This window comes from Mercenaria mercenaria, chromosome 8 (genome assembly GCF_021730395.1).
Source record: "Mercenaria mercenaria strain notata chromosome 8, MADL_Memer_1, whole genome shotgun sequence".
In the NCBI taxonomy this organism is placed as follows: Eukaryota; Metazoa; Mollusca; class Bivalvia; order Venerida; family Veneridae; genus Mercenaria; species Mercenaria mercenaria.
The window spans coordinates 65185163-65329341 of record NC_069368.1 but is presented as its reverse complement, the minus strand read 5'-3'; the positions used below and the strand labels follow the sequence as shown (position 1 = coordinate 65329341).

General features: G+C 32.3%; 2 long non-coding RNA genes across 4 annotated transcripts; both read right to left on the bottom strand.

The window, feature by feature from the left end:
* Positions 1-27241: 27241 nt before the first annotated feature.
* Positions 27242-31149, bottom strand: LOC128559072 (uncharacterized). Its single transcript, XR_008372118.1, has 3 exons — positions 29120-31149; positions 28357-28525; positions 27242-28017 (listed from the first exon to the last, which is right to left on the bottom strand). It is a non-coding gene; the product is annotated as an uncharacterized LOC128559072 (long non-coding RNA).
* A 9022-nt stretch (positions 31150-40171) lies between these two features.
* Positions 40172-70366, bottom strand: LOC123539641 (uncharacterized). 3 transcript variants are annotated; one of them, XR_008372115.1, is made up of 7 exons: positions 64819-70366; positions 58429-64002; positions 57187-57282; positions 45705-45741; positions 42675-42760; positions 42145-42212; positions 40172-40265 (listed from the first exon to the last, which is right to left on the bottom strand). It is a non-coding gene; the product is annotated as an uncharacterized LOC123539641 (long non-coding RNA). The 3 variants fall into 3 exon arrangements; XR_008372114.1 differs by having other exon boundaries at positions 58429-64939; positions 65702-70366; XR_008372113.1 differs by having other exon boundaries at positions 58429-70366.
* Positions 70367-144179: the final 73813 nt, after the last annotated feature.

The window sequence follows — 144179 nt, the reverse complement described above, 5'->3', positions numbered from 1 at the left end:
AAAACAAAAAAATTTTGCCTTAAAATAAGTGAACATTTGGGGCGGGGGCGGGGGAATTAACCGGTTTAAACCAAAAAGGGGAATAATCTTAAGGATGGGAGAAGTAAGAAACAAAAAATTGGGAAAAAGTAAAGACTTTTGGAAAGTGCGTGGGCTTTCGTACTGCGTGCGGCGTATTATGAATAATGATACAAACAACCTTTTGTGGGAAAGATCATTTCACATTAGGCCCGTACTTTTTTAAATTTAAAAAAGGTACAGTACTTTAAAGGGGATATATATTTAGTGTTTATTTATGTTTTTTGAAAAGAACTAAGGATTCCCCGCATACGAATAATTATTGTGTAAAAAAAAAAATATGCCCCCCCCCTCCCATTTTTTCCCAAATCCGTGTAGAAGGCCCCGGGGCTAAAAAACTTGCCCGAGGTAACGGGAAAATCGGACAGAAGGAAACGGTCATCCACCAAAACCATCCATCAAAATTCAGAGGGAAAAATTTTTTTTTTGTTTGTTTTGGGTTTTTTTGCCGTTTTTTTTAAAAGTATTTCAGTCATTTTAACAGCGGGGAGTTAAAAACCCAACCCCGTATTTCCCGGATTCCCGTAAACCCCCACAAACCTGTTCTCCGAAGTAACTGCCCCAAATTCCCCCCAGGGAAAATCAGGGGGTGGAGGACAAAAGTCAACACAATGTCGTTTTTTCAAAAAGTCACGGAAAAATTTCGCCCCGCCCGAGGGTCGAACTCGCGGGCCCAGCGGTCCCCTAGACCAACGCCTTACTACTGCATTATATGAGAAAAAATGCCCTTTAATTTTTTCATTAAATAAAAAGTCCCAAACGGGAAAACAATAAAATTGAAAAACCCAAAACCCTAAAAATTCAATTTAGGGGGGCCCTTTCACCTAGATTTAGGGATAGAAATACACTGTCAACGTCATGACGTTGCTTTCGCTGCCCCCTCAAACCCTTTTTTTTATTTGGTTTTGGCCCAATTTTTAAAGTATTTTTTTGGGAAAACTTTCCGTGAACACATATCTTTTTTACTTTTTTTATCCCAATCAATATACCTTAAAAAAAAAGTAAAGCCAAAAATTAAAAAAAATTTTTTCCCCGCCCCAAAAAAATGATATAAACGGAATACGGGGGAATTTTTAGGGTGCAGTTTTTTTGTTTCTTATTTGGCCCCTCCCAAAAAGCAAAGGGTTTTCCTTTAATAATTTCTTAGAAATAGTTTTAAAATTTGGGTTTTTTTGAGTATTTACCGCTTGCCTATGAAAAAAAAAACGTTAAAAAACAGGGGGGGGAAAAAAAAAAAAAATTCGGATCATTTTCCCCCAAAAAATGGCGGAATAACTAACTTTTCCCCCGAAAAAAGGGAGGTACCGCTAGGTGGCGCTACCCAGAACACATTAACAGCCCTGTGCAAAATATGTATGCATTTTGAAAAATAAAAGGGCTTTCAATTTTACATTCAGGGCAAAAATTTTGTAATTTTGTTCGTTTTTAATTTTTTTGACTTTTTTTTGGGCTTAAAGGGATGGACCCCTTAAATGTAATACTCCCCATTTTTAAATTTAGAAAACGTATCCGGGCCAAAAAAGCGAAACTGACCCCCTGCCCACAAAATAGTTTTTAACTCTGCTTAAGTGCTATAAAAAATTTATCCATTTCCCAAAATAAAAGAGCTTAATAACAATTTTTCCAAAAGTAAAACTGTTTTATACTTCAAAATTTTACTTTTTTTTGTAAATAATAAAAATTACAAAGTAAAACAAACAGAAAAAAAAACTTATATAAAATTTAAATTTCAGTCAGTTGGTTTTTTTGTTTCGGTTTGGAAAGTTTTGGGATGAAAAAGGTATTTTTAAGCAAGGGAAAGGTCCCGTTTTCCCCTGATTTTAAGGACCTTAACCCGATGGTTGAATGTTTTAATACAAACAATCTTTGGCAGATTAAAATCTACAAATTAAACTGTCAGTTTAATTACTTTTAAAAGGCTTAGTTAATGTTCTTTTGCAAAATTTAAATTTTTTGACATAATTAGACACATTTGTAAGGAATGGAGACGGACAATGAAAATAAACAAATCCCCCCCCCCCGCCCCCCCCCCCCCCCCCCCCCCCCCCCCCCCCCCCCCCCCCCCCAAAAAAATAAATGTTTTTGATATCATTAAAAATTTTTTTGTGGGCTTTTCATTGTTTTTTGTAACGGGTTGACAATTAAAAAAAATTTACTTTAAATTTAAAAAAATCATTGAAAGAAACAGGATGCATTTTTCTCCAAAATTGGGGCTGATAGAACAGGGGCATCCAAGTGTTGGTGGGAAAAACTATGCGAATCGAACATTTTTGCTGCCGAAATTTAGAGAAATTTTGGGGGCTCACGTGAAATTTCAATAAAAGTTTTTTTAGTCGTATTTGGACCAAATTATGTTAAGTTTTAAAGTGAAAACAACCCAATCAAAATTGTTAACAGGAAAAAAAGGAAATAGAAAGGGGGGATCCAAAAAATTGGGGCCGGTTTGGGTTTTTTTTTTCTTTTTTTTATAAAACTTTTTTTTTGTTGTTTTGGGTTTAAGTCGGGACCGAAAACATGTTTGGTCATTTGGCGAATTTTCAGCTTTAATGGTGGGGGAAGACTCCCGGTGCCCCCCCGTGCATTGTTTTATCCGAGCGGGCACTTGGGTAAAAAAAAAAAAAAAACCCTTTCCCTTTGGCTTGCTGGATGCCTTCCTCACATAAAAAATTTAACGCCCCGAGTGAGGGTTTTAACCCCCCTCGATGACATTTGTCTTTTTAAGCATGTCTTCTAAATTTTTGGAATGAATTTGTTGTGATCAACACACAAGGATTTTTGTTTCACACCTTTTCGATCAAAAAGGGTGACAGAACTTTTTTATAAAAGACATTATTCGGTAATGGCAATTTCTTTAAAAACATTTTTACCCTTTAAAAGGGCTGTGGGCCAGTTTTTTTGTAATCTTTTTAGTCCTTTTTTTCCAATTGAAACCCCGAAATTTGGCAAATGTTCATCCCCCTTTAGCCATTAAAACATTCATTCCGGGTTTGGTTTTTGACCGGATGTCGCCTTTTTTCATGAAACAAAAATTTTCCCCTTCTCTCTGTTTTTAAAAAATATATATTGGTTTTTTAAAGGGTCACCTACCAATTTCAGTTTTGGAAAACCAATAAATTTTAGGCAAAAGCAAAAAGTTAAAATTTTGGGAATAGTTGTTTGGATTCGATGGGGCTGTGGTGGTTTCAAAATAGAGGGGTTTTTTTTTAAATTTTTTAAAGCGTTTTTTTGTTTTTTAGGGAAAAGGGAAGATTTTATTTTAAAGCAATTTTAAGTTGTAAAGAAATTTTGGTTTATTGCATTGTTTGGGTTTTATGTTAAAAAAAACTTACATTTTTTAATTTTTAGAACATCATTTCATATGTAGTACAACTTAGGTAGTGAAAAAAATGCCACTTTTGGTAAAAAAATGTTTTTTCAAAAAAGGTTGTTTTTTTTGACCCTAGTGATTTTCAATATCACTTTTACTTTTGGGACGGTTTTTAGAATTTTCGCGTTAAAATTTCATTTCCTTAACGAAAAATAAAATAGATCCGTGTTTTATATTACGGGTGGATCAATTTTTGTTAATAAAATTCAATTTCTACTTTTACCAAATTTTAAACAAATTTTCAAACAAACTAGTACAAAATTTAAAATATAATTTTATTTTAAAGTTCATTTAGGGTTTTCATCTGAAAAAACAATGTTAGTACCCCTCTTTATCTAAATTCCCGGTTTAAAGTATATTTCGAAAATACACCCGAGGAACATACTTGGGAAGCCGTTGATAATATTTATGCTTTGTCAGAAGAAATCACACCTAATCTATGCTTTTCGACCCAGCTTAATTGGCCTAATTTGTGTTAAATTTGGGGTTTACGAGTTTCTGGTATTATCAAAAACCTGGGGAAATTTTTGAAGGAGTTTTTTCCCGGGAATATTTTAAAAATCGATTTTTTTTAAAAAAACCTAATTAACGTGTGCATATTTGGGGCGTGTTTTTAAAAGAAAAAAGAGGCAAAAGTTGTCGGGAAAAATTTGACAATTTTCGTAGATGACTAGGGCTGCATTAATTAATATAATATCTTTCAATTTTGGGTTTGTAAGACTCAATTTAAGTTTTTTCAAAACCCTAATTTAAAAGTTGTAGCAACTTGTTTGGAAAAAACTGGGATTTGTCTTTTTGCGGGAAAAAAACGGAAAAACCCCGTAAAAAAAAACGATTCCGTCTGTCTTTTCTTTTTAATTCCCTTCCTACTTTTAGTCGCGGGGTTATTGGGTTTCAGAATTATCGTTCTTTATCATACAACCCCCCCTATTTCGGGGTGTAATTTTAGGTGGCGCTTCGGGCGAGGAAAAAAGGGGTTTCCCCCGGCTGTCAATTTTCAGGTAGAAAAAAAAATTAGAAATTGCCCCGACCCGGATTCCCTTTTAAAAAATACACCCCCTTGTACTCTAAAAAAATTTTACGTGAGAAAATTGCAAAAAGTCGTTTTGGTATCATATAAGAGAAAGTTCATTTTACAAAAATTAGGGAAAAAGCCCGCCCCCTTAGCTCAGTAGGTAAGGGGGTTTGGTTTAACGGGTCTCTGGGTCGCGAGGGTTTGAAACCCCGGGGGGCGGTTTTTTCCGTGACTATTTGAAAAAACGATTTGTGGGGTGAAATCCCTTAGTCCTCCACCCCGATAATTATGGGGGGGAAAATTGGCATTACTTGGGGGGAGAAAAGATTTGGGATAGTACAGAATCCCCGGAAAAACTGATTAGGTTTAAATGCCCCCCGTTTACTGACTGAATACTGTTAAAAATGGGCCCTTAAAAGCCCAAAAAAAAAAAAAAACCCGCTAAAAATCTTTTGTTCATACGTTTCAGAGTCTGCTCCATTTTTTTTGGAAAAGTTCAGTAGGGGGCCCTTGATGTGTAGTGCATTGATGTATTTTAGACATAAATTTGGGTTTTTAAATGATTTTTTGTTAAGTGCTTTAATTTCCCTAGTAATTAAAATGGATTGGGAAAAAGTACGTTTTCTTTAAATATTAATTACAACAAAAATTGCTTTAAACGTACAATCAAAAAACAAACTGATACGTTTCTCGAACACTTGATTCCAGGTTTGCTGTGAAAACCCCTGGAAACCTTATTACCTGTGCATAAATGAACAAATGCATGAAATAGAGGTATTCCCCCAATAGTTAGCACTGTACCAGAGGCATAAGCATTTTAAAGGTTTTAGTTGATAGAAGAAGGAAATTTTGCATTGTGAAAATATTTTTGAAAATTTTTTATTTCAAACAAACCAGAAAAAACGTTTAAGCACATTTTATATATCATAAATTGCTTTGATAGGTTTAGAACTGTATAAAGCTCCCCCTTTTCCGTTTTTATAAAACAGGTAGGAAATTTGTCCCTTTAAAAAAAAGATCCCTAAATTCTTGAATTTTTTGAATTTTTGGGAAAAAAGCCATTTGCAATTTTTTAAAAAAAAAAAACTGTTTTTTACAATGTTTTTTTTCATTTGGGCTTTTTTTAAAAAAAACTGACCCAAAAATCGCATTTTTATGTTTTTAAATTCTCCATTTTCGTTATTTTTCTAAGATACCAATATTTAAAAACACTTAAAGATACATGTATCCTCTAAAAAAAAATTGAAAAAGGAATACAGAGAGCATTACAAATTTATCAAAAGGGAAAAGAAAAAAGGGCCAAAGGGAAAAAAAAAGATGAAAAAATAATACCTTATGTATCAACACACAAAACCCCAAAAAAATTTGGAAATTTTTTTTAAAATTTAAAAAGAGTAAAATTTTTCCGACATGTTTCCAGACCAAAAACCCCCTTAAAGGTTTCCTGAATTTTTTATATTTAAAATCATGGTTACTCAAACCCTTTTCCTAATTTCTGGGGTTTCGGCTTTCAATTTTTTTTCCTGGACCACGGACCATCAAGATATAAAAAATTTATCCATTCCTTTAAAATTTTAAAATAAAATTTTTTTTAAAAACGTTTTAAAAAGTGATTTTCTAAAAAATATGGTATCATTTCAAAAGAAAAAGGAAAAAAAGTTGCATTCTGCACGTAGCCGGGGGAAAAAACAATTTTGTGAAAACTAATTTGGGAAAAAACTTTTAAGGGGCGAAAAGGGTATGAAAAGGACATGTGAAACGCCATTTCAGGGGAACCCACTAGTTCTTGGTAATATTAACATCTTTTTCCTTTCTGTTTTCATTTAAAAATTCCTTTTTAAAAGGGAAAAAAGCAGGCTGACACACTTTTTGAGGGTTTTCACAGCCTTATTAAGTTTACATCACCTTGAGACTGTAAGATGAAATTTTTTAAATTCCCTTCCCTTTTTTCTGATTTATTTAAAAAACTCAAGCTTTTTTTTAAGGTTTTTGGAAACCATTGGGTTTAGTTTCAAATGTTTGGAATTTTTGTTTTATTTTTTTTGCTTTCAATTTAGTTTTAAACCCCATATATTTAAAAGGGAAATTTTACGAGATTCTTTCCCAAATGAAATAAAATCAAAAATCTTTTTAATTGGTAAGAAACTTTAAAATTTACGGTGGTTTGAGAAAACATTAATTTAAAAAAAAAAAAACATGAAAAATCAAAATTTTTTTCACTATATATTTGTAAAAAATTTCTGGGATCTGGGGGTTCACCGTTTAAGATATTTCCCTCTTGGTTTTTTTAAAAAAAAACAAATACCCTTAAATTTAAGCCGTTAATAAATTTTCGTTTTTTCAAAAAATTTTAAAACGCCCAAACAAATAACCAAAATACATGTTTGAGCCCAAAAAAAATCTCGGGGTTAAATTTTGCCCCTTAAAAACCCCTCGCGTTTAATGAATAATCCCTCCAAAGGTGCGTAGCACGATCGTAAAAAGTAGTTACCATTTTTTTCCTTAAAAACTGTTATTTCTAGTTACGTATTAAAAATTTAAAAAAATAAGTTCCCCAAATGTGACTTATCGTTAAATAACCCCAATTTTTCGTTCTTATACGAAAAAATATTCTTTTTACGCCTTCAACTCAAAAAAAGGGTTAATTCAAATTTTACGATACACCCCCTTTGGGAAATTATTTTTTTTTTGTAATCAGCAAAGTAAATGTTTAATTGAACAATACATGTATGTAGATAACATAACTTGAAACGTTAAAAAGTAGCCCAAACTACTACAAAAGAATTTTTCCCCAAACCCCTTGATTGCTAGGCATCTTTCTTTCAGATTTGGGTTTTTAGTGAAAAAAAAATAAACATGGCGCAAAAAAATCACTGGGATGTTTAAGGAAAAACAGTGGGGCAAAAATTTTACTTTATTTCCCCCCCTAATTTTGCGATGTAAAAATTTTTGTGAAACTTTTAAAATAAGGGTTTTTGGAAATTTAAAATAAGACTGGCTATTTTCACATTTTTTTAAAAAAAAAAAAAGTAAATAAAAATATATAAAAAGGGGTAAGAATAGTTTTTATCTGCAAAAAAATTTACTGGGATGGTTAAAAATCAAATGAACTGGAGGGTTTTTTAAAGGGGGATTTTCCAAAAAATAATTATTTTAATTCGGTTAGCGTTTTAGGAGTAATAAAATTTCCCTTTCCCAATCTGACTAAAAAGCAAACCCCTACAAATCATAATTGTACTTTTAAATTTTTCTTTTCCCGAAGTGCGTTTTTTTTATGTTGAAGGGCAAGCGTTTTAAAATTTCATTTAAACAATAGGTTTCGCGGCTAGAAATTTGTGTAAGGGCTACAAAATTTAAGCTTACCCTTTTATATGTTTTATCCCCATCCCCAACTTTACTATGTAGATATTTTAAATTTTCTGGACTTTAAAAAATATTTTTTATATATTCCTTTCACTATAATTATTTCCCAAGGGTTTTAAAATTGTTTAAATTTTTTTAAAAATTTTAAGGTGTATTATTCATACTTTTTTTTACATGAAAACGGGCCCGTATCCTTTTTATCTCCTGGATTGAGGGCCCCCGGTCCCCCCGTCCCCAATCTTCAAAATTTTGGCTAAACAAGGAACTTTAATTTTTAATTTTTTTTTTTAGTAACGTTTCCTTTTTTCTGTATTTGAGGTCCCCAAAGGGGGCCCCCTGTCCCCATCAAAGTAAAATGTTTCGGTCTTTTTTTCTCCCGCTGCTCTACACACCACTCTGATACTTTTACATTTTGACTGGGCTTTTTGTGTTACATGTTGTTGTATTTTAAAAAATGTTTATTTTTAAAAATGTATATATTTTAAAAATATTTTAAAAATAGTCATGTACTTGAATATCAGCAAAATTTTCTACAAAGGTTAACAAGGAAAAATTGTTAGATAGCAAAATCAAAATTTATATCAAAAAAAAATATTAAATTTTAAAAAAATTTTTAAACATAATATAGTAACATTTTACATAATTATATTTGTTTTTCTTCACTGCAAAAAAAAAACAATGCATTTTACCAGTTTTTTTTTTTTTCAAATTGTTCTAAAAAAGGGAAAAGTAATAAAATGTTTTTGGGTTTTACTGAAACATAAATTAAAAAACAACACACACACACACAACCCCAAACACACACCCCACAAAAGATTTAAAAAAAATTTTAGATTTAAAAAAAACACAAATTTGTTTTTTTTTGTAAAAACTTTTACATTAGAAATGATATACAATGTTAATTCATTTTGTAATTTTTTTAACCCTATAATAAAACAATGGGACTTGAACCAAAATTTTCTTAAAATTATTTTTTGATTGTATAAAGGGGTTAAATTTGGAAATTATAGATACAGAAAATTGTGGTAAGGTTGATTGATCTAAAAAGATTAATAAAATGATGCCCAAAAAACTAAAAAAATAATTATAGAACAGCCAGCAAAGTCCTTTTAACTAGAATTTTTTGACATTTGATTTTTTACTAAGCCAATGTCTTTGGGTTGTACATTACTTTTATTTGCTAATTTCATTTCAAGATGGGGGATCAGGGATTAGTTTGAGGATATTTTCTTTCATATGTAGGGTTTTGTAAAATGTTCATCAGTTTAGCCGGCATGTTCTTATTTGGGGGCCCGGGCCCTGGCGGGGCCGATGAGCCCAATTTCCGATGGCCGGGCCCAGGCCAGGCCAGGCCGGGGGGGCCTGATTTCAATTTGTGAAAAAGGATTTCTATAGCAATTTTAAATCTGATTTTTGGGGAAAGTTTGGATTTTTCAGAATTTTTAATATTTTTTGAACTCACTCTGTAAATTATCCCTGGGAAAAAAGTTTAGCTAAAAAAACTATTAGTTCAAATCTAAAGGTGTCCCTGTTAAATTGTTATGATATTATCGGGGATTCACCTCAATTCCCCCTTGACTGGTGGTTTGGTTTTCCCCAATTGAATAACCAAACTAATTTTATTATTTGTTTTGAGGATTATTTAGTCTGTCCGAAATTTTTAAAACAGCACTCAAAATTTTTTTTGTATACTTCTAAAAAAAAATTTTCCCCAAACAAATAAAAATAAAAATATAAATATTGAAAATAAATAAATTACAAACATTTTTACGCCGGGTTTTACGCAGAAAAAAGTTGTGCAAAAAACGTTCAGCTCCCAATTCGGGACTGATTTCGAAAACCCCTTTTTTGATCATTTTCTTTATATTTTTTTTTTAATTTTTCCCTTGTAAACTTAGAATGCGGGAAAAAATTACCACTTTTCGTGTTTATTGTTCATTTATGAAAGAAATACAAGTATTTGACTTTATTCAATTAAAAGTTTTCCATAAAATGTTGAAAGAATAAACCCAGTATCAATAAAATGACATTATATTTTTTTAATAAAAAACAATCTGAATTGAAATCGAACCCCACGGAAACATGTGTGAAAGTCGGAGAATTTCATCGCACGTGCCACTGGTAAAAATTTGCATGTTATTTTGGTCAATTTCGGTTCCAAAAATGATGTAAATAAAGAGTGGCACCCGTCAATCTAAGCAAAAACTTTCAATTTTTAAAAAGCTACCTCCGTTCTAGAACCCGGGTAGTATGGTTTCGGGGGAAGGGGGATATATAATTTTGTAGTTTAGGTTATACACATACGATATTTTTGTAAGATTTTTTTTATATTGATCTAAATATGTGGAAAAAAAAACTCAAAGTCTTGTGAAACAGGCTCAAGGCATCTTTTAGCATGAAATAATCACTTAGAAATAACAAAAAACAATGCACCATTATTTTTTTTTTTGCAAGAAAAAAATCAATAATCTAAATGCCAAAAACCCCGACAATGGTTGAGGTCCCCCAATTTTAAAGAATATTTTTTCATTACTTTTCCTAGATTGGAATCAGTTAAAATAAACCAAAAAAACTTTTTAAAAGTTCAAAAGAACAGTTAAAGGTAGTAAAGGGTAGTGGGACACAAAATTAATTAACAATTCCCCTGGATGTGTTCTCAGTGCATGTTAAAATATTCAATTTTATTGCGCAGGAAATTATAATGAAATTAGCCATAAGTTTTAAAACCAAGTGTTAAAGTTGATTTTAAAAAATTTTTAAATTTCAGAAAAATGGGTAGTTTATTTGTTACCATTTTTTTCAGTGCAATCTGTTTTCAAAAAAGATGAAGACGTAATTTAAAGATTCTCCCGAGGATGGTTGACATGCAGCAAGTAAAACAATGGGTTAATACTGCCCGCTATTGTAAATTTTATTTTGTTTTTGCCATTTATTTGTTTTAATAATAAAAACTGGCTGGGCCTGGCCTGGCCTGGCCCGGCCCAGTACAAAATAGAGCTCATCGGGCCAGGCCAGGCCAGGCCAGGCCGGGCCAGAGATTAGAACATGCCGTTCTAGCCCACTTAAAAAACGAAAATTTAAAGAAAACATTCAAAAGAAGTCAAAAAAACATTCATTTAAATAAATATTGTACATTTGTGTAAAAAAGTATAAATTCACCGTTTTCATAACAGAATTTTAGTGTACAATTTGCTTTGTGTGTTTGATGACTAAGCTTTTGTTGTCTTATGATTATCATTTTATCAGAGTCACCAGTGTTCCTGGAATGTGTATGACTGCTTATTAAATTTTGCTCCCCACAAGTAACTGACAACTTCCCAAAATCAATCAACAGAGTAGAATGAAGTCAAACCAAAAATGCATCCCCTTGAATCATAGCTCTGCTCTCTACCTACTGGTAGTGCAAGATTTAAGATTATATGACTAACTTGATTTAATATACATTTGTGTTACGTATGAAGGGTTTCTACCATATTTTAGAGCTAGTTTTAAAGATATTCTTTACTTATGAAATAGTTGACTTTACTCACTGAAATAGTTCAAACGAATTTAACTTGGCTAAATATATAAACTAAGAGTGTTTGTAGAGCTACATTTACATTTAAATGTCATGTTTAGCAGTCATTTCTTATATGTTTTTGTTATTTCATAGAAAGAAACTGCAACACCTTCTTTCAACGTGTCTTTACGGTCTGTTTTAACATGACAGATACAGTATTAGTGATATGCAAACATTTGTAGTACTGTAATATACAGAAATGTTTTTATATTCTGGCTATTCTATATTTTCCAAAAAGCAGAATACATGCAATAATTATTTATCCATCTTCTTTATAGAAAGTATCAAAAAAAGAAAATTTATCAAATCTGAAAATTCATCTTGCAATTTGTTATAAGGAATAGTGTAGAAAAACACTAACTGAACAGAACTGCATGGTTCTAATAATATTATTGTAAAAACTGAGATGATTTTAAACTGAAGTGTATGTATAATGCAAAAAAGTGTGACAGATAGCCATCAGATAAAACTTTAAATGTACAAATTTAGGTATAAAACACAGACATTTTTTGTTACTAAGCTCTGTACCTTCACCAGACTATTCTATTTTTTCCGTGTTTTGTCAGAGTTGTACTGGAGAAAGGAAATATGATGGTTTCTAGACGAATCAAACTCTATGATTGCATACTTGCATTAAATCCCCTTAATTGTCATATTAAATACTGAGACTGTATTCTAGAGATAAAAGAAGTATACAATTCATGATTCAGAACATATAAGATGAGGTTTGAGTACACTGTCAGATAAAGGTCTCAAACCACAACCCAGAGATAGGTAGATGAATGTTTTTGCCTATGCACATGCGACTTGGTGATGATTGATTTATTTATTTTGCATATGCACATGCGACTTGGTGATGATTTATTTATTTATTTACATTTAGGTCACAGCATAATTAACAAATGTATATCTTGCATTGTTTTTCGATAGATATATCCCTATTTAATACGTTCAGGCACCGAAAATTAACTTACCGAAATATACAGAGTATTCATGAGTGCTAGGTCAATACTTGTGGAGAATATATTGGTGCATTATCTTTGTATTATTGCATATATAGACAAAACGTTCAAAGATTCTAAATTAAATAATTGTTGATAAAATAATGACAGGACATTAATATGCAAGTCAGTATAGTTTATTATTGAACTTATACGTTTTCAATGAAATTTAATACCGGTACACTTTATTGAATATATATATATATATATACATCTGACAAAAATCAGGAGATATAATTGTATGCTACTTCACAGAGAACTAAAGGAAAATTGAAAGTCTTGCAGTTCTTCATAGTTTTCTGCTGCTGGGGACCTGGGGACATGGGGACCCCATTTACATGAAATACAGGAAAAACTGTCAGAAAGAGTCAGACAGAGTTAAAAATAGCATGCTTCTGGGGACCTGGGGACCTGGGGACCCTGATTTGCAAGGTATACAGAAAATTTGTTCTAGAAATATTTGTAAAAGAGAGAATTAAAAGATACCTAATATATCAAAAAGTAAATTATATACTAACTATAGATACTAAATAAATAGAAATTAAAAGTGAACTTAGATGATCAGATCTGGGGACCTGGGGACATGGGGACCCTATATTGCAAGGTATATAGAAATACTCCTAAGTGGATCTATTTATAAGGGATTAGGATATCTACTGTAAAATATCTCATGTACTTACTATAGATATTTACATAAATTGAAATGTATAGTTGGGGATGGGGATGAAACATATATAGGGCAAGCTTAAATTTGGTGTGGTCTTACACCAAGTTCTAGCCAGGTACGCGCACATGCATTAAAGTCCATTATAAGCGTTTGCTAAAGTCTGTCCGAAAAAATAAGATGGAGTCAATTTGTTTCGTACATGCAAATCTATGATTTACAACGACAAATCATACGGCTAAGTACATTATATATAACAGTAGCCTTACATTGATATCAACACAGAAATGAATCGTGCTTTTATTTTATTATTACTGTTTTTAGGACAAAGGTAGCCGGCGAGTGAACTTTCAATCTTGTTGTCTTTCCAGCATGATGCCCCATTAAGACCCAGATAATGTGTATTAATGGCACTGACCATCTGATAAGCTTGGAATGTATTCTAACTGTGGTTTGAGAACATGTATAATGAGCGTAGTGTAAATTTGTGCACCACACCAAGAATAAATGTGATAACTCAATAGTTGTTCTATTTTGAAATGTGTTTGTTAAAAATCTCTATTGAATCTGTTTTTCATAATGAAATTATGGAATAACCAATGTAATCATTTTATATTGTAACTTGTTATAAAACATAAATTGTGTGTCATGTAACTGAAAATGTTTTACTGTTACGCAACAATAATGTTTTTAACAATTCGATGAGGATGGAATTATTAGCAATAACATAACAAGATTTAGTGCCACAGCCCCTGAACAGAGAAAATACAGACATCAGCGGCAACAAAATGGGATTGTAGGTAAGTCGTTGTGTATATAGTAGACAATAATATGTATAATATATATATCAAAATTTTACTTATTAATAACTTAGGGGGTACCCATTTTATATTAAATTTAGGTGCGGCTGTGTTGAAAGCAATGACCCGGTTTCCAAAGTTAGATATTTTTCTACACATCAGCTATCATGGCTAGATTATATCCATCCAGACAAAGACAATTTATGTATTTCCAAAGCAGAATATTTAATCAACGAACTGCATTTGTACGGTATTGGTCGATAATGTAAATGGCAATATGTTTTATAATACTATAATATTTAAAACGCAGCTGAATGCAATTGAATAACAAGAGCTTAACCAGACCTACACTTTTTTTTAAAAATCAAATTTACAATTCAGGGGCGCAGTTAGGCCAAAATTGTAGGTAAGGTTTGCACCCCCACCCCCTCCAAATTCTTACATTAAAGATTTGCAAGATGCTATAGAAATGACTTTCACCTTTTTCAAAATTGAAATCTATGGCCTGGCCTGACCTGGCCCGGGTCAGTCGAAAAAAATGGGCTCATCGGGCCAGGCCAGGCCAGGCCAGGTCAGGCTAGAGATTAGAACATGCCGCTTTTTGGTGTAAATCTGGATTTTGTTTTTTGATTTTTTTTTTCAAAATGAAATGTAGGCCCGGGGGAGCTATTGTACATTATAGAAAGTACATCAGTGTTAAGGACGTAGCCGGGCAAAAATTGAAGTGTAAGCCATTATATATTCTAGAGGGTTTGTGTACAGTGGCACAGAGGTTACACAGCTGATTTTTATACTAATATTTTCGCAGGTAATTAATGATATGTTTGCACGTTTTAGTATAAAAAATTCACCGCACATAAAGTTACAGAAAAAACACACCTGCACACGTATACCTTATTGCATGCACACGTATTAGTTTTAAAAACATCACCAAACGTTTTGGTATATAAAAAAAAACATCAGCGCACATATTAGTAGAAAAAAAAAACATTTGTGTACGTAAAACTTTATAGATAATACGTGCGCACGTATTAGTATAAAAAGCATTTGTACTCGTATAGTTTATTACATGTGCACGTATTAGTTTTAAAAATATGTTTTTAAAGTGATACCTGCGCACGAATTATCTATAGCGTGCAAACAAAATAAGGTTTTGGTACACAGATGATTTTCCTACTAAATTGCTATTACATACGTACGTATTTCTTTATACGTTTAAAGACGTTTTATACCAATACGTCCATAGATGCCTTTTTTTTTTAAAACTTGCATGTGCGCAGACGCGTTTTATGCTAATGCGTATCCAGATGTTATAATATTAGCTATTACATGCGCACAAAATAATTTATACAAATATGTTTGTTTTTTAAACTAATACGTGTGCACCTATTACCTAAGTACACGTAAGAAAATGTTTTTTTCCACTTAATATATATGCACTGATGTTTTTTTATACCAATACGTGCGGTGATTTTTTTTATTAATAAACTAAAACGTGCGCACGTATAAGTTATTACGTGCGCACGTAATCAGTTATTTGTATTCAGAAGTGTTTTTCTACTAATATGTGCACCGATGTTGTTATACTATTACGTGCGGTGATGTTTTTTTAACTAATACGTGCGCACCTATTAGCTATTTCTTGCGCACGCAGTAAGTTATACGTGTGCAGGTGTTTTTCGACTTATATGAGCTGACATTTTTATTCTAATACCTGCGTACATATTAGTTATTACGTGCGCATGTATTAGTATACAACACCTCTGTGCCACCGTACAATACTATCTTCGTGCATGACTAAGATTTTTTTCTGCTATTAAAATAATATATTTTAAGAAAATACAGTGTTGATGTGTTTTAATGCCTTTATTTTTCTATTAATCTTTTTTTATTTTCAGCTAAAATGTATGAAAACAGATTAAGAAGATGTGTCAACCATGCAATGACAAAGTGTGCAGCAGTTGTCAGTGAAAAGATGGGACTAATTTTCAGTTCGAAGACTAAATCAAGGATATCATACTGAAAGCCGCTTTAAGCTATTAGTGTGTTAGTGAAAAAATTCTGTGGAGTCCGCCCGCTTATCTTAGTAGGGAGAACGTTGGTCTATGGATCACAGGGTCGCAATTTAGATCCCCGGGATGGACGTATGGTCTCCGTGACGATATGACGAAAGGAATTGTGTCTGTAATCATTCCTCCTTCACCTTTGATAATTCATGTGGGGAAGTTGGCAGTTACTTGCTGAGAAACGGTCTGTACTGTCACAGAACCCAGGAACACTGCCCGCCGTTACATGATTGAAATAGTGTTGTAAAAACGACGTTAAACAAAAAACCAAATATTAAAAAACTGTAGGGAGATTAATGTATCCCCTAAAACATGTCAATTGTTTGAATCATTAATAAGTTCAATTTTGAATTATTCAGAAGAGGTTTGCGCTATACGAAGTGGGAGGAAATAGAAAGAATGCATTTAATGTTTTGTAAACATTTTTTTTTCTTTTTTGATTAAAAGTAGAACATATTCTGTTGGAGTTTATTTAGAATTAGTCATATACTAATTTTATATTAGTCGATAGGTATACATTAAAAAGTACTGTTTTAAAGTTTTGATTACAGATAGTATTATCTGAAATCGTGTATACGAGTATGAAGAGTCGTTGTAACATGTAACACATCCTACAAGAACTGGATGACTATTGTTAAAACACTAATATGTGTCTATGAATTTGCTTATGTATTGGATAATCCAATGCCGATGAATTAAATTTTACATACATTACTGGTGAAATACATAGTAAATGATTATGTGGTTGTTTGTATTTGAAAATATGTTGTGTTTGTATTGCCGGTGATGTCCCTTGTAAAAGTCATAATAAATTTTCGGTTCTGTACTGTATATTTAGTATATATTTGTAACGCTTTTTGATTTTTCATAGAATTAAGTTCATTAAACGAACAGCGGCGCCCTTTTGCAGCGCCTTTTCGGCCATCACGTGACTTTTCTTGGGGGCTAGAGATTTTCTGACCTTTCAGCCCAGTTTATGTTTTACGAACTAGCGCTTGGAATTTAATAGTTAAACATTCCTCCCTACTCTCCCTTAATTTACATCATCTTTTATTTTTCCAATTACATCTTCTTTTTCGTGGGCCTACGCTCTAAGGCTGTGTTTGTATTGCTCTGGTCTTCCGATAAATCTACTCTTACCTATTATATTTTCTACATCTTTTTTCTGTGAGTTAGACGATATTTTGTATTGCTGATTACATGTATATTATATTCTATTATCTTTTATTGTTGTATAAATTGAAGTTATTTGCTTCATATACTTTTCCCATACTTGGATATGAACTGATACTTTAATAATGACCATATGTGTAGTGCTTCATGCATTGGCTATACTATAATTATTTGTTTAATAATTATACATCTGTTTACGCATTATTGTTAATGATTTTACGTATTTTTGCGCGTTGAGCATATTAGTTAGAGCTGTAGTTAGTTTAAGGGAATAATAAAGCTCTGAGTATTCCATTATATTTCGTCGTTGTTTATTTGTTTGTGTGTTTAAAAAATCAAGCAACTTGATTTCTTCTCCTAAATTTCAATGTAAATTTCTACTGTTCACTACACCACAATTATTTATTTCATACATTTAGATAAATAACGTCTGAGAAATGAACAAATGGGATCGAATTATTTGGTCGGGAATTCCCGATGAAACCCTACATGCTGGTGCTTGAATAGTGTAAGTGAACATTTCCGTATGAATAACGTCTGAAAATGCAACAAATGGAATCGAATTATTTGGTCGGGAATTCCCGATGAAAACTTACATGCTGGTGCTTCAATACTTGAACTGAACATTTCAGTATGAAAAACGTCTGAAAATGGAACACATGAAATCGAAATATTTTGTCGGGAATTCCCGATGAAACCCTACATGCTGGTGCTTGAATAGTTTAAGTGAACATTTTATAAGGAATTTACGCTGAAAAAGTCATTTTGGTGATTAAATTCGTACTGACTACACAAAATGTCTTGTTTTGTTATTCAAATGCCTTTATTTTGACCGCTGAAATACATTTTGGACAAAAACAGAAAAAAAGATTTTCCGTTTCTAATTTGGACAGTGATTAGTGTAGAAGTACACTTATTTTGTATTGTCTCCAACAAACCCTAGACAGAGGTATAAATAAATAATATATTGCATTAATATTATAATAGGAACGAACCATTAGCTGTATGTTTCTTACCTGATCCCTCACAGCACATCTAAAATATGTTACATTTTCTTGAGATCTTAAAGTAAACAGGACCAATTTCCTGGCTGTAGTAGGGTATATCAACCAGCTGCAGTTGAATGAACCATCAAAGGAACAAGGAATATTATCTGAAAGAAGATACATTACATGTACTGTAAACATCACTAAAAATCAAAAACTGAATACTAGATTAATAATGTGATTGTGAAAGGTTTCATTTACTTACCAAACTACTTTGAAAGTTATTATACTAAGAATCTATTTTTTTAAAATTAAAGAATCATAAATTGTTTTACACACAGCAAGGCTAAAATATTGCAAAAATGAAAAGATTTTTTATAAAATATCATTATTTCCCACTACCCATGTACAATCATCCAGTTGCAAAACATTCTGAATCAACAATACTGGCAAGAGAGTAGTAATTAGACAGAAATGACATTACTAATGAGACCCACAGCAAAAGCAGTTACCATTTTATAAATGGAAGTGGCTAGACGTCCGGTTACCATACACCTAGCCAGCGTTCTAGCCCACCGGTAACCGGACGCCTATCCTATAGGGATTTTCTAGGATTCCAGTAATCAATTTAGTTTTCTAGGCGTCCGGTAATCAATTTATTTTAAATATTGTCTTCATTAAGCCTTACAGGTGAATATTCTATCTTGGCCAAACAAATTATGATACATTAAATTTATTAATTACAGTATTCATAAATAAAAAGATCCCCGTACAGCTAGAAAAACTTTCACGGAGAGGCTAGGCGTCTTGTTACCGGACGGCTAGAACGAAGGGTAGGCGTCAGGTTACAGGACGTCTACATATTTCCATTTAAAATACCGTGGCTACTACTGTAAGAGGGGACTTTTCAAGAAATGATGTGACATAGGCAGGCTTCTACAAGGTGGCATCAAATTTATTGATTATCACAGCTGCATGTATACTGTATTTGGATTCACTTCCGGGTAAAAACAGACTTGACTTATTTCAGTGAAAGTTTCAAATATATTACATTAACAACTGTTTATAAACAGTACTTACCAAATCAGTAAACAGTATTACAAGTCTTAGATCCCGCTTTGGTTGTAAAAAAGGTAGCTCAACAAATTAAAGTAAACTTCACATGCCTCCCTGATAAAGTTCGAAACCAGAAACATAGGGAAGGGGAAACAACTAATTTCGAACGAAATATTTTGCCTCATGCGTAATACTACTATTTTTTAACATGTCTGATGTCTAAATATTCTTTCTCTAGTAGGCTGTTATCAATCATGTAACAAGCAGTCGTATTTTAACGGTCAAACTTTGCTAGTTAAACATGTGTAAGAAAGCTGCGCGCAACTGCGCGCAACTTTAAAAGTCGTTTACAGTTAAGATTCAAATGAAATTACTTTATCTAGGAATAGAGTTCAAGCGTTTATATGACCAATAACTTACTGCTTTCCTAGAGCACACTTCTATATATGTGGTTTTTGCATGGCCAGGAATTTTATACGTATCAAGAGATTCAGTACCTAAAAAAAATGTTATCTAACCTGTATATAATACAGAAACTTATTTTCGTGTTCGAGTGGAAAATCTTTCAAGCAGTGTTCACTGATTTTGTATTATTCCATTGTCCTTAAAAATAACAGAAAGCTATTATGACACACATATGCATTAAAATGAAAAACTCGTATATATAATATCAAAATATCGAATGAAAATATAGTATCATTTTACCAAAAAAAAAAGGGGGGCAAAATATATATTTTTTTCCAGAAATGAGGCTTCAAAGGTTAAAGTTCATATATTTGTAATAAAAAGTTCATGTCCGGAACATGAAGGAAGAATAAAGACGACAAAAACTCCCAATTGAGCATTTTGCATTCGAGGGAGCTACAAAGAGTAAACTAGTGAACTCGATGGTTCTACGTTTACTTTAATCTGCTATAAATTCATATGGTATTCATATTATATACTATGGTTTTCTGGTAAACTGTTCTAGTAAAAAAAAAACTCATCTGAATACTTTTTTCTAAATGATTACTTAATGATTAGACAAACTTTTATTGCAGACAAAATCTAAATTTAGCGTTCTTTATTCGTTTTTGATCTTTAAAGGGACATTACTCAAGATGGATATAATTTTTTTTATTTCATCTAAGAACGATAGCAATTGTTAAAAATATAAAAGCTTAGAGATTTATATAACAGCTAAAATGCCTACGTTTTATAACAATTTTCGATGACTTGAATAACACTTTAGACAAACTCCTACATAACTTAATAAAATAGTTTCTCAGTTGATGACAGAAACGTATGTGTATCGTAGTTTCTCATGAAAGCTGTTGCTAAAATATAAATCATTTGGCCAAAAATTTTATTGCAGACAAAATTTAAACTTGGCGAATTCTAAACTGAATTACATTAGAAATACACTGTGATTAATTAACCAGCCAATAATAATATGAGCTATATCATACGTCAATATAGTGAAAAGATATATTTGAAGGATGTGTTTGCATATTAGATACTTTATATATACGTTACCATTTCAGTTACATTGAATTAATGAATGGTTTTTAGAAAGATGTCAAAGAATATTCTACTTTCAAGTTCTTAAATATTCCAAACAGTATAGTTTCATTCATGCCAAGTGTTTGCTTAGTTTTCTTTCCGTGACACTGTTTTAAAATATGTTACCATTATGATTTGTTGTATTTGAAGATATGCCAGACGAAATTGGATCTTATTATCGATACATAGAGAATAACGTGCTACTGTCTTTTGTATTTTTCATTATTAGAGTGTTGATAATACTACTCAAAGGTTCAAAACATATACCACAGTTTGTTAGTATAATTTTTTTTGTGACTACATCATTCCGATATAATTGACTGTTAAATTTTCATGTGGTGTGACACTGCTTCAAAACAAACATTGAAAAAGAAGAATAAGTTGTAATAATTTAAACCAAAATGTGTGCAATTTTGAAAAATTGTTTGCTCACTGATTTCTTTTCAACTTTTACATACATTAATATTTTATTTGGGTTAAACATTCTATAGTTTAGAATTTCATTCATGTGACAAAGTGTATGTTTTAAGTATCACATAGCCCCATATAAGGTTCACTAATTACATTTAATGAATAATTATAAATGATAATTGTTTATTAAAATATCCGAAAACGCGTTTCTTCGACTATGTTTTTCAGAGGATGCTATAGCATATGCAGTTAGCTCAGTCATAAGAGCCCCATTCTGTACCAATCAAATTTAGGAAAAAAGAGAATCGCAAGACTGGGATTTTACTTTACAATTGAATATAGTATACACATAACTGACACGTATTAAAACTTTTTAAACAAAACTAACATATATATACTCGTTCGCATATTCAAGAATATTTGCATTATTCTTTTAATAAGTGAAATAAAAGACTTTCTTTTCAAATCTTAGGAATTCATTATAAAATATATAATTCATTAAATTATACCTGTCTTTCAACATCGGTTAAATGACAACGAATTTGGCAATTCCTGTATATGTATAAAATAAATTTATTTGCATGCTTTCAAAATCAAGAACTAATTAACGCAGTAATTTTGGAAAATTTACTAAAATGTAGTTATTAGCATTATGCGTATCACCGTTCGCATAAAGAAATGTATCATTCATGACTTTCTGTCACTGTCTAATAAGTATGTATTTACTACAATGTCAATGGACAACTTCAAGGTCAGATTCGTTGCAGTGATTTAGAAATAATATTTTTATTTTTTTTATTTTTTGGTTTATTAAAGGACGATGATGCTTTTGTCGATGTCGATGTCTGTTTATTTTTTGTTGTTAAATAATTTCCATTGAAAACCATGTCAACAATATGGGCTATTTTTTTTAATCAAGATCGAGTCATTTTCGTAGTAAAAGGCGTTAATATAATGATTGCAATGCGGCTTTTATTTCTGTTAAAATTAAATTCATTATTCGTAATTTTCATTCTGAGGGTTTCGAATGTAATGAATGCTTTCTGTATCAGAATGGCTGCCTTTTACGTGTTACATATATAAAGAATCGAAGCTATGATAAAACTGTCACTTTTGCTTAATAGTCCATGGAAAAGATTATGGTACAAACAGGTTTTTTTGAAAATTAAAAGGACATATTTAGTTTATGTTTCAATGAAAATTTAATTTTTGTCACAATTCAGTTTTTTCGACCTTTATATAAGCCACAAATCCTTATCTTATTACTCAAACAGAATTAGCATATTTAGATCCAAACTGCTCATAATTTATGCTACATATACATTTTATGTACATTTTGGTGGTACTGGAACATTTTAGCCATTTTGTTTGAAATTAAGTTCAAATATATCACAACGCCTAATCCCTCCTATTAACTGTTACAAAATATTTCAAAGTGCAGGTCTATGAAATAGTGTCAAACTATCAAAAATACATCTATTGTTATGCATTATGCGTTTTCATAACTATAAACTGAGCATTTCCTGAAATCAAGAAGTATGTTTCGTATCGTATCTGTATATTTGGTCTTATGAGTAATGATAATTTCATAGTATTACTGCAACAAAAGCAATCACTTAACACAAAAGACTTTTCTTTACAAACATGACATATACACATCTATGCATCACTGGTGTGCTCCAAACAAATAGTGCATACCTCGTATGACGAGCTTATCTAAATTGTAGCTTTTCACAAAACTTCAAACATCAAATGTTGGGAGAACATTTCATTTATTTGTTGTTCTTCTCGCGACATCTCATACATCAAATCTTACTGTATATTTCTGTCATAATTATTTTGTACAATGATGTTATATTTTTTTTGTTTGTGTAGTTCTGAAACATACGTTACCGAAATTAACTTACTTAATGTTTAAAACACAGTCCAATGTAACATGATACAAAATTTTATTTCACTTCTTTGAATGATTTTTTGTACTAACTAACATCTTTTAAAGACGAAATTTGACATATAAGTAAGAACTTGAAAGTGACGACAATGATAACATAACCACAGTATAAATAAAGACTCTCATATATGTTTTTCGTTAAGGAAATGAGACATGATCAGTGATTTCGTTCCACAGTATGAGTAATATCTAAAATTATTATAGTCAAAGAAAATGGTATATTTGAAGAAACGCCTTTTCTTCCAAACGTGACATTAGTTAATACCCATGTTGTACTTTGATATGTATTAAGGGCTATAAGAATACAATTCGCAGTGTTTATTTACTTCTGGAATTACGTTAGCAACTGAACATATAATTGATATATACCGATAATATCAGAAAAGAATACAATCTTATCATCCGAAACACAAACGCATTGAAAATGTAAGTCGCCACAGTGCAACAAAACTCATACACTATCCTTGGTTTAATGTTCCTAAACGTTCTATATTATCTTGTTAACTTATATTTTATAACGTGTGTTTCATTTTGTGATGCTGTGTAAAATAGCCGAGTAGGTTCTTTGCAATGCCATTTAGCATGATATGTGCATTAGTCAGGCAGAATATACGAGATATGGAATTGAATTGGTGACCTTTAAAACCAAGGTAACGTACGTTTGATTCTTAGAAAAACCGCCATCTTTTGTCTTTTTTTTTATAAAACTCGAATATATTCAGACTGCGGAAATACTGTACCAAATCTACAGGTAATTATTAGTATATAGATTCTGTAAAAAGCACACCCCAATGAAAAATTGCTAAAGTACAATTTCTAATTGGTGATATCTTTACAGTGATGCTGCAAGAGGCAGTTTGTCGACACGTGATACTATGGAATAGTAACAAGATGAAATCCAACAAAATTATAACGGTCATGCTTGCATGTTCATTAAACATGCTTTATTCAAATTAAAAGCGTACTGATGCAATTGTTGGTTTTTTTTTCTCAATGTTGCTAGTTCTCCAAGTTGGCATATATTAGTGGCGACAGTTACGTATGTCACATTTTAACATTCCGTTGTCCACTAAAAGTCAAAATTATCAACATTACAATAAAAGGAATCTATTGGATACCAAAACATATTTTGAGTGGAACATTAATTGGCTCGATTTATTGAGAAACATCATGTGATTTAAAAGTATAACATTTATACGTTCCTTGTCTATAGCCTGATATGTTTGCAAAATATCATATTTCCATTAAAATATATCAAATTAAAATTAAATTAATTAAAATTGTTAACACAATTGGTTGATAATATCTTATCAGAAAATAAAGTTATTTTACTAACTATACAACTTATCAAAACCGGTGGAAATGTAGCTAGGGTAAGCTAGTTATCTTAGTCCCTACATTATGTATAAAACGTCAAAAGGCGGGAATGAGTGTAACAGCAAGCTTTTAATTGACTTAGAACTGTTACATAAGGAAATGTCTAAATGTCTCTGACAGTCAATATTGAAACATTTGAGTAAAAATTTATTAGAAGCCAATGATAGTTTCAAAGAGAAAAAAAAAAGAAGTAAACTCACTTCTATGCTATCATTGGTGTAATTTTAGAAAGTCATTGCTGTACGTAGTACTAACATCACTCAGCTGACACAATTACAAATTGGAATGGGTCATATGTACAAAAATATGTTAGCTACAATTGTTCAAATATTCATTATAAGTTACACAAACAAAAGTTTTATTTTAATGAAATGAAGAATTTGGTTTTTCAGATATATCTGATAAAGATACCATTATTATCAATACATAAGTCAGGCAGAATAATATACGAGATATGGAATTGAATTGGTGACCTTTAAAACCAAGGTAACGTACGTTTGATTCTCAAGTATCTATGCAGAAAAGTTTTGTCTGACATCTTTCTTTACTTGTCAGAAAGTTACGTTTATGTTTCTCCAAGTAATGATCACAGATTATAATTAGCTCACCAGGAATCATCATTGAAAATATAATATCTTATCTACAAAATGAACTTCAACTCAGCACAGAAGAAGAATGGGCATCTATTGATGCAGGTATCATAAGACTTTAATATAGTTTGATTAAAATTAAATTTAAGTAAAAACACATATAGCGAAAAGTCGTCAGTTTGAAACAGTATGATAATTGTTAATGCAAGTAATCGTTGGCTCTGTCTGACTAGCATTTGTCTGTCTTATTTCTGAGGCACAAATTAATGCACGTTTGTACCTTGTAGAGGACAATACCTTTGCAACTATGTAGTATCACAAAAATTAGCGTTTGTCAAAGAATTATCTTTTAAGATTTTTAATCTTCAAAATGATAATTTTCCAAACTAATAAAAAATATCTGCACGTGTTCAACTCTTTTCCTTATATGTGACCATGACTGAAAAAATTGGTCCAGATGAGGAAATTTGACATTTTTAGGCTTTTGCACATTTAGAAAGTATACCCATTCAGAAATAAATGTTGAAATGTCAGAGGAAACTCTTCAAAATTGTTAGTTTTATAACAGATTTTGAAACATAGAGATTAAAAATAAAAACAAAACATTTCAGTTAATCTTTCTTTCCAGTTTATTTCTCACCTACTGGTTATGGCTAACAATTCTAAAATAAATTTATCTTCTGTTACAATTGCATGATATATATATAAGATCCTTTATTATTAAAAAATGATAATCAACTAAAATCTACAATAATTTCTATAAAATTTTTTTCTCAAATTGTGTTACCATGGCAAAAAATATATTAATTTCCCTTTTCTATGATAAAACTTTAAAAAACTCTTGTTCACTTAAAGTAAGGACTTTAGAAAGTAAAATAATTATTTGAAGGCATATGTATTTATAAAAATATTCTGAAAATTTCACATGAAAATATTAAGAATGTTTGGTTTTATGTTAAGTTCATGTAACATGGGTAATAACCATAAGAATAAGTTAGATTTGTCATTGTTTCTTCATTACTTGTCTTTTACTTGCTGGTAATAATTTTTTTGGTGAAAATGAACCTTCTTTTACTACAAAATTTTATTTCTGTGATGCTTACTTAAAACAGAAAAATACAGCTAATTAAAATCTTACATATTTTCTATGAAAACATTATTCAAATTGTGTTACCATGGCGACATATGCATTTAATACTTTTTTCTACAATAGTACTTAAAAATAAAAGCTTAATTTGAAATTATGTTTCTTATAAGTTAAATATTTAGAAGTATATGTATTCGAAAGTAATATCTGAAAAATTTTATGAAAAGATAAAAAATGCTTGGTTTTATGACAGATTTCGTAACACGTTTTATAACCATAAGAATAAACTATTTCAGTCGTTTGTGTTTTCACTTATTGGTAATCACTGGCTGTTTTAAATAAATAAAATCTTCTATTACAAAGAATATTTAGTCATCAGTTAAAATGCAAACATCTAGCTAACTAAAATCCTTTACATTTCGATTCTGTTTTCTACAATAATATTTTTAAAAAGGAGCTAAATTTGGAAAAGTGTTTCATACAAGTTGTATATTATAAATTATATGTATTCGAAAATAACATCTCAAAATTCCATGTTTAAAGCAATTAAATTCTTGGTTGTATGATAGTCTTTGTAACATGAGTAATAATTATAAGAATAAGACATTTCTGTCATTGTTTCTTCATGACTTGCCTTTTACCTGCTGGTAATAAATGACTATTTTGAAATAAATGAAACATATATTACTTTTGTTTATGCATATTTCAAAGTAGAATACTAGAAAGTACAGCTAATTAAAAATGTTTCCATATTTTCTAAGAAAATCGTGTTACCATGGCAACATATGTATCAAATTCCTTTTTCCTACAATAATACTTAAAAACAAAAAAATTAAAATAGTATTTCTATTAAGTTAAATATATGAAAGTATAAGGTTTCAGAAAAGAAATCTGAAAATTTCACATAAAAGCTTTAAAATAGTCATGTTTTGTAACAAAAGTAGTCATCGCAAGATTGAATATTTCAGTCATTTCTTCATCATAAGCTGTCTCTTCACTGGATAGTTATAACTGACAGTACTGAAGAAAGTGAACATTCTTTTACCATTACATTATATACTGTAGTCCCTTATTGAAATACAAATCCATAATTTCAATGGAATATAATTTGAAATATGTGCCCTTGACAACATGCATACTATTTTTTTTCTCTGAAAATACTTTAATAATTAACACAATAGCTTAACTGATGAAGGTTGCACTGCTACAAGCTCTGGTGAAAAGTAAATATTTCTTTCCAGCCAATATTTTTATGGAGGTAACTGAAACTACAATCTTTACTTGATGTTTAACCTTAACAGGTAAACACACCTATATGAACAGCAAAACAGGCTAAAGTGTTGTGTATTAAAACGTTTCAATTCAACAACAATTTCTATCTTTAACATTCACTTCACTTTTTCCATTTCTCAGAAATATCCTCGTCAATCACAATTTCAATTTTCAGAACAAGTGGTTTGGGACAAAATGAATCCTTTGGTTTTTCAGACAAACAGTATTCTCTGATGTGTACAGGTACAAATGTCGTGTCATTCCATGTCAATAATATTCGTTTGGCATTGCGTTAGGGGGAGTAGATTTTAGTAAGTCAACTGTCTTAACTGGACTGTCAATTTTACCAGTAACAATTCCAGGTGTTTCTGCAGACATGATAAAGTGGTAATACTTGGTTATGTTCTTCAAAAGTTTAAAATATTGTGATGAGATATTTCTCCACCGGTAGAATGTGACAGGATTTAAATCACTGTTGACCAACTGTGAAATGTTATGATCTTTCTTTAATGACTGATACACTGTGTCTGCAATATCATGTATTAAAGGTCTCAGTATTCACCCTCTTCCATAGATTTCTCTAAATTCAAAAGTGCCAGTCAGATTCAAACTCTGCATGGCCCGCGATCATTGTTGAATATTCAATTGGTCTGTGATACCTTGTAACAAATAAGTAAAACATTTCAATTTAAATAATTAACCTGGGAGTCGCTTGTTTTTTCCTGTAAATTTAATAAAACACATTTTTGCTTTATTATGTTAACCCTTAACCTGCTAAATTTGTAAAATGGACTACTCCATCTTTCAATAGAGACAGTATCATTTATTGCTTATAGGGGGTTCTCATAGAAAATTTACTTACTGAATATCAAACAGTGCAGATCATGACCAGACTGCACAAATGTGCAGGTTGATCTTGATCTGCACTAATTGCAAATGCAGACATATCTGCCTCATGCAGTCTAAGGGTAAAAAGTATTCATTGTTTTAACAGCTACCCAGTGAAACTCTCCACACCATACCACAGCAAGATGTTATTTCTATTCTGGCCAGCAGCATTGTCAAAATGGAATACTAATACAGGTAGTGATGTACCATGCTCAAAAGTTGTCTGTCCTTTTACAAAGTGAGTCGCTTTCATAAACAAGATCAAACACACTTGCCTCCCTAAAAAAAGATTAAGTCTTTGGTAAAAGTATCTGTTATCTTCATGAGTCTCAGGAAGCTTTACAGTCTTCATTCTATACCATGTTCTTGGTGCAGTGAAATTGGTAAAAATATCAGTCACGTCACAACTTCTAAGTCAAGGATGGGTTAATTAATTTTGAAAATAATCAATTTCAGTTAAACGAAATTACAATTAATTGATTTACTTCAAATAATTAATCAAAATTCCTATTCTTTAGAACTATTTATAATTTAATGAGATATCATCAACATATACTTTTACACATGTACATGTAGTGTTAAGTATTCAAATTATCCATGTAATCATTGAGTGCCACAGGCTTTTCTCAGGCTAATAGCCAATGTAATGAAGACTTTTCACTAATTGATCTTCCTCAAAACCGGCTTGTTGAAATCAAATTCAATTTAAGTCATTCAATAGTCATTTATAATACATGTACATACATTGTACAAATCATTAGTGTAGAAGTACACTTATTTTGTATTGTCTCCAACAAACCCTAGACAGAGGTATAAATAAATAATATATTGCATTAATATTATAATAGGAACAATTAGCTGTATGTTTCTTACCTGATCCCTCACAGCACATCTAAAATATGTTACATTTTCTTGAGATCTTAAAGTAAACAGGACCAATTTCCTGGCTGTAGTAGGGTATATCAACCAGCTGCAGTGGAATGAACCATCAAAGGAACAAGGAATATTATCTGAAAGAAGATACGTTACATGTACTGTAAACATCACTAAAAATCAAAAACTGAATACTAGATTAATAATGTGATTGTGAAAGATTTGATTAACTTACCAAACTACTTTGAAAGTTATTATACTAAGAATCTATTTTTTAAAATTAAAGAATCATAAATTGTTTTACACACAGCAAGGCTAAAATATTGCAAAAATGAAAAGATTTTTATAAAATATCATTATTTCCCACTACTCATGTACAATCATCCAGTTGCAAAACATTCTGAATCAACAATACTGGCAAGAGAATAGTCACCAGACAGAAATGACATTACTAATGAGACCCACAGCAAAAGCAGTTACCATTTTATAAATGGAAGTGGCTAGACGTCCGGTTACCATACACCTAGCCAGCGTTCTAGCCCACCGGTAACCGGACGCCTATCCTATAGGGATTTTCTAGGATTCCAGTAATCAATTTGGTTTTCTAGGCGTCCGGTAATCAATTTATTTTAAATATTGTCTTCATTAAGCCTTACAGGTGAATATTCTATCTTGGCCAAACAAATTATGATACATTAAATTTATTAATTACAGTATTCATAAATAAAAAGATCGCCGTACAGCTAGAAAAACTTTCACGGAGAGGCTAGGCGTCTTGTTACCGGACGGCTAGAACGAAGGGTAGGCGTCAGGTTACAGGACGTCTACATATTTCCATTTAAAATACCGTGGCTACTACTGTAAGAGGGGACTTTTCAAAAAATGATGTGACATAGGCAGGCTTCTACAAGGTGGCATCAAATTTATTGATTATCACAGCTGCATGTATATTGTATTTTTCCATACTAAATATCTACCATGGACAATGAAATAATTTGATGAATCCTGGTCACCTGGAGTAAGAAACTGCCTGCCTTCAATAATCTTTGTGGTAACCCAAATGGCCATTTTATATTAAATACACAGGCATAATGAAATCAACTGTGTTCACAAGATAAATTTCATAAATTTCCCTTAGTATGTTTTGGATTCACTTCCGGGTAAAAACAGACTTGACTTATTTCAGTGAAAGTTTCAAATATATTACATTAACAACTGTTTATAAACAGTAATTACCAAATCAGTAATCTGTATTACATGTCTTAGATCCCGCCTTGGTTGTAAAAAAGGTAGCTCAACAAATTAAAGTAAACTTCACATGCCTCCCTGATAAAATTCGAAACCAGAAACATAGGGAAGGGGAAACAACTAATTTCGAACGAAATATTTTGCCTCATGCGTAATACTACTATTTTTTAACATGTCTGATGTCTAAATATTCTTTCTCTAGTAGGCTGTTATCAATCATGTAACAAGCAGTCGTATTTTAACGGTAAAACTTTGCTAGTTAAACATGTGTAAGAAAGCTGCGCGCATTAACTGCGCGCAACTTTAAAAGTCGTTTACAGTTAAGATTCAAATGAAATTACTTTATATAGGAATAGAGTTAAAGCGTTTATATGACCAATAACTTACTGCTTTCCTAGAGCACACTTCTATATATGTGGTTTTTGCATGGCCAGGAATTTTATACGTATCAAGAAATTCAGTACCTAAAAAAAATGTTATCTAACCTGTATATAATACAGAAACTTATTTTCGTGTTCGAGTGGAAAATCTTTCAAGCAGTGTTCACTGATTTTGTATTATTCCTTTGTCCTTAACAGAGAGCTATTATGACACACATATGCATTAAAATGAAAAACTCGTATATATAACATCAAAATATCAAATGAAAATATAGTATCATTTTACCAAAAAAAAAGGGGCAAAATATATATTTTTTTCCAGAAATGAGGCTTCAAATGTTAAAGTTCATATATTTGTAATAAAAAGTTCATGTCCGGAACATGAAGGAAGAATAAAGGCGACAAAAACTCCCAATTGAGCATTTTGCAATCGAGGGAGCTACAAAGAGTACACTAGTGAACTCGATGGTTCTACGTTTACTTTAATCTGCTATAAATTCATATGGTATTCATATTATATACTATGGTTTTCTGGTAAACTGTTCTAGTAAAAAAAAAAAAACTCATCTGAATACTTCTTTCTAAATGATTACTTAATGATTAGACAAACTATTATTGCAGACAAAATCTAAATTTAGCGTTCTTTATTCGTTTTTGATCTTTAAAGGTACATTACTCAAGATAAATATATTTTTTTTAATTCATCAAAGAACGATAGCAATTGTTAAAAATATAAAAGCTTAGAGATTTATATAACAGCTAAAATGCCTACGTTTTATAACAATTTTCGATGACTTGAATAACACTTTAGACAAACTCCTACATAACTTAATAAAATAGTTTCTCAGTTGATGACAGAAACGTATTGGTATCGTAGTTTCTCATGAAAGCTGTTGCTAAAATATAAATCATTTGGCCAAAAAATTTATTGCAGACAAAATTTAAACTTGGCGAATTCTAAACTGAATTACATTAGAAATACACTGTGATTAATTAACCAGCCAATAATAATATGAGCTATATCATACGTCAATATAGTGAAAAGATATATTTGAAGGATGTGTTTGCATATTAGATACTTTATATATACGTTACCATTTCAGTTACATTGAATTAATGAATGGTTTTTAGAAAGATGTCAAAGAATATTCTACTTTCAAGTTCTTAAATATTCCAAACAGTATAGTTTCATTCATGCCAAGTGTTTGCTTAGTTTTCTTTCCGTGACACTGTTTTAAAATATGTTACCATTATGATTTGTTGTATTTGAAGATATGCCAGACGAAATTGGATCTTATAATCGATACATAGAGAATAACGTGCTACTGTCTTTTGTATTTTTCATCATTAGAGTGTTGATAATACTACTCAAAGGTTCAAAACATATACCACAGTTTGTTCGGTATAATTGTTTGTGTGACTACATCATTCCGATATAATTGACTGTTAAATTTTCATGTGGTGTGACACAGCTTCAAAACAAACATTGAAAAAGAAGAATAAGTTGTAATAATTTAAACAAAAATGTGTGCAATTTTGAAAAATTGTTTGCTCACTGATTTCTTTTCAACTTTTACATACATTAATATTTTATTTGGGTTAAACATTCTATAGTTTAGAATTTCATTCATGTGACAAAGTGTATGTTTTAAGTATCACATAGCCCCATATAAGGTTCACTAATTACATTTAATGAATAATTATAAATGATAATTGTTTATCAAAATATCCGAAAACGCGTTTCTTCGACTATGTTTTTCAGAGGATGCTATAGTACATGCAGTTAGCTCAGTCAAAAGAGCCCCATTTTGAAAGCCATGGTTCCCGGGTTAGAAGCACAGAATGACTACACATGTTTCTCTCTGTTAAGGTCCTTAATGTAATGTATTTCTACAGATTAAAAATCCAATTTTATTAAATTTAAGGTAGTGATGTCTCACTGCAATTAAATTGTAGTAAGTATAGTATTTACTAACTTACATTTTGCACTCATTTTCATAGCTTCATTGCAAGAAAATTATACATTATAAAAGTACATTAAAATCATACATTTTTGATTGCAATATATCTATGAAAAATATTGTGTTTGGCGCAAGAATTTACATCATGGTTTGATTGTGAAGTCTAGCGGTGAGGGAAACAATTACCATACACATACCTTCAATTGAATGATATGAGCAGAAATGAACATTATATAAGGATTGCATATCTTAAGCAAGTGTGACAATTTAAGCGCAAAAATAAACATGTACCAATCAAATTTACTTTACAATTGAATATAGTATACACATAACTGACACGTATTAAAACTTTTTAAACAAAACTAACATATATATACTCGTTCGCATATTCAAGAATATTTGCATTATACTTTTAATAAGTGAAATAAAAGACTTTTTTTCAAATCTTAGGAATCCATTATAAAATATATAATTCATTAAATTATACCTGTCTTTCAACATCGGTTAAATGACAACGACTTTTGCAATTCCTGTATATGTATAAAATAAATTTATATGCATGCTTTCAAAATCAAGAACTAATTAACGCAGTAATTTTGGAAAATTTACTAAAATGTAGTTATTAGCATTATGCGTATCACCGTTCGCATAAAGAAATGTATCATTCATGACTTTCTGTCACTGTCTAATAAGTATGTATTTACTACAATGTCAATGGACAACTTCAAGGTCAGATTCGTTGCAGTGATTTAGAAATAATATTTTTTTTATATTTTTTGGTTTATTAAAGGACGATGATGCTTTTGTCGATGTTGATGTCTGTTTATTTTTTGTTGTTAAATAATTTCCATTGAAAACCATGTCAACAATATGGGCTATTTTTTTTAATCAAGATCGAGTCATTTTCATAGTAAAAGGCGTTAATATAATGATTGCAATGCGGCTTTTATTTCTGTTAAAATTAAATTCATTATTCGTAATTTTCATTCTGAGGGTTTCGAATGTAATGAATGCTTTCTGTATCAGAATGGCTGCCTTTTACGTGTTACATATATAAAGAATCGAAGCTATGATAAAACTGTCACTTTTGCTTAATAGTCCATGGAAAAGATTATGGTACAAACAGGTTTTTTTGAAAATTAAAAGGACTTATTTAGTTTATGTTTCAATGAAAATTTAATTTTTGTCACAATTCAGTTGTTTCGACCTTTATATAAGCCACAAATCCTTATCTTATTACTCAAATAGAATTAGCATATTTAGATCCAAACTGCTCATAATTTATGCTACATATACATTTTATGTACATTTCGGTGGTACTGGAAGATTTTAGCCATTTTGTTTGAAATGAAGTTCAAATATATCACAACGCCTAATCCCTCCTATTAACTGTTACAAAGTATTTCAAAGTGCAGGTCTATGAAATAGTGTCAAACTATTAAAAATACATCTATTGTTATGCATTATGCGTTTTAATAACTATAAACTGAGCATTTCCTGAAATCAAGAAGTATGTTTCGTATCGTATCTGTATATGTTTATGAGTTCGGGAAGATAACATTTTTCATTTATTTGTATGTTCTTCTCCTGGCGACTTATCATGCGTACAATCAAATCTTTATTCATGTGTATTGCATGTTCATGTACATTGATATTATTTGTTACAATGATGTTATTTTTTTTTGTTTGTGTAGTTCTGAAACATACGTTACCGAAATTAACTTACTTAATGTTTAAAACACAGTCCATTGTAACATGATACAAACTTTTATTTCACTTCTTTGAATGATTTTTTTGTACTAACTAACATCTTTTAAAGACGAAATTTGACATATAAGTAAGAACTTGAAAGTGACGACAATGATAACATAACCACAGTATAAATAAAGACTCTCATATATGTTTTTCGGTAAGGAAATGAGACATGATCAGTGATTTCGTTCCACAGTATGAGTAATATCTAAAATTATTATAGTCAAAGAAAATGGTATATTTGAAGAAACGCCTTTTCTTCCAAACGTGACATTAGTTAATACCCATGTTGTACTTTGATATGTATTAAGGGCTATAAGAATACAATTCGCAGTGTTTATTTACTTCTGGAATTACGTTAGCAACTGAACATATAATTGATATATACCGATAATATCAGAAAAGAATACAATCTTATCATCCAAAACACAAACGCATTGAAAATGTAAGTCGCCACAGTGCAACAAAACCCATACACTATCCTTGGTTTAATGTTCCTAAACGTTCTATATTATCTTGTTAACTTTTTTCTTATAACGCGTGTTTCATTTTGTGATGCTGTGTAAAATAGCCGAATAGGTTCTTTGCAATGCCATTTAGCATGATATGTGCATTAGTCAGGCAGAATAATATACGAGATATGGAATTGAATTTTTTTGGGTGACCTTTAAAACCAAGGTAACGTACTTTTGATTCTTAGAAAAACCGCCATCTTTTGTCTTTTTTTATAAAACTCGAATATATTTAGACTGCGGAAATACTGTACCAAATCTACAGGTTATTATTAGTATATAGATTCTGTTAAAAGCACACCCCAATGAAAAATTGCTAAAGAACAATTTCTAATTGGTGATATCTTTACAGTGATGCTGCAAGAGGCAGTTTGTCGACACGTGATACTATGGAATAGTAACAAGATGAAATCCAACAAAATTATAACGGTCATGCTTGCATGTTCATTAAACATGCTTTATTCAAATTAAAAGCGTACTGATGCAATTGTTGGTGTTTTTTTCAATGTTGCTAGTTCTCCAAGTTGGCATATATTAGTGGCGACAGTTACGTATGTCACATTTTAACATTCCGTTGTCCACTAAAAGTCACAATTATCAACATTACAATAAAAGGAATCTATTGGATACCAAAACATATTTTGAGTGGAACATTAATTGGCTCGATTTATTGAGAAACATCATGTGATTTAAAAGTATAACATTTATACGTTCCTTGTCTATAGCCTGATATGTTTGCAAAATATCATATTTCCATTAAAATATATCAAATTAAAATTAAATTAATTAAAATTGTTAACACAATTGGTTGATAATATCTTATCAGAAAATAAAGTTATTTTACTAACTATACAACTTATCAAAACCGGTGGAAATGTAGCTAGGGTAAGCTAGTTATCTTAGTCCCTACATTTTGTATAAAACGTCAAAAGGCGGGAATGAGTGTAACAGCAAGCTTTTAATTGACTTAGAACTGTTACATAAGGAAATGTCTAAAATCTGACAGTCAATATTGAAACATTTGAGTAAAAATTTATTAGAAGCCAATGATAGTTTCAAAGAGGAAGGGTTCCATAATTTGCATACACAATGTTTATTAAATTGAGTTAGAAAGCGACATTCGTTCTTAAACGATTCCAGAGTAAGTGCATTAAAGGCTTCAGAAGATGAAGCTTTGCCAAATTTCTGGGTTATGAAATCGAAAAACTAAAAACTAGAGAGCTTACAGAAACTGGCCCAAAGACCATTAGGTTAAGTATAATAAACAAAGTAACAAATAATACATTTACATAATTAATTAGACATAGCGTCATTCGATACAAAAACATCGCACTCTGTTTCTATTATCATACATGTTCATCACTGACATGATAAGATGCCGTCTTACATCTGTGGAACACAGGGCTTCTATTCTGCAATCATTTAAAGCTAACGGAAAGGTTGTTTGTAGAAATTTAATCCATTTAAGTTCAGAGACATGTCTAAGTTTAGCCTTGAAACCAGAAGTCATGCTAACTTCGTTATTTAAAAGTCCTCATTAGGAGAAAAATAATATCTTTTCATTTTCTCATTATAAATATCATTTTATTACATCTTTGGAAAAGGATGTACAATCCGAAGGTTTGAGTGATTTATTTAGGAACAAAACTATTTTCGAAATTGTTTTTATTCCAAATTTTAGACACTGTAACCAGAAAATTAAAACCGGATTATTTAGCATTTAGACTCCAAATATATATTGCTAAGTGCATCAGATAATATAAACACAATATTAAAATGTTGTGTGTTATTTTTTTAAAGAGATATTTACTGCAAAAAATTTAGTCCCCCATACCATTTTTGGAAATAGGATAGACAACTCCTGAATTACTATCTCATCAAATTTGCTAATATAAAAATAAACTTAGGTATTTTCCCGGGATTCCCCTATTAAAGTCTGTTTCTTCATTTTATTCAGACATGGAATGTAAACAAATCCACGAACTATTTAACAGTACAAGGACATCAAACAACCTTTTTTATTTTCCTTCAGGACAGGTACACATGCTAGGTCATACTTGTAGTTAATAAAGGAAATGAAGACTATTAACTTCACAATATTTTATTACCTCCCTTCATTATATCTATTATTAACATTATACATATTTGTTTTATGAAATTACCTCCCTTTATCTCATATAAGCTTTTTAACATTGCAATTTAATCAGTCATTATTTTTACCTTAATTTTCAGACAAATAAATATATATGTTTTCTAATCCATGGTAGGATTGAAAGCATATATCATATTAAAGAATACTATAAAACATTTATCACACATGAATGCAAGGTATACACAAAAAAATTATGTTGAGCCATCTTGCCAATGACAATGTTGAAAAAAGTGAGATAAAATCTAGTTTAAGTTAATAATTCCCATATTAACTTATGACTACAAAAATTTAAAGTATGTTGTTATTCCCATTTTAGTCCAACATATCTAAAGAAGTAAATACTACAAAGACTGTATATCAAATTGTTTTAAATAAAATTCAACCAACATATTTTTTCTTATTTCTTTTATTTTGATTATGTAGTGTACTTATCTGGAATGATGAGATATTTTAAAATGTATATTTCTTTATTCCTCTGGATGGAAATAAGTAGAACATATATACAAAACAGCCATTTATACCAACCAAATTGTAAAATACTTAAGTTTTGTTGATGCTAGTGATTATATGTTGAGACATCAAAACAACATAAAAAATAGAAAAGAAAAATTGTGAAACATCATTTCTAGATTAGATTAGACTGTATTAAGGTATTAGGCCCATTATAGAGTACCTCCTTATTGAAGAGTATTCAGTTCATACCATAAACCTACTCTGGCTGCAATTTTCAGGGGGGCGTAGGTTCAAGCCCCACTGGGACCTTATTTTCCTTTTTTCTAGTAAGTTTTTACTTTTTTCAAGACTTATTATTGATTTATTGTACAAAAGTAGAAAAATGTAATTTAATAAGCGATTTCTTGCTGTTCAAAGTGAATTTAACTCTGAAACAGAAGGGGTAGAGTTAGACATCTTTAAAAATACTGAGTTACATGCGATAAAAGTTCTCCATTTTGCCTTCATTCTTTAGATTACATATTGTGGAAGAAATGTAGGTAGGTTTTACTTCTGCCCCAAGGTTATTTTTGAATGAAGTGAGCAAAATTCAAAACAGACTCGCATAATTCGACCTTAATTTTTCAATAATGGAGTTACAATTCTGTCTCATTAAATCCGTTTACTTGAGGCACCCTAGAAAAAATGATATTGACAATTTTATTTTAAGTTTTATAATTGTTTACCAGTAGTTTGATTTTTCTTTTATAAAAAATAATGGTATAATGAATTCTCTGCAAACGTTTTGGATAAAGACCATCACTTTGAAATTTGTCTCTACTTTAGCTTGAGGAAATACCATCAATTACACAAAATTTATAAAAAAACTGCACGGTAAAAGTTTCTAAAAATTTGCAACACAGTGCGAGGCACGGTCAACTGTAAGAATATACCAAGCAAATGCCATTTTTCAAACATTACTATTAGTGGTCTAATACCTTAAAGAAATGTTTGTATGACAATATGTGACAAATCTGGCTGAATAGAATAATTATTAAGTTATGGTAAAATGTTGAACTGCTTTAACATTAATCTACAAGTGATTAATGAGTCCATCTAACCATTATTTTGATATTTTATGCATTATTAAGAAAACTATTATATACAAGAAATGACTCACAGACAGTATAATTTGCTGAATGACTGGGTCAATCTCCACCACAAATAATATGAAACTTCAAAAGTCCAATTAAAGTTTATTCTTTAAAGTAGATTGATCACATTTTAACATTTCTATGAATGCAATTGTTAAATCAATAATTGCTTCTTAAATAATACAGGCTATAATGGAATTAAAAAATGATTTAACAATATATGTATACGGTCTTGTCATAACCACATTCTGTACAGATGATAATACATAGTAAAGTCAACATATTTCATGTGTGGGTCCATCTCAGTTTACAGCTGGTGCATGGCTGTTTCATACATGCATATACATCATGCAGCACAGTTGGGGTAAAGTACGTAGCCCCTAAAGTGACATGTTACACACTTTTTTTCCACTTAAGTAATGTGAGACATTTTTTATCTCGTTTAAACGAAATGATTATAACTATTTCGTTAAAACGAAATCATTTCGTTAAAACGAAATAACTATTTCGTTTAAAAGAAATCATTTCGTTTTAACGAAATAAGTTTAAACGAAATCATTTCGTTTGACGAAATCATTTCGTTTAAACGAATAGTTATTTCGAGAAAACGAAATGATTTCGTTTAAACGAAATAATCATTTCGTTTAAACGAAATCATTTCGTTTTAACGAAATAAGTTTAAACGAAATCATTTCGTTTGAGCGAAATAACTATTTAATTAACTATTACACACTTTTTTTCCACTTAGGTAATGTGAGAATTTTTTTAATTCGTTTTAACGAAATAAGTTTAAACGAAATCATTTCGTTTGAACGAAATAACTATTCCGTTTGAACGAAATAACATTTATTTCGTTTAAACGAAATTTTCGTTTAAACGAAATGATTTCGTTTAAACGAAAAATGATTTCGTTTTAACGAAATAGTTATTTCGTTAAAACGAAATGATTTCGTTTAAACGAAATGATTTCGTTTAAACGAAATAGTTATTTCGTAAAATCGAAATGATTTCTTTTAAATGAAATAATTATTTCGTTTAAACGAAATGATTTCGTTTGAACGAAATAGTTATTTCGTAAAAACGAAATGATTTCGTTTAAACGAAATAGTTATTGTAATAATAATATGTTATTTCGTTTAAACGAAATAATTATTTGGTTTAAACGAAATGATTTCGTTTTTACGAAATAACTATTTCGTTTAAACGAATTCATTTCGTTTTTACGAAATAACTATTTCGTTCCAACGAAATCATTTCGTTTTAACGAAATAATTATTTGGTTTAAACGAAATCATTTCGTTTTTACAAAATAACTGTTTCGTTTTCGTTCAAACGAAATCATTTTGTTTTAACGAAATAAGTATTTCGTTTAAACGAAATAGTTATTTCGTTCAAACGAAATCATTTCGTTTAAACTTATTTCGTTAAAAGGAAATGATTTCGTTTAAACGAAATAAAAATAGTCTCAGATTACCTAAGTGGAAAAAAAGTGTGTAACATGTCACTTTAGGGGCACCATAGTAAAGCTTCACATGACAACACACTTGTAGCACTTCTTGAAATACAAAAAGTAAAACTTTATTACATAAAGAGAATAAAACATAGCAGTTTGTAAAACAATTATAACATCATTTTTGACATTTGCAGATACTCTTAGAAATATATCATCAAGCAGCAAGTCAGGTAACTCTACAAATTAACATTTTGTCTAATTTCAACTTGTCTAAGGAATCATATGTCTTAAGCAGCAAGATTGTGTTGCTACTTGGCTTGTTGCTTTATTTAAATTTTACATATACTTAGATTCACTAAATGACAAGTTATATAATAGAACTGTTTGAAAAAATTGCATACCGTATAGCGGGTTATTTCTACGGGGGGAATATTTCTGCGTTTCTGCGGTCTCTAGGTAAAATCGCAAAAATATTTCCAGTAGAATATTCATCCAGCAAAAATTTAAAACGCAAAACAATCTGCATTGTTTTCATCAACGTTGTTTGACGATATGTTACCCACGGTAATCCGAAGTTCACAATGGCATGGTCTTATTATTTGAAATTACCGTCGTCATCTAACAATTACCGATAATGATATAATTAGGTGTGATGGTCAACACCTAACTGTTAATCCTTAAGAAAACGTTTCTTTTTTTTGTTTGTTTGTCTGATTTTTTTGTGAATGTAATAAACTGAGTGAATTTCACTTGAGTTGTTCTCATCAATCCCTTATGAATATCTTCCGAACTATACCTGAGTAACCTTTATACTTGTGTAACCGTTCTGCAGATATACCGTAGTTTGCAGTTCTAGTGTGTACAATTGTTGTTGGACTTATATATTTTCAATTCACATGTTATTATATCCTACAATGCATTCATTAAAAGCAAAGCTACTTAACAGCAGTTACTGGTAATTTAGTTTATTGTTTTCATACGCTTTCATTCTCACGACGTCCGATCATACGGGGAAATACCTCCTCCTTGGTATCAAAAACGCAGAAATTTCACTTCCTGTTATGTGAAAACGCAGAAATTAAATACGCAGAAATTACTTTCACAATCTTTGGGACCAAAACGCAGATTTTTTTGACCGCAGAAATAACCCGCTATACGGTATTTTATAAAATTCAATGTACATATTTAGTAAAATAGTGAAAACAATAAACAGATAAATCTGATGATGTTCACCTATGATCTCACCTAAAAGCTCAAACAACAACCTACAACCTCTGATTAGTATATGATGTAATAATAATAAACTACCTAAAGTTTTTTTTTATATAACATGCAAAAGCAATGAACTTGAGAACTGCCAAAACTTCACCCTATGAGTAATAGATATTTACTTTTCCCCTTATTGTAAGTGTTGTTTTTCTTAAAGCATTTGAAAACAATAGATATTATAAGTACAGTGCAACCTCTCGTGGAGCAACACCCTGTGGGATATACAAATATTTTTAGTTATGTTGAGATTGTTGTTCTGGAGAGATAAATTTGATAGTTATTTTTCAGCTGAGGGAAAGTCTCATGATGTTGTTATAGAGAGGTTTTTGCTTCAGAGTGAGCTACTCTGGAGGGGTTGTACTGTATAAATTGCTTCAAACTCTCTCTCTTTCAACTGAGCTAAATGAAGAAAAACAACAAAAGATTCTCCAAATTTAGAATTTCCTTGTTTACAATTTGACGTTTAATGTTAGGCAACTGTGCAAACATTTTTTTATGTGATACAATGCGGCCTTTAGCTATTTTATTCCAATGAACAAATTGTCAGTCTTGACAAAATCATGTGAAAAAAGGTCACAGTAAAAATATTAATCCTAATCATTTCATATATATTGCAAAATCAGCTTTACAGCATCATAAGTGGCAAAATTAAATTTAAATGTTGCCTTTGTGATGTGCAGCACTGGCCATGTCTTTTATCACAATAGTTTACCTTATTTATATCTGTTACTTTTATCATTGCTTTTATTTCTCTTCTGCACTAACCATTGTCTTCAAGTTCTGAAATATTGTAAAACATTGATTCACATATTTTCTAGGTAATCATCATAAAATCAGTATCAAAGCATTTAAATATAATTGTTTTCATTTTCTTAATAGAAAAATACAAATGTACTTCATGTTTTTAGTGACTGATACAATATACTGATAAATTTGTATTTCAATGTTTGTTATCAAAGTACATTTTCATTCTGTTTTTAAAGTTTTTACATTAAAAAGCTATCACACATTTATTACTAAAACATATCTATTAGCATTATCTTTAATGGAGATATTTACTTTGTAAATTGAGCTACAGGAAAGAAATGTTTATGCCTGGCTGACATAAAGTCCAGAAGGTTCACATCTTGTCAGAAATGTCAGTCTTATAGCTGACTTGTACAATTATTTCAGAAGCAAGTATGTAGTCATACAGCATATAAATGCTTTGAGACCTTTGTTTAACATACAAAAACATAATACCCCTTGCATTTATTCGTAATGGTAACATCTTCTGGGACTGCCACAGGATAAGACAGGTCAAACAACTGTACATACTCAAACTCTCTCTACCAACACCGAAAATGAAAATTATACAAACATTTTTTTCCCTTTATTTTTTTGTACAAAAGATGACCCATACATTTAATGTAGACTTTTTACATTTATTAATCTAAATATGATAAAATTAATAAAATATATCATAACTCATTTTATATTTAAAATTATAATCATTATTAAACATGAACCTGAAGTGTTCTAATTTATAAAGCTAAAATTAACACTGAAAACAAAGACCGGCATCTATCATGGTGATACATCGTACAGCGGATATAGCTAGTTATTTAGCGGTAAATAATGGCGTGTTTTGAAAATCTGCATTACCACTGGTAAGATTTAACATTATTACAACACCTTCAAGATATAAATTATGTAAACGGCGAATTTTATCAAAAGTGGAATGAATTCTATGCCCGAAAATACATCCATATAGCTGGTAACGTGCGCAAGGCAGTTTATGAATAGACAGATATTCCGTTTGCTCACTGTGGAACCATTATTTTTGTGCATATTTTAGTGAAGTAGATGGGCATTAGCCGATTCATAGAAATTCTGAATCGGCAATTCTCTTTTATTTTCTATCTAATATTCATACGAAAAATCCTGGATATCTGACTATAGCCGTCTTTTTGTATTACCCAAATGAATTTTGACACGTGTGTACGGGGTATAGACATTTGCAGTACAGGGTATAGACCGTTTTGAGAAATATCCTGTACGGTGTATAGAAGAAAAATTGAGATTTACCGAAGGTTTTATTCAATATGAATACTTAAAGTTATCTTTTCACAACGTTAACTATGATGTACAAATGTGGAGCCAAAACATGAAGCTTAAAAAGATAATCCAACATTATTTTTATGAAACCTCATCTCATTTCATTTCTTAAGTATTATTGATATGCTTATTCTTCTTTTTTCTTTAATAGTTATGTCTGTTTCTCTGCATAAAATTGTGAAACATTATACAATGATATGTCAAAAGATGCATGCTGCAAATATTTAGGGGTCTTTCTGATAAAAGTACCTACACTTTTTTAAGTACTTACATTCATATCTTTTCTGCTGCATTCATTTTATGAAAAATAAATCATATGAAAATAAAACTGTTTTAGATATCAAATCAATATTGATTTTGAATTATGCATGTACAATTGTCATTGATTCGCGGTGTGTAGACATGTTAACATTTAAATATGTGCACTTGTTGTCCATTCATGTATAGCAGAATTATGGCTCTTCACATGAATGTTTATCAGCTTGTGAAGATACCCACTTGAAGTTTTGCTTTTGCAGGAGAGCTATGACCCTTGAGTTAGTATATTTGATTATTTCTAAAAAACAACTTGATTTTGAAAAATAATATTCCAATTCATCAATTTCTACATAGAATAAACAGCTCTTATGTTGCATTTGCTGGAAAGAATCCAAGTTATTCTATTTAAATCTTGCACAATGACTAAGGCATACTAGTGAAATACAAACTATCACTCTCATCTATCTCATACATTTTAGAAATTGCAATACAGCTTCATTCCCTGAAAATATTTAAACACATAACCTTTCGGTAATGAATAAGGCTTTTACGTTGTAACATAGACCTCCCACAATGACATAGGCAATAAGAAAAGTTACTAAATTATAATTAAAATGTTTTACTATCATGTAATAAAGTATCCTGAAACTCTTGTGACAAGCATGTCAACTTATCAAATACCTGAGTTTTCAAGTAAACTTGTCACTGGGTAAAACACATTCTTTAATTTGTATTCACTCTATATTATTTCAAGGGAAATTAATACATTTGCAAACACTCTTCTATCCCACTTTTGAGTATACATCTTATTTGTTTTAGTATACATCTGAATATTTTCCACCAGAAAAAAAACAAAAGTTAATTTCATAAACTGTAAAAATGGAAAACTTAAAAACTAAATCACATATTAGTAACGAATCACAGCAGTGCACTTTTTCACTGCAATTATGATTAGAAGTCGTCTCTTTGAGAATCTGTCTGCAATGAGATTTTTTTAAAGAAGATAACTTAAATAATTCTTGCCCAAATCTAATCTTATTTTAAGTTACACCATAACCAATGAAAAAAAAAGTTTATGTAAACCATTTTTTTGTGAAAACAGTAACAATGGATCTTGTTTAACATTTAATTTCTTAGAAGAACCCCATGTATCAAATTTATAAGAAGGTTTTAGCCTAAAGCAAACATAAAAGAAACAACTGAAAATCTAGGTATGTAGTATATGATACCATTTATGCAACTTTCAGTAAGACACCTAATAGACAAACAACAATTCGCATCCGTTACAGATTTGTACTTCTAATCTATACTCCGTACAGATGAAAACTGTATACAGGCGAGAGGAACTATACCCTGTACAGTCCATGCATGTGATTGATGATGAATTTCTTTGCAAGTTGAACACGGAAAGCTCCAGTATTAGGCATCGATTGATTTAAGATTACAATGAACAAATTGCACGATTTACATTTTTGATAACTGATGCAGTTACGTTTCTAAATGAAAGAAACTTTGCAGGTGTGCACAAATCAGCGGTGTGCATCCGAACTTTACACAGTTAATTTAGATTTTTTTGGCCATGGCAATGTGCTTTAAATGTTCCACATGCATTGTCTATACACCCTAGCTATTTACAGAAGTTTGAATGTCAACGACCTTTATGAAAAAAGCATAAAATATGGCTTCAAAATTTTAATACCCCGATCTTCTTGTTTATTTTGACTCACCGGACCAGCTATATCCGCTGAACGATGTATCACCGTGTCTACTGTATATATATAAAACAGTATCATGAACCGGATTATAAAACAGTCCCAGTTCAAATGTAATAACACATGACTGTCAGAAAATCAAGGTATGGTACACTTTAATGATATAATGAATGCCATCATAAACTTCATATATATAAAATTATACCACTTCCAAAGCGTGGCTGCAACTACATTATCAGACACTGAAAGTAAAATATACAAATAATCATTACACAAGAGAATTTTTCATGTTAAATAAAGGGAGTTAATTAAATGCAATCTGAGAAATTATTGCTAAAAAGAAAAGAGAAGTAATTATTAATAAAATAAATGAAGAAAAATGTATTTATAAGGGAGGTGATTTAGAAAAAAAAACCTTCAAATGTCAGTATGATGATACTTGACATTGACAATGACCTATATCAAGTATGCACAACATAATAAACAGCAAGCACTTGAAAAATGCATTATATTTTCTTGCAATTTCAAGAATATTTGACTATATGTAAGGGTTCCCTAGATGCTGTTATACTGAAACAAACTTTAGTCTAAATATAGCTTAAATCTATTTATAACTTCACAAAATGGAAGTCCCAAATTTCCACAGCTATTCACAGGCTGAAAATATTAGGTACTAATATCAGCAAAGAGGTTGATATCTATAATTTTTAATAACTATCGTCAAAGATAGGGAAAAACTTACTGGAAAGGCATACACTTCTGATCTAGTCATTTCAATACATGTTCAGCTCATTTGCATATAAGAAGAAGTTTACGGAATTCCCTATGTTTCTCTTCATTTTCAAAAAATCTGTACGATGAATATAAACCAAAACATTCTCCTATGTGTCAGCTATCAGATATATGTAAACTGTACCGTAGTGTGATTTTCAAAATGATACAGTCAGACCACAATTATTTCCTTTGAAAATAAAGTGCTCTAGGTAAATGCCAAGAAATCTTACAAAAAAAAAAAAATAAATAAATCTAAGTTTCTTTTTTAATATCTACGGAGAAAAGTTTTGTCTGACATCTTTCTTTACTTGTCAGAAAAAGTTATGTTCATGTTTCTCCGACTTTCCAAACGGTACTTAGAATATATATAAACTGTTATCTTATGTTTGTCCTATTTATATAAAAATGTTTATGCATAATCCGGTAGTCGGCCATTATATGTAATAACTAATTTAGCGGGAATTTATTTCGTTTATACTCTCTTTCTCTTCTTAAGATAAAGTAACTGTGAGCTACAAATGTAATTATACACCGTGGCCTTAGGCTGTGTCCTTATTTTTTGAAAGTTGTTTCTTGTGAGTACAATTTAATGCATTATTTATCAAATCATAACTGTCTCCCACCATTTAATATGCCTCATTTGTATGCGAAACATTCACTCTTCATTTTTGATCAGAACATGATCAGGTTTTGTAATCGTTGAAAGTCCGTCGTCTCTTCTTTAAATACGAACATTGAATTTGTTTAAAGAACATTTCATACCCTCAACCAGCAAGCCAATAACATCAATGTTTCTTGAGTGGCTGCTCTGTCAGATTCATTCAAATCTAGGTCATCCATGTAGAGTTCAGATTGTCATAGCAACCGAAAGAAAAAAATATAATCATCTCCCAAAAGACTGCTTGCAAAACTTTGTTATAATTTCACAGTAATGTTCAGTGAACTTACTTCAAATCATTCTGTTTCCCAGAAAAATCATGGTCACTTGTGTGCATTGTCATTACTCATTACTAAGTTGAAACAATTTTGCATATATATCTTATTTGCGTTCACCTTTACTTAAGCTGTAAAAGCAATCTGTGAAACCCCGTCGAGCAATCTAGGGCTATGATGGCCCTCTGTTTCATATTTTACCTAATGCTAGCACTGTTTGCTATCGGTGAAGCAACTTTTTGATGCCATCATGTTTTATGCATGCACGTTTTGCCTTTGTCAAACAAACCAATATCTTGTTTTAAGCTATGTTGACAGTAATGTAATTCCACAGATCAATTAAAGAAATTTTCATTTCTTTTGCTATTTACGAAACTGCGTAAGTAAGTGGATATTTTTCTATAATTCGTCACTGATACTGAACAGTACCTTATCTTATTCATATTTGCAGTAATGATCTCAGAATATATTCTTAAAGGGAATTGTAAACCTCACTGAAAAGGATGAACGGGTAAGGCAGTCGTAAAATATCGAAAAGATCAAGCCAGTTTTCTGGACGAAAACTCTTGGCAGGAACGACCGTTTGTGATTATATATGCTTTTATTCTTTCTTAAATTGTAATCAAATACATGATGATTATATAAGCTATTTCGTTTGGAAATATAGTAGCATAGGGTAAACACTCATTTAAATTCTAGAAATATTCTGTAAAGAGGTTCATAAACATTCTAACAGAATACATGTAGTATAGTTCCATAGTTGTCAAGCAGGTTTTTCCGTGACGGTGTTTTAATATAGATACTATTTAGTTCTGTTTCATTTGAAAATACTCTGGAAGAAATTAAAAGTCACAACATATTCTACGATCCTGATCAATTTAGTTACGATACCTTAAGTTATTTAATAATATCCTGCATGACTGGTTCATTGTTTGAATTGAAAATTCAGAGCAATTATCATAAATTAGAATTAACTCACCTGGACCCATAATTGAAAATATATTATCTTACCTAAATTAAAAAATGAACTTCAAACTCAGCACAGAAGAAGAATGGGCATCTGTTGATGCATATATTATAAGACTTTAGTAAATTTTAATTAAAGTTTAATTTACGTTATTACACTTATAACGAAAAATAAGTCAAAAAGTGATCAGTTTGAAACAATATGATTAATGTTATTGCAAATTATAGTTGGCTCTGTCTGACTGGCATTTGTCTGTCTTATTTCAGAGGCACACATTATTGCACGTTTTTACCTTGTAGAGGAAAATACCTTTGCAACTTTGTAGTATCACAAAAAAATAGCGATTGTCATAGGATTTTCTTTTAAGTTTTTGAAGCCTCAAAATGACAATTATGCAAGATAATAAGCAATATTTGCGCGTGTTACACAATGACGTCATTAAGTACTGCTGTCTGTTTGATGAAAGTGGAAACAGGCGTAGTTAAATTACTAGCTAAGAGAAAACAAATCTGAAAAATGTCATGCTAAAATTAAATTGGACTTTGTATAAAATTCAATCTGGAACGAAACTTTAACTGTATATTATTGTGTGTTAAATACTAATATGGACGTTCATGCACACATCCAGACACTGTAACTTCTTTGAAATATACAGATATGTTAAACAATTTCACATGGTTGTTGAGAATGTGAACGATATCCAACGGTAGAAAACCCAGATGTGAGATATATATGTCAATTATTTTTAGAAATATCGTAAAAATATACTACATATCATATGAAATATTGCAAAACAACTACTTACTGTACTGTACCAATACAAAATGTGTCAAAAACTCTTAGTAAGTTTTGAATTGTACCAATATAATATAGTATACTATGTATATAAGTATAAATCCTAATAAAGACTTAAGAATAATTTGTTTTATACTAGGTCATTAAAAACGAAATAGATATTAATATATGAAAAATTGATTAAAAAAATTTCCAGGGATATTCCAAATGCCCTCTGAACAACACTGGGAGTATCTTAAGACACTTTGCAATTTAGCTCAAAGGTTGTTTAAAATCTCATTTAAGAATCATGACGAAATTTCCGAAAAAGTATTACACTAGTACAATTTGAGAAACTGCTGTTTAAGATCATAGGTTAACACATTCAGGTCATTACATTTTGTATATTATAGCAAAAGTCTATACCAAATATAATGATACTAGGACTTTTATACTTGGTGTAGGTCACTTCTGATATTACGCCAGAACTTTTTTCAGAAAGCGGACTCGAGACACAATAGAGCTAATATAAATTATATAAATAATTATTATATAATTGTCATCAGTTTATTATTCATCAATGACATTTGATTACAGTTTGATAATGAGAATTTTGTAACATTTTATTCCAATGTATTAAGTATTAAGGTATCCTACTATAGTTTGAACATTTGACAAAAATCCTTTCTGGTGTCTCCTTTGCCTTTGTTTCATTATTTGAATGATATTTAGACTTTATTTATAACGATAATCCTTAGTTTCTCTCCATTCGTATTCCACTAAATCTAAGAATATTTTACTGCCTATGTAGTTAGTGTCTGTATATTTTGAAATATTAAATACATTCTGTTAAGCTTTTTAATGTTTCAAAATGTCTAAAATCTGACAAGGACATACTCTTTCTTTAAATGTGTTTCATTATAAAGTTATTGACTTCATCGATGTGCCAAGTATAATTCGGAATAGGCGTGTCCCAGAGACAATGAAGGGTCGTGTATCTGTAATAATAATGAAATAACAAACATGTTATATTTATAATAAAGATCTATCAGACCTAGCTGTATAAACAGATATCCCTACTTACTTCGATGTATAACCATAAATTTTACGTTTCAGATGCAGGTCATGTTATCACTGATAAATTTGATATTATAAAAAACAAGCATATTCTTTACTCTTTAAAGACCCTTTATACACAATACCTTCTATCATTGATTTTGATGCTTTCCGGGGATATCTGACGAAGGTTTTTATTGAACAATATTTACGTCATGTTTTGGATATGTTTTAGATAGTAAATTGTTTTCCCTATGATACAAAATTCTGCACTTGTCGAAAGGTTGTTTTAATGGTACTAAAGAATTTTATTGAGCCTTTTCTCCATTTATCATAAATGCCTTAAATATCACATCATGCTATATAGATGATCTAAAATGGATCGTTCTGCTGAAATGGTTGAAATTATTTATCCCAAGGAGCTTCAGTTGCAACAATTAGTGTGCTGCTGCTTCATTCAATCAATATTGTTATATTTTCATCCTTCGTAGTTACGCATTCCAATATCGGCCTCTGTCAAAGATGAACAGCGATTTATACCGTTTTGAAGATTCAGTGTTCGCTGGCATTTGGGTCCATTTTAGGTACCCCATCCTACGGTACATGTAGGGACATCAGGTGCTTATTTTTTTCCATTTTGAGCTGAATTTTTGCTTAACAATTTCACTCATTTGAATTTAATGACTCATTCTATCCGATCGCCACATTTCACAGAATAATAAATCATTACATTGGTACATTCAACAGAGTTCCGAAACTATTTCTTTCAACTCTTTGGTTACACTCTGTATCTTCTGTACATCTGCTTTAAGACAATAACATGTACTTTTTAAGACATGCACCTTCTATCAGCCTTTCTCCATTAAAGGTTCATTCTTCTATGCCATTTTATGTTCCTCTTACTTATATAAATTCTACAGCCATCTTTTGTAATAATATGCGAAGTTGCCTCTCACCTTTAAACTTTTCTGTATTTTAGAAGAATTAAATAGAACATGCAAATTATGCACATAAATGCAGAGAGTATCGTTTTATTAACTATAATTATTCAATACTAAGACATGCGGTTGTTGCAATCATTTATCGCACAGGTGTACTTTCACTTCAGTGTAAAACTAAATTCTGACATTGACTGAAATGCATCCGCATGATTTATGTACCGACATGAAACGTCCAAAATTATGGTATTCAGTATGGGGCCAAACTGCGCGATCTTTGACGATTCGTTTCCGCGAACATTCGTAAAAATACGTAGTCGAAACAAGTTCCCAACCTTTTTATATCAACTTTTTCGTAGATCTGGGGCCGTATTCATAAAGCATCTTAAGTATAAGTATAAGAAATTGATTATTTACTTAAGTATTACTTAGGTTAGAAATTTATTTTACATAAGTATATTTATTATTCATAAAACAACTTAATAAGCAATTCTTGTTTTTTATTGTGGACGAAAACATTAAAAAGAACAACATTAATTTCAGACAGATACAACATGCACAATTATGTTTAAAGTGCTTTTATCTGAAAACAACACTTTAATTGTACTCACCACGCTATTTTATTTTCTGACTTAAGTCATTTCTTACGTATCTTAAGTTTTAGCTGTTTTATGCCTAGAACTTAAGTTTTTACTTAGACTTAAGTTGAAATCACCACAAACTTAAGTAAAATCTTGAACTTAAGTCAAAACTTATACTTAAGATGTTTTATGAATACGGCCCCAGGCCATACTTTTAACCAAGTATAAATACAGCCAGTAGAATGAATCGTATACAATATAAATTCCACCTATCGTTTTAAAAGCAAAGCTATAAATTTATCAGAATTCAAATAGATCAAAACTTAACGATCAGCGTTTCCGTAAGTCTTAATTTGCTTGTTTGTTTTGGGTTTAATGCCTTTTTTTAACAATATTTCAGTCATGTGTCGGCGGGCAGTTAACCTAATAAACGTTCCTGGATTCTGTACCAGTACAAACCTGTTCTCCGGAAGTAACTGCCAACTTCCCCACATGAATTATCAGAGAAAAAAGGATGAATGATTTCAGACATAATGTCTTCTATCGAATCCTCACGGAGAACATATGCCCCGCTCGCCGATCGAACTCTCGATCCCGCGATCAACGCTCTCCCTACTGAGCTAAGCGTGCGGGCACGGTTAAGTTTAAATGAATATATATATATCAAGAAGGTTAAAACCCTGATATTGATATTTTCTATTTTAAAAAGTAGAAAACGAAAATCTATATCTCATGGAATAAGACGCAATGATGATATTAAGTGCAAATCCTAAGTCAATACGTCTGTTGCAGACCTTGAGTCAATTCTTTCAAACTATTGTAGACACTCAATGCCTTCTCGTCTCTTAAAAAAGACTAGATGAAGTAGCAAACCAAACGTTATTCAAACACACCTTTTTTTACTCTATATCATGATTTCTTATTCAAAGTTTTACAAAACATATTCTCTGTCCACATATTGACACTCAATCTGGCCATGACATACATTGTCTTAAGATATGCTTTATGACGGCATCGATACACCTAGTATATTTCGGGATAAACGTGGCATTGATTCTGTGCCTATATATTTTATTCACTCTGAAGTTCCGATTGTCTGTTATAGCTATAACACACATGTAATATTTTCACGTACAATAAAGCCGTTTCAAACCTAGATGAACATACAAATACCCCTACTTCAGCAAATGTAAAAAAGTCATAATATTGCTAATCAGATGCAGGTCATGTCATCACTGGTAGTTTTGATATTATCAAAGACAATCGTTTATTCGTAATTCATTTTTAAGGGCCTAAAAATTCGACGTGAAAATGCTGATCCCAATGTATTGTCGTCTTTGAAACGTAATATCTTTAATATTTTCGGTTTCGTATTAGAATTATAAAATAAATATAAATCTACTCCCATCTAAACACAAGTTTGCTTTAAAATATCTGACAAAAAAGTCCAAGAATATCATTCTAAGTATGTTTTATTTCAATAGACAAGGCGGCTAACAATATGATCATCGTTTGATGCTGCCTTATATCAATATTTTAAGAAACGAACTAAATAGTACTAAAGCTTGTACACTGAGCACCTGTTGAACAGCATTCGATAACGGATTTGAAAAAAAAAGTGTGTGGACCTGTGTTGATTAAAAGTTTGTAAAACACCATTCTAAGCTGTTGTATCACAATTTTATTCGTCAATTCATTTTTAATGCGTAAATTCGACGTGAAAAGATCATTTGTGATTGAACCATTGGAAAATTATGTGTTAAAAATCCTTGAATTGATAATTTAGATCTTAACACAAGGTTTAATCAGTTGATGCGATAGTATTTCTATTTTGTATTTTTATAAGACAGCGAGACTAAAAATGTACTTTTGTCGCCTTACAATTTCAATAAATAGCTATTGTTCATGCCTGTTCAATACGTGAAAAAAAAGTGTGTGGACTTGATGATGTTTGTAAAACCCTTTCCTAATTATTGAACAATATTTACGTCAAGTTTTGAAATGCAGTTTTCAGACAAGTCATTTGTATTCCCATGGGAACAAAGTGTGCACACCTTGTTGCATATTTAGTCTTCAGCCCATATACAGTTATACGATAAGATTTCCTTTTTGATTTTTGTATGGCAGAACAGACGAAGGACTCTATAATTCTTTATCTTCACCACAACTGGTTATTATGATATTTGTTTTGGCCTGTTTCATCGGGCACTAATAAGTGGTTGATTTTCTTGTTGCTCTGTCTTCTACAAAAAATAAAAGGTAAGGATGATTTGCATGGAAGTTCAGGTTACATCAGATACAGCCAGAGAGCCATGCATTGCAAAGTAGACCTGAAACAAAATTAATCTGTCACATATAGCAGAAGGATTGTTTAAAAAATAAAAAACAACAAGTTCATATTAATAAAAGATAACAATTTACAAATATAACGTCTATTTTATAGATTATAATTTACCTTCAGGGTAACAAAATACAATTGAAGAAACTACTGAGAGATTTTAAGACCAAAACAAAATTGCTCGATATATCAATATTAATTTGAAACGTAGACTATTCTATTTTAAACACAATTACGTCTTTTTGTAACATTTTCACTAGTATTCAACATTTACAGATATATCAATTCATTAAAGAACAGTTGCCATTAAACACTGAAATTATATATACATGTAGTTTAAAAAAAGTTTTTAATAGGGACATATAACTCCATTGGCTTCCTGTTCAGTGTAGGGTAGAATACAAAATTCTTACACATACATATTAGGCACTCGATGGTCGATCGCCAGCTTATGTGGTGAACACGTTGAAAATATATACGCCATCCAGAAATCTGAGATCACAGAATAATGCATTAAAACTATTGGTGCCCAAATGTCGGACAGTTCGATTTGGTGACTGGAGCTTTCAGACAGCAGCTGCTGCAAGGTTATGAAATGCCCTCCCTTCTGGCATAAGAGAGTTAAGGACCTTGCAAAGTTTCAAAAAGCGCTAAAGACGCATTATTTCATACAATTCTTTGGGAACTAATCTTACTAATTACCTGGTAGAATATTGTAGGTACTTTGCCGGCCAATCAGTTCTAATCAAGAATTCTAGTGTGACAGAATAATATAGACAGCGTTTTTTTTTTCGGTGAGATGTATCATGGATGTTCTCCGGACCGTTTTGGTAGGGATTGACCCAATTATGCGGGACGGTCCGGACCGTTTAGGTGCGAATTGACCCAATTATCCGGGACGGTTTGCATACCATGATGCATTTCACAGACATCATACTGGTTAATTCTGTCTGTTAAATATATAGGATATCTTCTGTTCTATTCTGCTCTAACCTGTGTCTTTGATAGGTCAGTTAATGTTTTTACGATATTGTATTTTGTTTCAAGTTTTGGTCTGCTTACCTTCAATTTAAAATGCTAGTTATCTTATTAGCGTGATTTAATTTTAAATTCTTTTTATAATAGTTAGTTACCATTTTCATTGAACATTATATAAATGTTTTTTATGTAAAGTACTTTCAAACATATTTTTATATGAAAAGAGTGCTAAATAAATGTGGTATATAATAATGATAATATATACTTAAATAGACTTGGTCCTTGGTCCTGCAAAAAAATGGTAAAAAATGTATAGGAAGGGTCCATGGTATATTTTACTGGAAATTATGTAGTTTTACTGTAAAATATGTGTTTAACTGGCAACGAGTTAAATGTTTTCTCTGTGATTAGATTGAAAAAAGCAAGACTGGTAGAATACGGCTCTACTTCCATGTGCATTTTCTGTTTATTTCTAGTACCTGTTTAATGTAATTTGATTTTCTTGTTATCCAATGTTCTTCCTTTTAATCGGTCTAAATAAACTAGTTGACATGTAAACAAAATTTAGTATTTAGTGCGTTGATATTTCAAAGCATTGAGAATGAATCTTAAGTTGTCTAGTGACTATGTAGTAAATACATAGACAGGTGACAGAAAGTCGTGTATGATACATGACTTTATGCCATCAATGATACGCATTATGCTCATAAATACATTTTAGTAAATTTTCCAAAATAACTGCATTAATCAGTTCTTGATTTTGAAAGCATGCATATAAATTTATTTTATACATATACAGGAATTGCAAAAGTCGTTGTCATTTAACTGATGTTGAGGAATAATTTAATGAAGTTTGTATCTTATAATAGATTCCTAAGATTTGAAAAATCTTTTATTTCACTTATAATAAGGACAATGCAAGTATTCTTGAATACGCGAATGAGTATATATATGTTAGTTTTGTTTAAAAAAGTTTTAATACGTGTCAGTTATATGCATGCTATACTCAATTGTAAAGGAAAAGCCCATTCTCTTTTTTTCTAAATTTGATCGGTATATGTTTATTTTTGCACTTAAATTGTCACACTTATTTCAGATATGCAATCCTTATATAATGTTCTTTATTTGCTCATGTCATTCGATTAAAGGTATGTGTATGATAATTGCCTCATCGATAGACTTTACAATTCAACCATGATGTATATTCTTCACAAAACTATATTGTGGTATAAAACACAGATCCAAATATATAGATGAAGGCATACCCCTGCAGGATGCAATATACAAATTATGTTATATAAAATTACACTTTACATACATTGTATTTCCATATTGGTGAATCTTTAAATTGTAAATCTAAAATATCGGAAAATTGTGCCAAACACAATATTTTTCATAGATATATTGCAATCCAAAAATGTATGATTTTAATGTACTTTTATCATTTTACTGCTAAAGCATGGCAGACCATCTTGTTGCAATTAAGCTTTGAAAATGTGTGTGAATTACTGTTATGTGTAGGTGAGAGTTGTAACGATATTTCTGTTTACGCTGACCCCTTGACCTGTCATACAAGTACGAACAAGTCCTGAAGTTAGTCCGTGTGATAAAAATTATGCAAATGATGTACATTTCAAATAATTGCAAAATCTTCAAACTGCAAGTGAAAGTAAAACTCGTACTAAAGTAATGTTATATCTGAAATTAAATAGATGGCTGTTATTACCAAACTTACATACATATTCATGGTAGACGAATAATAATAACCAACATTACGAATGCCAATTTTCGAAATATCCGCCTGCAATTTTGACTAGCTGCAGAAATCCATGATAAGTCGTTGTTGTAAACGGTAAATATTTGCAGGCTCCAAAGTTTCACATAAAAGTTCTTGGTCATTTTTTCCAGTAATTTCTTCGAAATACTCATAACCAACACTAACTTATAGATACAATGTAGACCAACTTCCTGTGTTGTTTGTGAAAATATCTGAAGAACACACAGCAACTTGATGATGTCCCCAATTGTTTTTCGATTAATGAAGGTGCACGCAAAGCTTATTTTCCTGAACAATAGAGTTTTGTTTCCAAAGATGCCTGTAAAATTTCTGTACTGTGTCAAATTGCTAAAGTTTATTTCTTATTTACGTTTATGAACTTTTTAAGATACTTCGTTTTTCCTTTGATGCACTTGATCGCAAATACTACCGAAGACATTTTGATACTTTTACCTTTCGAAAAAAAAAAACAACACTCACAAGCAAAACAACAACAAAAAAAAAACCACCACCACAAACAACAAAACAACAACTTAAAATAAAAAACGCTGCAATTAAGGAGGTAGGTTACCTTAATACTTGTATGTGCACATGTCCAACCGGAAGCTAACGTGACGATTTACGACGACGTTTACGACAAACTAAATGTCTTTGTATAGCCATTCTTCTGAAAACAAATCAAGCACCTGTCTCCGATCTGATGCTTTATCGTTTAATAATGAAGAAATAATGAATGAATTGCCGGAGAAACGCTTCAAAACAATTTTGCCTTAAAATGATTTCATTGACGTCATGACGTTACGTGTCACTAACCGCGCAAAATTTATAGCTTTTATAGTGAGAGTACGTACTTCTGTACATTTCCTTTATTTGAACTATTTTCAAACAGCCAGTATTTGCTGGAATATTTTTTCAGTCTTTTGCTCTGAATAATAATCAATATTTTGCATTTCTTGTAGTTATATTGAAATGTTCTGCGGAATGTAAGAACATGGATGATGGTAACCAATGTTATTTGGATTATAGTTTGGCGAAAGGTTACTTGTTATGGCCATTTTCAAATAAAAGAACTAGCAGTTTGATTTGTAATACCTATATCCATATACCATGGAAACGAAGCCCGTAACCTATATATCTAAATGTAAAATTCAAAAGCGTTGACACTGGTCTATTTGAGGAACACAGCTTCGGCTTTTTATTTTCATTTCAACAATATCCATGAGAATAATAGCAGCATGCTGAACGATTTTCCTATGAAAAATGCCAGACGAAGGGTACTGCTGTAAGTATTTTAAGCTGTGAAATTTGTTTGAATGAATGCAGATAACATGAAAATATAACTTACGTTAGAAATAATATGTTTTAAAGCTACATTAGCAAGAAAGATAATTCTATTCAATATCTTTTTATAAGAAACTACGACAAAAAGCAAGATATAAGCTATTTTGAATATCTCTGTTGCCATGGTTACTTTAAACTTTAAGAATAGTAGGGTACCATGTTAAGTGCTTGGTATTTTGCTAATAGTATTACCCAAATATTCCATGATAGTCATTAACAGAATGGCATTGAAACCGTCGAAAACCCTGTTTTTCATACATATTTGTTTAAAAATGAGAGAAAATAAGTTACCATGGAAACACGAGCCCCGCGACATATACATTTTAAGCTTATATTAGAAAGCTTACGCGCATACTAGTAAAATTACCAATTATGCAGTCTTCTACGGACATAAATGAAACTAAAATATCCATAAAATCAATTAAAAATCAATTAAAATCCATATTTTCCTTCTTCTTTCAATATAAAATACCTTAGGAAGTTCATGTTCTTCAAACCTGGATAAAAGACCATCGTTACAGGCACATCTGCTACTTTTTCCACTCTGTACGGAAACTGTTATCCGTTTGCTGAATAAATGCTTTGTAAAACAGTAAAGCGTTGCTTTTAGACATAAGAACCTAACTATTTGGTTGCAACACACACCAGGACCTATTTCTAAATTTCAGTAATTTACATTTTACTCAAGAGTATTGCCAGTGCTAAAAATTAAAGCATTTTGCGCAAATTATGGAATAAAATTTTGGTTGCCGTTGTAACTAAAATGAAACATTTAAACAATGTCTTGGTCTTGCCTCTAGGGCAAATCCCGATCCCGCCCAGGCTTACTTACTCACATGGAATAACTTGAATCTCTTCTTGTCTAAAGTAATTTGCCATGAAGTGTTTTGGTCTATTGCATTATATAGTTGTTCTCCAACAGTTTTGTTTAAATAATTTCTCAGGGATAAACATTGTCCCCGTCAAGAGTGACTTACATTGCATTGCCATTTAATACTAATATCTGTTATATTGGTGACTTCATATTAGACACTTAACGTATAAATGATTATTATTAAGAGTAATATGTGATAAATGTTTTCAGCAGTCAACACTTCGATGTCAGTGATTTTCTATATGATAGTAATTATAAGTTTCTATTTACCAAATAAATAACATTCTTTTTTCATCATGATATTATATCACCATATCAAGGAAAGGCAATAAATTACATGTTCCCTTGAACACATCATTAAATTAAAAGATGTAAAATCAATCGTAGTGTCCTTCTTTCAAGAGTCAGTAGCATACACTTATGCTCCTTTTGAAGTATTTTTGTTTAAATGATTGATTATATTGTGGTGTTTACTCTATATTTCTCTCGTGTTTGTTTCAAAGTCACGTCTGTTTTTCGTTTGTTACAAAATTACCCAAAATGTAGGCAAAGGTTTAGCTATATCATGATGTTTAAATATCCTTCAGAAAACTTTTAGAGGTAGATGTCGGTAAGATCAAAATATCAAGAAATTTAATGACGAATTTAAAAACATTGGTGTCTTATGAATATAATTAAGCCTGGCATTGAATTTATGTTGATTTTGATGGTGAAAACAAAAGACATGTGATATTTCTTATCATAAATGTTTCTTTTAATGTCTAAAAAATATTTGATAATTTACTTCGATTATTACAAGATTCTTTTTTATGCATTACCGAATAAAATGCAAAACGTTGGTATTGATGCACCCCACATTGCACTCAAAAGTTTCAAGAAAGTTCCACCCGTTGAACATTTAAAGGAAAGCAAATCCGCCAGTGTAAGTCTTTATTCAATGTGAGAACTATTTCAAATTTCCAAATTAAAGTTATTCCGTAGGAATCATACAAATGAGATTTTTTAAAAAGAATGAAAAAGCAACAACACCAAAACAAAAACAACCTCACTTCTATGCTAGCTTTGGTCTAATTTTTTAGACAGACATTGATGTGCGTAGTACTAACATCACTCAGCTTACACAATTACAAAATTACAAATTGAAAAAGGTCATACGTACAAGTATAGGTTAGCTACAATTGTTCAAATATTAATTATCAGTTGTACAAAGCAAAAAACAAAAAAAAAAAAAAAAAACAACATAAAATTGAATAAGTTTTATTTCAATGAAATGAAGAATTTGGTTTTTCCGATAAATCTACCATTATTTTCAAAATGACCGCCAGAAAACATACATACTAATAAGACTTAGCTGTCTCAATAATCGTTGCTGTAACAAAAGTTGTCTTTTTTTCAGCAAATAATTTCCATTGAAAACCACGTCAACAATATGGGCTATTTTTTAATCAAGATCAAGTCAATTTCACAGTAAAATGCGTTAAGATAATGATTGCAATGCGGCTTTTATTTCTTTTAAAAATAAATTTATGACAGTAACTCTCAATTTTCATTCTAAGGGTTTCGAATGTAATGAATACTTTCTGTATCATAATGGCTGCCTTTTACGTGTTACATATAAAGAATCGAAGCTATGATGAAACTGTCACTTTCGCTAAACAGTCGAGTGAAAAAGATCATGGTACAAAAGTTTAGTTTTGAAAATTAAAAGTACATATATAAATTATGTTTAAATAAAAATTGTATTTTTGTCACAATTCAGTTTCTTCGACCTCTATATAAGCTACAAATCCTTATCTTATTACTCAAACGGAATAAGCATATACAGGTCCAAACTGCTCATAATTTATGCCAGATGTACACTTTATGTACGTTTTAAATAAGTTCAAATATATCACAACGCTCAATCCCACCTGTTAACTGCAACAAAAACATTTCAATGTGCAGGTCTATGAAACAGTTCCATAACTATAAACCTAACCGCCTCGGTAGCCTAGTGGTAGAGCGTCCGCTTCGAGTGCGGGAGGTCGTGGGTTCGATCCCCGGCCGCGTCATACCAAAGACGTAAAAAATGGTACTAGCAGCTTCCTCGCTTGGCGCTCAGCATTAAGGGGATAGTGCTAGGACTGGTCAGCCCGGTGTCAGTATAATGTGACTGGGTGGAGTATCATGCCACGTGTCTACGGCGTGATATTCAAGTGAGGCAGCACTATAAAGTTGGGCATTGTGCTCACTGCTACAAGTAGACATCGTCGTATATATGACTGAAAAATTGTTGAAAAAGACGTTAAACCCGAACACACACACACACACACACACATAACTATAAACTGAGCATTTCATAAAATCAAGTAGAGTGTCGCGTATCGTATCTCTATGTTATTTGGTCTTATGAGTAATGATATTATTCATGATATTATTGCAACGAAATCAATCATTTAACAAAAAATATTTTCTTTTACAAATATGAATATAAACATCAATGCATCACAGGTCTGCTCCAAACAAATAATGCTTACCTCGTAAGCATGAACATACGCATCTATGCAGGTATGACGAACTTATCCAAAACAGTAACTTTTCGCCAAATTTCAAACGTCAAATGTTGGAAGAATATTTCATGTATTTGTTGTTCTTCTCGCGACATCTCATACACCAAATGTTACTCTATATTTCTGTCATAATTATTTTGTACATTAATGTTATAATGTGTTTGTTTTTGCAGTTCTGAAACATACGTTACCGAAATTAACTCACTTAATGTTTTAAAGACATAACAAAACTGTCCTTCACTTCTTTGAATGAATTAGTTTTTGTACTTACTAACATTTGTTAAAAACACGTATGGACATAAAAGTAATATCTAAAATTATTATAGACAAAGAAAATGGTGTATGTGAAGAAACGTGTTTTTTTCCCAAAACTGACATCTGTTCACACCCATGTTGTAACTGAATATGTATAAAGGGCTATAAGAATATAATTTGCAGTGTTTATATACTTCTGGAATCACGTTAGCAACTGAATATGTAATTAATATAAACCAGTAATATCAGAAAAGAATACAATCTTATCATCCAAAACACAAACGCATTGAAAATGTATCAGCCATTGTCTTGAAGTCGCCAGATTGCAACAAATCCCATACACTGTCCTAGGTTTGATGTTACTTAACGTTCTATGTAATCTTGTTAACATTTGTTTTATAACGTGTGTTTCATCTTTATGATGCTATATAAAATGACCGAGTAGGTTCTTTGCCATGCCATTTAGCATGATATGTGCATTAGTCAGGCAGAATAATATATGAGATATGGAATTGAATTGATGACCTTTAAAACCAAGGTAACGTACGTTTGATTCTTAGAAAACCGCCATGTTTTGTCTTTATTTTTGATGAAACTCGAATATTTTCAGAGTAAAATACTGTACCAAATTAACAGGTAATTATAGGTAATACTTTTTGAGCTAGGCACATCATTAGGTGAAATTGTGCTTTTCTAACTATGTCAGGGATTAAAACTCTGGAAATAGGGGTCAGAGTCTGACAAAAAATAGAAGGTGCGCATGTTTATATCATGACAAAGACTCATGCAAGTTTTCTTCACCTTATATCAAATACCGTTTGAGCTAGGTGCGTCACAAGGTGAAAATGTGCTTTTTTGACTATTTCAGGGACCATAACTCTGGTAAAAGGGGTCAGAGCCGGACGAAAAATAGAACCGGGCGCAAAATTAGATAAAAATGTGCATTTGTGACTATTTCAGGGGCCATAACTCTAGAAATAAGGGACACAGCTAGTAAAAAGATAATATGTGCGCAAATTCATATCATTTTTAAGACGCCTGCAAGGTGCCATCGATCTATATGAAATACTTTTTGACCTAGGCGCGTCAAAATGTGAAAATGTGAGGTTTGACTGTGTCAGGGGCCATACCTCTGGATTTAATAGGCGGAGCCAGACAAAAGTTTGGAGGTACGCAAGTTCATAACAGGTTAAAGACTCATGCAAAGTTTCATTAATTTATATCAACTACCTTTTGAGATAGCGCGTGACAAACTTCGGACGGACAGACGCACAAATGCACGGACAAGACAAAATCTATATGCCCCCACCACTCATAGGGGTCACAATTAAGATAGGAGTAGATAATCTGAGGCCATTTCTTGACTGCACAATTTTTCTTCCTTTAATCGTGTTGCTTCGTATGTTTAATTACCCGAACCCTCTTTTTCCCAGTTTGAGAGTGTACCACTTTTTACTCACTTTAACTCGTGAGTAAATCAATTATTCACTTATCCCTTGTTACTATAAGTACAAATACAACAAAAACAGAATAGGATACGGGCAATTGTATTTGACACCATTTCGATATACAAAGCAATTGAATAGTTTAATTCAATGTATTCTGTATTTTTTCCTGGAGCCAGGGAATCTTTGATTTACCTGCAAAATACTAAAATACTTTAAAGCAACAGCAAGAAAAGAAACACCAAAATGTGCCTATATTAACAGAAAAAGGAGTAAATTTTGTATACCATTGTAAAATAACGGGCGGGTGGGTGGGATAAATTGTTGTAAGTAAGAAATAACTTTCTGGTGTTAAATTCTTGCCCCGAGTAACTAGAACACTTGTAATGCAAGTTTTAAATACTATACTATACACTGACGCTTAACCACGAAAATAATCGTGCAAAGCAAGGCTAATAATGCATAAACAAAAATATGTTAAATACTTTTGAGGCAAGAAAGAAAGCAGGGACTGCAATATAGTAACGACGTGAAACGTGAATAATTTCATTTACTCACTTTAACTCGTGAGTAAATAAATTATTCACTTATCCCTTGTTACTATAACTACAAATACAACAGAAACAGAATAGGATACGGGCAATTGTATTTGACACCATTTCGATCGAGCAAAACAAAGAAGGCTTTATACTTAATACACAAACACTCGAAGAGAATGCGAATACATAGAAATTGATATTGCTTAACCTATGAACACAAGTAATAATAGTCATATCCAAAACTTAACCGAGTTGAAGCAAAGAAGAATAATAAAACATTACTCATATGAGTCATAAACTGTAGTGTATACAAACTCCATGGAATTCTGATTGGCAATCTCGTTGTTGCTCGCCGGTTACTGAAGTTTTAAAACGAAGACGTCTCTGAAATTTCGTTTATGAAACCAATGATTAAACAAATAGGATAATGGCATAAAAATGTAATAAATATAGAGAAGTCATAAAAAGAGCTTTCAAAGCTAATTAAAGCATCACAAGTAAGCTTTATCAGCGTCGAATCCAACATAACAAATTAACTTCCAGAGCGTCACCTAAAATAACAAGTGAGCTTTCACAGCGTCACCAAACATAATAAGTGAGCCTTACAGCGTCACATAAAAAAAAACAACATGTGAGCTATCACAGCTTCGCAAAAAACATATCAAGTGAGCTTTCAAAGCGACTTTTCAAAAATAAGAAGTGAGCTTTCACAGCGTCACATCAAACATAACAAGTGAACTTTCGCAGCTTCACACAAAACATATCAAGTGAGCTTTCACAGCATCACATCAAACATAACAAGTGAGCTATCACAGCTTCACACAAGACATATCAAGTGAGCTTTCACAGCGTCACATCAAAAATAACAAGTGAGCTTTCACAGCATCACACAAAACATAACAAGTGAGCTTTCACAGCTTCACACAAAACACTTCACGTGAGCTTTCACAGTGTCACATCAAAATAAAAAGTGAGCTTTCACAGAGTCACATCAACATAACAAGTGAGCTGTCACAGCGTCACATCAAAATAAAAAGTGAGCTTTCACAGCGTCACATCAACATAACAAGTGAACTTTCACAGCGTCACATCAACATAACAAGTGAGCTTTCACAGCTTCACAATAAAGTCAAATTCGCAACATCGTGCAAATTTCCATCTCGCACCGAAATGAAGAAATGAACTTCGAAAATCGCTTACCTTATTAATGAATAACTCACTTGCACAATAACAGTGTTCAGGATAGGAAATCGATATGGGACAATTTTATCCTCTGGTATGTCATTGTCACTAGACACACACTGCACTACATTGCGACAGTCTAAAAATCAAATTCTAGTTATAGTCAACAAATAATTTAAAAGTAAACTGATATGTACGCTTCGATATCTATGAAATATATCATAAATATATAACCAGTTATAATAATTCAATAACTCAATATATTTCATGGAAATGAAGAATTATTATTAAAACGCACAAAGTTAATCAAAACAACACAAATGTCTAGGTTTTAAAGAAACCGACAGCCGTTCCTTAACACTGCCCTTAACATTCCCCTTGGCGGACTCAGAACGCCATCTATCGTGTTTTTCCAATATCAGAACTTTTCAAATTAAGTGCTTCAGAAATCCTGAGAAAGCAAGAAAAACTTACGACAAACAATGTAATAATTCTCAGATCTAACAACAAACAATTTTCAGAATTGGTTACGACAGACAACGGGTTGACATTATGAGGTTTGACAAAACAACTTGATACACACAGTTTTTCTCTAATAATTCGTTAACAGCAACATCTACAAAATCTTTGTTTTTCAAAGCTGATAAATCATTTCGTTAATGAAAGGATGGAGGCTTTTCCGTCATTGGAAATACATAGCCCTTTTCAATAAAATCAATAATTTCATTATTAGACGGACAAAAACGAAATGCAATTTTTCAACCTTCCTTTAACGAAATCTGATTGGATGTTTACTTGGCTCTTCGCATATTCATAAAAAAGTGCACATTCTTTCAACTGGTAAATAGTCTGGTCAAAAACAGATACTTATCGTAATCTGAAAGTCTGTCATGAAAGTTACTTTTTGAAAATCCTCTTGTTTCGTCAGCTGGCGGCTTGGATACTGTGGCTGTCGGTTTGCCGGCTCCACAGGGTTGTTGTCCCATGAATCCACGTGGCCCGGTACAAACGTTGGCGTAGTGGCCTTCTTGGTCACACCTGTAGCAAACAACGTTTCCTACATCAAAACGTTGTCCTTTCATAGTTCTTGAGAATCTAAAGTTGCGACAAGAACTAGAACGAGAACTGACATCCAACATATTAGATTTTTTCTCTGTTTTTTTTTTTCATGGCGCGCTCTTCTGCGCGACAAATTCTCTTATCATCCTCAGAGTCTGAGGCAATTTCCAAAAGTTCATATTCATTAATGGTAGCCCAGCCTGAATCAGAACTATTAGCAATTCTAATAAGTTTATTTCTATGTTTAATAGCACTCCTGGCCTCTTTCACAAATCCAAGGGCTTTAGTAGCCTCTCGATATGATACTGCTTTCTCTATGTTGTCAACTATGTCTAATACAGAAGAGTTAAACTCAAATTGTTTCTTGTTAGAAATGTTTTTGAATGACAAGACTGAATCACGCTTTTCCTTTCTTTGCTGCAGAAGAGGCTGTCCACTCCGAATCCCTTTTTTAAATCACTCTGAAGACTCTCGAATTTGTTGTCAAAATACTCTTTCAGTTCTTCCACAACTTCTTGCCGAGACTCTCTCTGAATGTGCCCATGTGGAGAATTTTCCCGCGACATAATATATAAGATAAGTTGTTGTACGTAAGAAATAACTTTCTGGTGTCAAATACTTGCCTTGAGTAACTAGAACACTTCTAATGCAAGTTTTAAATGCTATACACTGACGCTTAATCACGAAAGAAATCGTGCAAAGCAAGACTAATAATGCATAAACAAAAATATGTTAAAGACTTTTGAGGCAAGAAAGAAAGCAGGGACTGAAATATAGTAACGACGGGAAACGTGAATAATTTCATCCCATTATTAATCAGCGTGTACTGATATACTGTCATTTTAATGTTTACTTAGTTTACAATATCTGCTGAAAATAAAAACAAGGAAGAATATCCAACAGGGAAAGCCACGTTCCCAAAACGCAGTCTCCCCAAAGACACACACGAACAACTGCACACATACACAAAATAAATACGCAATGACAAAACAAACAAATACAGGAACACAGTTGGGCACCGCCTTGGAACGGTCAGTGGCAAAACCACCACTGGGGAGTTTAAACCGGTGAATGGTGCACCTAACCTAACTCTTTCTCCCACCATGATTCAAAGTCAAAAGACAGTGTAAATAAAAGTTATCCCCGCCAGGTGAAACCCTAACATACGTAAAGGCAACAAAGGCACGTAATTGAAAACACAAAAATGCTCATGTATATATAGATATAAAAATGCAATCATTAAGAACCTAAAACATATGTACTCAGTGCCTTTGCAGAAGACAGAGCAACAAGGGAAACACCCTTAAAGGCCCGACGAAATAGGCCAGAAGACGGAAATCATAATAACTCAGTCCTAGTGGGATTTAAGAACTACTTATCATAGAGTCATTCACCTGTTCCGTCAGACACAATCAAAGAGGAAAGCGTAGCGTCCAACTGTAAAAGGGCTGAACACCAAACATGCGGTGTGTCTCAAAACAGTTGGGTCATAACCTCTTTTTATAAAACGTTTAATCACTTTACTAAATACAATTGGAAAATTGCCATGACCAAAAATCTTACGAAGTTTGTAAAACACATCCCCATAAAAAGCGGGTTTTGAAATACTTTCTCGCAGAAGTGTCTTTAAATTGCTAATGTATTTCAAAATCAAATCTGAATTATGATAGTAAAATTTGAAAAAGTATTTACATAATTATAATAACGGTAGCCCTGATAAAGAAGCTTATTTGAAATATATAAGTTAAGTTCATTGAAATCCTCAACATGACTGCACGCTCTTGCAAACCGAATTAACTGGGAAATATATACCCCATAAGATGTAGCCTGGGGTACATCCCCATCCAAATGGGGGAAATTTACAATACTGAAATTAAAATCATCCCACTTAAAAATAAATTTTGGTATGTATAAAATTGTCGTAAATAGAGAGATGTTAATCTAAAAATGAAGCAGTATTATCCGAGTTATTAGTTTTATTTAACTGCAGCTCCCTGTGGTAAATATTTTCCACTAACTGATAAAAAATAGGAGTTTTCATATTTAGTATATCATCCAGGTAGCGTGAAGTATTATTAACAAATGAATATCTCAACTAATACAAATGTTCTAGATTTTTGGTGAAATTTGTCCATTAAAAATCATTAAATTTGATTAGGCCACTTTGTGGCTCTGTGATGAAAAAAAGTGTTCAAGACAATTTACAATGCAACATATGTGTGTGAATATCCATTTAATAGTTATTTTAACATGAAAGTTCAAAGTAAAAAGTTTGAACCATTTAAAAAAAAAACAGACGGAAATTGTGTTCCTGGCTGGTCAAATAAGAAATTACCCCACCCACTCTAAATGTGAATGTCTATAAAAGTTTGTCAAAACTGGTAACAGTAACACTTGTAAATGGAACTCTATACACATAGGTATTAGGTAGGGGGCCAATAAGGTCTACCATGCATCCCCCCTAGACTTTTTTTTCATAGGTACCAAATTGTTCGGCAGGACCAACTCTTTCGAAATAAAAAATGTTCCCATGAAAAAACTTTTTTGAACTATATATGATTTCACTGTTTCCATGGCAACCGTTCATTTTTGGAAAGGACAACCATATGAATGCTAACCAGTCATATCTTGGTCTGATTTGGTGATAAAACAATAAAAATGGAATCAAACTGGAGCTAAGACATTGGCCTTAAAATAGCAGTATTTTTATGTTAATTGACACATTTGCATATTCATGAATATTAATGAGAATTTTATGAAATGACAATTTTTACGGAAAGCATTTATGTCAATTCTTATTTCTATAATGGTCATTAATATCCATAATAATAACTATTGTTGTTCAAACCTATAAATCAACACAAAAGTGGCAGAATCTATGTAGCAAGATGCCCTGTACACAATAAATAAATTAGAAAGTGTGCTGTTTATTTTATCCAATAATAACTACTTTCCTAAATGTTACTATGTTGAAGACGTTTGCTAATGTAAGCTATTTTAAATTGAGTATTTATGGATTGTAATAAGCTATAAGCAATTGCGTATAAATGATTGCTCATTTCATTTATTAAAAAAGGAAGTACAAAACTACTCCTTGCCACTGAAAATCAATAAGCAATCTATGTAGCAAGATTTTGCGCTTGTCAATTTAAATGTGCCATCATCAGAAACTTTAAATCATTTCTGTTCCTGCTAGTATTGTATTTCATAATCACTAAAATTAAAAACCTTCCTTTAAAAAATTCGAAAAAGAAAATTGCCATGGCAAAATTGCTATAGCTGAATCTTGTCATGGCAAAATTGCCATGGCCGAATCTTGCCATGGCAGAATCTTGCAATGGCAAAAATGCCATGGCAATTTTTTGCAATGGCAAAATTAAAAAAACTAAGAAATTAATATGGAACATCATATTTCTACCTATACATACGTTTGGAAATAGTTAAAATCATTTTATAAGAAAAATGAAAAAAAAATGCCATGGCAAAATGAAGAATGGCAAAAGACCGTTTTGCCATGGCAAATTCAATTTTCTCGTACTTATTTACAAAAAACTAGTAATGATATTATATCAAAACATACTAACTTTAAAATAGGTGGGTTAATGTAACAATTTAAGGCAATTTTCATTTTTGTAAAGCGCGTATAGATATGGGCTGAATTTGCCAAATACCGGCGTGGCTAAAAGAAACCGACGGCTATTTTAGAAAATAATAGTTTCTAAGTTTTAAATCAATTTAATTGTACCTTACAGTTTTGATCTGTTCTAAAAGTCTCTCAGTGTTTTCTTAAATAGTATTTTGTAACACTGATGGTAAAGTTTTTACTCCATAATAGGTATGTTTAGCTAATTTGCGTAAAATTGACCACTACCACAACCAACGTCTCAGGAAACAAGATACCACTAAAATTTAATAAAATGATATAATTAATTGTTATCAATAAAATAACAATTATGTGAACTATCTTGTTTGGAAATGTAGTTTAAACATCTTTTTGAAGGAGGAATCAGTATGTAACATACTTTACACATGTTACGTTACCATTTCAATAACCATGTTTTATTGCATCAATTATTTAGAAAACATAGATCAGACAGTTTTGATCTGGTCTTAATGTCTCTCTGTGTTTTTTTAGAATAGTATTTTGTTACTCTGAAGGTAAATATTTTTTCTACATTAGGTATTTTAGCTTATTTACATAAATTAATCTATGCTAAAACATACATCTCTTGAAACAAGATCTAACTAAAACTGAACAACATGATGAAATAAACTGTAATCAATAAACATGCGTTATTTGAGCTATATCATATAAAATATAGTGTCAATACTTATCTGAAGGAAGAATCTGTTTGTTACATACTTAACACATGTTGCGTTACCATTCCAATAATCTTGTTTTATTGTATCGTTATTTTCTCAGAAAATAGCAGAGGAATATTTAGTTATCAAGTTATTAAATACTCTTACAAAACAGTATAGTTCAATAGTTCTCAAGCAATGAGATTTTTTCCATAACTGCGCTTTAAACTACGTTACCACTGTATTTTGCTGTATTTACAGATATGTAGGAAGAAACTTGAACCATTGTTATCAATGTTTTGATATCATTAATTTGTTAAAACTTTAAAGTATTAATTCTAATATTCTTTTTATACTTTTGTTAACCAAGAAATCATCTGAAAATTCATTACACATTCAATGTTCCTTTTTCATTTTGAATTAATGCATCTATCAGTTTAATTATACTAATATCAGTTTCTTAATTATGCTGTCCTTGTATTTGATTAATTCAGTATTGTTTTCAATAATTACATTTAACATTCATTGATTATGTATTTTTATGTATATATTCTGTATATGTTAATTATGTATATATAAATCCCTGCTAACATCCATACACTTATAATAGTGTTATAATTTGGGGCTGCCTTTCATGGAAAATGTTTTTTAATGAAATATTTATTCTGTTTTGTGTGATTGTGAAGTGTATCTATGGAGTTATTTACGTAAGAAATAAAGCAATTTGTTTTTGAGTTTGAGAAAATCATGCATTGTATTGAGACATGTATGGGCTTATTAATAAATTAATCACTGTTGAAAAGCAGCACTGAACAAAAACCAAAAAAAAAAAAAAAACAAAATGAAATATTCAGGTACTTAAAGTAATTTTTAGATTTAGATTGATGAAATTGCAAAAAGCTGTCAAGAATGTGAACAATATTAAGTGTTTGAAAACCAAAATTTTTAAGAAAACAATTATATAAGGCTATTCAAAACTTCTAGGAAGATACTGAGTGCCTTCTTAACGACACTTCAGAGTTGCTAAAACATGTTGCAATTGACTTTACGAAGATTCTTTAGAAGCAAAGAAGGCAACCAAGCAAATAAATAGCAAACTCAGTTGGGTCAAGCCTGTTTATGAGAGGTAATGAAGTGTGAAACACACCTTAAGGCCCCCTAGGGCTGGCTTAAGAGGAATTCTACTTTAGTAAACATGGTCCAAAAGGGCCAGAAAAACTAACAACACTGAAACCAAGAACGAGGAGACATTTTATAAACATCACATGGCTCTTAAAGACTTTTTTTGTGATAGCAAATATTTTTTTAAGATGATCCTTATGAAACATAACAACACAACCAAGCAAAATAACAGCTGATTTGATTTGATTGTGTCTCTCCATTAGATGTAATGAAATGTGAAATTGCCCTCACATCCCTAGCATTAGCTTAAACAGTGTTCTGTAATAGTAAAATTGTATGGATTAGTTAAAATCTGAGTCTAAAATTAGATGAAATGTCTGAACAATATGAACTGCACACAATTTGAGGCAGCAGTGTTACAAGAAAACCACATTCTGCACGTCTTGATTAAGATGTGACTTACGATATTTTCACTTTAATGTTACCTAATGTAGAATATTTGCTCTCTTGTTGGTTAGCTGTTATGAATAATATGTTGCTTTATGATATATTATTAATAAGATAGAAAGCAACTGACAAGAGCAGATCATAGGCTCTCAAAAATCACTTTATTTTTATGAATGACATTTGATTACACTTTGATTCTGAAGCAATTTGTATCATGCTCTCAAGTTTCTTGCCACAGTTTGAACTTTTGACAAAGACAGGTCATACCTTTGTCATAACCTTTGGTACGTAACTTAATTGATAATCAAACTTTATTTGTTATGACTGATGCATAGCTTCTCTTAGTAGTGTTTCTCTCAAAGTTCCGGTATATCCAGGAATATTCAATCACATAATACAATTTAGCCTTGTCTGTACAATTTAAAATATTAAAAAAATACATTCTGTCATTCTTGTAAATGTTTCAAAATGACAACAAAAGTTTTCTTTATTTCTTCTATAAAGTTTTATTTATTTCTTATATCTTGATTTGGTATCACTTAAACAGTTTTGTCAACCTGGTAAAAGTTTTAAATCTTAAGTGTTAACTTAAATACCTGCATATTTTCTTTTGTTTGTTAGTTTTGGTTGAGCACCCCTTTGCAACAGAAATTCAGTCATGTAATGTTGAGTAAACCTAACAAGTGTCCCTGGATTCTGTACCGGAACTATTCAGTTCTCTACAGGCAAGTTCTAAGTTCTCCGTATTATACAGGTTTCAGACACGATGTCTTTATTGAATCGTCATGGAGAGCAAAGGCCTCATCCAGAAATCTGACTCAAGACCCTATGATTCGTCCCATCGAGCTAGGGTTGGTTTTGTATAATTATGTTCTTATAATGCTACTATTTCTAAATTAGAAAAAAAAAACTTTTTATAAAACTTGATTTTTACTCACAGGACGACTGCACATATCAGCTGTATGATCATAATATTATGAACGCACAGATGGATATTATTGTATGTTTTATTGAAAGTCTATCTAAAATTATAGTTACATGGATGTTGCAATATATATTTTAGGCAATTTCTGAAATAACAGAAGAACACTTTCTTTTTTTTTTTTGTTGGATTTAACGTCGCACCGACACATGATAGGTCATATGGCGACTTTCCAGCTTTAATGGTGGAGGAAGACCCCAGGTGCCCCTCCGTGCATTATTTCATCACGAGCGGGCACCTGGGTAGAACCACCGACCTTCCGTAAGCCAGCTGGATGGCTTCCTCACATGAAGAATTCAACGCCCCGAGTGAGGCTCGAACCCACATCGATGAGGGGCAAGTGATTTGACGTCAGCGACCTTAACCACTCGGCCACGGAGGCCCCAGGAAACCTTCTTAAAACTTACCACTAACAGTTTAGATAAATCAGTATGTGACAATTTGGGCTTCAATTTCTTCTTAGATATCTTTTTAAAAAGCAATGGTCGTGGTAACCTATTTTAAAGTGTGTTACGGAAAAAAATCACACTGTTTGACAAATAAAGAAGCATATTGTGCTATTATAGTACAAAATAAGTAATATTAATTATGTTTCTGGAATATCTTCTAAATAATTGATTCAATACAACAAGGTTGCTGAAATGGTAACGTAACATGTGTAATGTATGTTACATTTTTATTCTTCCTTCAATAAAGTGTTAACGCGATGTCTTCGAACATTATAGACCACATAAAAATTGTTATTTCATTGATAACAATTAATTATAGCATTTTATTCAGTTTTATTGGTCTCAGAATTTTATTCATTGTTTGTGACACTGGTTCATTTTATGCAAATTAGCTGAGAACATCCAGTTTTGAGAAAAAAAATACCATAAGAGTAACAAAATAATATATTAAAACACACCGAGAGACTTTAAGACCAGATCAAAGCTGTTTGGTTCATCTAAATTGATTTGAAACTTAGAAAATGTAATTTCTTAACAAAATTTTGTCATTTTGTAACATTCTGTTTATCATCTATACGCTTGTCCTTTTCAAAAATGAACGATTGCCATGGAAACAGTGAAATCATATATAGTTCAAAAGAGTTTTTTCATGGGAACATTTTTTATTTTGAAAGAGTTGGTCCTGCCGAACCATTTGGTACCTATGAAAAAAAGTCTAGGGGGGATGCATGGTAGACCTTATGGGCCCCGTACTAAATATTGTCATAAAATATAAAGAAAAAAGAAAAAAACATTATACCTAGCTGGGACCTCTCTTTGGAGGAGTGCAGATTAAAGACAAACGTTTATGTCATTACATATATGTTAATATTTTCAATAGGCAACGAGTAAGGACTATGCATGTGTTGCTCATTTATGAATTGTTAATAATTATGACGTCATGCTGTTATGACAATATGTCTCCAAGTAACAGTTGAGAGAATATAAAATGAATTGTGTAAGTATATTCTATTTACATCAATATTTTTAGAGAACCAGTTTTTAAAGTGTTCTTGAAAGGAATCATAAACAAGACTGGAATAGCTAATACAGTTTTACAGTACTTTTATTTATCGCTTTGAGGAAAAACTGTATGACCCTTTAAAGCATTTTTTATTATAGAATAGTAAATATACCTTTTGCTCAAACAAATACGTCATATGTTGTACTGCTTAGGTTCTATTAGTATCAGTTGGGACTCCCAAAAGGGGAAAAAAAATTTTAATAAAAATAAAATCATTGGTTAAAAAGATTTTTAATTCCCTTTAATTTTATTTTTTTTGTTTCTAATATAATTTTGGTTTTTTTTGTTTTTTTTTTTTTTTTTTTGTTTTTTTTTTGTTTGGGTTTTTTTTTGGGGGGGGGAAAAAAAATTTTTTTTTTTGGTGTTTTTAAAAGTTGCATAACGCATTTTATAATATGCTTGAGAGAAAATATTGGTTTTTATTATAAAACTAATTATCATTGTGTTGATATAGATGTTTTCTTTTTCACAGTTTAATCTTATTGTATTATATTTTCAAATTTTCTATTTGATTTGTTTGTGATCATATTGAGATAAACAACTACATTTCTTTTGTATTTCTAGTAATAACTATTAACGGCAATGTTTAATTTGTCCTGAATTAATGTCATATTATAACTGATAATTCTCTCTTTTTAAAAAAATCATAATGATCATAATCCTATTAAACACAAAATGTAGTACACAAATAAAATGTAAATATAGGGTGTAATATACTGATACAAGGTGTAATAGAAGATGTACTACATGTATACAAGATGTATACAATGTTAATAATAAATACAAGGTATAATACAAGGTGAAATATACGGCTGGAAGGTGTAATACACAGATACCTAGTGTCATAGAGAGATGAAATACATATGCTGTTGCAAGGTATGATACAAGCTGAAATTGTGGTGCATATATACAATGTAATACAGGATTAAAAGGTGTGTTACACAAATACATGCTGTTTCACTTAAATACTTTGTATAATGCACAGGTAAATAGTATAATGAATACATGCAAGGTTGTGATATACAAATACATTGTGTAATACACATACAAGATGTAAAACACCACACCATGTGCATTGCACAGATACAAGGTGTAATTCATAGGCATATAGTGTAATACATACATGCAGTGTACAACATGTAGATATATCATATAATACACAACTACAAGATGTAATACAAAATTTGTAGCACAAAGTCACTATGTGTACACCATAGTAAGCTGTTATGTACAGATATGTGTAAGGTACCAGGAGTAATAAAGAGGTAAAGGTTGTGATAACCTGATCAAAAACATAATGTAACTTAAAGACACAAATAATATTTCATAACCACACGGAGTAATACAGAAATATATATCGTATAATACATAGATACAATGTGTAATACGGAGATGTACAATGTGATACACAAATACATGCTATAATATATAGATTATACACATATTAAAGATGTAATATATAGTCAGAAGTTGTAATATAAGGTGTAAGGTATAGTACACAGACGAATAGGAGTTTAAGGCCCAACTATTTTTTTCAAGCCATATACATTTGAACATTGATTGTATCTGATGGTACAGGCGACGGACTCTCTAAAATTCCTCCAGGACTGAGTTTTTTTTTTGAAATTTGTCTTCTGGCTTGATTCGTCGAGCCTTAAGGGTAATTTGTGTGGTTGCTATATCTTCTTCGAAGTATTTGTGCATTAAGTACACGCTTTTTTGGTTCTTAATGATTCTTTTTATAGAAATTTACAAAAGCTCTTTGATGTTTTCCTGTTGCAATTGCATATTTAGAGGGTATAACCTTTATTTACGTTGTCCTGTGACTTTGAAATATGGGTTGGGTAGAGTGCGTACTTTTGTTGACCCGTTATCATATTTAGATGTCGAGAAGGACCAATGAAAATGGAGTGTTCAACCGAAAACATGACCTCCTCCAACGCTGACTTGTCTCGTGACCGTGTAAAATTTGTCTTTGAATGTTGTGTTAAAATTAACTTTTTCCAAATAATGGATATACAAGATTAAAATCATAACACTTTTTGTAAATGTTTTAACCCGAACTATGTGGGACAATATAATGCCGTTTCAGAATGATTGCTAAGAAGGATATGACATTAATTATCAGTGATCAGTAATATCATGAACTATTGTGGTTTGCGCCGAAACAATTTGAATTAAGTTATAATGTTTAAACTCTTACCCAACAGAGTGTTTTTCAATTTCTAGATTATTACTTAATGTGGAATTCATTCAAAGGTTGTTTCTGTTACATTTGCTTAATCATACTCTCATTTATATACGATGATTTTGTATAACAAAATTTTTGTATTTTTCGTTTAACAGGCAAACCAATCGCATACTGGCTTTGAATAACGGACAAAAAAGAAGAAGGTAGCAAGTACCGATATTATATGCATTAAGACGAACATCGTTCCCGAGACAGAACATAAAACAAAGAAAATAGGTACAAAAATGTATATTATTATTTACTATAAGTATGATGATACAAAAGAATGCGATTTAAAAGGGTTTGTCCCAATGTCAGAAAGGGAAATCCTTCCTTTCCGTCTATATTTTTCTCCGTTCGCTGTTTCTTTGTTATTGCTTGCCTTAAATGGTTAAAAACTCTGTATTGTTGCGCGGAAGATTAGTATGTGGAGAGAGTGAAGAACGAAAAATGTACAGATACAAAATGTTAACGTACATACAAAGTTGTAATGTTCCGATACATTGTGTTACTCACAGATCCAAGATGTAACACACAAAGTGCATAGCACAGATACAAGAAGTTATACACAGGTGTGTAGTGTAATACAAAAAATGTAAAGTGTAATTTGTAGATACATGGTGTAATACAAAAATACAAGATGTAATACACAATTTGTAGCCAAAAGTCACATGGTGTTATGCAGGATGTAAGGTGTAATGTTCAGATATATGATATAAACAGATACCTAGTGTAATAGACGGGCAAAATGTGTACTTATCTGATCAAAAACAGCATGTAACTTAAAGGCACAAAGAATATAACACAGAAACACGGTGTAATACAGAAATATATGGTATAATACATAGACACAAAGTGTAATATGTAGATATATCGTGTGATATACAAATAAAAGTTATAATACACACTTGAAAGATGTAATTCATAGTCACAAGGTGAAATACAACGTGTAATGTGTCATACACAGAATCGTACTGATAGAAGGTCTAGTATACTGATGATTGTTGTTATGCACAGGTAAAAATTGTGATACATTGACACATAATATAAAATTCATAAGTACAAGGTATGACGTTTTCTTTTCATATTATTGAACAACACACCAGATTTTAAAATGCAGTTTTCAGGCAAGTAATTGTCATTTTTTTATGTAAACAAACTGTTCAACCCTTGTTGTAGATTTGATTGTACATTGCTACGAAAGAGATTTTATGTTAAGCCTTTATACATATACGCAAACAGACATTTGATATACTACATTTAAAAATATAGCATGATTTCTGGATAATATTCTTAACATTGATTATCCGTTTTTCGTTTTTACCATTCGGATATTACTTCTTCATTTTTAGATTTACATCCCTACATTTATAACTATATTACACATACCATCAATTATGGCAAAAGGTATGATTTTAAAATGATCATTTTAAATTTCCATCATTTGGATTTGGATTTACAACAGGCAAGATCTTATGGGATATATATTTGTCAATTAATTCGGTTTGCCAGAGCATGCAATCATGTTGAAGATTTCAGAGAACTTATTCTATATTACATTTTATATATAAAAATAAGCTTCTGCAGCAATTACGTAAATACTTTGCTTAATTTTACTCTCGAAATTCAGATTCGGTTTAAATTTATAATACTTGTCAGCGGTCAAATCCATCAAGGTAACATTCCTCTTATTGATTTGTCTTCTTTGAGGTACTTGAACATTGAATAACTGCGTTTTTTTGTTCTTAATGATTGTTTCTTATAGAAATTTACAAGAAGATGATGGTGTTTTATCTGTTGTAACTGCACATGTGTTAAGGATTAACTTAAAGCGGATAATTTGTTTTAATTCTAGTATTAACTGGAATTCTACGAGAGTTGTTCAGAAAACTTGGAGACTGTCCATATAAAGTATAGAAGAACTATTGAGCATGTTGCTTACTTAAGTCTAACAAAAATTACCTTTAATAGAAATGCACTTTTCATCCGGGCTATCCGTGATATAAAGTCCACATAGTAGTTTGACTTTTGTATAATCTGTAGATACCGATACACTGCACTACCAATGGAGCCTTTGGAGTAATAGAAACACCAAGCTAGCATTCTTTCAGCCAAGGAAAGAGTAAAAATTCCTTGGGCTAAAGGTGGACAAAAATGCTTGAAAATTTATTGACTTGCAGGTTCTGTAAATACTGCTGTACAATATTATAATTTTCTTGCGCAGATGCATTGTCATTAATAACGCCGCCCCGTAAACCAGCTTATTGTTGATGTTTAACGTACTGTTTTGTAGCTGATTTTAGAACTTTGTCCAGTGAAAGATCTATTTGGTGCACTAGAAATGTGCAAAAAATGGACTTCGGAATTAAAGAAACTTGTGTAAAGAACCCTTCTTTTCGCAATACAGGTCGTTTTTGTCCTTTCCTAAACCACTGTTTGTTTTCACCCATATCTCACTCCCAGGGAAAAGTTCATTAAACCTCCCTCTCTCTACATTTTTATAGAGCAATAGAGTTTGCACTTTCGGCTTTTTGATCATTGGTTAAAAGGCAGGATGCCCACTTGCCAATACGTCCAATATTTCCAAGTATTTAGTTTAAATTTCACGAACACTTCATAATGAAATTCTCACCTATAAAATATGGTGAAGTGCTCCCGTATTATAGTAAAATTGAGTTTTCTCCATGATCCAGAAGGACCTTTAGATATAACAACACTATGTCTAAGTAATGGTAAACTTTTGCCGTTTGGCACTTACAGGCAGTTTCTGTGGTAGTCAATTAAATTAAAAATGTGTCATAATTTTCAGAATTAAGTTATTTTTGAGAGTGACAGTTCTGAAGCGTTATCGATATACCTAGTTGTCGAGGAACAATAATGTCTCAAGTCCTTAATTTATTAAATGAACTATTCTTCTTCTTCTTCCTATCAGCGTTTTTATTCCGTGATATGCAATACTGGGAAATATTAGAGCCTACGACTTATAATGTAAACAGTTTTGGGCATTTTTTTTCATTTGTGTATGCCGATTATGACATTTACAATTTGTTTGATAACTGTTTCCTTTAATTATCTAATAACTTAAATAACACAGTCTACCTCTTTCTAAAACAAGCTAGAAGTAAAGAGACACTATCAGGAAGTATCAGAATGATAACAGAAGGGATATAACACGTGACCATTAATTACTAGTAATGATAAATAACATAATAAACTATTGTGCTCTAAACTGAAATTAAATTAATTCGGTTATAAAATTTAAAGAACTGTTCCAACAGAGTACAATTCAGTTTCTTGATTAGCATTCAAAAATTCAGATTAGAGGCTTGTATTGTGTTGCCTATTTATGACAAAATTATAACTTGGGTCTTATATAATACTAATTCATTTATAGCTCACCTTAACCAAAGGCTCAAGTGAGCGTTTGTGATCGCATGATGCCCATCGTCCGTCGTCTGTCCGTCCGTCAACATTTTCCTTCAAACAATATCACCTCTGAAACCACTGGGCTGAAATACAAGAAACTTCACAGGAATAATCCTTGTATAAACCTCTACCAAAGGTCTTTAAATGATGTTGTTCTAAGCAGAACTCTGGTTGCTAAGGCAACCTAAAATGTAAATAGATTAATTCTCATATATTTATTGACTGTAAGGTGTAAAACATAATATTTTTTTTCATTATAGCTGGAAGAAGTAGAGAAATTATTTTAAAGAAATAAGTAAATACAGTTTAAATGTGTATCTAAAAATGAAAAAAAAAAACAACACACAATTCTGTTTTCTGTGGCCATGGAAACAAAATGGCCGCCAATTTGACTATATATTTAACTGCTCATAACTTCTCCATTTCTACTCCTATTTTGAAAATTCTTTCACTTCTTCAAATGATTTAAGAAATCCTAGCTGACGAAATTAACGTAATAACAACGTTGCTTTTCCCTTTAATAGTTTAGAAATGGAATTCGTATTTATTTTATAGCTCTTATTAAAAGAGTTTCAACAGACGCGATGGACCGCGAGTGGATATAATGCAATTGGCCACTGAATGAATAGGACTGATGAGGTATGTGAAAATTGTATATGAGTTACATTCTTTGCTTCCAAGGGATCTTTTTACGATTTTCATTAAATTTGTAAGTTGTGAAAAGGTAATATCTGAATATAGCTGAAGGATTAGGCAATAATAAGTCAGAGGATTATTATTACTTTTTACTGCTTGTTGATGCAGTTAATAGATATAACTTTTTTAACAGTTGTTCAGAAATTTCAAAACAGGGAACCAATACACAGGAAGTATGCGACAAACGGAAAGTGCATTTAATCCTGGGTGACTCAAATTCTTTAAAAGTGCACGTTAAAAATGACAATATCAAAAACATTTCTTTTTCAGGAAAAACACTAAGCGATGTTGATTCTTTAAAAGCAAAAACAAAATTCAAACAAGATGAAAAAGTTGCATCAGTGGTAATACACCTTGGTACAAATGACATGAAAAGTGGTAAGGTCAAGTCTGTGACTGAACATGCAAAATGTGCATTGAAAAAAGTTGTAAATAAATGGCCAAACACTCCAGTTGCGTTCTCGAGCATCATGCCGAGACTGGGGAAGAGCATGCTTGCTAAAGCCGTGAATTCTGATTCAAAAATTGTAAACAAGGCCGTCTTTGAATACTGTAACTCCACGCCTGGGTGTCATTTCTTGGACAACGATCAGTTATTTTTTGAAGGCCAAAACATTAAAAAATCTCTGTACGATGCTCGAGATCCATCCGGTGTGCACGTGTCCGATGAGGGGGCTGAGGAGCTTTATTGCAATTTTCAAGCATTTTTCTTTGAGGGGGAGTCTGACGAATTAATGGGCCAAACGCCGCACATGAAAAAAAGAGTAAGGGTAAGTGACTCCTCAACTCCGCCTTCGGCTACACGTCCAAAACCAAAATACGGTAAAAACGACCAAGATACACATCTATGAATTACAGTATTTGTTCTATAAATGTGAATGGCCTAAGAAATGAAAAGAAAAGGGACTTAATATTTAACTGGTTAAAACAAAAGAACTATGATAGAATTCTTTTACAAGAAACACATTGTGGAAATGAATTTGAAGCTAAACAATGGGCGCGTCAGTGGGGAGGTAAATCATACTGGAATAACAGTAACAACTATTCAAAGGGGGTATCGGTTTTAATAAAAGATAAACTGTCTATAAATGTAGATAATCCCCACAATAATAGTGACGGTCGATTTATGTCAATCACGTTTGAATTAGACACACAAAAAATGTACAGAATATCAAATATTTACGCCCCAAATGACATGAAAGAAAGGAAAATATTTTTTAACTTTGTTAAAGAGAATTTATTGCAGTTTGACATGCCACATATAATTGCGGGTGACTACAACTGTACTTTAAATACAAGTTTAGATCGGAAGATCAGCTCGATGCGCGCGCACGAAGATTGTGGGTCACGTGATCTCTCAAATTTAATTTCTTCGCTTGATGTAGAAGATATATGGCGAAGGCGCTATCCGTCAACGAGAGATTATACATTCGTACATAACAACAGCAAGTCGCGTATTGACTATTTTCTTACCTCGAAGTCGATCAATAACGAAAAATTATATACGAAAATTACACATTTCATGTTTTCGGATCACGACCTAATTTCCTTAAAAATAAACATAGAAGACGTAGAAAGGGGGCCGGGTATTTGGAAACTAAATACCAGTATTCTCGATAATCCTAATTATGTTTCTCTAGTAGAAGAGTTTTGGGCGGTTTGGAAAATAGACAAGGCAGAATGTAATTCGAAAAGAAAATGGTGGGACTTAACTAAATGTAATATAAAATCAATAACAATTGCTTTTTGCTCCGAGCAAAAACGAAATAAACCAAATATTTCAACTCTTGAAAACAGGTTAGAGCTTTTATTAAGCAGAAAAGAAAATAGTGGCACAAATGATCCCGAAATAGAAAATCTAAAGACTCAAATAAAACAATTTTATGAAAATCAAACAACCGCTGCAAAAATAAGGTCAAAGGCACAATTTATTGAGGAAAATGAGACATCCTCTGCTTACTTTTTTAATCTTGAAAAAAGAAACGGAAAGCAAAAGCTTTGGTCGAAAATAAAATCAGAATCAGGAAAATTTGAATTTGGTATAGAAAACATTTTAAAAATTCAAACAAAATTTTACAAAAATTTATTTCAAGCTGAAAATATTGATTATGAATCAGCGAATATTCTACTCTCCAACATAAGAAATCAATTGACGACAAGCGATAAACGTTCACTTGAATCAAAAATCAATGTAATAGAATTAGAAAATTCAGTGTTTAAATTCAAAAAATCGAAATCACCGGGCATTGACGGAATTCCAGCTGAGTGGTATCAAAAATTTTGGTATTTGATACAGCATGATTTCAAAGAAACTGTTGATGAAATTTTAGAAAACAACTCTTTAAGCGACTCCCAATATAAGGGAGTACTATCATTAATGTATAAAAAGGGAGAGCGGGAAGATTTGAGAAATTGGAGGCCTATAACCCTACTTAATGTTGATTATAAAATTGTGGCAAAATGTCTTTCGGAACGCTTAAAACCAGTTTTACCATATTTAATCAATTCTGATCAAAAAGAGTATATAGAGGGCAGAAATATTAACGAGGCAAATAGATACATTCAAGATTTAATTAATTATTGTGATAATGAAAATCAAGACGGTCTTATCATTTTTCTCGATCAGGTCAAAGTGTTTGATCGGTGCGAATGGAAATGGATTGATTTATGTTTACAAAAATTCGGATTTGGTCAAAACTACAGAAACTGGGTCAACATGCTTCTTGAAAACTCAAAAGTGAGTATTCAGTGTAATGGTTTTACGTCAAGTTTTTTCACTATCACGCGTTCAATAAAACAAGGTTGCCCATGTGCACCTTTTTTGTATATCCTACAAGCAGAACCTATGGCCTGCAAAATACGAAATAATAACCGAATAGCAGGCATCCAACTTCCGGTACTTGATGACGTCACCCATGAAGCAAAAATAAACCAGTTTGTGGATGACACGCAATTGTTCGCGAAAAATGAAGACTCTTTGTACCATATTTTCAAAGATCTTAAACTATATGAACGCGCGTCTGGGGCAAAATTAAACAAAGAAAAAACTACAGGTCTATTTATTGGCAGATTAAAAGACAAAACTCCAAACTATAAAGAAATAAATTGGACTAAGTCTTTTGTTAAAACGCTTGGCATTCATCATGGCTACGGCATTGACAACGAGGACATCTGGAGAAAAAAAGTCAATAAAATTAAATCATGTCTAGAAGTTTGGAAATCAAGAGATCTCACTTTTAACGGAAAATCATTGATCATCAAAACTTATGTTTTTTCAACTATAATGTACGAACTAGAAACACGCGGTATACCTGAAAGAAACGCAAAAGAAATAGAGCAAATAATTTTCAATTTTCTTTGGGATAATAAAAAGCCTCTAGTTGCAAAAAATACACTTAAGCGTGAAAAATATTCCGGCGGTCTCAATCTTTTTAGTATATCAGACCTGAGCATGGCTTTAAATATAAGAATGTTATACAAGATTTTGCATGCAGATGTTCAAAACTGGAATGTAATAGGAAAGTCTGTGTTGTCTGCACGAGATAAAGAATATTACCAAAGATATTTTATATGTACATGCTCATTTTTTGATAAATCACTTTTGAAAACCCCGGTTCATGTTTTTTACATGCAAGCAATAAAAAGCTGGTGTGATTTTCTCAAATGTTTTGAACCGTTAAAATCGGACGACCTCTTAAACTGTAAATTATTTGGAAACCATATAATTTTATCACGCAGTAAGCCACTGTATTTTAAGTCCTTTTTGGAAAGTAATACTGTTACAATTAAAGACGTCTGGGATTATTCAAATAGAAATTTCATTTCAGAAAGAGAGCTTCTACGAAAATTAAAGAAGTCCACTAACTGGATTGCAGAGTGGATGAAACTTAAATCCAGCATACCGAAAGAATTTACGAATATCTTAAAGCTAGGTTCCTAAATACAGGTTAATGATCAAAATAACCGAAATATCATTTTGTCCCAAAGAAATTTAACTGTCTGTACGCAAAATGGAAACGTAATTCAGCCTAGTAAATTGCAAATACGCGACATTTTAAATGTATTTGTATGACATAATCAACCAAAAAAACTTCATACAGAACAAAAATGGGAAGAAAAGTTTAAAACTACAAGCGTTTTGATAAACTGGAATTGCACTCGGTCAAATTTGTACCGCTGTTACTCCACAAAAAAAGCTAAGCTGTTCCAATGGAAATTTTTACATAATTGTATTTTCACAGAAAACAAACTAAGTTTGATGCGTCTCTCAAACGGTATTTGTAACATGTGTAAATCTCACAGGGAAACATTAATACATTTATTCTGGGAGTGCGAAAAAGTAAAACCAATCTGGAACTATATTCAAACAATATTAGAAGAACCATTTAAAATACTGAATATTAAAAATATTTTATCGTTTGAAGACATTGCTTTTGGACTTTCTTCAAATAATGTTAATTTAATCAACACGTTTATATTCGAGACTAAATGGCACATTTGGAAATTTCGGAATTTTCATAAATTCAGAGCTGAATTAGAAACCCCTTCACTTAAGAATTTAAAAATGTCAATAACCAACACCGTAAGACAATTAATACAGTATCAAAACACGACTAATGAAAACCAACAAGTGGTTTATTATATAGTAAATACAAAATGTTCTGTTGAAAAAGAATAATAAAAAAAGAGAGTAAAAGAGGAAATTAATGTAAGATAATCTGAATTTTTGATTGATAATCAGCACTAACATGTTCAAAGTGAAAATAATGTTGAATTTTAATGTTTCTAATATTTCAACTTTTCTTCTTATTCACAAGATTATAAGAAATAAGTCAACATTCATATACCATATGTGTGGTATACAAATACCATTATAAAAACATTTTGTATATATGTCAGAGTATATCACCATTGAAAAATAACGATTTTCAAGTACAACGAAGATCTTGGATTGCATGCCACAAATCTTGATTTTAAATGTATTTTCTTTCAAAAAAAAGAAAAAAAAAAGTTGTTTTGAAATATATTCTGTAGATAGTTGGCCAACAGAGTGCTTGTAACTGAAGGAATAGGTGCAAAAATCTCTTCTTTAGGCCCTTTTTAGAGACACTGTTTTTTATCCGCCTTTGAGGTAAGATATACTATACCCATGTCTCCTTCCCCATGAAACGTCATAAAACCTTTAATCTGCATTTTTATAGAGTTTTAGAGTTTACATATTGGGCTTTTACTCTTTGCTCAAAAGGCAGAATTCCCATCTGCACATGCGTTCGATATATCAAGTGTTTAGTGTTCGATATATGATAGTATTTCATGAACACTATCCGATGAAACCCCACTATCACAAGTGTCTGAATTCCTCTCGTATTATAGGAAAATTGAGGGTTCTTAATGATCCCAAAGGACCAGTTAATATAACAGCACTGTGGCCAAGGATGGAGAGACTTTTTACAGCCGCCACATGGCACTAACAGGCAGCTTTTGTGATAGTTCATTAAATCCAAAATGCGTCATGATTTGAATTAATTTTGGAAGTGGAAGTTCAAAAGTGATATCTATATACCTGTCATCATCTTTATTCCCTCGTATACAATACTGGTAAATGTCAAAGTATATGAATTACAATGTAAAATGTTTCAAACAATTGTCGTTTGTGTATGCTTTTTATAGCAATTTTGTTTGATAACTGTTTCCTCTAATTTTCCTCTAAGATGAACTGCCATCACAGAGTATTGTATGTTAATCTTTCCTAGAGGACACTAGAAGTAAAGAAACACTATGAGGCAGTATCTGAATGACTGCCAAGAAGGATATAATACTTGAATATTAATCACAAGTGAAAATAATATCATAAATTATTTGGTTTGAGCCGAGACAAAAGGAATTATGTTATAATGTTTACACACATATTCAACAGAGTTTAACTCAATTTCTAAATTATGACTAAATATCAAATTGATTCACAAGTTGTTCTGTAACAGTTGTTTAAAGTGCTTAACTTGATTGAAATGCGATTATCTTTGATGTCGAAAATTGTGTATCTTTGAACAGCAAAAACAATCATAGACTTGCATTGAATAATGAACGAAAAGAATAAAACTAAGGGAAAAAAATACCGAAATATGCCTGAAAACGATCATCTATGGCAAGCCAATTGTCCAATAATTACGTGAACCCCGGTTCACGGTCGAAAAACTAGGATTAACGATCGATAAACTAGGTTTTTCGAACTTAAAACTAGGTTTTTCAAATACTAACCTATATTTTCGAGTGAAAACATCAGATACCGGGCGTAATCCATAGTTTACGCTCGTGAACCCAGGTTTACGTTCGATAAACTAGGTTTCTCGATTGAACTATAAATTTCGGTCGTTATCCTATGTTTACGGCCGTAAACTTAAGTTTACGAACGTGAACCTACGTTTACGAGCGTGAACTATGGTTTACGTCGTTATCCTATGTTTTCGCTCGAAAAAATAGGTTAGTATTTGAAAAACCTGGTTTTACGTTTGAAAAACCTGGTTTTATCGAACGTAAACCTAAGTTCACGCTCGTAAACCCAAGTTCACGTTCGTAAACCTTATATCACGCTCGAAAATATAGGTTCAGGTCCGTAAACTATGGTTCACTGTCGTAAACATAGGTTCATGTCCGTAAACATAGGTTCATGACCGTAAACCCATGTTCACGCCCGAAATTCATTGTTGATTCTATAATCCTAATATATCGACCGTAAACCATGGTTTACGTTTGATAAACTAGGTTTCTCGATTGAACTATGAGTTTCGGTCGTTATCCTATGTTTACGATCGTTATCCTATGTTTACGCTCGTAAACCCCGGTTCACGCTCGTAAACCATAGTATACGAACGTGAACCTATGTTTACGGCCGTGAACTGGGGTTTACAATCGTGAACCTACATTAACGAGCGTGAACTATGGTTCACGGCGTTATCCTATGTTTTCGCCCGAAAATATAGCTTAGTATTCGAAAACCCTAGTTTTATGTTCGAAAAACCTAGTTTATCGATCGTTAATCCTAGTTTTTCGACCGTGAACTAGGGTTCACGTAATTATTGGACAATTGGCTTGCCATATTGTTACAAATCGATAAACACGGTTTTACGAAGGTAAACTGTAGTTCACGGCCGTAAATCTAGGTTCACGCTCGTAAATATAGGTTCACGACCGCAAACATAGGTTTACGGCCGAAATTGATAGTTGATTTCATAATCCTAGTATATCAATCGTAAACCATGGTTTACGTTCGATAAACTAGGGTTCTCGATTGAACTATGAATTTCGGTCGTTATCCTATGTTTACGACCGTAAACTTGGGTTTACTTACGTGAACCTACGTTTACGAGCGTGAACTACGGTTTACGACATTATCCTATGTTTTCGCTCGAAAAAATAGGTTAGTATTTGAAAAACCTGGTTTTACGTTTGAAAAACTTGGTTTTTCGAACGTTAACCTGAGTTCACGCTCGTAAACCCAAGTTCACGTTCGTAAACATAGGTTCACGCTCGAAAATATAGGTTCAGGTCCGTAAACTATGGTTCACGGTCGTAAACACAGGTTCATGGCCGTAAACCTATGTTCACGCCCGAAATTCATTTTTGATTCTGTAATCCTAATATATCGACCGTAAACCATGGTTTACGTTTGATAAACTTGGTTTCTCGATTGAACTATGAGTTTCGGTCGTTATCCTATGTTTACGATCGTTATCCTATGTTTACGCTCGTAACCCCGGTTCACGCTCGTAAACCATAGTTTACGAACGTGAACCTATGTTTACGACCGTGAACTGGGATTTACAATCGTGAACCTACATTTACGAGCGTGAACTATGGTTCACGGCGTTATCATATGTTTTCGCTCAAAAATATAGGTTAGTATTCGAAAAACCTAGTTTTACGTTCGAAAAGCCTAGTTTATCGATCGTTAATCCTAGTTTTTCGACCGTGAACTAGGGTTCACGTATTTATTAGACAATTGGCTTGCCATAAACATCGTTCTCGAGAGAGACAAATATCAAGAAAAACGGTACACATGATTTGTAACATTATCTACTATAAGTAGGAACGTTATACATGTATATGAATGCGATTTATATATGTACCAATAACTTACAGGAAAATTCATTCCCGTACATATTTTTGTATGTTCGGCAGTTTTATTTTTATTATTGCTTGCAAAATATTTCGAACATATAATGCCTCTTAACTGTTAAAGACTTTGTATTTTGCGCGATGATAATGGTTGTTGTTTACAATTTTGATATACACGTTTTCCCTTAAATTATTTGTTTTGAAAGTTTTGGTAAGTAAGAAAAGGACATCCATAATGTCACCCTTACAGAACTGCAGAATACTTCTAGTAGGTTTGGCAGTATATCTTGAGTACAGAAGCAGCATTGCTGTTATCATTCTGCTCATAATTTCCATTTAATGTCAATGTAAGAAGTATGAATTTAGCATGCTTCAAATACTACAGAAATGTTGCTTATGTACGATTTACTTCAAATGTAGCATATTTGCAAATATGCTGTTTTGAAGCATCCATGCAGTATCATTGAATTATACTGAAAATATACTGCAGATATGCTGCAAATGCAGTATATTATGCAAATACAACATATACTACAACACTGCAACTAGATCAAACATTCTATTTTCCAACATGTATATAATTGTACACTGCAGCGAACCGTAGTTTGTTTCAATGATTTCAATTACTCTTTAAATATACCACTTAATTTTGTTGTATTGTTAGATCTTGTCACTTGATAAAACAATCGGGAGATTTATTTGATACCGTGTGTATTCTTGCAAAGTGTATCAAATACTATCACTACATCGCATAAATGCTTGCGCGATTATGAAATTGTTTAAATGCCAAATATAAAACTAGCACACTGCAGATATGCTACAACTGAAATGGAGACAGTAACTACTCACCTATTTTTCAAGTATATATCAATATGTACTGCAGCATATATGAAGTTTATCTCCACTATAAAAATTATCCAGCAAATGTGCTGTATTTAGACTGGAACTATTACGCGTCAATACATACAGACAGCTCCTTTGTGGGAAATTCAAAAGCATTTCATGAACAATTCTAGAAATAGCAACATTGTTAATTTGGTTTTAAGAACCAGTTTCTGAACTGTTCAGAATCAAGAAATTCGCCACATCAAGAACTAACGTTTAAGAGCAGAACAAGTTCTTAAATAGGCAAAGAACTGGTTCTTAGAACAGATGAAATATAGACTTTTCAAAACGTCACAGGAACGTTTCTTGAACTGTTTATAAATTTAGTGACACATAAATTGATGAAAGGAGATCCTTTGGGCGGTCATGTACATTCATTCTAAATGTAATTAGATGTTAACTTTTTATTTGTTAAGATGTTGAATAGATGTTAAATTCCTTTTAAATTGTTGTAAAATGATTCCGAGTTTGTTTGTGCTAATAATAAACTGTATGATACATTTGTATTGAATATAAAATGTTATTAATCTGCATCTGCTTCTGATGAATGGTTGGATTTTGGTTCGCTTTGCTATTTGTAATGATAAAGAATTACTCCGTTTACTCAATTTTGGAAAAGATGAAAACACTCTTAGCACGTTTTCATAATAATGCCAGAGAGAAAATAATGTTTTTTTTTTATTGAAAAGTAAATTTTGTTTAATATAGCTGTTTCATTTTATTTATTTTTTAATTATATTGATATTTATTATGTCTCTAAATCTATGTTGAGTTGATTTGTGATCTTATTGAGATAGACGCCTACATTTTTTTTGTATTTTTAACAGTTAATTTATTTATGGCAATGTTTAATTTACACACGTTGTAATAGAAGTGGTGATACATAGATACAAGGTGTTATACAAGATTAATACAAACAAAACAAGGTTTAATACAAGGTAAAATACACGGAGGAAGGTGTAATACATAGATACATGGTGTACTAGAGAGATGAAATACATATGCAGTTGCATTGTATGATACAGGGTGAAAATGTGATGCACACATACAATGTAATACACAGGTACAACGTGTGATGCACAAATACTTGATGTTTTACATAAAAATTTGGTAAAAAGCACAGATACAAGGTATAATATATATATATACAAGGCTGTGATATACAAATTCGTTGAGTAATACACGGATACAATGTGTTATTCACAGGCATATAGTGCCATACATAAATGCAAAATGCATTATGTAGATATACCTTGTAATACACAAATACTAGATGTAATACAAATTTGCAGCACAAAGCCAGAAGGCTTAATACAAGGTATAAGGTGTTAAATATAGATATATATTGCAATACAAATGTACCAGGTTTAATAAAGAGGTATACGGTGTTATAAACTGATCAAAAACAAAATGTAACTTACATATACAGTAAACCTCACTTATAAGGAACTCGGATATAAAGAACACTCGGTTGTAAGGAACAGTTTTCAATTCCCCGATCTAATTCCTTCTTTATTCAACGTCAAAATTATCGGTAATAGGGATCTCGGTAATAAGGAACACTCGGTTATAAGGAACACTTTCTCAAGTTCCTAAGTACGAAATTCAATGGAAAACCCTTCGTTCATAGCGAACAGACATAAAGAATAATAATTATTGAAAACCGGAAATAAACAGGAGAATCGCTGATGGCGCCAGAGTAACGTAGACACTTTCACGCACTTTCATAAAAAGAAAATATATAATATTATCATTAACATTTAACGAATACTAGACGATAGTAGACTTATATTTACTCAAGTTTATGTTCGATAAGGTCTAGAATATAGATGAATGGTGGTATGCATAGGTAGAAAAATGTAATACACGGGTACGTAATGTGACATGTATACATGGTACAAAGCGTGACGCTTTCTTTTCTTTTTATTTCCTTTAATTGAACAATACTTACATCAGGTTTGCGAAAGCAGTTTTCAGACAAGTAATTGGAATTTCTATGTGAACAAACCATGTACTCCCTGTTTCAGATTTGATTTTAAACTGTTATGAAAGAAAGTTTTATGTTGAACGTGTCTACAGATACGCAAGCAAACATTATTAATGCATTTTATAATATAGCGCTTTCTGTATGATATTCTAAATATTGATTATCCGTTTTCATTTGCTCTATGAGTAGATACTATTATTTCACGGAGCTTCAGTTAAATAATATTTACCATTCGGATACTACTGCTTCAGTTTTAGATTTACATCTCTGTATTAGAGGGCTATTGTTGCCTTCAGTTGCTCACAATACCTTGGGTATTTGACGTTTGATCATTATGTCCTACATGTCTATATGTGGAACATGCAGGTAATGTTTTAATATGTAAAATATTTTAGATACTTGAAGATAAAATGCCATGCCTTTTTGTTTGGAGGGGAACTCTTTTATTTACACTGTCCCGTGTCTTTGGAACATGGTGGGGGTAAGAGTGAGGTTGGGTGCGCACCATAAACCGGTTTAAGCTGCCCAGTGGTGTTTTTGCCACCGACCGTTCCAAGGCGGTGCCCCACTGTGTTCCTTTGTTTGTTCGTTTTGTCCTGATGTGTTGGCTTTGTGTGTGTGTGTGTGTGTTCCATTGTTTGTTCGTTTTGTCCTAATGTGTTGGCTGTGTGTGTGTGTGTGTGTGTGTGTGTGGTGCACGCGTCTGCGTGCTGTGGGTTTCGTTTTGAGGAGGCTGCGTTTTTGGTGCGTGGCATTCCCTGTTTGATATTTGTCTTTGTTTTTTTGATTAAATTTTAATGCCTTTCAAAAATATTCTAAGGAAATTACCTTGGGTCGTCAAGTATGTCGTGCTGCTGAACTTTTATAGAGTTAAAATGTAAGTTGTAAGTAAAATTCAAGATTACAATATATGACCAGAAGGGAATGTTTAATTTAAAGGAATACACTTATTACAATTTTGCTAAATTAAAACATCCATATGTCATTATTATATCATGAAGTGACATTTTATTTCAAATTATGTTTGCATTGAAAAAAAATCATTCAAAGAAATTCTATCTTCTGTCCTACTTGAAAAAGCTAGTTTATGCTTTTCCCTTTTAAGAGCAAACAGACAAAGGTGGAAACAGTTTGAAATATAGGAAGATTTAAAGATTTTTTAATGGAACTGTAGATACGTTTTAGAAGATACTATCCAAGCAACAAAAAGTGACAAGAGGGCCATAGTAGCCTTAAGTCGCTTATCTGACCTAGGATGAAACCTTGCACTTTCTTGTCGTACCTGTCTACATCTGGTTAATCAGCTAATATCTGAATGTGCAGAAGTAAGAATTTTAGATATTTCAATATAAAATGTAGTTTTTCAATGTTCATGTCTTTCAAACATAATTTTGTCGATTAACTGTTACAGGTCAAAAACAGATTCTAAAGAAAATGCACCGAGTTATTGTTTAGTGTTTAAAGTACGGTTTGAAACATAAATTTCATGACATTAAAAAGTAATTAATATATATTTCAGCTTTGAATGTGCTCCTGTATATATTGCATGTAATACAACAGGTAAATAACCATACAATGTTCTTTAGAATTGAAATGAATTGAACATGATAGAGTGTACAACAAATTCAAAATAGTGGGAGTCATTCAACATGTCGAGAAGGGAACTGAATTTAAACCAATACACTAATATCGGTTTGACTTTACTTAAATGTTCATGCATTATAAAGAGATGAAGGAAATGTAATGCATTAGTTTTCTAAACAAGCTTCAGTAAGTTATGAAACAATAAAGGCTATAATCAGTGAAAATATGTACGTTTTTCTAATTATTTGAAGATTCATTTAGAAAGCTTTCTTGAGAGAAAATGAGTGATAAATTCTTAGATAGAAGTATCTAGAGTCGGTCGTATATGTTAATTCTAACTTAGGTACAGTATTGAATATAAATGGTAAGACATTAATATTACACAGTTTAGAAATGAGATTCTCTTTTAGTTTATAGCACGTATTAGAATAGTTTCAACAAACACGACTGACCAAGCCACTGAATAATAGGACTGATAAAGGTAAGTAGTAAGTACACAGTGTATTTGAGTTAAATTTGTAAATTATGAAAAGGTAATAATTGTATATAAGAAGGATTATTATTACTATTTTACAGCTGTTTGATGTAGTTACTAGATAATACTTTCTAGCATGTATTAGAATGGTTTCAACAAACACGATTGACCAAACCACTGGATAATGGGACTGATAAAGGTAAGTATAAAGTGTATATGAGTTAAATTTGTAAATTATGAAATGATAATAATTGTATATAAGAAGGATTATTATTACCTTTTTACAGCTGGTTGATGTAGTTACTAGATAATACTTTCTAGATTCGTATTGAACTATTTTTGTAGATAGTTGGACAACAGGGCGTTTGGAATAGAAGGAAATTGTGTATAGATCACTTCGTTTGGCGATAACTGGTCGTTCTTGCCCTCTCCTAAACCCTTGTTTGTTTTGATCCGCACTTTCGGCTTTTTGCTCTTTGCCCAACAGGCAGGGTGCCAACATGCACGCGTGTTTGACAATTTCAAGTGTTTAGTTGAAATATTTTTATAACTTAATACTTTCCGCTGAAATGATCACTTTCAATATTGTCTAAATAATTCTCTAGTATTATAGTAAAATTGATAGTTTTCAATGATCTCTAAATACTAGTTAAATTAAATATAACAGCACTGTGTTCAAGAATGGGGAGAAAATCATAGCCGCCACATAGTACTTACAGGCATGTGTCATGATTTTCAGATTTGAAATTAATTTTGCGTGTGACGTTCAAAAGTGTCAAATGCTATAGTGGTAAATATTACAGTCTATGAATTATAATGTAAAAAGTTTACAGTTTGTTCGACAACTGTTTCCTCGAATTTCCCACTAACTTTAGTTGCAATCACAGTGTATTGTATGTCTATCTTTTTCTAAAACAAGCTAGAAGTGAAATCAGAATGATTGCCTAGAATGATATTATGATTGAATATTAATTATCAGTGAAAGAAAAGAAATTAAGCTACAATGTTTAAAAACAAATCTAAATCTAAATGATTGTTTAATGTTAAATTCATGCATTTACATTGTATGGTACAAGGCGAAAGTGTAATTCATATATACAATGTAACACACGTACAAAGCTTGAAGCACAAAAACATGCTGTTTCACATAAATACTTGGTCTAATGCACAGATATAAGTTGTAATACATATATACAAGGTTGTGATATACCAATACATTGTGTAATAATACTTAGATAAAGATATAACACACCACACAAAGTGCATTGCACAGATACAATGTGTATTTCACAGGCATACAGTGTAATGCATACATGCAAAGTAAAATATGTAAAATACGATGTAAGACACAAATACAAGATGTAATACAACATTTGTAGCACAAAGTAACCAAGTGTGTAAACCAAGGCATAAGATGTAAAAAAAGTCAAGGTATGCCAACAAGTTATTTGTGATCATTATGCTTTAAGTACCTCATGCACCGTAAGATATTAGTGAATTTCAACATTTATATGGTGCAGAGTCATTTAATATGTCTAGAATAAAAAGTTATATATAAAGACATAAACATATATCAATTTTGCTAAGATGAGACTTTAATTTATTATTATTATTATTATTATACCACATTTTTATAGCACTCTTTTCATGCACTTGTACACGTTCAAAAGTGCTTTACAGAATAAATTGCAAAAATACAAACAAATACGTATACAAAGATAATGCATTCCACATTAACAAAAATCATGAATGAAAACAAGTATAATTAAAAAAAAACAAGATAAAAAAAAAAAAAATAAATGTATCGGTCAGTTAACAAAATATTGTACAAAGAAGTGGGTTTTGAGCAGGCTTTTGAAAGCAGCTAGCGTGTCAACTTCCCTGATCTTGACAGGAAGAGAGTTCCAAAGCTTTGGAGCAGTGCACGAAAAGCTGCGATTGCCATACATCATGGTATTAGATTTTGGCATAACCAGTGACAGCGTGTCTTGCGATCTTAGGGTCCTGACCGGTTTATACACTTCTAGCATATCCCTAATATAGGCAGGGGACTGATTGTGTAACGCCTTAAAGGTGTGGGTCAGAACCTTGTACTGCACCCTGTATTTCACTGGCAACCAGTGAAGCTCCTTCAGAAACCGGTGTTATATGATTGCGACGGGGCGTCTTAGTGATTACGCGAGCTGCAGTGTTCTGGACATGTTGCAACTTGTTAAGTGTGCTGTTTGGTATACCACTTAACAAGGCATTACAGTAGTCTAACCGTGAAGTAACCAGGCTGTTTATAAGGGTTTTTGTGGCATCACTGGTAAGATTACCGTCTGATGTGACCTATTCTGCGAAGTTGTGCATATCCAGCCCGGCACACCGAGTTGACCTGTTGTTCCATATCCATACCGCTGTCAAATACTGCTCCAAGATTCCTAACACATTTCGTGGATTTTATCACAGAATCACCGACCTTCACAGAAACGTCATCAATGTACTTGGAGTTACGCTTTGATGTCAATAGCATTACCTCAGTTTTGTCAGCATTGAGCTTCAGCATGTTGGAATTCATCCACGAGACAATTTCAGTCAGACAGCTCTCAATGCGGCGCAAAGCTTCACTTCTGGCCACAGCCTCTATCGGCTTAAAAGATAGGTATAATTGAGAGTCATCAGCGTAGAAATGATGAAGAAGTCCATGACGTCTGCATATGGCACCCACGGGTTTAGTGTACATGATATAGTTCTTTGGACCAAGCACTGATCCCTGGGGCACACTGTATTTCATCAACGTAGGCGTCGACAACTCACCATCAACGCATACAGTTTGATAGCGGTCACTAAGATATGATGACATCCATGCAAGTGCTTTGTCTGTGACTCCAAAATGATGTTCGAGCGGTGTAACAGTGTTTGGTGATCAATCGTGTCGAAAGCCGCAGAAAGATCGAGTAGCACGAGGACTGTTACAGAATTTTGATCGAGAGATGTGAGGATGTCATTCTGTACCTTTATCAAAGCCGACTCAGTTGAATGAAACTTTCTGTAAGCAGACTGCAGTCCCTCATGTAGTTCATTTTCACTCAAGTGCCGCTCAAGACGCGCATCTACTACCATTTCTAAGATTTTTTAAATGAAAGGGAGGTTAGATACAGGCCTGTAATTTTTGAGAATGTTTGGTTCAAGACCTGGTTTCTTAAGCAGGGGTCTTATCCTAGCACTTTTAAACTCTTTTGGTACATAACCTAATTCCATTGATGTATTTATGATGTTTGTTATCATGCGGCAAGAGCTCATCGAGACATTTCTTCAGAAGCCATGTTGGTAAAGGGTCAAGTTCGCAGGATTTGTTTGGAGATTTTTGTATAATTTGTTCTACCTCTTCTATCGTTGCAGGAGCCAAATCAATAAGACAGTTTGCTACTTCTTGGTGTTCTGGACAATGCAAGTCTACTGAATCACGATCAGTTTGGCTATGCGAAATAATATCATTCCTAATGTTCTCAATTTTCTCGATGAAAAAGTCACTAAACTTCTGCGCAAGTTCCTTTGGTGATGTGTTAGAGGGACGGGAAGCATCTTGGCTGTCTCCTAGTAGATTTTTGGTTATCTTGGCCAAACTTTTGTGGTCAGTGCCACACGACTTCACCTTATCAGAGAAGTAGTCGGTTCGGGCCTGAATTAGGAGTTTATTCATGGTAGCACATTGGTCCCTATAAAGTTGATGGTCGATTGTTAGTTTGGATTTACGCCACTTCCGCTCAAGCTTGCGTTTTAAGTGTTTAGCCTCATGAAGTTCGTCTGTAAACCACGGACAGCTAGGTCGAAGAACGATAGTTTTTGTGCGTAAAGGAGCGTGTTTATCTATCAGTAAGGATAATCCTTTTGAATATGCATTTACTAGCTGATCCACGTCTGCGCCTTCTGGAAGCGTATTTAGTGCAAGGGACGCTGAGATGTCTTGTTTGAAAGAACTTACGTCAATAGAGCGTAGTTTCCGAAAAGAAACTTGCTTCCGTATCGGAGCTGGTTTTGCGGCACTGGCGTTGAAGTGAATTGCATGGTGATCCTGTGACATATTACCAGTATTGTCGCAAAGACCTGGATCGATGACCTCAACACATGATATTATTTTGCTGTCGTTCCTGGTTATTACAACATCTAATGTATGACCGCGGGCATGGGTTGGTCCGTTCACATGTTGATGCATACCACATGACTGAAGTTTTTATCATTTTTGTATCATTTTGCTACATTTGAAATGAGAATATATTTGAAAATATTTAAAATACTTGTTTTTACCTTTTCACTTGAAAACGTTAGGTGATGTTTAACCATACTTGGAACAAAAATAAACATGTCAAACCACAGCTTGAAATGAATAAAGAAGTTAACCCTGTACTGGATAAGTACATAAGATTTAGCAGATATTATCAAAACAACTTGCCTGTAAAGGTAAGATGTTAGTTAATTCCATTACACGTATATTATTAGCTGTAGTATGTACTTCATGCAGTAAGCCATATGTATATCCAAGCAATGATCTTGAGGAATGATTTGAACTTGAAAAGGGGAAACGATGAATTCAAAGCAGCGAAAGTCATAGAGTAAATCCAGAAGGGAATTTTATATTTAATGCAATACATTTATTATAATATATAATATCTTTAAACTGTTTTTGTCTTCCGTCATAGTTCAGAAAGCAGTTGTTGTTTTATTATTTTAGAAACATAAAGGCAAAGGTGGAACAGAAGGAAGTAATTACTATAGCTCGATCAGTAGGCAACCTTCAGCAGAAATAATCTAAATAACCACAAATAAGGAGAAAGCTATAGTGCCCTAAAGTCGCTTACATGATTTTGAATATTTGATGTTGCATCATTATTTCATACATGTCTATATATGGATTAGCATGTAATATTTTAATATGCATAAGTAAGAATTTGTAGATTCTTTAAGAAAATGTTCGTGTCTTATAAATATATTTTGATCAGGTAAAACAGAAAAAATATACTGAGGAAATTGCCCTGTGGCATCTGAGAATTTTACTTGTCAAGTATGTCATGCAGCTGAACTTTAAAAATTCATTGTGCTACAGTATGTATTTTATGTGATAAAAGCATTTATTTAACCATGCAGAAATCTTAGAACTATCTTAACATGAAGAGGCGTGATTACAATCTATATGATTTAACAATTTTGCTAAAACTTAAATGTAATATTGTTGTATCACTGAGTTACATTTCATCTGAGATTATATCTGAATATCAAAACTTGCAAACACATTATATCTTCCTTTTATATTTGAAAAGCTAGGTATTTAATTATTGTAGCCGCAAAAGGCCATAGGTTGAAGAACAACTTGAAATATAGGAAGTTAAAAATTCTATAACTGAACTTGTAGATGAGATTCAGCAAATATTATCAAGAAGTATCAATACGGCCATAGTAAACTTAGGTCGCTCAATCTTGCACTTTTTGTCCTGATTACATCTAAATCTCAGGAAAGTATCTGGGTGTGCGGAGGTAACCATTTTGAGCACTTCAATATCAAATGTCGTACTTAGAATTGTCATGTCTTTCTAACATAATTTTGTCAATTATTTGTTACAAGTAAAACAGAATCTAAGAAATGCATCAAGTTATTGCTAAACGTTTTAAATGCGACTAGTAACCTAAATTTTCGGATGTTAAAAGTAAAATGTATGCATATTTCAACTTGCAATGTACTCCTGTATGTATTGCATGAAATAAAACAGGTATGAACATGATAGAGTACAACGACCAATTCAATATTATATTTATATATAATATAATATCTATTTGGGTTTAGCGAAAATTAAAGGAATTATGTTAATATAATGATTAAACACATATTCAACAAAGTTTAACGCAATTTTTAAATTATTACTAAATGTCAAATTAATTCAAAGGTTGTTCTGTAACAGTTGTTTATAGTGCTTAACTTCATTTAATGCGATTATATTTGATGTCGAAATTTTTTTTGAACAGCAAAAGCAATCGTAGACTGGCATTGAATGATGGAAGAAAAGAATAATGGTAAGGAAAGAAGTACCGAAATATTCATGGAAATGAACATCGTTCTCGAAGTAGACAAATGTCAAGAGATGCAGTACACATAATTTGTAATATTATCTTCTATACGTAGGAACGTTTTACATATATATGAATGCGATTTATATATGTACCAATAACTTACAGGAAAATTCTTTCCCGTACATATTTTTATGTTCAGCTGTTTTATTTTTATTATTGATTGCAAAATATTTTGAACAAATAATGCCTCTTAACTGTTAATGACTTTGTATTTTGCGCGGAAAATTGGTATGCAGAGATGATGGCTGTCGTTTCCTATTTTGATATACACATTTATCCTTAAATTGCATCTTTTGAAAGTTTTGGTATGTAATTAAAGGACAATCCGTCATATGAGCGCAAAAACTGGATAACTGACATTTTTTCCAAAAATCACTTTTTTGCATATTTTAGTCCAAAATGATGTCATACATATGCCCACCATTTATTTTTTCAAGTTTTTATTTAAAAAACCCTTTTTTCAGAAGTTTGCAAACCAAGTTTTAATAAGAGCAAAAACAGTGCACTTGGCTTGTTTTTGCATCCGTAAAATATCATATAAATGCATAAATTTTAAATGCAAAAACAAGCTAAGTGCACTTAACTTGTTTTTGCATCAATAATTTGTTTAAAAACAATATAACAGATAGGCAAACAAAATAGTAAATTTGCATTTTATTATGATTTTAACATTAAGTGAGTTTGAACACCAATCTGTACTGCTTACTGATCTTAATTTGTTTTTTTAGCTCAAAATATTTTTGTTAGACTTATGTTATTCAAAGCTAACAAACGCGATAAAGACATACATTCTGTATAATGAGTAATTTGCCTAAGTACAAAAAAATAAAATAGCTAAATGCAAGTCTCTTTGATTAAAGCATAGCAATAAACTTCTCTGAGCAAAAATGATAAAAAAATAATGGTTTTCAGTTTTCATATATATTAATCATATAATTTATACCTAAAAGATAAATGAGCCCCAAAGTGACAAAGCCAGTCAAAACTCTATGTTGATCGGGTCATAAGGGTGCTCGAGTTGCATGCTCCCAGGGAAGAAATTAATTGTAGATCTAAGCTATGATGTATTTCAATGTATATTTGACCAATTTATGGAGTTTTTTATATGATAATTATACTTTTCAACATCATCAGTATACCCTGGCTATCTGAAAAATGCAAGCAAAAAATGTCTGATAAAGTTAATAATAATTGCCTTCCTAATACAAGGCCCTAGCAGTCTAATGGGTAGAGAAAGGGTGAAGAAGCAAAATATTTTATATAAACTAGAGGACAGTAGGACTGTTTTCTTCTCTCTCCTCGACTTAATATAATACTACTGATACGAGATTTGCAAGCGTAACAAGCAGAATTTTCTAAAGAATTGCTCTGTGATCTGAATTCTATGCTTTAAAACATGTATGCTTGCAGTTTTTAGGAACAATGGTGCATTGGGTGCATCCTAAATGGTGTATACACAGTAATATGTATGTATGTATGTATGTATGTATGTATACTAAGGTGTAGCAGGGTGTGGGAAACTCCTCGTGGGGGAACCCCATCCTGCAATATTTTTGTATTTTAAACACAAAATCCTATATTCTGCTGACTTAAGAGACACATTTCTGTTATTTATAGAAGTTTCACAGGATTATTGTTTCACTTGAGGAAAGTTTGTATTTTAATGAAATTTTTATCATTAAACAAAGAAAAAATCAAAACAATGTAGGGTGCTGGTGATGTTGGAGTGCTTAAGGTATTAGACCCATAATACTGATAATAGAGTACCTCCTTTTTGAAATCAAGAGTATTCAATTCCTACCATAAACCTACTTTGACTGCAATTTTCAGGGGTGGGGGGTGGGGGAGGTGTAGGTTCAAGCCAAAGGGGTACATCACATAAAGGTTTTGGGGTGGTCTAGAGTATTATAAATAACCCCTATTCACATAAAGGTTTTGAGGTGGTCTGGGGTATAGTAACCCTTATTTATAGTCTATAAATAAGGATTACTATAGTCTATAAATAAGGATTACTATACCCCAGACCACACCAAAACCTTTAAAATTATGTGATGTACCCCTTTGGTTCAAGCCCCACAGGGAGCAAATATTTTTTTCCTTATTTTCAATTTTCTTGTAAGTTTTTACTTCTTTCAAGACTTATTATTGATTAGTTGTACATATTAATATTTTTTGTACTCTGAAATAGAAAGGGTAGAGTTAGACATCTTTAAAAACACTGAGTTAAATGTGGTAAAAGTTCTTTAGGTTACATATTGTGGGAGAAATTTTGAGGTTTTACTTCTGCCCAAAAGGTTGCTTTTGAATGTAGCAAAATTCAAAACAGACCCGCAGGATTCAACCTTAATTTTTCAATGTTAGAGTTAGAATTCTGTCTCATTAACTCCGTTTACTTAAGGCACCCTAGAAAAAAGATATATTGACAGTTTTATTTTGTGTTTTATAATTCTTTACCAATAGTTTGATGTTTCTTTTCTTTTATCAAAATTAATTCTCTAAGAACATTTTAGATAGTGGCCATCACTTTGAAATTTGACTCTACTTGAGGAAAAATCATGAATTGTATATGTATGTTGTTTGAAAATTGCAACACAGTGCGAAACACGGTCAACTTTAAGAATATACCAAGTAAATGCCATTATTTCGATTTAGAGGTCCAATACCGTAACGTCTTGAGTTCTGTTTCGTTCAACAGTGAGATGTTTTCAGCTATGGCCAGTTCTTGATGACACAAAGTCAGTTAAGGTTATTTTTCAACATATTTCCAGCGACAACAAATGACAGATGCCGTAGTTCATAATTTACAGTTCTAAAGCTACTGAAATTTTACACAGAGTTTATAATCAGTTCATCACAGACTGAGATGAACTGTGTGTATTGTAAAGAGTTGAAATTATAAATATTGTTATTCACATTATTTACTCTGTGTGTTTGAGGGCTATTCTTAACAAAAGCTGTCCTTGCCAAAGCTTGACTGTTCGAATTGTGGAATATTACCACAAATGTTAAAATATCTATAGAGTTTCAATCCAGTATCTGCATTAGTTAAATTGAATGCAAAACTGTAACCAGGATATTCTCTATGTCCAAAAGGGGCCAAATTATCCAAAAAATGCATGTGAGAGTTATGGGACTTGTGCTTTCACCTAGATTTATTAGCCTGAAGCCACAAGTGAGGCTTCAATTCAATATCTACATTAGTTTTGGAGATAGGAACTTGCATGCAAAATTTTAACCAGGTTTTATTCTAAGTCAAAAAGGGGGCATAGTTTTGTCAAAATGCATCTCAGGTTTATGGGTCTTGATGCTATTACCTAGTTTAATAACCCTGAAGACACCAGGGAAGTTTCAAATCAATATATGCATTAGTTTTGGAGATAGTTGCTTGTACCCAAACTTTATAACGGTCAACAGGATTTATTTTCAAATTCCAAAAGAGGGCATAATTGGCAAAATGCATGTCAGAGTTATGGGAGTTGATACTGTGGGGTTGATATTTTGACGTACAAAAAGAAAAAAATAAATGCCTTAAGATAATAGCTATAGGTACTTGCATGAGGCATATTACATCTTATATTGCATTTTATTTTGAGAAAATGTTGTATTATTTCTGTATAATGTGGGGGGTGGGGGGGTAAAATTTTGCAATTTCAACACTGATTATGGTTGTTGATTACTTTTGTTTAAGTTATGTATTGTCATCAAAACTTGGGGAAAAAATGTATTTTATGTAGAAATCTTATTTGGGGTATAAGATCTTTGTTGGAAGTACTGCAGATGGTTCTGAATATTTCAACAGCCAACTGCTGAATTCTAGTGAGCTTTTAGGATGCAGACATCAGTATGGTCTTATAAATAAGAAGAAAATATACTGGTATATATAATACTCAAAAAATGGTACCCCGCTCCCCCCTCCCCCATGACTCCCTGCACATATGCATAAGTTTGCAGTATTGGGTACTGTTCATATACTGAAATTATCAGTACAAAATATTGCAGTCACAATAATTATTACACTACACAGAATCAATCTCATCTTTAGTAGTGTCCAATGTTTAAATGAAATGCTGCCAAGAAAATTGTTATGCTATGAAATTATATAATGATTATACTAACCTTATTATGTAATTATGAAATATTAAATCTAATGAGTTTCGAAATAAAGAATATGGCTTTCAGAGTAATAAATTTATTTCTTTTAATCTGACTTGGAGCATTGCAGTTGACATCGTACTTGCGACCACCTCAGAGACTATTAAGCGATTTGTTTTATTAAACGACTAGTCAAAATCCCCAGTACATAAATACATTCCATTAAACAGCATTTTTATAAGCAACTATCAACCACATTACTGTAGTCCTGACAGGTAAAATAAAACATTTGCATGTTGATTATGACTTATTTAGGAAATGACAATAACCATCATTCTATTTAACAACTTTTCTGTTGGAGAGTGAATTATGCTATACTATACATTATTGGAGGAATAACATTATCTATCTATATTATGTTGCAAAGGGGTCCAGCACATCAGTGGATTGAGTTTTGTGACTTATTTTTGTGTCCTAGAGCGCTGAGCCATTTTATATTCTAGGGAGTAGTCATATTAGTATGTTTTTTATACCCTCTAGGACACAAAAATAAGTCACATAACTCAATCCACTCATGTGCCGGACCCCTTTGTTATGTTGCATTGGACTGTTAATTAAGATTACTGAGATTAATAAATAATCAATTTCAGTCAATGGCTTGCACTAGGTTTCTACATTTTAAAGTCATTAACATAAATAATTATAATAATTACCGGTAACACCAATTGTAACTGAATGTAGCAAAGTTAAACATAATCCCGCTATACAACATAGTATCATGCTAGTCATAGGTGTGAGTCAACTTTGAAATCTATTCTTCTTGTTATCTTAGCATATACAAAGCTTTATTTTGTGTTTGGTTGTGCAAATATGGAAATAGGAAGTGCACATAGCTACTTTTTGCACACACAAAAATGATGCAAAAGCCAGTTATGAGCATTTAACCTGTTTTTGCACAAAACAATTTCGGAACAAAATCAAGCTGTATGCATATTTAACAAAAAACTCTTTTAAAGTAATGATTTTATAAAAAATATATCTAAGGTATAAATTCATGTATTTTCAACTGTTGGAAAATTATACACATATAAAAGGAGCTCAAATTAAAGTAGGAGTTAATAGTTTTTTGGCTCTTCTGAAAAATTATGAAAATGTCAGTTATCCAGTTTTTGCGCTCACATGACGAATCATACTATCACCCTTACAGAACTGCAGAATACTACTAGTAGGTTTTGCAGTATATCTTTACAACAGAAGCAGCATTGCTGTTATCATTTTACTCATAATTTCCATTCAACGTCAATGTAGGACGCATAAATGTAGCATGCTTCAAATACTTCAGAAATGTTGCTTTTGTACGATTACTTCAAATGCAGCATATTTGCAAATATGCTGTTTTAAAGCATCCATGCAGCAATAATATAATTTTCTGAAAATATAATTCAGATATGCTGCAACTGCAGTATATAATGCAAATATAGCATATATTACCAACACTGCAACTAGATCAAACATTCTGTTTTCGAAGATGTATCTAATTTTACACTGTAGCAAACCGTAGTTTGTTTCTATGATTTAAATTATTCTTTAAATATATTAGTTAATCTTGTTGTATTGTTAGATCTAGTCACTTGATAAAACCATCAGGACATCAATTTATACCGTGTGTTGAGAAGTGTATCAAATACTATCACTACATCGCATAAATGCTTGCGCGATTATGAAACAGTTAAAATGGCAAATATAAAACTAGCACACTGCAGATATTCTGCATCTGAAATGGAGACAGCAACTGCGGTATTAACTACATACCTATTTTTCTGGTATATATCAATATGCACAGCAGCATATTTGAAGTTAATCTCCACTATAAAAGATATGCAGCAAATGTACTGCATTTTGACTGGGTCTGTAACGCGTGAATACATATAGACAGCTTCATTTAGGGAAAATAAAAACTTTTCATGAACAGGTCTGGAAAAAAAGCGACATTGATAATTTGGTCTTAAGAACCTGTTTCTGAACTTTTCGAAATCAAGAAATTCGCCACATCAAGAACTAAAGTTTAAGAACATAAATAAATGAAACGGAAATCATTTGGGCGGTCATGAACTTTCATTCTAAATGTAATTAGAAGTTAACATTTCATTTGTAAAGATGTTGAACAGATTTTAGATTCCTTGTAACTTGTCGTATAATGATTCTGAGTTTGTTTGTACTAAAAATGTATTTTATGGTACATTTTGTTTAATATTTTGCTATTTCATTTTATTTTATCATATCGATATTAATAACGTCTCTAAATATATTTTGAGTTGTTTGTGATCTTATTGAGATAGACGCCTACATTTTTATTGTATTCCTAACAGTAAAACTATTAACGGCAATGTTTAAGTTACACAGGGAGTAATAGAATGTGTGATACATGGATACAAGGTTAATACAAAAATACAAGGTTTAATACAAGGTGAAAAACACGGATGGAAGGTGTAAATCATAGATACATGGTGTACCAGAGAGATGAAATACATATGCAGTTTCAATGTATGATGCAGGGTGAAAATGTGATGCTCATATACAGTGTAATACACAGGTATAACGTGTGATGCAGAAATACCTGATTTTTAATATAAAAAGTGGTATAATGCACAGATACAAGATATAATACATATATACAAGGCTGTGATATACAAATTCGTTGTGTAATACACAGATACAATTTGTAATTCACAGGCATATAGTGTCATACATAAATGCAACGTTCAATATTTAGAAATATGGTGTAATACACAAATACAATATGAAATACAAATTTGTAGCACAAGGCCACAAGGTCTTATACAAGGTATAGGGTGTTATATACAGATATATATTGTTATAAACATGTACCAGATCTAATGGAGAGGTAAAAGGTCTTATAAACTGATCAAAAACAAAATGTAACTTACAAATACAAAGAGTATTTCACAAGCACACGGTTTAATACAAGAATATATCCTATAATACATAGATACAGAGTGAATATCGTAATATACGATGTAATACACAATACACAATTACAAGTATAAAATATAGGTGGGAGATGTAATAAATAGCCACAAGGTTTTAATACAAGATAGAAGGTCTAGAATACAGATGAATGATTGTATGCATAGGTAGAAAATTGTAATACACGGGTACATAGTATGACTTTGATACAAGGTTAAAAGTAAAAAGTGTGACGCTTTCTTTTCCCATATTTACTTTTGTTGAACAATACCAATGTGAACAAACCGTGCACTCTCTATCTCAGATTTGATTATATACTGTTATGAAAGAAAGTTTATGTTGAACGTTTCTACAGATACGCAAGCAAATATTATTAATTAATTTTATGATATAGCGCGCTTACTGGATGATATTCTAACTATTGATTACCCGTTTTCATTTGCTCAATGGGTAGATACTATTATTCCACGGAGCTTCAGTTGAATCAACCTTTTTCCATTCGGACACTACTGCTTCATTTCTAGATTTACTTATCTAAGGAAGAGGGCTATTGTTGCCTTCTGCTGCTCACAAGACCTTGGGTATTTGACGTTGGATCATTATGCCCTACATGTCTATATGTGGAACAGCAGGTAATGTTTTAATATGTAAAAACATTTAGATTCTTGAAAATAAAATGGCTTAATAAATTTCTAGTGCCTTTCAAAGGTAATTTCATCAGTAAAATGTAAAGGGATAACAGAAAATGTTCTGAGGAAATTACCCTGAGTCGTCTGTTAGGTTAACATGTCAAGTATGTCGTGCTGCTGAACTTTTGTCGAGTGTAAATATAAGTTGTAAGTAAGTTTCAAGATTGCAATATATGACCAGAAAGGAATGTTGAACTTAAAGGAATACACTTATTACAATTTTGCTAAATTTGAACTTTTATGTGTCATTATCATATCATTTAGTGACATTTTATTTCAAATTATTTCTGTTTCTGTTTTCTATTTATATATAAAAAGCATTCAAAGAAATTCTATCTTCTGTCATACTTGAAAAGGCTAGTTTATGGTTTTTCTCTTTTATGAGCGAAAACACAGCTTGAAATATAGGAAGATTTAAAGATTTTAAATGGATCTGTAGATACTTTTCAGAGGATAGTATCCAAGCAACCAGAAGTAACAAGAGGGCCACAGTAGCCGTAAGTCGCTCATCAGACCTATAGGATGAAACCTTGCACTTTATTGTCATACGTCTACATCTGGTTAACCAGCCAATACCTGAATCTGAATGTGCAGAAGTAAGAACTTTAGATATTTCAATATAAAATATAGTTTTTTTTTTAAATTTTCATGTCTTTCAAACATAATTTTATCAATAAACTGTTACAGGTCAAAAACAGATTCTAACAATGCACCGAGTTATTGTTTAGCGTTAAAAGTACGGTTTGGAACATAATTTTCATGACATAAAAACGTAATATGTATGTATATTTGAACTTGCAATGTGCTCCTGTATGCATTGCATGTAATACAGCAGGTAAATAACCATACAATGATCTTTAGATTTGAAATGAATTGAATATGATAGTGTAACGACAAAATTAAATAGTATATGCCAAAAAGGGAACTGAATTTAAATCAATACATAAGTATCAGTTTTGCTTTAATAAAATTTTCATGCATGATCAAGACCTGATAAAGAGATGGAAGAAATGTAATGTCTTAGTTTTCAAACAAACCTCATTTAGTTATGAAACTATATAGTTTCTTTGAGAGAAAATGACCGATTAATTCCTAAATACAACAAGTATCTAGAGTCGGTCGTATATCTTCATTCCAACTTAGGTACAATATTGAATATAAATGGTGAGACATTAATATTACACAGTTTAGAAATGAAATTCTTTTTTAGTTTATAGCACGTATTAGAATAGTTTCAACAAACACGACTGACCAAGCCACTGAATAATAGGACTGATAAAGGTAAGTAGTAAGTGTATTTGAGTTAAATTTGTAAGTTATGAAAAGGTAATAATTGTATATAAGAAAGGATTATTACTACTATTTTACAGTTGTTGATATAATTACTAGGTAATACTTTCTAGAGTCGTATTGACCTATTTTTGTAGATAGTTGGACAACAGGTGTCTTGGAATAGAAGGAGTTGGTGTATAGATCTCTTCGTTTGGCGATAACTGGTCGTCCTTGCCCTTTTCTATTTATCCGCTTTTGAGGTTAGAAATAATATAAACATGTCTTATTTCCTGTGAAAAGTTCATACAACCTCATTTAATCTCCATTTTTATAGATTTTTAGAGTTTGCATTTTTGGCTTTTTGCTCTTTGATCTACAGGCAGGGTGCCAACATACACGTGCGTTTGGCAATTTCAAGTGTTTAGTTGAAATATTTCATGAATATTTCCCGCTGAAATGATACCTTTCAAAAATGTCTAAATTTCTCTCGTATGATAGGAAAATAATTGTTCTCAATGATCACTAAATACCTTTTAATATAACAACACTTTGTTCAAGGGTGGGAAGAATTTTACAGCCGCCACATAGTACTTGCAGGCATGTGTCATGATTTTCAGTTTTGAAATTGATTTTGCGAGTAAAGTTCGAAAGTGTCAAATGCTATAGAAGTAAATGTTACATTCTATGAATTATAATGTAAAAAGTTTACAATTTGTTCGATAACTGTTTCCTCGAATATTCCACTAACTTTAGCTGCAATAACAGTGTATTGTATGTCTATCTTTTTCTAAAACAAGCTAGAAGTGAAATCAGAATGATTGCTTAGAATGATATGATGTTTGTATATTCATTATCAGTGAAACAAAAGGAATTAAGTTACAATGTTTAAAAACTATCCAAATCAATTTCTAAATGACTGCTTAATGTTAAATTCATTCTAAGAATGTTTCCGCTACAGTTACTTATTGAGCTTTCATTGATTATTTTATGACGACATCCTTGTAATGTTCGTTGAACAGCATAATCAATCCTAAATCGGCATTAAATAATGGACAACAACACGTATAATGTGAAAAGACGTACCAATATATGCACGTAGACAAAATTCGTACACGACACAGACAAATATAAAGAAAAGAGCTCCACATATTTTGTACAGTTTTTACTGCAAGCATGATGTTACATATGAGAGCTACTTACAAGTATGCACCAATAACTTAACAGAAAATTCATTCCCCTCCATATTTTGTCCATTCGGCTGTTTCTTTGTTATTGCCTGCAAAATATTTTGAATGTAAAATGCCTCTCAACTCAACTGTTAAAGACTTTGTATTTTTGCACAGAAAATTGGTATGCGGAGAAAATGGTTGTTCTTTCCTGTTTTTATATACATATTTTCCCTAAAGATTGTATGATTGCGTTTTGGTAAGTAAGTGTAGGATATCACCCTTGCAGAACTGCATCAAACTTTCAGTAGGTTTTGCAGTATATCTGCAGTGTACACGCAGCATTGCTGTAATTTGTCTGCAAAGTATTTCTATTCAATGTCACTGTAGGAAGCATGAATGAATGAATTGATGCAAACTCTACAGACATATTGCTTAGGTAGGATTAACTGAAAATGCATCATATTTGCAAAGATGCTGTTTTCCAATAGACATGCAGTGTAATTTATATATTTAATGTTTCCAACAATATACTATAGATATCCCGCAAATGTGTTATATAACGCAAATACAACATACACTGCCAGCACAGCGTCTACAACAAACTTTCTGTTTTCAAACATGTATCTAATTTTATACCGCGACTGCAGCGGAGACAGAAACTGCGTATATATATATATATATAAGTATATATCAATATGCACTACAGCATATATGACGTTAATCTCCACTATCAAACTTACGTGCTACATTAAGTATGGAAATTTAACGCACGAATACTTATAGACCATAGACAGCTTTTCGTGAACAGTTCTATAAATAGCAACTTTGATAACTTGCTTCTAAGAACCAGTTCTTAATCAAGAAAGTCACCACATCAATAACTACAATGTGAGAACAAATTTTTGAAATGTAAAAGAACCTGTACTGAGAACAGCTGATATAGAGACATTCTGAACACGTTGTAGAACCGTTTCTTGAACAGTTTGTAAGCTTAGTGACTCATTACTTTGAGATTGGGGCGGTCATATACATTGATGTTGAGTAGACGTTAAACTCCATTTAAATTAATGTAAAATGATTCTGAGTTTGTTTAAGTTAATTATAAAGTTTGTGTAATATTTGTATTGAATTAAAATCTTTATTGATTTGCGTCTGCTTCTGCTGGATGTATGGATCGTGGTTCGTTTTGCTATTTGTTATGATAAAGTGTTACTCTATTTATTCCACTTGGTGCTTTTAGAAATATTGAAATTGTGCATAACGCATTTTCATAATAATGCCAGAGAGAATATATTGGTTTTGTATGAAAACAAATATCATGCATTTTGTTGAATATAGATGTTTTCTTTTATTCATGATTTGAATCTTATTGATATTAATTATGTTTCTAAATCTATGTTGAGTTGATTTGTGATCTTTTCGAGAAAGACAACTCCATTTTTTTGTATTTCTAGTAATAACATTTAACACCAATGTTTAATTTGTCTTGAATTAAGATCATATTGTAACTGATGATTCTTTCTTTAAAAAAATAATTACCATATTCATAATAAAACAAAGTGCAATACACAAATACAAGATAAATATAAGGTGGAATATACAAGTTGGAATTGAAGGTGTAATACAAGTATACAAGATGTAATACAATGTTATTACATAGATACAAGGTGTAATACAAGGAGAAATACACGAATGGGAGGTTTAATACAAGATACATAGTGTCATAGAGAGATGAAATACATATGCATTTACGCTGTATGATACAAGGTGAAAGTGTGATGCATATATACAATGTAATACACAGGTACAAAGTGTGATGCACAAAAACATGCTTTTTCACATAAATACTTGGTATAATTCACATATTCAAAGTGTAATACATATATACAAGGTTGTGATATACAAATACATTGTATAATAATACACATATACAAGATGTAACACACGACACAAAGTGCATTGCACAGATACAATGTGTAATTCACAGGCATACGATGTAATGCATACATAGTAAACTATGTAAAAATGCGATGTAAGACACAAATACAAGATTAATACAACATTTGTAGCACAATGTAACTATGTGTAAACCAAGCATAAGAATAGGACATATATGTAATATGGGTAATATAGGGTACCCGGTGGGGGTAAAGTTCGTGTCTGATAAACGTATTTTGATTTTGTAACAGTTTTGATCACTTCAATATCAAATGTCGAAAATAAATCTCATGTTTTTCTATCATTATTTTATCAATTATTTGTTACAGGTAAAACAGATTCTACGAAATGCACTGAGTTATTGATGCACGTTTTAAATGCGGTTAGGAACCTAAATTTTAGGATGTTAAAAAGTAAGATGTGTGCATATTTTAATTTGCAATGTACTGCTGCATGTATTGCATGAAATAAACATTTATGAACATGATAGAGTGTAACGATAAATTCAATATAGAGGGTGTCATTCAACATTTCGGGAAGGGAAGTGAATTCAAATCAATATTATGTCAAATTGGCTTTAATAAAACTTTGTTGTATAATTATTTCATTAAGATGCATTTTATTTGAGATAATATATGAATATTGAACATTTATATCAATTTTATCTTTCTACAGGCATGAAAAAGAAATGGGGCAAATGTCTACCCTTTGTTTTCCAGTCAAACCGCAGTAAGTTTTCAAACAATAAAGGCTATAAACTTAGAAAGTAAGTAAGTTTGTTTACTTTTTTGCAGATGCGTTAAACTTTTTTTTTGGATTTAACGTCGCACCGACACATGTAGGTCATATGGCGACTTTCCAGCTTTAATGGTGGAGGAAGACCCCAGGTGACCCTCCGTGCATTATTTCATCACGAGCGGGCACCTGGGTAGAACCACCGACCTTCCGTAAGCCAGCTGGGTGGCTTCCTCACATGAAGAATTCAACGCCCCGAGTGAGGCTCGAACCCACATCGATGAGGGGCAAGTAATTTGAAGTCAGCGACCTTAACCACTCGGCCACGGAGGCCCCGTTAAACTGTTCAAATAGCTTCCTTAACAGAAAATGAGTGATGAATTCTTACATGCAAGCATCTGTATTCGACCGTATGTCTTCATTCGAACTTAGGTAAAATATTGAATATAATTGGTAAGACATTAAAGTTTTAAAGTTTAGAAATGGAATTCTTATTTATTTATAGCTGTAACTAGAAGATTTTCAACAGACACGATGGACCGCGGGTTGATATAATTCAATGGGCCACCGAATGAATATGACTGATGAGGTATGTGCAAAGTTTATATGAGTTGCATTCTTTGCTTATGACTTGATTAAATTTGCAAGTTGTGAGAAGGTAATAACTGTATATAATTGAAGGAATAGGCAATGATAAATCGGAGGATTATCATAACTTTTTACGGCTTGTTGATAAAGGTAATAGATATAACAATTATATTCTAAAGATAGTTGACTACCAGAGTGGTTGTAATTGAAGGAATATTTGTAAAATTCTCTTCCTTTGATTCTTTCCTGAGACAAGGTTTTTTCCGCCTTTGAGGTAAGATATAATATACCCATGTCTCATTCCCCATGTAACGTCATAAAACCTTTAATCTGCACTTTTATAGAGTTTTAGAGTTTATACATTGGGCTTTTTCTCTTTGCTCTAAAGGCAGAATGCCCATCTGCATATGCATGCGATATATCAAGTGTTTAGTAAAGCATTCATGAACACTATCCGATGAAATGCCCACTATCAAAAGTGTCTGAATTCCTCTCGTATTATAGGGAAATTGAGTGTTCTTAGTGATCACAAAGGACCAGTTAATATAACAGCACTGTGTCCAAGGATGGAGAGACTTTTTATACAGCCGCCACATGGCACAACCAGGTAACTTTTGTGACAGTTCATAAAATCCAAAATGCGTCATGATTTTCAGAGTTGAATTAATTTTGGAAGTAGAAGATCAAAAGTGTTATCGTTATACCTGTCACCATCTTTATTCCGTCATACACAAAACTGGTAAATATTAAAGTATATGTATTACAAAGTTTAAAGTTTCCAACAATTGTCGTTTGTGTATGCTTTTTATAGCATTAACAAATTTGTTTGAAAACTGTTCCTCTAATTCTCCCCTAAGATGAACTGTCATCATAGTATATTGTATGTGAATCTTTTCCAAAGGAACCTAGAAGCGAAGGGACACTATGAGGCAGTACCTGAATGATTGCCAAGAAGTATATAATACTTGAATATTAATTATCAGTGAAAATGGTATCATAAATTATTTGGTTTTAGTCGAAACTAAAGGATTTAAGGTATAATGTTTAAACACATATCCAGCAGAGTTTAACTCAGTTTCTTAATTATGACAAAATGTCAAATTGATTTCTTAATTGTTCAGTAACAGTTGTTTATAGTGCTTAACATGATTTAAATGCGATTATCGTTGATGTGATTTTTTTTCATCTGTGAACAGCAAAACCAAGCGTATACTGGCATTGAATAATGGCCGAAAAGAATAAAAATAAGGAAAAATACCGAAATATGCATGAAAACGAACATCGTTCTCAAGACAAAGCGGTACACATGATTTGTATCATTATCTACTATAAGAAGGAACATTATACATGTATATGAATGCGATTTATGTATGTACTAATAACTTACAGGAAAGTTCATTCCAGTACATATTTTGCATATTCGGCTGTTTTTTTTTTAATATTGCTTGCCAAATATTTCGAACATATAATACCTCTTAACTGCTAAAGACTTTGTATTTTGCGCGGAGATAACGGTTGTAGTTTCCTATTTTGATATACACGTTTTCCCTTAAAGTGTATGTTTTGAAAGTTTTGATAAGTAAGTAAAGGACATCCATAATATCATCCTTACGAACTGCACAATACTTCTAGTAGCAGTACATCTTGAGTACAGAGGCAGCATTGCTGTTATCACTCTGCTCATAATTTCCATTCAATGTCAATGTAGGATTTAAAGTATATTGTGTTCGTGTACAATTTATTTCGCTTTATACCTTTCGGTATTTGAAGTGAATGTTATTTGTTTTCGCGATATTTAGCCTTCTCAGCTTCAGGCACATAAATATTCTAAATTGTAGTAAATGTTTATCTAAAACAATATTGGTGAAGTACCGACTATGTAAAAATAAACCGAAGTTTTCAGTTGCTTTATCTCTGCAACTGACCCTTCTGTCGGATCAAATGTATTCAAATTGAAACAGAAAGTAGACTCTACATGAACAGATGAAGGATTTTCTACCGTGACTTGCAAGGCTTTGAACTATCAAAAGTAAGTTTATTTCTATTTTTGTTTCTTACACCTAAACAATAGTATATCAATATGGAGTTGCCCCAACAACACACTTGTCAGCTTTTCGGCACATGCTGTTTCAACAGCAGCAACTGGTTACACATTAAGAAGTGGCTAGGTGTCTGGTATACGGGGGTGAACCTATGTTTACGTTCGATAAACTTGGTTTTTCGAACAAAACTATGATTTTTGGTCATAAACATAGGTTCACGTTGGTAAACTATTGTTCACGCTCGTGAACCCAGGTTCAAGCCCGTAAACATAGGTTCTTGCTCAATCGAAAACCTAGTTTAACGAACGTATACATGGGTTCAAAAGCGTAAACTAAGGTTTACGCTGGTTTTCATATTTTTTCACTCGAAAATACAGGTTAGTATTCGATAATCCTAGTTTTTCGACCAAGAACGTAATTATTGGATAATTGGCTTGCCGTGAACCATAAGTGTACAAACGAGAACCTATGTTTACGACCGTGAACTTTGGTTAACAAGCGTGAACCACAGTTTACAAACGTGAACCTAGGTTATCCCTCGTGAAACAAACAAAACTATGATTTTTGGTCGTTATCCTTTGTTCACGGCGCGTATGGCACGCCAATTGTCTAATAATTAGGTGAACCCAGGTTCACGGTCGAAAAGCTAAGATTAACGTAAACCCAGGTTTTTCGAATACTAACCTATATTTTCGAGCGAAAACCTAGGATAACGCCGTAAACCATAGGTCACGCTCGTAAACATAGGTTCATGCTTGTAAACCCAAGTTCACGGTCATAAACATAGGTTCACGTTTGTAAACTATGGTTTACCAGCGTGAACCGGGGTTCACGAGCGAAAACATAGGATAACGATCGTAAACATAGGATAACGACCAAAATTCGTTGCTCAATTGAGAAACCTAGTTTATCAAACGTAAACCATGGTTTACATTAGGAAAATAAAGTCAACTATGAATTTCGGGCTTGAACATGGGTTAACGGCCGTGAACCTGTTTACGGACGTGAATCTATGTTTATGACCGTGAACCATAGTTTAGGGACGTGAACCTATGTTTACGACAGTGAACTAGGGTATACGAGCCTGAACCTAGGTTTACGTTCGATAAACTAGCTTTCTCGAACAAAACTGTGATTTTCGGTCGTAAACATAGGTTCACGTTCGTAAACTATGGTTTACACTCGTGGACCCAGGTTCACACCCATAAACATAGGTTCTTGCTCAATCGAAAAACCTAGTTTATCGAAAGTAAAAATGGGTTTAAGAGCGTAAATGGCAAGTCAATTGTCCAGTAATTATGTGAAACCTGGTTCACGGTCGAAAATAAGATACCGAGCGTAAACCATAGTTTACCATAGTTTACGCTCGTGAACCCAGGTTTAAGTTCGATAAATTAGGTTTCACGTGCGTTTATTAAACTAAACTTGGGTTTATGACCGTGAACATGGGTTTATGACAGTAAATATAGGTTAACGCTCGTGAACATAGGATAACGACCGAAATTCATAGTTCAAACAAAAAACATAGTTTATCAAATGTTAACCTGGGTTCACGTTCGTAAGGTTTGGTTCACGCTCGAAAACCCAAGTTCACGCTCGTAAACATAGGTTCTCGCTCATTAATATAGCTCATGTCCGTAAACTATGGTTCATGGCAAACCAATTATCCAATCATTATGTTATTGGTCAAAACACTAAGATTATCAAATATTTACCTATATTTATGAGCGAAAACATAGGATAACGGTCGTAAACCATAGTTTACCTTCTTGAACCCATATTTACGTTCGATACATTAGGTTTCTCGATTGAACAGTAAATTTTGGTCGTTATCCTAAGTTTACGAGCATGAACCTTGGTTTACAGGCGTGAACCTGGGTTCACGAGCGTGAACCATAGTTTACAAACGTGAACCTAGGTTTACGACCGAAAATCATACTTTTGTTCGAGAAGTCTAGTTTCACACTCGCAAACTTAGGTTCACGCCCGTAAACCTACGTTCACGCACATAAATATAGGTTCATGTCCGTAAACTATGGTTTACGGCCGTAAACCTAGGTTCACGCTCGTAAAGCTATGTTCATCCTCGTAAACATAGGTACACGGCCGTAAACATAGGTTTACAACTGAAATTGATAGTTGATTTGATAATCCTAGTACATCAATCGTAAACCATGGTTTACGTTCGATAAACTAGGTTTCCCAATTGAACTATGAATTTCGGTCGTTATCCTATGTTTACCACCGTAAACTTGGGTTTACGAACTTGAACCTACGTTTACGAGCGTGAACTATAGTTTACAACGTTATCCTATGTTTTCGCTCGAACAAATTGGCTAGTTTTCGAAAAACCTGGTTTTACGTTCGATAAGTTCATGCTCGTATACCCAAGTTCACGTTCGTAAACATAGGTTCACGTTCGAAAATATAGTTTCACGTCCGTAAACTATGGTTCACGGTCGTAAACATAGGTTCACGTCCGTAAACATAGGTTCATGGCCATAAACCCATGTTCACGCCCGAAATTCATTGTTGATTCTATAATCCTAATAACCTTGGTTTACGTTTAATAAACTAGGTTTCTCGATTGAACTATGAGTTTCGGTCGTTATCCTATGTTTACGATCGTTATACTATGTTTACGCTCGTAAATCCCGGTTCACGTTCGTAAACCATAGTTCACGAACGTTAACCTATGTTTACGACCGTGAACTTTGGTTTACAATCGTGAACCTACATTTATGAGCGTGAATTATGGTTCACGGCGTTATCCTATGTTTCCACTCGGAAATATAGGTTAGTATATGAAAAACCTGGTTTTACGTTCGAAAAACCTGGTTTATCGATCGTGAAACCTAGTTTTTGATCGTGAACTAGGGTTCATGTAATAATTGGACAATTGGTGTGCCATAAGCGTAAACTAAAGTTTATGCTCGTTATCCTATGTTTTCGCTCGAAAATATAGGTTAGTATTTGATAATCCTAGTTTTTCGACCAAGAACGTAATTATGTGATAATTAGCTTGCCATGAACAATAGGTTAGTATTCAAAAAACCTGGTTTTACGTTCGAAAAACCTAGTTTATCGATCTTTAATACTAGTTTTTCGACCGTGAACCTTGGCATGTAATTACTGGACAATTGGAGTGCCATAGGCATGAACCTTGGATCATGAGCATGAACCATAGTTTACGAACGTGAACCTATGTTTACGACTGAAAATCATAGTTTTGTTTAAGAAACCTAGTTTATCGAACGTAAATCTAGGTTCACGCTGGTATATCCAAGTTCACGGTCGTAAACATAGGTTCATGTTGGTAAACATAGGTTAACGTCTGTAAACTATGGTTCATGGTCGTAAACATAGGTTCACATCTGTAAACCCATGCTCACGCCCAAAAATCATAGTGGATTTTATTATCCTAATATATTGACCGTAAACCATAGTTTGCATTTGATAAACTGAGTTTCTCGCTTGAACAACAAATTTTAGTCGTTATCCTATGTTTACGGTCATCAATGTTTACAAGCATGAACCTATGTTAACGAGCGTGATCTATGGACCATAGTCTATGGTTTACGAAAATGAACCTACGTTAACGACCGTGAACTTAGGTTAACCACCGTGAACATGGGTTAACAACAGTTAACATAGGTTCACGCTTGGGAACATAGGATAACGACCGAAAATCATAGTTTTGTTTGAGAAACCTAGTTTATGGAACGTAAACCTAGGTTCACGTTCGTAAACTATGGTTCATGCTAATAAACCCAAGTTCACAGGCATAAACATAGGTTTATGCTCGTAAACATAGGCTCATGTCCGTAAACTATGGTTCAAGGCAAGCAAATTGTCAGGTAATTACGTTCTTGGTGAAAAACAAGGATTATTGAATACCAATCTATTTTTTCGAGCTAAAAATATACATGTAGGATAATGGGCGTAAGCCATAGTTTACGCTCTTGAACGCATGTTTTACGATGAATAAACTAGGTTTCTCGATTGAACTATAAATTTCAGTAATTATTCTGATTAGTTTACATGTACGTTTAAGGGTGAACCATAGTTTACGAACATGAACCTATGTTTACGACCAAAAATCACAGTTTTGTTCGAAAAACCTAGTGACCCAAACACAATAGACATCATCTACCAGCCATCATTTAAAAATTCCCATTTGACAGTCGGTATTTAAAATTAAATATTTAGCAGTTGGAATAACATTTTTGCATTCAGCAATAAGCATGATGCATTCCGTATATTCATTATAAAAGCTGCACATATAAGGATACAGATCTTTTAGCCATTAATATAAAGAATTTGACAATAAGCATGTCTTTAACATTAGGCATTTACCATTTTAGCAATAGGCATTGATTTAAGATATAATTATGACATTTATCAGTTGGTATGCACGGACAGATTTCATAGTAAGCATGGTGTGGCCTTCCATACAAACTAAATCAAACAAATTATGTTCGAACCAGCTTCTTCATATGAATAACAATATGCTTAGAAACCATCAATTTCATTTTTAGTATTTTTTAAATTTCTGAATAGCTCATAATAAGCCGCGCCATGAGAAAACCAACATAGTGGTTTTGCGACCAGCATGGATCCAGACCAGCCTGCGCATCTGCCCAGTCTGGTCAGGATCCATGCTGTTTGCTAACGGTTTCTCTAATTGCAATAGGCTTTGAAAGCGAACAGCATGGATCCTGACCAGTCTGCGCGGATGCACAGGCTGGTCTGGATCCATGCTGGTCGCAAACCCACTATGTTGGTTTTCTCATGGCGTGGCTCAATTATTAACTTTTAACTTGTATGAAATGATATTCTTGTAATTATTGTTATGTAGTAAAAGCAATTTTCCTTGTTTGAACATGCATATTTGCCAGTCCCTGATAAAGTGAGAAAAACTATGTAACAGAATGCTTGTGGATAGTATATACTGCAGTTGCAGCAAATAGAAACACTTTAGTATTTATGGACTAAAATAGTCCCATTGCAGAGCATCATTTTATTCAAATATTTTGTATCAAAATGCTCATACATGTTTCTTTGGAGTTCATACTTTTTATTCATTTTTTGTGAAAAGCTGGGTGACAGTCTATTGATATGAACCTTACTCTAATTAGTAAGTCTTTCAAAATATTCAAGATGCAGGGACCTTAAATATTTTGAAATTCACCTAATATACCTAAATTCAGTCTGCACAACAGAGACTAGACATTTCCTAATTAAAATACTGTAATACTGTTATTCTATTTTATTTTATTTTTTTGCACTAAATTAATTCATATAAATCCAGGCACTGTCATGAATAATATGCACACTGTACTTGCTGCCAGCTGTATGCTGTCAGAAAAGTATGCTTCAGTTATAAAGTAGGAACTTAAAAATGTGTTGAAAAAGTTTAAATAGAAATCAGACTTTTGAATCCCAATTTTTCTGCACAAAAAGTGGAGAATATTCATGTTCCAAAGTATTATGAGATATCCTTCATTGCTAGCATGATATGTTATTGAAATATATTTCTAATTCATAATTATTGAAAAAGACTAATTTAACGTTAATGATAGCATTATAAGTTTTGAATTGTCATTGTCTAGCATGTGTTAGAGGGATGAAAACTATTTAACACCATGCAGAATGATAAAATAAGCGATCTCTATAAGCCAATTCAGTTAGAATATAGTAACAGGTACAAAGAGAGCGGGGTTCTGTGAAGCATTAGTCAAAAAATGTCGCGCTGTCTCTTTAGAAACGTCTTATCATTTGTACTAGGGCAGGGTGTTGAGATACTTTTCACAATTTGGGGAGAAATCAAACATTTTCAGATTACAGTAAGATAATTATAATAATTCGAGTGGGATGGGGGTATGACTTTGCATAATATATCAATTATACTCACATCTGCCAGTTATTCCAAGCACCATTCAAAATTGAATTCTGATTTTTTTATTAAAAGAGATTTTCACTGAAATAATGTGAAGAAATAACGTCATAAATTTCCAATCTCCGAGACGGATTTTAGCCACTACTGACGCGATAACAGCGACAATATGCTAGTCAACTGTAAAACACAAATACTCTGACAATCAAACATAATTAAAAGTCTCTAATGAGCTGCAGAATGTACACAATGCGGATTAAATGCAGCTTTTTTTATTGTTTAGAGAAGTCCTCCTTCTGTTACTAAATAAAGATAGGCAGGTACTTCCTTTACTATATTTAGATGCGGGTTATCCTGTTTTCGAGCTGTAAACATCATAAAAACTTAGGCTGAACCAAATATTTTTACTTAAGAATTTCTTGCATACTTAAGTTTTATTTTAGATAAGAATTACTTAAGTTGTTTTATGAATAACAAATATACTTAAGTAAAATAAATTTCTTAACTAAGTAATACTTAAGTAAATAATCAATTTCTTATACTTATACTTAAGATGCTTTATGAATACGGCCCCAGACCAAGTTCTTGAAAGGTAAAAGAACTGGCCCGAATTTCACGAAAAAACTTAAGTAATTGCTTAGCTAAGTCTGTTATTACAAATGCTTGTTTTTGCCTTTTATGCGTCTTCAGTGTTGACTTTTTCATTTATATCAGACCCGTACATGACTATTTCATAAACATAACAATTCTGAATTTTACAGGAAATGATGTATAAAAGTAAGAAATATACTCAAGCAAATACTTAAGTTTGTTATATCATGTTTAAATAGAAATATCATATTTGCGTGACTGAAACAAGTACTGCAGACAAATACTACTAACAATAGTTTAATTTAGCTTTAAATACATTGGTATAGAAAACAATCAACATTAAATAACAATAGCTTAAGCAATAGAATGATTTTAAAATAACAGACTTAACTAAGTAATTACTTAAGTTTTTCCGTGAAAAGGGGGGGTTGGTTCTTAGGACATATGAGATCCTTTATCTCTAAATGTAATTAGATATTAACCTTTTATTATAAAGATGTTTAATAGATGTTAAAATCCTTTTAAATTGTTGTAAATTGATTCTGAGTTTGTTTGTGCTAAATTAATAATGGAAATTATTTTAGAATTAAAATAATTTAATTTATTTTTTCTCAGATTGTTGCTCGTTAATTACCGTCTGCTAGTATATTATATTGTCGTCTGTTGTTTGATCTGAACTGGTTCCTATTGATACTGGTACCCAGTCGATATAATATAAATACCAATCATCTCGTGCAGTTCTCTCACATTTGGCTAGCTACACCGTCGGTAACGTCAAAACTATTTACCCGCCCGCCACACCCTGTATTTATAGGAAACTTTCGAAATATTATAGAGTTTTGCATCTTCAATTTCGGGCTAGTATTGTAGATTTAACAATTTGCTAGAATACTCTGTCAGTGTTTTATACACACTTTACTGATCTATTTATGTTGATCTTGCATCATCTGTGAACTGTTTTATGAAATTGGTTCAAAGTTATAAAGGAAATTTACCTAAAGTATGTTTATTTAACAATAGCTAACGTTGACGTTCTTGTTCAAGTTAATTCGTATTGTCCACCCGGTCTTGACAACTGAGTTGTTTAAGATACTGCCGCCTTTCTACTTACAATTGCAGGGATGAACCGTGCCAAAGTAAATTGATGATGGTCATATACCGGAGAGCAATAACACTACTGGAGATAACACACACAGCCATCAAAATTCATGACGGGTGATAGTTACTGTCGATTCTAGATGTCATCTTGTTACATGACCAAGGATTTCCCAATGTTAGATGTTCATACAATGTAATGAAGAAAAAATTGAGATCTTTTGATAACAAAAAATATTATCTTATCATAATCGCTAAAAATGAATATTAAATCAGTATTTTCAGTATCAGCAGTACCATCAGACACTGAATACGAAAGAATTATTTCAGATTATGTGCTCATACCTTTACTAATATACTTTATAATTCAATTTAATGTGATGTATTATTTGATATGTTTGAAATGTTGTGATAAAATATGATGTATACTGTATATGCAAATAAATTTCTATATCTATCTATACTTCGTGACTTAGAGGCTTGAAACGAAAATATGCTAGAAATTAATTCAATTTTTTTTTAGTAACCTACATCCAGCCTACTGGGGATCTTTCCTCTAGTTGTATTTAATCATTGTATGCAGTTTGAAAGCCTAGCTATAAGCTATATTAGTATACGATTAAGAGACCAGACACCTGTCACTGTGACTTCGACTTTTGTCCTACTGATACTAAAAATAATGTGAATCCTCCAACAGTGATGCTTAGTCATCCTGTAATCTTTTAATGCTGTAGCTATTATACCTCCTGATTTAAATCCCGGAAACGAAACTGTTGACGGAAGACCGGATATACACATCCCGTAATTTATTATTATACGCGCGTTACTTTATTCCAAACGAGCGTGTAGAAATATCATTCTCATAACTCATTCCTAACCAGACACTTGTTAATAAATATGGTTGCATATTTCTTCCCGGTCACACATGTGATCCATGTAACAATTAATTATATAGTGTATAATAAATTAGGCTGCCGTTTCCTAATATATCGCTACACTAAACATACATATGTTACCGCCATTGATATTGTTTGAAATGTTTTTCTTTACTGTGATGCTTTGCTGTTCATTATGTATGAGCCTAAGTATTGAAATAAAAGTTGAAAGTTGAAAAACATATACTATTTATTTAGGTAATTTGATCATTTAGGTTATGGATACTGCTAACACTTTCCTTAAAGTCAGTTAGTTAAAATTAGATTTTTAAGAGGATAGTGCAAGGCAAACTCGCATACCAAATATGTGTTGCCATGCTAACAAGAAGCACTTCTTGTAATCCGTAAAACGTAACTGACCATTGGCAAATGGAATTATATCCAGATATATTGTTAATGTTTTTGAATAGATGGAAGTTACAGTGAGTTTTGTGCCCGATTGTTGTATTTCCATGCTTATGTGTGTGCGTTTGTGTGCTTGTGCGTTTGTGTGTCTTGGGCGGTACCCTACAGTGTCGTTATATCTTACTTGTTTATCTAAGTTATTTATGTGGTGGTGTCTGTCTTTGGTACGTGAGTGTCTGCGCTGCCGTGGTTTACGTTGTAGGGTAACTGTGATTAAAGGCACTCGCTACAGTTTTTCCGGACGGGTCGATATTTACCCCAACACCGTGCCAATTTGGTTTCGATGTAGCTCACTGCAGAATTGGTGCGGTCTTCTGCGCATGCCCGGAAGTGATTATCTAATGTCGAATACGGCAAAAATTCGCAAATTATTGTATGTTCGCATGCATTTAATGTACAAAATGTATAATATACCGACTAAAGGTAAGAATAAGTATCACCATGGTTACAAAATATATACATTTAAAGTACTTTTAGTTCAAATTGCTTCAATCCGACATATACTGGAGTCTGTTATTTATACCAGCGCTCAAACTCTGCATTGAGTCACAGCTGTTTCTAATCCCGTACCGTACCCGTACCGTGCATTTGTAAACTATAGGTTTTGTTAAAAAAATGGGTGGAAACTTTCATCGTTCGTTGCCATCAAAATGCTTCAGAAACACCTTAAAATATGCTTATTAAGAAATCTGCCATTTGATAATTTTATATATATATTTCTAAGTCATTTGCTCAAACACTGAAAGAGTATTTCGTACAAACCTGTGTTGTATAAATGCCCGCCACACCCCACCTCGTTGTAATTTGATTTAAGCGAAATCTAATATGGTGACCTATCAATTTTCTTTTTGTTTTAGATTAGGTAGACATAACCAAAGGTACGTGCAGAGTTTGATTAAATTCTATTATGTGAAACTCGATAAAATAGCAGAAGTACCAACTTAAAACTGACAAAAATATGCAAAAATAGCCCTTGGGTCTGCTGAACAAGTATTCCTTTCTTTACAAAATCATGTTCTTTTGATTTCTCTGAGCATGTTTCAAATAGATATATTGTTTTCCGTTATAAAAGTGCTTAGATAATCAAATTTATGCTGATTATTGTACTTTACTGAAAGATATTTTAGGATTACAGAAATTTTGAAAAATGTTTAAAATAGCACCATATCTAGGGGCAAATTAAATTGAAACAAAGCTGGTGACCTAGTATTTTTATTTCATTTTTCAATACATCATAACATGATCTTTTAATACAAAACATTTCATCAAAATCTATTATTGAGAAAAAAATTACGAAACTGTAGCGAGCGTCCTTAAGGAACGTAGCATTCCCTTTTGAATATTCATCCTTGTTCTACTTTCCCCTTCAACCCCATCCCCTTTCTATCCCTTCCTCCCCCTTTTTCTATATTTTGCATAAAATTATAATGTACTCGAATTTTTGAAGCGTCTTTAATATTTTTCCGTTACAGCTTCTTTTTGTTGTGGACCTACTTTGTAAATGCGCGGTTCTGAGGCTGTGTTTTTGGTGCTCAGTGCTTCCGAGAAATCTACCCTTACCTATTACCTTCTGTTATGTAAAGATTTAACTCACATGGATAACACGAAGCACTTCCACTTGCTAAATAATATATCTATAATTTTCTTTAATATTTTGAAGCAATTAAACTGATATGTGACTTGTACAAATATTGTACAATAATAATCATGAAATTGTTACACATTTGTCGCATACACTGACTACTTGCGTAACGGAAATCGATCTAAATGTTGATAATATAATGCAAAACGTCTTATCTTAATTCGAAAACTTCGATAGGACCACCATTCTTGCATTCTTGACTGGGATTCCCGGTAATTCAGTCGGTGCTGGAGAACCCAATCTTCCAACCAGCTGTGCAAGATGACTCTCTTGCTGTAAATGACTTATAACGGACAACATTTATGTGGTTATTTCTCGCAGGAATTACTGTTCTTATCTAAAATCTGATGAAAATCAAGTACCTTGATAGTTCATCTTTGTTCTTTACACTATATTTATCCATTCATTTTACGTGAAGAAGTAATATTTCACTGCAGATAAATAGAGAAATCCGGAAAAAAAAATACTTTGCTTTTGTCTTTGTAACGTCATTATGTACTTCCTGTTTAAGGCTTGTCAATGCGCTACTGTAAGAAAAATATGCTGTGGTCATGGGTTAAAATCTGTCGTGAATGCAGACTTCAATGGCGATCTCTACAATCTATTATCGTGGCATAAATGTTTGTCAGAGGACAGGGGTATAAGCGTTGTTAACACATGTAAGTGTACTTTCCCTTCTAATGGTGTAAAATAAGTTTTGACTTTAAAAATGTTTAACTAGAAACTTGCTCCACGAAACAATTTCATAAAATAGGCTTACTTATTATCATATATGAATAGCAAAAGAAATGTGACATTTTTACTTTTATATTTTTCATGTAAGTTTGTGATCATTAGCACTTGTGAACAGTTAATTACATAACTTATTAATGAAATTCTTGACCAAAACAAATTACGCACATACTGTCCTCTATTTTCTACTAACTGAAATTTAAACATCATGGCATGATGATAAATTCTCTTACCCTAGCAACAAGTATTTTGTTGATGTTTATCTTCTGGATATATTATTATATTATTTACCAACGAAATATTAATCAAAAGTGCAAAATTGAAAACAAACACTATATATGATAATTGCGACTGTTTGCATTTTTGCTGAACATCAACAATACGTTTATTACCTCTAAGTTTGTACTGAACAGGATTATTTAAAAGTTTATAAATTTACACAATATCTGTTATCAAGACGCAGATTGAATAATGCTGACACCCCACTTTTGGTACATTTTCCATTCAATCATCTCTTATCGTTAAACCTGCGTAAAAAACAAACTTACAATCTCTTTGATTAATGAACGACATGCTCCCCGAGTTTAAGGGTTACACTGATCAAGTTATAATGTAATACACAGAGAAAAATTGTAAGGTATGTTGCGTGCACAATTAAGCTCAGGTACATTGTAATAAAATCAGAAGAAGAGGCATTGAGAAAAATAATAAATTATAAAACTGTTCTGTTTGTAGTTAACATGATACAATGACAAGAGCAATCTATTTAAAATATAAAAAAAATATTAATTTGCTGCAAAGGCACTTCTTAGGGCTTTTGAAAGGCTTCCATGAAAACAATCAGTACGAAACATAATGTCCTCTAATGCTATTTATACTCTGTTCTGAATGAAAACTGCATCTTTCTAATTTGACTTATTCCAAAACATGTTCATCCATTCATGATGTACATCTAGTACACTTTTACTTGGGGAAAACTATTTGCTATAATTCGAACAATCTAATTATTATGACCTTTTTCAGTTGATGAAATAATGTTTCGTTATGACATATGGTTCTGATTTTATATCAGACAAAACAAACGTTTAGAGTTTCAAGTATTAATCATCAAATGTTCTTTAATGTTTGTGTATTGACTAAACATCTTTGTCTTTAAAGTGACAAAAGGAAGTCTGAAGGTTACTTGAATCACAATACTATATACAATTTCAACAACTAATTGCTTGTTTTAGATATCAATAATGAAAATGACGAGCGCCAAGGATACAGTCTGAGACTGTTCTCCAAATTTTGCACACTTTGAGAAGCTGTGTTAGCCCCATTCGAAGTTGTACTTCGGAGGGGCAGCACATTCTGCTCCCACGTTATACTACTAAATAAAAAAAGATCCGTTGTCAAACATTCTGATATAGATTAACATGAAATTACAGAATATGCATGCTTTCCAAATTAGTTATGTCAAATCATATAGCTTTTAGCTAAACCATATAATTTTTACCAAAATCACTACAATAATTGATAATAAAGTAATAATGGCTGAATAAATATAATGTATCAAGACTGTGAATGATTTGAGCCGCACCATGAGAAAACCAACATAGTGGCTTTGCGACCAGAGTGGATCCAGACCAGTCTGTGCATCCGCTCAGTCTGGTCAGGATCCTTGCTGTTCACTTTCAAATGCTATTGCAATAAGAGAAACCGTTAGCGACCCGCGCAGTCTGGTCTGGATCTTTGCTGGTCGCAAAGCCACTATGTTGGTTTTCACATGGCGCGGCTCAAATAACCAAATGAAACTAAAAAATAAAAGATCACAGCAGCTGGGCAAGGCTTTTCTTTCTTTGGACTTTTTAACAAAACAGATCCTTACTGCCTTAGTTTCAGCAAGACATCACCAATTATATTCATGTTGAAAAAGCAAGTATCAAAATATAAGTACTTTCCCAACTCCTTTACTACCATGCAAAATAAGCCCGCCCGCTTAGCTCAGTAGGTAAGAGCGTTGATCTACGGATCGCGGGATGAGTTCGATCCTCGGGCGGGCCGCATGTTCTCCGTGACTATTTGATAAACGACATTGTGTCTGAAATCATTAGTCCTCCACCTCTGATTCATGTGGGGAAGTTGGTAGTTACTTGCGGAGAACAGGTTTGTACTGGTACAGAATCCAGGAACACTGGTTAGGTTAACTGCCCGCCGTTACATGACTGAAATACTGTTGAAAAACGGCGTTAAACCCAAAACAAACAAACAAAACCATGCAAAATAAAGAAAACTGAAGTCAGTTATTTGTCATTTTAACAAAACATTCCTTTGGTTGATGGACAAAAGATCTTGTTCTTTTGAATCATCAGTAAATACAGAGAAAACAGAGAAAACTACAAATTTTAAAGTATTTGAAATTTGTCAAATGATGGAGAAGCTTAATATGCCGGCAAGTGCAAAACCATTAGCTTTGTGTTTAACATTAAGTTTTGATCCCTACATCTCAATTATGGACAATTATCAGCAATATGATAACGGATACCCAGTTATACCCTGTAAAACGTTAAAGCGATGGCGTGTTTTTAAATGGCAGACGTTTTCTATTTTGATAACAGGGTAGTGTCAGTTTCAGTATATTACGCTTTATTAAACTTTTTATGTTTGGTTGGACACTTAAGTATAGCAAACATATTGATATACGATATTTGTAAAATATCTCTGTAACGTTGATACAAATGTTAAATTTTTGTTTTTCAATGCAATATTTTCTTTGTGTCAATAAACATTGTCATTCTAATATTTTCATTCCAACAATACATACGTTCACTAACTGCTCTTTTGAAAATCAATGGCTTCAGAACAAGGCTAACTTGAACAGCCGTGGCTTGAGTCACTGCAGTATTCCTTATATTTTCAAAGATTTAATTACTCGAATCTATTGATTCATATATAAGGCGTAAAAACATTGTTTCTTTCCGGTTTCTTGACCTGCCCTAAATGTTTGGCTCGACCTTAAATTCTTTTATAGCCTTGGAGAATCATGTTTTCAAAGGTTGCAAAACTGCACTTTGTATGCTTTAAGCATGGTTAGTGATGTAAGAAATCAACTGACTGATGCTCTTATTTGTATTCCTTTTTTACACAAAAATAATTTCCGAAAAGTCTCCAAAAATAAAAAAAAAAAAAATGTTGCGATCTACCGACCCTTATTTGTTTGAGCATGTTACCGGAAACAAAGATTTCTTTTAAGCCAAACAGAAATACTGTGAACAGTATAGTGTGTTCAATTGAGTATTATTCCAGTTATGCAATGTTGAATATAACTGACTTGTTCTAAACAAGCAACTGATATCTTTTTTCATGGCTCAAGAGTTGAAATAATTTTTGAATCTAGAATTTAAGCTGAAGGTTAGTAAAATTACAATGACGGAGACATGGTGTGGGAAGAGGGTTATGAAGCATACCAAGATACAGTATTAAGAAATATTAAATAAAACTGTGTACAAGGATGGATATCCGGGGCTAATGAAGAGTGCCAGGTTTGTGGATGAGGTCTATTATGATGCAATATAACAAAACTGGACTACTAGGAAAATAAGCTTGAGGTATTCCTGTAACCTTGACCTTTGACCTATTGATCCAAACAGTGATCCTTAGTCATTTTGTGTAGTTTGAAATCTAGATTTCTATACTTTGTGACTTGAAGCCCGGAAATGTAGAAAAATCCAGAAATTAAGTCAGGTCCCTGTGAACTTGATCTTCGAGTCCCTGACATTATGATCAATAGAACTCTTCTACTAGTAATTCATTTTTTATCATGTAAAGTTTGAAATATATATAATTTCATGACAAAACTATAAACAATTCAGTGTCCGAAACACGAAGTATTGTCTCACCAGGCACATACTTGGTATAGCTAGTTAGTACATATACAAATCCGATATGCTCACTGATCGAATAACATGCTTTCCATTGCTCAAAAATGTTTAAATAGTAGGCCGAACATTGGAAACGCAACCTTAAGCATAGGTTTATTTCAAGATATGGGCCATGCAAAGCATCCCTGCACTAGAGTTAGTATAAGTATTTGTATTAGTATTAGTGTTGTGACATTGTCTAGGCGTTTTGGATCATTAAATACATTCAATGTCTGTGTACTGTCTTGGTAACCTAGTGGTGTAGCACTTGCAAGTAGCTTCCTAACTAGCCAGTTGGTTTGATCTTTCTTAGCATAACTGCAATCCAATTGAAGGATTATAATTAAAATTTCAAACAAGGACAGAGAATATTTTGGCAAAGTACAGTATACACAATCGTAATTCTATCTCGTTTTCTTTGTCAAGTATCTTCCCTTTTTATTGCCCCTACGATCTCCTTAGCACAACGCCAAACCGTATCACAAAATAATGTGAAACAAATTCAAACAATGACAAAGACTATTGCGAGGAAATGCATTGTACAAAATGTATAACTATTCTTTGCTTACCTTTTGAAATATATCCCTTAAGTTTAATTTGGTCGTTTCACTTTTGTTCGGAGCAGAATTATTGCATTGTCACTGGGTTTTGCTAAAATGTCACAGATTACAAAGGACTATTAGGTCAAAAGACTCGTGTGCTGACATTTTAAATTACATCCCTTTTGAATTACTCATTACTCTATTTCTGTAACGTAATGCCGATCATGTTAAAGAGACATTGTTAAAACTTCACACAATGTCAGAGCACATTGCACATTGAGAGGGGTAGCAGTGTAGAATAGCCATTATTCCATCCTTTTTAATAGCCTTCTTGTCAGCATAACTCCAGATGTAGTGAAGGGATATCACACAATAACATAAAGATGAGAGGAGTTCCTTGTACAAGATTCAAAACTATATGTTCCATGCCTTTTTTAATTACCTTTCCTTTGTTTGATTTTGTCATATCACATTTATCTTGATAATAACACCGAAACAGGTTAAGATGTTGTTAATCCCTTATCGAAAAAGATGGGTCTTTAAGGGAAAGTGTAATTTAAAAGATACAGACCTATGTCTTGCCAACATCTCTCTTTTTATGATTGACTCGCTACACTTTTATCCTGGGCATGTCTCAAGTCCTATTACATGGATATTGCTAAGGCTGCAGACAATGACATGGATCATGAAAAAAAAACAATGTATAAAAATCATAAATCAATTTTAAGTACGTTTAGAATAATCTCCCTTTGTAAATACTCTTAATAATTCTGTCCTGATCAGAACTTTAATCCTATTGCAGGGATCTTTTTAAACTTCACACTTTGTCAGATGCCATAGACAGGAAGTGCACATATACCTTAAATCTACCTTGCTCAGTTTCTTAGAAATATTTTAATTTATTCGACAACCTTTTTCTCCGGAAGAGCTTAAAAAGTGTCCCCTTATTTGGATTAGGTGCAGTAATTTTGTCTTGTCATTTTTGGATCGGATCATGGAAGTAAGTATGAGGACGATAATCAATGTATCTATTGCAATTTATACGAATAGTCATGTTTCGCTTCCAGCCACGTTGTTGAAATGCGTTTATTTACGGAATTCCGTTAGGGCCATCGCCCTTGAATGTATTAATTTGAAACGCGATACTCGATCATAGTACGATGATGAAAACGCGAAATCACAAAACTATGATAACGAAAACGCGACAACACGATGATTATAACGCGATACTATGATAACGAAAACTCGTTAATATGATAGTACGATGATTATAAAGCGATACACTATCGCGTTTTCACCATTGTATTGTCGAGTTTTCACCATCGCCCTATCGTACTATTGCGTTTTCGTTATCGTTGTATCGTGAATTCGCAATTTCATAATCGTAGTATCGCTTTATCATCATCGTGTTGTCAAATTATCATTATCGTACTGTCGCGTTATCACCATCTTACTGTCGCGATATCACCATCATTCTAGCATAAAACTGCTGCTATTGTCACATTTCGGGGCTGTTCTAACAGGAGAGGAAACGTGTGTTAACAGAGAGATTCTCGCGCTCACGTGCTGTTATAACACCTTTTTATATATGTGAGTTCGTGGCAAAGCGTAAACGCCATTCCCTCGGGATTCTACAGACGTTATAACACGAAAAAACATGCGTTATCCCTACATACTGTCGCGCTTTAACCATCATACTATCGCGTTATTATCATCGTTCTATCGCCTTCCAGTGCCCATGCGCATAGAATTTCCCTGCAAGTGTTCTGGTTTCTATTTATTTTGTTATTTAAGCACTGTTGAAACTCAGAATGGTTTCTGATGCTTGCTAATGGGTTGTGAGACGTTTTTCAGCTAAAACCAAATATGTACTTCGACAAAATTCTGCAGGTCCATCGCTTTGAGTTTTCTTTATAGTATAAGATTAATAACAACCAAAAAGAATATCATATTGTACCATGATCAGGGCGTTTTTTAGTCTGACATGAATATTTTCACAAATACTTTTTACACTGAAAAGCAAATGCATGTCTTGTAAAGCTCGAGTTATCGGTGTTGAATTCCGTAAGACGCATATCAGACTGAAATCGGAGCATCGCAATTATTCAAAAAATATTGTTTGCGTACTTTCATTTTAATGCATCAATAATAATACGTCTGGCAATTTTATGCAAAAATAGAATAAAAAGCACAGTTGTTTGCAACCAAATGTGACAGAGTTAACGACACTTTCCAGGGAGATTTTATTCATGATTTTACAGGTATGAGAAATGCTTTAAAAATATATCTGCACAGCATTCTGAACCTGTTCAACATCCCACACGTTTTGTCTGGTTGAAAGCATTTTCTATAACTGTCTCTTAAATTTACGAACCTGAAAAAGCATGCAATGGTTAATTATGTTTTGCTTTTGACTAACAGGCAGCTGAAGCTATAGGAGGGTCATTAATAAAAATCATGATTTCAACACAGGGGCACCCGCGTTCGAATCTACAAATCGCCCTATCGCTAGAGCAGCAGCTGAATTAAAAGCATAACTTCTAATATTCTCATTTTAAGCATGCACATGCGCACCGGAAGGCGATGGTGCGACAATAATAACACGACAGTACGATGGCGATAACCCGTCAGTGCGATGGTGGTAACGCGATAATGCGATAAAGATTTTGCGAAATCACGATGGTACGATAATGAAAACGCTATAATACGATAGTACGATGGTGAAAACGCGACATTACTATGGTTAAAACGCGACAGTGCATCGCATTATCATCATCGTACTATCTTTTTATCGCGTTTTTATTATCGTAGTATGGCGTTGTTATCATCGTCTTGTCGCGTGTTCGTTATCGTAGTTTCGTGATGTCGCGTTTTCTTCATCGTACTATCTAGTATCGCGTTTCAGTTCAACACATTCAAAGGCGATGGCCCTAATGGAATTCCGTATTTATCAATATTACCAAGGTTCAGAATTCAGAATGTTTAAGCGCTAGGCTTTAAAGATTTTATTCATTTATACCAATTTGAACATTAACACTGCATTAGATATCGGATATGTCGTTTCATTCGATGACAGGTTGAGCAACGCTGTGCGATAAACCGCCTTGCGGTCCGGTCAAGACCTATATTTGCTTATATATCTCTGACGTGCCAATGACTTAAATAAGTGAACATAATAATGTATAGGTTGCTAGGCCGCTAGTCTGCTAGTCTGCTATCTTTACGCTGCTATATATAGGCCGCTAGCTTGCCAGCTTCACGCTGCTAGGCCGCTGGGCTGCTAGACCGCCAACTTCACGCTGCTAGCCAGCTAGGCTGCTAGGCTGCTAACTTATTTCCTGTAACCTCATTTCGTGGTGTAATGTTCTTATTATTTAGCTACGACATTTATCTACATTATATTGTAATTATAATATGTCTGCAGCACTGGACTTAAAAAATATAAAACCCGACCAAAATTTGATTTTTCTCGTGATTTGTGTATGTATTGATCAGGTAAAAGTCACTCTATTGAGGGTCAAAATTTATTCATCACTCATTTGTTTTAAAGGTTGTGCCTAGCACTTGCTAATAATAATTTTATTTTTCAAAGTTTTTTTAAAGATACCCACCCCAACAACAATTAACACCCTAGAATATTAGTTTAGGGTAAGATGTTTTATGTTTGAAGGCAGTTCCGTCGATGAAATAGATTAAACTCGATTTCATGAAAAAATAAAATAAAAAACAAATAATAAAAAAGAAATTGAAACAAAAATACCTTTTCTAGAATATTCACCAAGGTACACTTTAATACACAAAATATTCTTGTCTCCATTTTTCTTTCTCTAAATCCCGGGTACCTACCTATACCTTATATGGATATGTTGGTAGATATCTAAGCTTAACATTTAAGCTACTTACAAGTCCATATAATGCCAACAGAACTCAGACAGGTATCAGAAAATGACCAGATTTGTTATTTGCGGTAGGTTGCTGACAAAGGCTAAGCTGGTCCGATTGAGGGAGCCGTGAGAATTGCTCCAATGGTGTCGTTGGACTCAGTGACTATATTCCTTGCCTTGACTGCTCATAAAAGTTAAATTTTTGGTAATATTACCGGACTTAAACTTGTGACCTTGACCCCTGGCCAACCGGATTTGAACCAAACTTGGCCTGTTTTCTTTGGGTACTGGCGTGTCATTTGCATTAAGGTATCATTTATTTATGAAAATCGGACATTAGGTTATGAGATATGACTCCTCTGACAAGGCCAACCTCTATATTTAATATATGAAGAAGTATGCATAGTTTCACGAAAAATGGTACAGTTTGAGACTGTCCCACGACGAAACCGTAGTTTGTAAAAATATTCAAATTACATGTCTGTTTAGATAATATTTACATTTTATTTATAGAAGTTATTTCATAAAAATATCTTGTGTTTGGACATTCTAGAATTAATTGAAGTTATTGAAAAACACTGATTTTTCCGTACGGAAATACAGCTTATATCCTAAATTACGTACAGACGGACGAACAGATATTTTCTTTTTTAACACAGCCTCCGTGGCCGAGTGGTTAAGGTTGCTGACTTCCAATCACTTGCCCCTCATCGATGTGGGTCCGAGCCTCACTCGGGGCGTTGAAGTCTTCATGTAAGGAAGCCATCCAGCTGGCTTACGGAAGGTCGGTGGTTCTACCCAGGTGCCCGCTCGTGATGAAATAATGCACGGAGGGGCACCTGGCGTCTTCCTCCACCATTAAAGCTGGAAAGTCGCCATATGACCTATCATGTGTCGGTGCTACGTTAAATCCAACAACTTTCAAATAGTGTCATTTTCTACAAACAAGTTTTATTTGCAGTTATTTACGTAAAATATATATTTCATAAGCATTTTTCCTTATTTTACGGCTAATGTTTTAAGCAAAAAAATGCAAAGTTAATTTTTCCGACGGCGCGTAGAAAATTGTTTTCATACTCGTTTTTTTTTGACAATATTTCCTCGGCATTCAATGGAACACTAACCGGATTCCGTAGTTTCCCTTTGTCAACGGTGTAGCAAAAAAAAATCACCAACAGTGCTATAGTAAGAAATTATCCCTATCACCGGGCGACAATGCGAGGTTTTACTTTACAAATTCTCGCAACTATGTATATTGGATTTCAATTTCACGTTGCGAAGTTTAAAAAAGACAAGCGACAATTAAAACGATAATTGTCGCGCTCTTAACCTCGCGAGGATTGTTAAATCTCGCATGTAAGTATGTTTTCGGACAAGGCGACAACGCGATAATTATCGCGTTGTCGCGTGTTGACGAGGCGACAATTTAAGTGGCACGAACAGGATTCCGTATTAAATATCATATACAAGATGAATTTCATTCATCATTTCGAGTTTAAGTGTAAAATTGTGAATTTCTTAAATTCTGTTTTTGTTTGTTTACATTTCGCCTAACATGTGCACACCGCCATAAACTCTAGACCGGATGTTCATTAGGGAAGGTCACGCAAGTTTTTTCTGTAACGTTGACGAAAGCGTAAAATATGTTGATTATCTCAGAAATATGGAATATTGAGACAATGTGACTGGTGCACGATGGAAGATAAATTATCGCTTGTTCAATATACTAGGTACCCATGCACCGAACTGCGCGTTTAAGTTGAGAAATGTACGCTTGAAACGGGTTAGTATATTTTCCCGTTCATGACCATGGTTCTTATAGAATACCTAGAGGTAGGGTATAACATGTACAGAGGCATTTTCTTTCTGGTCTGGCGCCAGTTGGCACGATAACTTACTCATAATAAAAGGAGAGGGGTGCAAATTCAAGGGAGCTCAAATGCATAGGGAAATGATGATTCAAAATCAATTTCCCTCAGTATTTAAAATCGATCTTGTTTGTCGTTCTATTATGTCTCATGTGACCTGCTATTAAATGAATACTATTATGACACCGTCAATTCTCTGAAGTCTTAATCCTGATTTAATTTTCTATTTTGCTGAAAAAGTGTGTGCGTGATTTGTAGTTGTTAGGTTTACAGAACATTCATTGTGAATTCATCGACTTTGAAACTGACTTATTTCAAATATATCAGAGTGGCCCACGTTTGAAGAGAGGCGTACTTTATGAACTCAAATATTTGAACAAACAAAATCAGTGAAATAAAAATGAATTCAATAACATTCAAAACAGTTCGTCAATTCCTTTATAAGTAAGTCGTAACATTTGTACCGAAATTACTTCATATCCAAATGAAGCAGAAACTAGTTTCTGCTACTGTAAGAATAAACCGTATACACCTGTTAACCTTTCATTTTATTTTTGAGGACTTCTTAAATTACTTTGTAATGAATTAACTTGATTTGGTTCAAATTATATCAACATTTTTTAACATTTGCATTTATGACTAATTGTCCTAGCTTATCAGATACAAAAATAAGTGTTTATTAGGTTTTGTCAGTACTTGTTAATCCTCGTTTGATATGGAATTAAGAAAGGATTGATAATTTTTTCTTAGGTTTTATGTGAGACTTTATTACTATAAAATTTGTAATTTATTGGCGAAAGTTTTTAGTTTTGCCACTTTTCTTGAATATATTCTTATGAGAAGTTCATAAAGAGTCATAAATCTCTTTTGAATCTTTTAGAATTTTGAAACTTAGAAACTTAAAAAATGGACAGTTCATAGCATTGTCTTGAGTACCACCAGAGCTTTCGCTTTTTAACTTAGTTTTTGAACATTTTAGGCGAATAAACAAGCTAAGAATCATTTTTATTTCCTGGCATATTGCTAAACGTCAAACACTTTTAGAAGAGCGGTTGCACATGACAATATTCTTGCACGTAGTTCCATGGTAAATTGATGAAAAAAAAATCAACCAGTAACTGCTTCACATACCGTATTGTTCATTATTTTCCGAGTGGTTAAAAGCGTTCGGGTTTATAATAAAAAAAATTACACTGTTTGATACTCTAAATCTCTATTTATATGTTATTGTATCCTTTTGGGATCCAGTGTGTTTGAACGGTTTTTCATTGATATGTATTTTTCATTATTTTCCGAGTGGTTAAGGTCGCTGACTTCATATCACTTGCCCCTCATCGATGTCGGTTCGAGCCTAATTCGGGTCGTTTAATTCTTCATGTGAGGAAGCCATCAAGCTGACTTACGGAAGGACGTTGGTTCTACTCAGGTGCCCGCTTGTGATGAACTAATGTACGGAGGGGCACCTTGGGTCTTCTTCCACCATCAAAGTTAGAATGCCGCCATATTACCGAAAATTGTGTCGGTGCGAAGTTACCACCCCCAACCCCCACTCCAACCACCAAAAATAAAAATAAAAATAAGAAACAAAATAGCAAACCTGATTTGATTTAGTCTGTTCATGAGAGGTAATGGAAAGTATAACACCCATCACGCCCCTTAAGTATGGCTTAAGCGGGACTCTTTTACACATGTATTGAATAGACTCCATGATTCCAAAGGACCAGAAAATATAACAACATTGAATCCAAGTTGAATCTCAATATAAAATCTGATGAATATCGTTTCACAATGCTTGAATTATCAAATGACTGCGGTATTGAATAATTTTATATATATTGTATTGTCCTTAAGTTATTGTCTTCTGGATTACAGATTTTCAATTTCATCTGGTTTTTATATTCCATTTTAAACTTATAAGCATGGACTTAATATGTTGTTGTTTTTTTTAGTTGAGCTATAAGAGTATTTCTGTTTTCAGCTGGATTCATAATTAACTTCAAGTCCGTATTTATAATTGATTTTTTTCGTTGTTCTTACATATCTTATGTGACACTTATCGTACTAATAAGTTGATATATTTGTTATTCGATTACTTTTTATTTTCTCTCAAGTCTTATTACTGATGTAATTTTTTGCTGAATGAGTGTGCGCGTGACATGTAATTGTCATTGTTTTTATAGAGTATTAAGAGTAAAGAGTTGCCTTTGAAAATAGTGTTGCTTAAATATAATCTGTTTAGATTTTTTGTACTTAATTGGAGCTTGGTAACTTGTATATTTCAGAAGAAGGTATATGTATTAAAAACATAATGTATCGGATTGCTAATAATATCAAATGATAAAAATATTTAGTCATGGATATTGTTTCGCCTATAGAAACAAACAGAACCGCTTTGAAAACAAAAGTATTAACAAGAAAAGGGGATAGCTTACATAAATCAAAGCAATAACTATGTCATCTGTGTATTTGGTTTAAGTTTGTTATTATGCTTTATACAAGAGAATATAACTCGCGTGCAATCACAACAAGATTTGATCTTCGAACAGTGTCATTACAAAATAAATTATCGTAGTTTTTATCGCAAATATAGCAATCGTAAAGAAACATATTCATCCCGCGTGACTTTGAAGGAGCATTTTTTTTTTGGCCGACCTATTAAATGTTTGGACAAATAGAAATGGTATCGATCCTTGTTTAATCAGTAAACATACGAGATAACGAGATATACTTTATATGCGGGATCATTTTACGTTTCCGTATGCTGGAAGCAAATGCTAAAAGAAAAAAAAAATGACATAATTACATTAAGCCATGAGTATTGATGAAATTTATGTTGACAACCTCATACTCTAACAAATATTCATCGCAACATCGTAACCTTAACCTTTTTTGGCTGTCGAGTTATCGCTACATATTTTATGCATTCATTGAACAGCGTTTAATGCACAGTGTTTAGTTCTTTACACCACATTTTTATTTCAGCAAATTTATTGATGACAATTAAAAAGTTCGTACAGTACAATATAACAATATATTTAAAAACATATTGACAACATATACAACTTCTGTTGTATACCATATACATAACAACCACATAAGGAGCACAAAAAAATCGACTTTTAACTTGAATATTTATATCTTACAAACAGATCACTTAAACTGAATGTTTTGCGTCAAGTCGTCAGCGAAATAGGTTCAGACAAACATATATATGTATAGCATTTAGGACTTTAAGTATGTTTCGGATATTTCATATTGAATAATCAATTTGCGATTTCTAATTTTAAAAGTTATTGTATAATGTAGCACATGTGTGCTTTTTATATGCCCGTTTTGAAAAAAAAGACGGATGTATTATGTGATTGCGCGCTCGTGTGTCTGTCTGTCTGTCTGTCTGAGCTTACATTTACATACTTATGTAGCTATAGCAACAATAGGTAATTGTACTTTTTCTTTGATGTCAATAATTCCGTAAGCTTTTATGTGGCTATTTTTCTTTTACATGGCTAAAAGTATAGCCACATGAATACCCATATGTTGGAAAATCTGTATGTCAGTCTGCTCGTCATAATTCGTGTTCGGAGCATAACTTTATCACCATTACAGGTATTGACTTTAAACGTGACAAATAAGTAGATAGCGATGAGACGATGTGCAGAGCACTTGAACCGGCTCTGTAGGTTTACAGATTGAGATGTTCTAAACTGTCCATCATATTTTTGACCGGAACATAACTAAATAAACATGCAAGATATTGTCTTCAACATCGCATATATGTAGATGGTAATGAGGCGCTGTGCAGAGCTTTTTATCCGGTTTTCGGTTAAAGCTCAAGGTCACAAATTGAACTCAAAGTTCATATTTTGTGTCCGGAGCATAACTTATTAACCGTTTAAGGTATTGACTTTAGACTTGAGATGTAGGTTGTTGGCAATGAGACAATGTGCAGTGTGGAAGAACCAGGGCGGTAGGTTAAAGGTCAGATGTATAGCAAGGTAAAATCTGTCCATCAAATTTTGTGTCCAAATAACTTAATAAAAAGTATTAAAGGTATTGATTTAGTTTATACATAATTTATTTTAGGTCGATTGTGAGCAAGTTATACAACTTATAATAATCACTGTCGACACCTCATTCCTTATTGAATCCATCGCCAGGGTATGAGAGAAGAGAAGCCTGTTTGCCAGCCAGCGTGAAGCTACTGGTACCATTTTTCACGTCTTTAGTATGAGGCGGCCGGGGATCGAACCCACAACCTCCCGCACTCGAAGCAGATGCTCGACCACTAGGCTATCGAGGCGGTTAATGCAATGCAGTTTAGGCGGAAATCTGTTATCAATTAATTTTTGTTTCGGTATTATTTTCGTTGCATATTTACTTTGTTGGACCTGTTAAAATCCACAGGAAAACTCTTAAGACAACAGGAAAATACTTACCAGATTTAAACATTTATATTTCTGGGAAAACAAATGATACCACTGGGTATCTCTAAAGACCAGTCTAAAACACACTTAACACTAAGTTAAAATCAGTATGACACACTTGCGACCAATAGAGCACACTTAACAACACTCAAGCACACTACAGACCACTTAATCACACATATGACCACGCAAATACGCTAAATTCAACAGGGGCACACTTAAGAGCACTGAAACATGATTAAACTACTTGAACACAATTTAGAAAACTGGAACACTTTAAAAACCACTCTACAGGTTACTCTTACAACCTGAATACCATACTAACACACTGAACATCACAAACAAATACTTCAGACTACTGGAAACTACATAAGACAATTGGAACACACTTAAAACCACTTTAACACAAAAGACCACTTAAAAAAACTTAAGGCCGCCCAAAAACATTTAAAACCATAGGAGCACAGTGCAGACAACTCAGAAAGCATTAAAAGGCTCTACAACACACTTCAGAGCCCTAAAACATTGCACTCTATAGAGCACTGGGACACACTGAAGACCAAAGGACAAATATACGAGCGCTGGAGCCAACCTAATAATACTATAACTGACTTTAGGGCACTCGGACATATTTAAGAGCATTAGAACACGTTTAAAAGCACTGAAACGCATTTTAAGCCACTCAAAATTGCTTAAAAGCACAGGAACACACAAAAAATACTCAGACAACTAAGACCAAAGAATCGCCGTAAAGAACACTACAGCTCTAGTAAGACCACTGGAACACATGTTAGACCAGTTTACGACATTTTAGACCACTCGAACACATTTAAGAAAACTTGAACTTACTTAAGAGAACAAGAAAACAATTAGGTTATGACAAACACTATTAAGACCACTCTAATACATTTATAGCAAATGGAACACACATAATGGCATTAGACCACTCGACCGACTTACACCAACTTAAACACCAACCTTAAGAACTCCAGAATACGCTTAACAGCACAAGAACAACTTTCGTAGAACTTTTGAGAAGTCTTGAAATCACTTGAAATCACTTAAGAACGCTAGAACATACGTAAGAACATGCAGTATACCACTGGAACACACATACGACCACTCGCCACTCAAACACAGTTAAGACAATTGGAACACTTTAACGACAACTTAAAAAACAAAATATATATCCATCAACTAGAAACCTAGAACACATTTAAGACTACTGAAACAAGCTTAAGACCGCTTAAACACACTTATGACCACGACCACTAGAGCACATTTAAGACGAGTAGAAATCACTGAAAACCAAGAGAAAACACATATGAGCATGGGAACACAAAAAAAGATTACTAGAACATACTTAAAGCAACTGGAACACACTTAGTATCTTCCGAAAATTAAAAAAAAAAAAAAAAATAAAAATAAAAAAACACTCGAACAATCTGTAGACCACTTGAACACACTGAAGACCATTCGAACACAATCAAGTTATTACGACCACTAAAAAAGCTAAAGGCGAAAAGAAGACACTCAAAGACACTTTAGAGCACTGAAACATAATTATGAAAACTAAAACAAGATAACAAGGTTATAGGAATATACTGAAATTATCTGGGACAAACCTGAAGTCACTCTAAGACACATCAGATCACGACAATTCGCTTAAGAAAGAACAAGCATACTAGCACTAGAACACACTAGATAGCATTCGAATGCCCTTTAGACCATTGGAACACATATTAGACCAACTGAACAAACATATGACATCCATAAACTAAAAGAGCACTTAACACACTGTAATAAAGACAAAAGAGCAATTGAACTCATTTAAAGATGTTTTTCACAATTATTTCTAGTGGACATCCTTTTCTATAATTCTGCATATTTATGGATTAATGTACCACAAGTTAAGACAGAAAATAAAGCAATAGGTACCCATGCATCTTTTTTCAATAATCAATATTCTTTAAATAGTCGAGCTAAAGTCAGCTAGCAGTTCCCTTATCTATATTACTTATATCTGTCAAACCACATAGTGAAAAAGGTAATGTTCTATAATCAGCAACATATAATAGAAACATGTTGCTAGTATTTCACGTGACAATGAAACAATACTAATCTTAAGTTAACCTTATTTTCTACGTACAATGTTGTTTTTTGTGTAAACCTGAGAGAGCATAATTATATTAACAGTGAAAGAAGTTATAAAGAAATCTTATATGCCACTGAATATCTTTAATATATTTGGTAAAGGAATAAAATTCTTGCGAACACGTTGTATCAATGTATTTCAGTGAGACTTGATATCTACAATTTGTATTTAAAAATCTTAAATGTCTAAGTAAGTTACATTTACCTAGCTGATATTTGAAATAGCACTTTCTCGTAGTAGTAGTACCGGCACGGCAGTTTGTCTCGTAAACAGTTTCGTTTGATTGAAGCAATTACATCCATTGTAACATCGACACTGACAAATCTTCAGTACATTTACACGTCCTATGAAGATGCTTTTTAAAGACACAATTAAAAAGTATCCCTGCGATATACTAAAGCACCAGACCCTAATCTGATCTGTAAATGAAAAGTTTACTGTTCTAAAAAGTTAAGTTCAAGCAAATATTATCAGTCTCTAAGAAGTGAAATGTCATACATGTTTCACTGGTTTCCTTGCGATAGGAACAAGCGATAGATTGGTTTGAAAAACCACATCTTTATTTTCTCGTTTGACTTTTTAACAAAGCATACAAGGTCATACGTCAGAGTTTTTGAAACATTTTATCATAATAGGAGGAGTATAATTGCCTAACTTACACTCGAATTTTGGGAGAATTTGTGTACGAAGAGAATTGGAATTTCCTGTTTTGTTTTGGTTTTTGCTTCGATTCATTAATCTTCAACACGATATCAGCTGTAGTTTTGACATTTTCTACACTTGCCTATTAATAGCATAATACTATACAGAAGGAGCAAACAATCATACACCTCCCTTTAAGTTTTGTCAAATAATGACCTATTTTCAT